General features: G+C 41.6%; 7 protein-coding genes across 17 annotated transcripts; 5 read left to right on the top strand and 2 right to left on the bottom strand.

Moving 5' to 3' along the window:
- The first annotated feature begins 70910 nt into the window (after positions 1-70910).
- Positions 70911-81087, top strand: psip1a (PC4 and SFRS1 interacting protein 1a). 4 transcript variants are annotated; one of them, XM_044028953.1, is made up of 17 exons: positions 70911-71055; positions 71812-71901; positions 73255-73331; positions 73560-73698; positions 74355-74444; positions 74759-74878; positions 75671-75730; positions 75815-75875; positions 76355-76457; positions 76565-76748; positions 76862-76932; positions 77020-77075; positions 77406-77476; positions 77834-77935; positions 78547-78748; positions 79493-79583; positions 80458-81087. In XM_044028953.1, exons 2-17 carry the CDS (start codon positions 71830-71832, stop codon positions 80489-80491), a joined length of 1533 nt encoding a protein of 510 aa, XP_043884888.1. In that variant the 5' UTR covers positions 70911-71055; positions 71812-71829; the 3' UTR covers positions 80492-81087. The 4 variants fall into 4 exon arrangements, with proteins under 4 accessions (XP_043884888.1, XP_043884885.1, XP_043884886.1 ...); XM_044028950.1 differs by having other exon boundaries at positions 76862-76941; XM_044028951.1 differs by having other exon boundaries at positions 70912-71055; positions 76862-76941; positions 80461-81087.
- Positions 81088-82936: 1849 nt separating this feature from the next.
- snapc3 (small nuclear RNA activating complex, polypeptide 3) lies at positions 82937-91391 on the bottom strand. The gene is made up of 9 exons (XM_044029367.1): positions 91140-91391; positions 88533-88616; positions 88351-88429; positions 88139-88243; positions 87884-88033; positions 87674-87756; positions 86047-86205; positions 83377-83484; positions 82937-83286 (listed from the first exon to the last, which is right to left on the bottom strand). The coding sequence occupies exons 1-9, from the start codon at positions 91373-91375 to the stop codon at positions 83139-83141; spliced, it is 1152 nt and encodes a 383-aa protein (XP_043885302.1). The 5' UTR covers positions 91376-91391; the 3' UTR covers positions 82937-83138.
- Positions 91392-94564: 3173 nt separating this feature from the next.
- Positions 94565-100397, top strand: LOC122770593 (tetratricopeptide repeat protein 39B-like). Of its 2 annotated transcripts, XM_044027536.1 has the most exons (18): positions 94565-94706; positions 94912-94943; positions 95503-95607; positions 95917-96048; positions 96224-96300; positions 96430-96559; positions 96669-96771; positions 96858-96923; positions 97011-97119; positions 97246-97313; positions 97405-97464; positions 97548-97709; positions 97843-97934; positions 98014-98134; positions 98213-98324; positions 98401-98518; positions 99226-99342; positions 99713-100397. In XM_044027536.1, the coding sequence occupies exons 1-18, from the start codon at positions 94677-94679 to the stop codon at positions 99825-99827; spliced, it is 1749 nt and encodes a 582-aa protein (XP_043883471.1). In that variant the 5' UTR covers positions 94565-94676; the 3' UTR covers positions 99828-100397. The 2 variants fall into 2 exon arrangements, with proteins under 2 accessions (XP_043883471.1, XP_043883472.1); XM_044027537.1 differs by lacking the exon at positions 94912-94943 and having other exon boundaries at positions 94566-94706.
- An 898-nt stretch (positions 100398-101295) lies between these two features.
- dnajb14 (DnaJ heat shock protein family (Hsp40) member B14) lies at positions 101296-107550 on the top strand. Its single transcript, XM_044027478.1, has 8 exons — positions 101296-101471; positions 104329-104491; positions 105338-105483; positions 105871-106059; positions 106222-106298; positions 106401-106510; positions 107023-107195; positions 107296-107550. The coding sequence occupies exons 1-8, from the start codon at positions 101339-101341 to the stop codon at positions 107418-107420; spliced, it is 1116 nt and encodes a 371-aa protein (XP_043883413.1). The 5' UTR covers positions 101296-101338; the 3' UTR covers positions 107421-107550.
- Positions 107551-108457: 907 nt separating this feature from the next.
- Positions 108458-113581, top strand: pla2g12a (phospholipase A2, group XIIA). 2 transcript variants are annotated; one of them, XM_044027488.1, is made up of 5 exons: positions 108458-108828; positions 109792-109868; positions 111948-112113; positions 112255-112310; positions 112589-112701. In XM_044027488.1, the coding sequence occupies exons 1-5, from the start codon at positions 108609-108611 to the stop codon at positions 112604-112606; spliced, it is 537 nt and encodes a 178-aa protein (XP_043883423.1). In that variant the 5' UTR covers positions 108458-108608; the 3' UTR covers positions 112607-112701. The 2 variants fall into 2 exon arrangements, with proteins under 2 accessions (XP_043883423.1, XP_043883422.1); XM_044027487.1 differs by lacking the exon at positions 112255-112310 and having other exon boundaries at positions 108461-108828; positions 112589-113581.
- Positions 113582-113764: 183 nt separating this feature from the next.
- Positions 113765-118666, top strand: LOC122770559 (caspase-6-like). Of its 4 annotated transcripts, none has more exons than XM_044027485.1 (8): positions 113765-113860; positions 114111-114152; positions 115745-115787; positions 115874-116020; positions 116127-116203; positions 116287-116465; positions 116558-116708; positions 117239-118666. In XM_044027485.1, the coding sequence occupies exons 1-8, from the start codon at positions 113830-113832 to the stop codon at positions 117472-117474; spliced, it is 906 nt and encodes a 301-aa protein (XP_043883420.1). In that variant the 5' UTR covers positions 113765-113829; the 3' UTR covers positions 117475-118666. The 4 variants fall into 4 exon arrangements, with proteins under 4 accessions (XP_043883420.1, XP_043883417.1, XP_043883421.1 ...); XM_044027482.1 differs by having other exon boundaries at positions 114087-114152; XM_044027486.1 differs by having other exon boundaries at positions 113767-113860; positions 116290-116465.
- LOC122770558 (calcium uniporter protein, mitochondrial-like) lies at positions 118665-137307 on the bottom strand. 3 transcript variants are annotated; one of them, XM_044027481.1, is made up of 8 exons: positions 137239-137307; positions 122483-122552; positions 122220-122390; positions 120234-120338; positions 119982-120142; positions 119685-119888; positions 119301-119417; positions 118665-119061 (listed from the first exon to the last, which is right to left on the bottom strand). In XM_044027481.1, exons 1-8 carry the CDS (start codon positions 137242-137244, stop codon positions 118984-118986), a joined length of 912 nt encoding a protein of 303 aa, XP_043883416.1. In that variant the 5' UTR covers positions 137245-137307; the 3' UTR covers positions 118665-118983. The 3 variants fall into 3 exon arrangements, with proteins under 3 accessions (XP_043883416.1, XP_043883414.1, XP_043883415.1); XM_044027479.1 differs by lacking the exon at positions 137239-137307 and adding an exon at positions 133205-133542; XM_044027480.1 differs by lacking the exon at positions 137239-137307 and adding an exon at positions 133205-133542 and having other exon boundaries at positions 122220-122387.
- Between the last annotated feature and the right edge of the window lie 6524 nt (positions 137308-143831).

Raw genomic sequence — 143831 nt, 5'->3', positions numbered from 1 at the left:
ATCTGCCAGTTACAGACACTCAGACATTGCTTGATGATAACATTGGAGCTCTTAATTAAAGTCTGCTTCAGTGAGAAGATTTCACTTGTGTAAGCCCTCTCTTCAGAGTACGGATAATTCCCATTCATTTGGAGAATCTCTTAATGATCACTCCCACACTGGATTCACCCTCCAAATAATACCGCGCCTCAATCAGCATATTCCTCAATCAATTCTGAATGGATTTCCTTTGCAGCTGATTACTTTAATAACTTCAACATATCTATTAGCAAATGGGCATGTGAATCTTTGTGATGACGATTATCATTTAGCTATGGGGTAATTTAATTAGGGACTAATATTGCTGTGCTCAATTATGCTCCGGCAAGACACGCTCCTTTTTATTATGAACATTGTTGTTTCAACACAGTCAAATATTGTGGTGTATGAAATAAATAAATTGGGTGTAATAACAGATGAAGTTGTTTTTGTGCTGCTTCGCTCACAAAGGAAAGCTCCCGATAATGTGCCATGTGAACCGGTCTCTAATTACACGAGTGGTGCGGCTCTGCAAGGACTCACTGCACACTCCACTGGATACACACTCCTCTAATGAGATGCCAACGCGCGATATAGACGTATTTCACCAGGAACTTTAAGAGGATTTCTTAAGATTAAATCTTCATTTTATTTCACGATATGGAATAAGCGTGGTATATCCACTTGGAAAAAGGGTTTTTGTTCAAATGCACAAGTTATTGTACTTGTAGTTTACAATATTAACAATGAATCATTCTTAAACATTTCTCTATGACAAATGTGTGGTGTCCTGCTAAATTAGTATGTGACGTAATATCTCAATGTAAGTTTTGTGCAAACGGATTTAAATCACATTCAGCGAGACACAAAAATGATATATTATCTTCTACTCATCATGGAAACACACATTTTAATACTACATGGTTAGTTCTGATTTATCCTAAAACATCTTTTTATTAACACCAAAAAAATATATATAAATAATCTCTCTTATAAAAACACTTATTGATCGTTAATGTAATTGAATATTTAGAGCCGTATAGCTGGAAGATAAAATAAACCACTGAATTATCACATTACAGTGGAAAATAAACGTAAAATGATCAAAAAAAAACAAACAAAAAAAAGGCTTCACTCAACATTCATGCATCAACCTAACTGCATACAAACACAGTGGCTGCATACATCATCCCAGCTGACAGAAGCACTGCACAGTGTCATAAAATGTGCATTTGTCATGGCACCTACTGATTTGTCGGGAGACCATCATTCATAGTTCTTAATGTTCTTTCTCTCTTTGCCTATCCAGCAAAGTTAATGTTGTTTAAATGCCCAGAGGAACTGCGATACACCAGATAGCATCCATCTCCACCAATCAGTCAATCAGTACCTGGGAGAGCCCCAGAGAGCCTCTAGATTAGGCCAGTTAGGGTGCTCTCTGGTCGAGTTAGTGGATTAAGACCCTCTCTCAAAAGGGCTCAGCACAGCGAGGTATCGCAGCCGAATATGTGGCATTTTCTCTGTTTCGTATTTGCGGCTTGTGGTCTCAAATGTGTTCTTAATCTCTGGGACAGATGTAATTGTTGTACTGTTGGCTGAATGTGGTCTGTTCTTGTGTGGAGCGAGTCTGTGTTGTGTTACACTCGGTCACCTAAAACACCAGGAGAAATAAGTTTACGATGCAGCGCCGCCTCCACCGGATGTCAACGCATTCGAGCGGCGTGTGGCACTCCATTTGTTCTCCATAAATCGTGAAAGATAAATCTTCAAATACATAAATAAAGTCTGGCGCGAACCTGAACACAAACTCTTGTTATTTCCCAACAAGCACTGTGGCTGAGAAAGGACGCATCGTTGTGTAAGGGGGAAACTCACGGGGTCACTGAAGGTGCACTGGCTTTTTCCCCCCTTACACATACAAAGCATTCAAATAAGAAAAACACTGAGGGAAAAACAAGCAAACGTTGCAATTAAAGGCCAATCCTCCTCATATAAAGCAAAATAAAAGAACTGTACAAATGGCAATAAACTGTGGATAATGACCTCAGGATGCCAAAGTAATATTTCCCCCCCTCTTTTTAATTGTACTTGTATTCGCCCTCACCGTTTCATGTTATGGGGTCGGGCTTTTTAAACTTTTCACAGCTGTGTGGAAGGGAAGGGGACAGCATCCTGAGGCGCTTTCAGGCCTGGTGAGGGGAGTCGCCGTGCCAGCTCCCAAGACTTGGATTCATTAGCCGCTTTAGCAGCGCAAACATTACCTTAAATGGTGAGGCCATGTGCTGGCAAGGACCCACTCTCGCCTTGTTTCAATTACATGGAATCAAACATTGCAGGTATGCTAGGCACAGGGTCTTTATTGAAGAAGGGGAAAAGGGAGGAGGAAAGTGGTCCACAAAGCCCCTGACCTCCCCTGCCTGTGAAAAGCAAGCTGGTTTTATTGGAAAACTCTTGTGAAGTGAAAGAAAGTGGTAGTTTGGCAAACACTTTTGCTATCAGTAAAATGGGATTTCTTTTTTTCCTTTGACAAAGCTGTGCTAACTATTACATAGTGAGTTTTATGGCGAGGCTCCTTTGATTTTACGCGACTCGTCAGCCTCGTTAAAACACGCGAAGAGTCCGATTGTACGCGTCACTCGCCGTCATTTTGAACATTACGCCGATCTCCGATATGCAGAGCAGCATTCTGGCAGTTGGCGTTGTCCATGAGGCTCCTGAGGTGCCCACAGCTGGTGCCAGAATAATGCCCCGACACCACTAAACAGCTCTAATGGGCTCGCATATCTATTAGGAGTCTTTACAGGTAATGAGGTCACTGCATTGGAAAGGGATCCTGAGCACATTTCTATAATGTGACCCAACTGGATGGAATTAGACAGCATGGCAATGGGATACACCGAATAAAGTTAGTTAGTTTTTATTAATCCCCTTAGGGAAAGTATTCCTCTGCATTTTGACCCAGCCTAGAATTAGGAGCAGTGGGCTGCCCGGGGAGCATTGGGGGTTGGGGTACCCCAGCCCTTTTTGGCCGGGTGGGGATTTGAACCGGCGCCCCTCTGGTTACAAGTCAAGTTCCCTTTCCACTTGGCCACGGGTTGTCCGTGGGCAAACTGAGGGGTTGTGGTAAAGGTGGTGAGACAGGACTCTGAGAGATAAATACAAATAGAACATACACACTATAAGTCACTATTGTCGCTTAGAAATGAGTTATTCCATAACCAGTCATGCAATCGTTTTTTTGCTTGATTCCTCTGACACTGACAAAGTATTGTGCGTTTGCCTTTTGTGTATCTTTTATTCAGCGGGAGGTCAACAGACCTGCGGTGACACTGATTGGTGGAAAGAATCTGGAGATGCGACAGCTGATGAACCTGGATTGACTTCCTACAACGGCTCCATTCTGTTCAACCATGTTAAGTTAATGCCGGCAGAGCGCAGGTATCACGCTGTTCTAAAAGTTTACGCGGTGTCTCGTCAGCTCTTTAGCAACATCACTTATATCTCACTGTCCCATCCAAAATCAATACAATATTTTTCTCCCAATAAATAATGTAGGCTTAAAAAAAAAAAGGTCCAAATGCACGCATCGACAGTTGGCCGCAATTAGGGGGCGGCGGTAACTGATGACAGTCCCTCCCTCCCTCCGGCTCACATGGCATCAGCAAAAAATGAAGACAGGGAGACCACTTTGTCACTGGCTGAGGGTGGAACCTGGAAATGACTCCTAATGGAAAAAAGGGCTCCCTGAGCCACCGCTGCATCTGCTGCTCCAAGCACTTTCTCCGGGCCAATGGGCCACAGGGCCAGCCCCAACTGGTTTCCAGCTCCCTTTATCTAAGCCTTTAATATGCTCTGGGCAGCCAGCAGCGACCGCAAGCTGAGGTCAGGAGGCACCGACGGCTGAGCATGCGCTCGTGTGTGTGTGTGTGTGTGTGGTGAGTGTGGATGACAGCAGGAAATGCTATCAGTACCAGGCTACCAGACAGAGGGAAATGACAAAAGCATACTGTTGTGATGTCAACACTAAACACCAGACATGAAAAACAGAGCAAGACAATCGCAGACAATCCAAGTCGACGAGAAGATTACAGCCATTACACAGTTCCTGTGCTGCGTCTGTAATTCTCATTACTCACAAGTAAACAAAAAAGGACTTTGTTTTCTTATAGTCTTAATATTAGAACGGCAACAACATGTGAAGCCTCGTGGGAGCGATGTGTAGGAAAAAACGTCTAAATCCGAAAGGCCAGAGTCTCAGAGAGCTCACATCTTTGATCTTTCGTCACCTTTCAATAGTTCTGATGTTCACGTGCCAATGATGGCACATAAACTTTAACTGTTGCACGTTAAAGAAATGAAATTTGCTATTTAACATGGAGGCCTATGAACTGCCAGCTCATAACTCACATTTATATTGGCCCACACACTAAAATGACACGTATTCCTACAAGGGTCTAACAAGTATTCTGAAAAAGTACAGCTGAGACCTGTCATCAAAACTCCAAATCAAAACGTTTTTGCCCTGGACAAATGATGGACAGTCCACTGACATCTTCACAGTCTATCATCTGTTTCATAAGATCTATTTGACATAATTGGTCATATTCTATGACACAGCCTTTGTTTTGCAGGTGAATGTGGCTGGAATGACGACACTCGTCGAAAAAATATTCAATCTTTCCAGAATAAAGTTATAATAAGAGAATAAACTCTTAATATTAAAAAGGCCATAACAGCAGCTAGACTATCTAGCTGCAACCTGTGACAAGATGAGAAACTTAAATTAAATAATGATACAAAAAAAAAGATTACAACTTTATTTTCATAATATTAAGACTTTATTCTGGATTCTATATTACAACTTTTTTCCTTTGTTGTTTGGCCCTAATACTCCCAGTGGTGTAACAACCATGTGTTCACCCTTTAGCTCCAGCTCTGCCTTCTCTCACAGCAGGACTCCATTCTCCTTTAGGTTCTTCAGTCAGGAATATTATTATATTATATATTATTTTACTGACAGCTACTGTAGCTTAGTCATGTACAGGCAAACACACGCTCGGGATCGGGACTCGGTGTCAGCAGATAACTCACCTGTAGAAAGACTGGACCGAGATCGGGGGCAAAAAAAGTTGATTGATTGAAACAATTTCCTTCGGGATAATAAAAGTATTCTGATTCCACACACACACACACACACCTGTGTAGTCATTCTTAGAACTACTGGCATGTTTAAAAACTCTCCTGCTGGATAAGAAGGTACTGCTGCTGTCACTGGGACACTGTGCACACCTTTCTCGGTTTTATCTAACTCCTGTGGCTCACGAGCACATCACCCCCTCAGGAGTTTCTTCAGCTCTTCAATTACTTTTGGGAAATTTGCTGAAGGATAAGAGTAAGCACAGATTACAAGCACTTCATTCTGGGACAAACTTTTTTTTAAACAGGCTGATCTGGGGGGGGGGTGACAGGGATGCTAGAATGGAGCTTCCTGTTATGTCACTGAGTTCTGGCCTGCAGGTGTTTCCAAGTGATGGAGAGGGCTCTGGGAAACATTTATATCTCAAATCCACTTTATCGACCGTTCCCCTGTCAGAGCGAAGCTAGCAGTGGTCGGGTGTGGGGGGGGGGGGGGGTAGGAGAGAGAGCAAGTGGCTCTTAGCACACATGCTGACAGTGAAGGAGCCTCCAGCACTCACTCTTTAGCTGTGAGTCTGGAACCTCTTTATGGTGATTGTTTTATCAGCGTTCCTGTCTGTCCCCTGGGAGGCTGGGGCCCGAGGAGGATGACCCTCATTTTCTGAAAGCAAAGTGTTCAGTATTGATCAGTGAGAATGAGCAGCCCGTGACACGGGTTAATTTACTGGACCCGGGAAGGTTCATTGTTTCCTGTCATTCCTGAACTCATCGCATTGACCTTTACCGCCGTGTCCTGCCATGCAATGTGTGTGCGCACGTGTCCATGTCTACACACACACACACACACACACACCACTGAAATGACTCCACTGCTCAAAGCCTGAGCACAGAAAAATGAAAACTGAGACAGAAACCTTTCCAAACAGAGAGACAGAAGAAGCCAAACTGGAAACGTGTCTTCACGGCGAGAACGCGAATCAATGCATTATTGCATTGATTCACAATGGGACTTAAGTCCCACAAATAAAACGGTCATAAACCTAACACACCAGGTCAGGCGTTAGTAAATTCCACAGATAATTCACTGAATATGCAGCCGACCACAAAGTGACAAGGGCTGAACGGTTGAACATCTTCAGGACGAGACATAATCAATACTAAATTCATAAGTGTGAGTGTTAAGAGTGACAGGGGTCAAAGGTGAGTGTCTGCGGGTGAAAAGGCCAGTATAGTTACATTGAAAGGTCACAGCCTTAATGTGAGGCTCAATTGCAAAACTTATTAGGGGCATGGCCTAACAAGCACACACAGTGTGGGGTTACGTCACCGTGGACGACGCAAACTTAACGGATACGACAGAACAAAGGAGGGAAGAGCATGTGAGGTTTCACCGTAAACGAGTTTGAAATTACGACTGCGATATGACTTTCCAAAAATAGCAAAAATTTAAAATGACTACAGTTATACAGATATCTGTGAGAAACAATGTTTTCTTCAATCTGTAGTTTAGTTGTTCAAGTTCAGAAGTATTTTTGTATGTATATATTTATATAAATCACAGTAGAGGTCATTAAAATAGCTATTTGTGCGCTTTAAGAAGGAATTGACGATGATATTTCAGTCATGCAAAGCAAAATAAAAAAACATACAGACACGTTCAGCACAAAGGCTTTTTTGGAAGAGTCGTCTAATTCCAAATGTTCTCATTGGTATTTGCCACGTTTGCTTAACATGGAGGTTAAGTGTATTTATTTTGCTCATTTTAAGCAGGATTCACTGCTCAGGAGATGGGGAGGTAATAAATCCATGAGGTGTCATCTCACTCCCCTCCCCTTTTGCTTGGCATCTGCGAGTGCTATGCCACTTCTGATTAGTGCTGCCTTTTCCTGCCGGAAAGCCAGCAGACAGGAACAAACTGATTACTGCCCATCTTCAGGGGTTTGGAGACACCTAACAGGAGGATTACATTAACATATTAACGGACGCCCCTCACCTGCAGCCCTCAAAATATCAGTCCCATGCCCCCTTATTTTTGGGGAGGGGCTGTGGGGTTTCATCTTCAGATGGAGAGCAAATAAATAAAGAAAGATAGTGATTCCCTCATCTGTCACTGATGATAGGTGAAGAGGAGAGGGGGGGGGGGCCCCTTTGAAGTTTTTCGACATAAAAGGCGCAAATAAACGCAAACACATCCTTTGAGCTACTCACATGAAATTAGGACCTTCTGCAGATGGGCGTAGAAAGCTGGCCTCCACAGCCACACCTAATCACTCTGACGGCAGCAAAGACTTCAGTCTCTGCTCTACTGGGAAACGTCTGAATTGAGAATGAGAAACAAACTACAACAAAAAAGGAAAAGAGCGTGTGCTTTAATCTGCCTCAGCTACTTTTCCACTGGTTTTAACAATGTTCCGTTTATACAAAACAACAAACAACAAGCAGGAAAAGAAAAGTTTTGCCGCCCCCTAAAATCAATACGAGGAAACTTTGAGTTGGTTGACAGAAGTGTGGATGAAGCTGACTCTGGCTGTGATATCTTCAGCCTTTGATATTTTCACTGTGGAAGAATGATTGCATGATCCTATGAATCAATTACAAGGGTGGACGGGATAGTCCCCCCTATGAACTACCTCCGAGTTAAGACTAACAGGGCAGAACAGCGAAGACATTGATAGTTATCAGAACTGTAAGTGTGCAGGGGCTCTTTTCACATTATTATTTGAAGTACTGCTCCACACAAAATGAGCAAACTGCCAAATGAGATAAAGGGATTTAGAGACTCAAAAGAATAGAGATTTAAAAATTAATGGTGGAAGGGATCTGCCTTCATGTTTCTACAACTTGTAAGCAGAACATGACTTATAAAGAGTCAAGGAGACAAATTGCTTTTTAGAATAAAGTGATGGTAAAACGGGAAAAACAAGCAGTGAATATTTAATGTGCACCACGGCCTCTTCACAAACAAATCAATATGGTGATAGTAAACATGCGGAGACTCACACTGTGGCATGCAGGCGGAGGAGGGAGGGAGGACAGGTGTCAGAGGCCCAGCCACAGAGTTTAGGTTTACCTTGACATTTGTGAAGGTTAAAAGATTGTATCTGTCTATCTGTGTCAGTCACTTTGCTCAAAGGTCACGCGGCTAGTCTATTTTTCATTAATTATAGCCTCAGATGCCTTTGGAATTCACACATCACCTAACAATCCTTACTCCCTGGACCATGGCCGCCAAAAGGTTGTAACAGAAACGCATGCGCACATTTAGAATTCAGCATTCACAATGAAGGGCTTTGTCACGTCTGCTTTCAGGCAACATGTGCTGTGAAAGGTATGAACTACACAATAACCGGAAACAAGATAAATGAAGAGACTCCTGAAGAAGGGCGGAGACTCACAGATGCAGTAGGACTTTCTTAAAATAAACACGCGAACAAGCGGGACACATTAGCCGCCACTTCCTGACATTAGCTGCATCGATCGGTGTTCCGCTGCGACGTCATGTGACAAAAAGTCTGAAACCATTTTGCACCATCAGCTTAATCTCACGCCCCTTTCCCTCATTGCATCCCCATATTCCAGGAATTCAATTACAAGCGTGGTCTAATGAGCAGAATGCCTTCTATAGACCTCCAAGTAATCAGATGTAAACATCATGAAATTTTTATCAGGTGCTCTGATGCATGAGCATTGTAAATAGAAAGAGGAAATCCAAAGAGGACCTGAGGATGTGCGCTGAATCCAAACAGTGGCCTCTCTCTAAATCAAGCCAACACTATTCTGGAGTTTAGAGAATATCGTCTGACAGCTTGAGAATAACAGCAGCAACATGACAAATGATGACATGCTGCAAACTTCCATTCACACGGCAATTATAGACGGACAAAACGATATCATCCCCTTTACCCAAGATTTTGAAAAACCTTGACCAAAATACCCTAGAAGTACCTACTCTCAACTCTAGAGGGGGGCGGGGCTGTGTGCTAAAGAACACTGATTGGTGCGGCTGCAAGCCATCTTTAAACAAGACCTTTAAAAGAAGTCATTTCAAAAATATGGAGCAAAAGAAAAGTGGAAACGGACGGACGACGATGTCCAGGCTCTTTTCTGAACATTCCGAGGTGTGCTGGGAATTCTTTACCCCAGGTAAATCAAGTTCCTGGTCATAAAAGTTCCTGGAAATGTCGGTGGGAGGAACTTCTGCACGATAACGTGTGACGAAAAGACGGGAATGCTGTGGAACCTCAGGTCCACCTGACTCTCTGTTCTTCCGGCCACAGACGTGAGTGTATTTAACACACCTGCTTTGACAGTGTTTGTGTCGGTATCGTGTTTTCAAAGCTGCCTGAAACAGAATCGGACGCAGACTTTTGTTTGTGTTTCTGTTCGTCGGTCGTGACGTCACCGACAAACACCTCAGGAGTTTGCCATTAGGCCAGTGACATGTTGAGTCTTTGCAGAAGGAAGTTCAGACCCGATGATCCAATGAGTCCATACCAGCTGTCACTGATGTCCGGTCATATACGCCGACCATTACCATCTCCATCTTTCTCTAAATGTGAATAAATGGGATCGTTTATGAAACTGACCTAAAAGACCTAAAAGCAGTGATTGAGACCATTAACTCCTCAGGATTATAATTATTGACCCCGACACTTTATACACGGTCTATGTTTAAAGCGTGTGAACACAGATGTAATGTTTCCCATTACAACAGTCGCACTGCTGCTGCTAAGACTTCACATTAAGTCTCGTGAACTGGATTTAACAGTTCGCTTGTCGATTACTCTGCTCCTCACCTTTGACCTGTTCTGGAATCAGTAAATGCTTTTCTTGTTTTACCAGGCAAAGGAAGGCTGAAATAACAACGCCTCTCCTCTGCTCGGGGGGCATGTAAGAGAATGGCACACGACCTGAAGTGAACAATAGGATGCTGTGTGCACTCAGAGCACCTCTCAGAGCATTCCCCATGCAGGATGCTCTACCACTGTGACCGAGCCCTAAAGTGAGCACTGGACACTTCTGAGACATGAAATAATAATAACATCCCACTTCCGTCTCCCTGTTAGAGAGGCGGGGAGGAAAGTATACGAGGGCATTCTATTGTCACCGTTCACTGGAGAGATACCAGTATCCCCGAGACTTTAATGGGAAAGACAATAGGGTCGGCCTAAAAAGGCTTCCCATTAAAATTTAATCAGAGACTTTTGTCTCTCACTAAATGTGACGATCTGTGTGTGTGTGTGTGAGAGAGAGAGTGTGTGTAAACGACTACAGGGACAGGTAACAGCACTCACAGTCCATCTCCATCCCCTCTTGTGTTGTTTGTTTCAAGTTCATCCCTTTCTTGTACCTTGGGAGAGTTATTTCACTTTCTCCCAGATGTGTCACTATCCTCCACTAACCACCCAACCACATGGCAACTGCTCGAAGAAAATGTTAAGGGCAAATTGGATTAACACCACGGTGTACGGTCCGGGCACTTAACAAACACAGATGCACTTAAGGGAGCCCACAGAATGATTTGTGACTGAACAAAGCACGAGAGAGAGATGGAGCCTGGGCACAACCACAGGACCGGTGTAATATGTCATCTACCGGAAGAGCTATCGTCTCAGCCTACTGGAAAAGGAGGACACTCCCAAGAGCTGAAGGTAAATTATATTGTGTCAAGTAGCATCTGTCCTACTTTTGTGGCATTTTTGCTGTTGTTGTTGTTGTTGTTGTTGTTGGTAAAATCATGCACCATTAGCCTGGTTAGAGTCAACTTTAGATATGTTGCTCAAGTCCAACTCAGCTGATGAGTTTGTAAACTTTCTTTGGTTTGCTTTGATTTCACGTAAACCAAATGCTTCACTGCAACCGACGTGGAAATGTTTACTCCACATGGAGTTGGTTTCATGTGTTTTGGGGGGAGAGAGCTTCACCATTTGACTGCTGCTACTATGCAAGGGTTGGCTGATGCCTGCTGAAGAATGCCGGTCTTCAGGAGCTCCGACTTCCACATTCGTGCATTTGCTAGTTAGGCGAGCTCGAGGTGGGATCGCACAAACAAACCTGCACGAGACCAAACCCTCTAAAGGGTATCAGTGCGGTTGTTTTGGTCCACGAGTGCAATTACTGCGCTCGCACCTGCCCAAATGAACCACACTGAGGGGGGAAAACAAACCAGAATCTGATTTAACTGGACTTAAAAGTACAGGAGTAAAAAAAAAAAAACCTAGCTAGAAACTAACTAACTTTTTTTTAGTTAGTCCATGCAACCGACATCTTCAAGTGTTTCAAATATCCACTCACACTGATGAACTTAAAATGTTTAAGCACGCTCAGTTTTCTTCAGAACCAATAAGTGTAAACACAATAAATGGCCCCAATAACCTAAATTCTAACACTATGAGGTGGCATCAGATTGTTTATTTATCGATATATTTATTAACGGTGGGTGCAAATAAAGAGTGACACTAACACACCAGGTACCAAAGTGCACGTGAGGTTTAATTGACATGCACACATGCATTCATTTTCAGTTCATTTGGAATCTGCCAACCAATAGCCTACTGAATCAACTTTAATTGAACTTCATTTCCTTCATACTTTAAAAACAAGACAATAGTCAATGCTAATGCTACCGGGCCCTATCAGTTTCATCTGGTGACATTTCATGGTGTGGCTCAGCCATTGATTACCTCTGTATGCTTTGTAATTGTTTCTTCAAGGTACTGTGATCGCGCGTGCAAGTGAAGTTCCGCGTATGGATTTCTTTCCCAATTAAGGCTGGAATTATTCACAGGGGGCTAAGCCCTTGACGGCCCGCAAACAATGACATAACATTGGAAAAACATTTTTGAACCAATCGATGAAAAACAACCAAATGATGTTGGCTGAATGATAAACAGCTCTGCTTCCTGGATCTACACCATCAGGTTCTTAAGAGGTCTGATGTCAAGTAGAGTGACACAAACACACTCCGAACACGCCCGATCTTGTAGTCTCAGAGGCAGCTCATTCTGCAGGAACCCTGCACCACCTGGAGATGGAGAAGAAGCAGGTACGGCACCGCAGACCTGTGGGGAACGCGGTTCCAAAGGAACGGCTTTATGGAAATGAGGGTTAAAGGGAGCGTAGTCCGTCCTCTGATATGGAGCCTATGAAGTACTGACACACACACACACACACACACACCACTCTCCAACATGAAACCATGTTATATGAGAGGGGGTCACCGTTCACCCTAATCACGGCCGTGACATGACATGCTGTAGGTTGCCCCTCAGTGTTAAATATTTATGTCAGCACCACCGTATTTCCTTGATGGCTGTCAGGACTTTGACACAGGCTCCCTCTCTTTCTCTATCTCTCTCTTTCTGTTCTTTCTGCATTAAAATTCAACGAGAAAAAAAAAAAAACACACAATACACAAAAAAGGCCCGAGTTAAAGTCTTGTGCTTTTGTGCACTTACTATATAAAAGGCAACTGGATGCATTACAGTATAAGCACTGTGAGATTCAAGGATGTGCTGTCAAAGGTTAACTGGGAGACTTTTGATGCAATGATCCATATCCAAGCACGAGTCACCAGACGCCTTCAAGCCCGAGTGAAATAAACAAAACCACAGACACACATGGCTTTGTGTCGTCGCTTTATTTACTACCTTTGTTTAGCTGGAAGTGATTTCCCTCACATGACGCACTCTACAAGATGTTTGGGGGTGACTTGAAATCACTGGAGACAGCGCTCTTCTCTGTGAACCTTGCTGGCTCCCCATGATAGGTGTCAAAGATATTCTAATGAATGTCAGAGTACATTTCAGGGGGCCATGCTCCGTACAAACCACTGGAGTGGCCCATCTTATGGGGCTGCCAAACCCCCCTCCTCTCCAAGCTCCCCACTACTCTCTTCATGTTCAAGAGGGTTAAGAAGATTAATCAATGTCAATGTCTTTTCCCTTTTGAAGCCAATAAGGTGCACACTGTCTGACCATGCCCAACAGAACATCACTTTGTTCCGTCGCACAGCCGCCTCTTCACTGCCCTCACTGACCCCCCAGCAGTCCCACTTGTCAAAGTCAAGGGGGCGTTTGGCGTTTGGTAGAGACCGGCCTTCCGGATAGCACGCAGCTCCGCCCTGCTTGACCTATTCTCTGATATTTGACCACTCGGTTGCAAGACACTTGCTCTTTCGAGCTGAAATGTCACTGGGGCATCTTGTCAGCTCACAGACACCTCAGCCTGACAAGCGATTTTACTTTGGTGTGCTACAAGGCAGAAAATATAGGGCCATGGCCTTGCCGCACACAAACCATCAGCAAAGCCAGACAGACTACTTGTTACCAAGTGACTGGTCCAGGATCAAAACACAGGTTTTGGTAAGCGTGTGCGGTTGGGACACATCAAGTGACGCTGGCTATGCGCGACAAAACAAAGCCCGTCAGTCATCGGTTCTCGGGATTTAGGTTCGCGTAATCTACCGACCCCGCGTTTGGTTTTAATGATCACAGGTTAGCGTCGGCAATGCAGCGTGGAACGTGGCAAAAAAGGTCAACCTTTGACTTTCCCTGTGCCGAGTTTACCACTCGCCACTTTCAACCCCCCACCCCCACCCCCACCCCCGTCTATTCACCTTTAATATTTCCACTAAATCAACATGTTCTTCAGCTAAATGAGAAAGAGCACACACTCCGCTCCCCCTTTCTTTGACCGCCAGTGGCATTGCAGCATGAAAGAGAAGGATGGGGATTGGAAGTAGCAGTCACATCATTTCTGGTTTGCGCAACCTGCTCAAAGTTTGCAACTAAATGCTTGTCTCCAGTCGAGCTGACAGGGGAGAAGTGGGCGCTCAGTGAACCATGGCCGGGCTGCCATGAAATGACAGGAATCATTGGCATACATTTCAAACAGCCTCGCGCTATCCTATTAAAGTGCCACATCCTCACTTTAAAACAGACAAGAAGGAATCCACTTTGATAGATAGAGACTAAAATGGCTTATTGATTTTCTCATTCCCTTTTTTTCTTTGTTAGGAACTTTTAAAAATTACACCCAAACTTATCTTTTTATTTAATTACAACAGATGGGGAAACATAAGAAGAGTGACCTCTTGTGACATCATAGTGTCTGTATCATTACAGCCATTCAGATATTTAAATTGTTATGCAATTAAGAGAAAGAACACAAAACCTGACATTATAGGCAATTGGTCATGTAATCGTTGTGTAGTTATGAATATGCTGAAGAATGAAATAACAAGGTACAACCTCATTAATTAGGTCCAAAAAGCTATTTAACATTGTTAATATTAAATTGCAGTGTCAAAAAATGATTTTTTTTATTTAATACTAATAACTAATAGTAATTATGATTGCATTTGTCTCATTTGAGTTGTTTTGGCTTCGGTAAATTCAGCATTTCATTAGTCAGTTGATTCACTTACAGGCAAACTAGTATATATCACTAGTACTGACAAAACTAAATGAATTGAGTAACGGAACAAAAAAGGGTGAGGGAAACAGTCAAAACATAACTAAATGTTTTACTTTATTCAACAATTACAACTAATAACAATTCACATCTTTTCATAATAACTAGCTTTGTGGTGACGCATTAATGGTAGAGATAGACATTATATGATCAGGTGATTTAACCGTTTTGTAATGTTGCTTTTATATATATATATATTATATATATATCTATTAATAGAAAAAAATAACAATAGGAGATGAAAAGAACACAGGGGACGGAAATAAAAAAAAAAAGTATTTTATCACAGAGGTACTTTTCACAAATTCACTGCTTACAGCCTTTTACCTTAATTGCTTATAGTACATTTAACCCATTATGACAGGGGAAGTAAGGAGAAGTAATGGTCCTTTAAGCAGTTTACAAAGCTGTTAGTAGAGCAGTAGGCAGTCATGAAGTTGAATCAGACAGGGGCGAACATTTCCACAATCATAGAAATGTTTAAAGAATTAGATTTTAAAAGTGTATCCGATTGCATGGAGCTGGTGCTCAGGTTTTAGGTGATACGTGTGAGCTTCAGACTGAAAGAATAACTGCACAGTTTATACAAAATGCCCAGTAAGTGCTAAAGACCAATTACAGGAACTCTCCAATGAAGCTTACACAACCATTTAAATTCAAGCCATATTTTTTAGGCTGGACTTAACCTTTAAAATTGAGCAATGTGGTGCAGTGAGATCGGTTACTTGATAAATATTGTACTGTTAGAAGGGTCATCAAATTAACATAATTATTTCAGAGCTGCCCGGGGCAAGTGATTCATTCAGTGTCAAAGGGCTTGTGTCTAGCTGCAGGGTTGGATTTGATCAATTATATCCTTGTACTGAAGTCAACTGCCTAAATTTTAATTTTAAAATACATTAAATTCACTAATTTCTTGCTTTTTGGTGTAATCGGAAATGCAGGGAGATCTCGACACAGAGCAGGTGGGCTTAAACTTGAGCGTAGATCCCATGCTTTGACACTGTGTGACTCTAAATACAAATGCACAGAATTAGCCTAATCGGTGACTGTGCCCGGGACAAAGTCCTAACAACCTTGTCAAATGCTTTGTGCCTCTCAGAATAGAGACTGTGTTCTGGCCCATCAGTTTCATAAGGCCTACATTATGGATCGTTGAGTATGTTGCGACACCCGTAGCAGGGGATCTGCTGCCATGCTTGATTCCCACACAAATATTACAGCCGTAAATGGTGTAAAACACAATGACCTGGGGGTCACGGCCATCATCCTCATCTATCATTCAATCCTCTCTAATTAGGGGTTTTTGTCACACTGAGAGAGGGTTACTCAGTAGCACTTCTGGGGTGTCAATGGTAAAAAAAAAAGAAGAAGAAGAAAGTGGGGGTCTCGTTCCATCTGACACTGTGATGGAGATTGAATGTGAGCTCTGGAAAGATAAATGGGCATCCTGCAACCCTTCGACATTATCTGGAAAGCTTCTCTCTCGTCCTCCCTGGGGAATCGCTTAGCAGTGAATATTTGGAGCCACTCTTGTTAAGTTCTGCTTAGGTTTGTCAATAAGTTGTCAGGTCACCGTACTCATTTCTTTTACATCAGCGAGAACATTCAGGGAAAAGAGGAATTCAAACCAGTGAGATAACCAGGCAGATAACGGTCAAGAAAGCCGAGGGTGTTGTTATTCAAACAGGGAAAGTGATGCAATAAAACGATAACACAAATGTGCGTCATAGGTCTCACTGACAGTGACGACCTGATAATATTGCAAAACGGTGCATACAATTAAATTTAAAACAAGCAACTGAAATACATTTGTATTTGTGATGTTCTTTTCTTTGCTAATAGTTACTAAAAGGACATTTAAAAAATGAAAAATATGCTCACGTACTAAAATTCTTTGGTTTATATGCACAATTAAAAATGCAAACTAAAAAAAAAAAAAATCACTACTGACAGCTCAACAACTGACGATTACAAGTGTTCATTTATCACGACTCCGTGAATTAGGTGCCTGTTTAATTTCCTCTGAAATATTCTTGATTTGGGACGGCGTGGGCGTGTAATTGTGTGTGTGTGTGTGGGGGGGCTGGTCTCTCCCTAACAGCCCCAGCGGCCCTGCTTTAGGCCCAGTGACAGGGCTCTGTCTCTCAGCCACACTTGACTGGGTCCCACTGACACTCAACTGTCAAGCCAGCAGGCCCTCAACCGCCGCCCTAACATGCTCTACAGCTTCACCCAATTAACTTGCTTTCACTTGACATCATGGCAAAGAGCTTCATAATAGGTGGTCAAGGTGCAGTGTGTCTGCATTCGGCCCCTCTCTGACGACTCGCCGCGTGCATACACACACGCTCAAGCGTTGCCACATCATACCCCCACCCTCCAACCCCGCCCTCTGCTACCTCTCAATGCTTTTGTGGCTCTGTAGGTCTAGCGGGCCTCTCTTGGCTGCATCTGCCTGTTCACTGCACTGTGACAGTGAGAGCGCGTTGATCCAGTAAAGGGGGATGCCGTGGGGTACAAATAGTCTTCCGTGGAAACCACTAATCCTACTGGACACGACTCAAAACTACATATGCAGATATGCACATTTCTCGTGGACCTGTGCTTGCATGAATGCTTGGAAGCACGTGTTAACATGCATCCATGCATGCTTTGTAGTTTAGTGCCTGTATGTGTTTGATAGGAGTGTGTATTTCCAAATACGACTGTGAAAGTGTGTGTGTGTGTGTGTGTGTGTATATGGAGCATTGCGAGGCTCGCCAGCTCTTTCAGACATTCAGTAAGTTGGACACCGAAACAGACTGGGCAAAGGAAAGAAAGCGATTTGACCCACGACTGCCCGTTTGGGGAGGAAGGGTCTTGAAGCATGTCAGCTCTGCTCAGGCTCCACTTCCCCTCTGTGTCCTTCCTATTTTTTCCCAAGTGCCAGGCCCAAACTTTGAAAACATCCACCTTAATAGGACCTAGTCAGTGAGAGCTACTCTTCCGTCTATCAAACTGTGATCCAAGGTGTCAGCCTGGGCCGGCTTTGACAGAATGTCTCCAAACGAACAGTACAATGGTGTTTCCCTCCCCAGCTCTCGGCTACTCTAGTGTAGCCCCCTGGTTCCTGGCCTCTCCATCTCACTACACCACCTCTCCCCTAGATCGCCTGCTTGATTTCACCTCTTAAAGCACCCGGCAACAGTGAGTTGACTGACAGCCACAAGGTAGCCTAATTGTCTTTTTTTTTCTATTTCGAGCATACTGGAACACTTTGGTCTTACTTACGGAGACAAATGAAGTCTCATTCATCGTTATTCACACACAATATGTTAAACACATGCTATGGTTTGTGAAGAAACTGCTGTGACAAAAGCAAAACGAAAATGTGACCGTTCAAAGATGTTGCAGAAATTATGAATTCAAGTTTTCTGCTGAATGACTTGACCCCAACACAAATGCATCATACACTGAGCATATAAATGCAGCAAATAAATATTGGGTTTTAAATCCCAGAGCAAAACCCGAAAATTCTTTTTCTCCTTCCATTTTTCACTCTGCCCAAAATAATAAAATTCATAGCTGTCAGGCCCTGTGGCTTCCCAAATTTGAACAGCATCGATCAGGGATATTGACCATTCACCAGATGCAGCTGCCTGTGTTTTATGAAATTATACCTGCACTCCCTATTAAACAATACACTCCCCAGTGGTTCACATTACTGCCTGATAAGAAAAACCTAAATATGAGATGTCAGAATTAGCATTAGTAAACACTGGACATGCATACATGTGTATCAATTGAAAAAAACATATGGAAATCACTAAAATGTCAATCAATATGACAATTCTATGCATTAACACTTCATTTTGTTTGGATTTTGCGATATTTAGCACTCCTGCACCTTTACATCTTTGCTTTAGTGATCTGATTGTGCTGTTCAGTTTTAACTATTAATGCTCAGTCTAGGGCCACATTAGAGTTCGCCTAAACCACTAGAATCTCTCTGATGACTTTCACAGCTGAGGCTTTGTCCAATAAATTAAAAATAACAGAGCCAGCTATGTTTGAATTAGAGCTACTGTTGCACCCAACACCACGTTAGGCAAGGGATAAAAGTCCTTTCTCAAGGCAGTGCAGGCGTGTGGTTTCACCCAGAGTTATGAATCTCATCTGAACTGCAGTGTAGTGCTGGTCCCCCTCTCTCTCTTTGTCTATTCACCCAGATGCACCCCTTATGGCTGCCAGTAAATTCTGTTATTCAAATTGTATGAAAAATACTGAGGATTACCATGAAGAGGCTGAAAATCTGTGCTTTAGTTTTAGACAGCAGGTAAATCTGATTTGTTTTTTTCCACGCTGTCCTCGCTGTTAATTGAGGGGGGGAAAAAAGCAGATTTGTGTATTCAGACATAACTAAACGATGTGCCTGGGTGGCATTGGTAACAACATAGGTGTACCCACATTTATTGTACATCTCGTACTTCCAACGTTGCGAGTTCCAAAAAAACATACAAACCTATCTTTGTGAGGACATTTTGTCTGAGCGCCACAACTTCAAAGGGCTTTTTCAGGGTTACGGTCTGGTTTTAGGGTTAAGGTTAAGGTAAGGGGAAAGGGAATGCATTTTGTCTATGAGGTGTCCTCACTACAATATAGAAACAAGGTCGTGTGTGTGTGTGTATCCCACTCAGCTGTGCAGGTGTTAAGATGGCCACCCTTAGCATTGCCATTCTAACCATCACTGAGTCAACAAATGAGTCCACAGTAGGTTCTATTGGAGGAGCTCCCATTGGTTTTTTGAACTTCCTGCCAAAGCTGGTGGAGACACATCACACAGATACTCATGCACACACACACACACAGGGAAACCAAGTAGTCCCAAGGACACTCGTGTGGTTTCACATCTAGTCAGCCACCCTAACAGACCATTTCGGTCTTCCAGTTCCTTTTAACATCCATATCCGCAAAGACAGCACTGGCACAATATTAATAACGCTTCATCATTTCCTCTGGCCTAAATGATTTTTTATGGCGCTGTGGAAACAGCAACCCAAGTCATGAATTGGGGTTTAATCTGGCTGAATGTCAGCGAGGTCCTCAGCAAGCAGACGTACAATGCCACATACAGTAGTCGCGTAATAAAATATACATCTGAGAGTCTGTAAGTCGCTCCTCTCGGGCTCTTTAAATGACCCTTTCTGAAGAATGCTGTATATTCAAATGAAAAACCCAAAACTTAGTGTAAGTAACTGGCTTTTCTTCAAGTGTTATGCCCTGTTTTATGTTTCAAATTCTATGCCATGGTTGCTTCCTTTAGTGAATTTTCAATTCATATCAGGATAAGCGGTTTGCTCTCAGGAGTACCATTAGAATAAAACAAGTATTTAGCTTCAAGGAAAAAGCCTTTGAAACGAAGCCCTCGCTATGATAGTAAATGTAGTGATATATCTGAGAGGAAAGGAGTGGGATCTGCCTCTGAAACAATACCAGGACGGATTTTCACTATAGTTCTAACACTTCCCACGAAGCACAATGTTCGCGACTGTCATTGTCGTCGAGCTGAATTAATGACGCCGTTTCATATTAAACTTAAGCGATCTATACTGCTTCACTGTGGTTTGGCCGCACGTCTTGTTTTCAAGGATGGAATAGCAGTCGGGGAGAAAACGAGGCAAGAGACGGCGTAAGGAAGAGAGACAGACGGGTGTGAATAGGAAAATTGGAGGAGGGGGGCAGTATTTTAATGCTGGTTGTCACCACGTAATGTCCTCAACACGACAAAATGCTGAAGCAGAGAAACACGAGAAGACTTTTATAAAATCCCCCCACTGCCTCCAACATATCTCTGGGATATTCCAACAGCAGGACGTATAAATCTCGGTCTTTTCGCGTCCAAGTCCCTCTCCTGAACTCAGAATTCACACTCACACACAGACACACTTAAACACACCGAGTCCCGTGGGAGCCATGAGTGCAGTTTGAATACATGCAGCACACTGGCGTGCCCTTGTTGGAGCCAGCCTTGGCTGGGTTACACCGAGACTATAATAACATGCTCCGAGCAGCAAGACAAGGTGTCGCTCATCTTTAAACTGTCCCATTAGCGTGTTTCTGAGTTAAATTAAGAGTCCCGTGTCATGTTTACTACTGTGAGACTCGGCTGAGTGACTCATACCTCTTAGGTATTTGCAGGAGGGTTAAATCTGGACCGTTGCTGATTATTGTTCAACACAGACGAGCGAGCCAGAGAATCTCGTGGCCATTGTTTAGTCAGTTGTCTCCTCCGTTTGCCAGTTGTATTCCATAGCCATGCAATGATTTGTTTTTAATTTACTTTCTCTTCCCACAGCTTACATTTTCTCTCCATCTCTCATCTCTGTCATGTGCTTGTGAATGAGCGTGTGTGTCCTCGTCCATTTATTTATTTGTTTTGCTGGACCACAAGCCAGCGAGCTGAGGAGGAACCGTCATTTTGCGTAAACAGTCATGAGACACAAGGGAGGGGTGAGGCAAAGGCAAGGCGGGGGAGGAGGGGGAACAAAACTGCAGGAACAAAGAGGAAGACAGAGGTGTAGCATGTTTGGGAACGACTGTGACTCTCTTGCAGGGCCTGGGGGCACAGCAACAGCAAACCTGGCCTATTCCCCACCCAGAGCTTGTCGACAGGAATTTAATGTCAGCTCTAATGTCTGAACAGCACAGCAGGAAAAGGAGGAGGAGGAGGAGGAGGGGATGGTGGGATAGGAAATACTCTCCCCACCTTCATGTCAAACAAAAGTCTGTGTGTGACTGTGCTGTTGCTGCCACCTGAGGGACACATTAAAATCCTCCCTGCTCCCCCTCTTCTCACTCACCGGTCACACTCGCACACATACAGACACACCGTTGCATAAATAACTGTATGAACGGACGCTGTTTTACAAATTCACAGTCGATTAGGTCGCAGGAACCAGGCCTGTCCCCATATGGAGGCCTTTGGTCTCACGCCCGGTCTGATTTCCCTTCTGCCTCAATGATTAAATCAAGCTGGACATTTCTGTGGAGGTGGGAGCATGAGAAGGGAGGGAGACAGGAACTGTTGCCAAACTCCAGGCAAGCAGCGACGCACTGTTCCAGACAAGTCACACAAACTTGTCTTCCTCTCTCTCTCTCTGTCTCTCTGTCTCTCTGTCTCTCTGTCTCTCTCTGTCTCTCCCCCCCCTTCTGTATCTTTACCTCCTTTGTCTGGATCATCTCTTCTGTTTTCTCAAAACATTTAATGTTTGAGAAATGAAAACCAATGAAGGCTTTGCAGTAAAAAGTCATTTGTAGAGGGAGGGAAGGGTCTTTAAAAAGGACATAAATCTAAATTAGGTTGAAGAACGTGTTGAGTGGACTCAGTAGTTGCTAACACATTCATGGTCACCATGACGCAGCAGGGGTGCAAGAATGTGGGACAAAATCTGCCAGCTGGATACTGACTGCTGGACTTTCAGTCAACTCTGCTGTCCAGTCAAATGTACCGACTCCTCTAACTTGCCGTTTCAGGTATTAATTGATGCCAAAGTACTTTTGCGTGTCGACAAAGAGCCACCTTTTTCAACATGAATACCAGACGTAAACAACGTCAGAATATACTCATCCATCTGCGTTTGCTTCTCTTGTGCAACCCGTTTGACAAGTTCAGTGAAATGTCAGTGAGTGATGACTCAAAAAAAAAAAACCAAAAGTGTGGTTTTCGTGTGGATCGCAGAAACAACAACAAGCTGGGCTGGCCTAGTATTGTGTGTCTCAGGATGATGACATCATGACACAGCGAGTGGGAGGTATCAAGAGTCGAACAATAATCATTCATCCCCATCAACCTCTGGCTCTGTTTCACAAACCCTCATTGATCTTCCTTCCCACTGTGTGACAGCCACACTGAAATAAACACTAAGTCATTATGTTAATGCACAAACAACTATATGCAGAGAAATAACACAAAGCACTTTCCTGTACAACAAACGCACACAGATCAAGTTTGATCATCCCGTACACAGACTAAAATGTGTCCTTAAAGGTGTATTTAAAGGTGAGTCCGTGTGTGTGTGCATGAAAATCTATGAGCTTGCAAATATAAGATGAAACTCAAACACACTCCATTGTCAGGCCTTTTTCTTTTTTTTTACTCTGGAGGTCTTAAACCAATTTACACACCGACTCCTTCCACCTACTCACATACAGCCCCATGATGTTTAAATTAAAGAGGGAAAGAGGGGTTTGGAGTGGAAAGCGGCGTAAAGGAGAGAAAGGAAAAAAAAAAGTTTCCTGAACATAGTAGAAAATTATTTTCTCTGGACAGTTTTAAGAGTCGACATCCTGTGCTGGAGTTCTCTAATCATCACCAGTGCAATTTACAATCAGAACACACAGCGAGCCAGTTCAGACCAGCTCATCTGTTGACTTTGGCCCCAGCAGAGCTCCGTGTCCTGCTCTCTGTGTGTGTGTGTGTGTGTGTGTGTGTGCTGTTGCCATTTGAGACTTGGGTGACTCGGCACTGGGCCCAAGGGCGGGGTGAACCTCTGTGTGGCGGCAGCGACCGCACACATGCACATGTTCCCCTCTCTCTTTCATTCGCACATTAGCTCGCTGGTCTTTTTTGCATACAGGCACACACCATAAACCGTCGTCTGGACGTGGAACAGCACTTTGGTAACACATGCGTGCATACGATTTGGGCATAATGGAGCGCTTGATAAACACAGATATGCACGCCTCCAGGAGGTCATTGCAACACGCAGCCAAAAACACAATTTAGACGGATATATAACCACAGACATTCACACAAACACGCACACGCACACGGTGCAGGGGGAAAAAAAAGGCCTTTCCCTCTCCATATTTGACTCATTCAGCGTGGCTCTGCTTCACAACGCACGGCCCTTGTGTGTGCATGTGTGTGTGTGTTGTGTGTCACACTCAGGATGCTCTCCCACCCACAGTTCCCTTGGCCGGCCTCCACCGTGCTCAGGCCCGGTGCAGTGCTGCTGCCTTGCCGCAGGGGCAGACACACAGCTCACTGTGTGTCTGCCCTCTCAAAACCCCCAGACTGTCCCGACCAATGTGCTTCTGATTAGGTGGCTTAATTACAGCTGTAAAAACAATGTTGATATAAGCCTCAAAATTGCAGTGTGTCAGATACTATTAGCCAACCTTGGACTACAGCCATTGTTATCCAACTCCTCCAGCGACCGTCCCCTTGCCCCTTCTATCTCACCCCCCCCCTCCCTCTGGCTCTTCCAATACTTTTCCTCATCATTATGATTTTTCCTCCCCCATTCACATTTTCTTTCAAGCCACAAGCTGCAACACAGACTTATTCTAAGAGGCCAAATGGCTGACAAACAAACAGCAATGGTGTGTGAACCGACCTTGACGGCTTTCTAGAATACCAGCATGTCAGAAACATCAGCTTCCTTTCATCAGGTGTGAATTACTCTTTATTTCTTTGATTAGCCTTTCAGCCTGGGATCCTTGACCTTCTCAGTGGTCTGTGGTTGGTCAAAATAAGGCTCTGGCTCCACAGCAGGGTAACAGGATACTCTATTAGCAAACACTGCAAGGCGGTGGAGGCTTCCAAAGAGGGGAGGTCAGACAGTCTGGGATGGGACACAAGGTTGTGTGTTGGGCTCTTTGTGTTTCAGTGACAGTGACTAAGGAGCAGCAGCGTGAGGTGTGCCAGAAGTCTGGTCCAGGGAAAACACGGCAACACCGTCGAGTAGAGGCAAAGGAAGAAAAGCAAAGGAGAAAACCTCAAGTATGCAAATCCTGGGTGGTCCCATCTTTGGACTGCTCTAAGAGAAAGTCCCCTTTTTTCATCTGTCTGCATCCTTGACGCAGCTTCAACCTCCACTCTCCTGAGAACCAGGTGTTGTGGATGAACGGCGGACATTCATCAGGCTCACTTACAGCTAATCGGCCCGAGTTAGGACAAGAGGTTGCGGAGAGACCGACGGCAGAAGGAGGTAGACTTGGACAAAGGGTCAGCGGAGTTAACTGAGGGACAAGCCAAGGGCGTGTTTCCAAACATTGCAGGCCTCCACGGTGGCCTGCCTTTACCCGCGTGGCCTCTTGAGCAGCTGGCACTTCAAGGTTTCCCAAACATGTAATGCCAAGGCCCCAAATTCACATTGGTATGAAGAGAGAGACAGACCGAAACGAAAGCAAGGAAGCAAACTACCCAGGGCTGTATTGATTCTGTGGACCGGGCAGGGTGTGTCTCTGCCTTTCCCATCCTTGAAAGGCCGTCTTGTCACTAAAGGTGGAGGCAATACCGTATGCCATCATTTGAATAATTGATGACCGATTCCTAAGTAATCAGTGTCCTCACAAGACAATGCATTCCCTCTCTCCCTGGTGGAGAGAGAGAGCTCGGCCTGTTTTTGTCCCGGTGCCTTTAGCAGCAAAAGGTAAAAGCTTTAATGCACTGAAGCCACTGGAAGTGCTGGCTCTGAAGGACTCCCCCTGGAATCAACTGGGATGGTGTGTCTATCCTTACGAGGGGGCCTATCAGAGTGGCCTTCCAGTAAAGGGAGTGAGAAAGAGGCAGAGTAGGGGAGGAAGATGGAGTCACTGAGAGATGTGTGAGTGCACAATCTTAGTGTATCCGACGCAAAATGTATACTAAGTGTAAAGTTTGTTTAGGTGGTGCACTTGAAAGTATTTGTGCTCATGTACCAGAATGTTTTCATGAGAGTGTGTGTGTGTGTGTGTGTGTCCTGGAATGTACAGCCCCTTTCTATAAACAGGAAAGGAGAATAGTTAATAGTATCACCACCCTTTTCCCCTCATACTGGACAGTGACTGCACCAGAACCTTAAGTGTCGGTTAGTCAGATTATAACCTGAAACTTAATCCTCATCCTCGATCTCACACACACACGGCATCGCATAAAACTCAGCAGGACTTTGTGTCTACGTGGAAATGTGTCATTTATCAGATATGTGAGCAAGGCAACCAAAACACAGGAGAAGAAAAACAAGCCAACAACTTTACTGCTGCTTATCACAACAGAACAGAACACTCAGTCGGCTCATGTGCGTTTTCTAAGTGGGTTCCTCGTCATACAACATACAAAAGCACTCCTCTCCAGTCACACGCGCTCCCACGTGTTCTCACCAACCCCGAGGGTCGCACAACACAGTGACTTGAAAAGACCCCGAGCATGAAACAGCACGCAAGGCTACGGCTCCTGGGACCTGCACACGGGCTACGATTACATGTATTGTGATCACTGTATTTGTCTTGTTAAAGCACACGTGCACCAACACAGTATCACAGAGGTCATGTTTTTCACAAACCCCAGGTTAATCCCAAAATCCTTCACAGCCAATGAAGGTCTGAGTATTTATTTGTTATGAACTAAAAGCTGGAGTATAACACTTTTTATTTATAATTACCTCATCAGTTTCGCTCTGTTTAGCTCATTGTGTTAAGGACATTTAACATTTGAGAGCTTCTCACCGTCATGTGATGTGATGATAACGCGGTAGAAGATGGATGGGTGGAGCTTCCTTTAAAGATCAAAGTATAGTTTTAGCTGCAACAGTTGTTCATTTAAAACGTTTGAAAGACGACATTATTAGCATTTTATATGCAAATTCTAATCATTTAATGCGTCCAGTTTCGTAATGAATGAATGAAGTAATAGACGGTACAACGGCAGTAGGCCTCATGGGAGTCGCTTATTATAAGGTGCTACTCAGGCATTTCCACAAAAATATGGACTAAGCAAACTTTGTCGCAGGCCTTTAAATGTAAAATACTCCTTTTAGGGTGTTTGCAATGTGTCTCGGTGAAAGAAAAAACAAACTGTAAATAAAGATAATTCATTCATTCATTAAGTAAATGAAAGCTCTGCCTGGCGTATAAGCGAAACGCAGAGCTTTCAGTGGATTTTCTTTAATGCTTACTCTGCAATCAAATCAAGTTGCTGCCACCAGTGTTTTCCGTGGTAGCTCATCTAATGAGGACGTTCCCTGTCTGTGCAATCAATGCAATTCTTAATGGGTGTTGTCATCAGTTATTTTGCTGGAACATATTTGTCAAAGACTGAGGGCGACTGTCCGCTCTGTGCTCTCAGCTGAGAGCATGTGTGGACAGGAAGGACAGAAAAAGATTTCTCTTACAACATTAATCAAAACTCTCTTTAGAATAATAAAAAAAAGCATTCATATAGACAGGTAGACTTCATTTGTTTAAAAACATGTACAAAGGAACACATTGTTGGAGGCAGCGTGGGGGCAAATGTGGGAAACCATGAGCATTTGTTCTGGGACTGCCCAACAATGACACCGTACTGGTAATGAAAATGAAAATATTACTAGTAAACTAGAAAATATTATGAATTTAAACTTATTTAGGAAATGTACACAGTGGAAAGGTTAACATTTAAGAGGATGTGGTTAAAATAAGATACTGGATACTGTATATCAGCACACGGAGATCTGACTGTATGTATAAGTCGTGTATCTTCAATGATTAGTGAATATGTGTTCACTTCATCTCTTCAGGGAAAATGAAAATGAAAGCCCTAGAGAAAGACACGCACACACATTTTGGCTATAATATTAGTTGTTGTGCAAGAAACCCTGTGCCGGGGTGACTAAGATGTAACTTACAGTGAGACGGCGCACGCACATTTCCTTTCTGTCAGCTGAAATGTTTGTAGGAATGCCGTAAGATCATTTCAATATCAAAGGCACATGTTCACATCATTTGCATAAACAGGGGGAGGGTGAAAGCACATTAGGAGCCAGGAGAAGGTCCTTATCCAAATCAATCACGACATGTTACTTGTGTAAAAGCACTTAATTAAAAAGAGCACAAATATCAAAACCTCTCAAAAACATCGGATTGTGATTCCTTTTTATCCCTCCACACATGTCTGTGCTGTTTTCATGATGTTGTGACAGTAAAGTGAAACATTATTTAATATTTAGTGATGAAACAGAGGAGAAACTCTCTAATTCTGGCTGCAGAAGTCAAATTGAGGAGGCAGTTAGATTCTTAGAGAAACGCTGAAAGTGTCAGAGCTGCAGCTTGAGAACAGCAAAATTGCTTATTTTCAGATTTCAGCCACATCAAGCAGTTTTTTTTTTTTTTTCCCGGCTGTTTGTGGAAGTGCTTGCATATTCATGGCCCGCCTGTTTTGAGAACCTGTCACTGAGCCTGTTATATAGCTCTCCCTGCCTTTCTGTTCAGGATGGCTTCAGAGGCAAAAACACTCCATCAGACTCAACTCTGTCCAGCTGACACAGTCGGGCAGTAAAACTGACAGCCAGCGGAGTCTGGCCTCGCAAATGAAGCGGACATAATAAACCACTGACACGGGGGTCACCTTCTGTCACGGCGCGTGTATCCACACACTCACACAAAATCACATACACACATCAGACCAACAATGTCCCTTATTGCTTTTAAATACCCATACATTCTCACACTCACACACACACAGACCATCACTTACATCCTCCCACTTCTCTCCTTTGGCTGGGTTAAATCCAGCAAAACCCCGGCCTTGTATTTGACCTGCCTCCCACTTCAGCTGTGAAAGAGCCAGTGCAGGGAGGAGGAGCTGTCGAGTGCCGGGGCTGCCCACTTCTCAGACAGGAGCAGCTATGGATTTATGACTTAAACCTGACTAGTTTTGAGCTCAATATAATATTGAAATGTATGGGAATGATTCCCCTGCTGCGTGGACAGCTACCTGCATAAGTCTGCGGGATGAATACATAAAAACAGAGTGTGAGAAAGAGTGTTTTGGCCGTTATGAAACAGAGGAGGCGTTTGATGGCAGATTAATCAGCATTAGCATCAGCATGGCTAACACACAGCCCAGTGTTTCTGTTACGTTACATGTTGCTAAACGTTTGCTTTCCACTTGAAGATAGTATTGTGTAAGTGGTGTTTCATCAATCCGGCTTCCTCCTCCCACTCTATACTGTATGACTGCTGTGCCCCCCCCGCCCCCCTCACTGTGCTGCACAGCCTCTGTTCATGGAGAGTCCCTGTGGAGTTGCCTGTGTCAGTACATTACCTTATAAGTGGAGGCATTGACTGTGGGGACTCTTTGATACACATTCACATACAGTACAAACACAATTGATCTACAGCGGAGCAATGGTATGGGGATGGGGATGGGGGCAAGAAAGATCTACACAAGTACAGCAGATCACAGGCCGTCTTGTTGAATAAGAAGTGTATGTGCAGGAAGGAACAAAACGCTCTTTTGATAAGGATGTGACATGGTGCGATCTTTCCCTGGAGCCACACGTTAAGAACCCGAACACTATCAGCGATCTGAGAAAGGCTCAGCATGCTACTGTAAAAGTGTAATATTACCCTATCGGGCATAATGTGACTGGCTGACTTTCCTTTCTCTTGCTGCATGAAAACATTTTCCTCCTGAGGGTGAGCAAAAAAAAAAAAAAAAGAAAAATAATGACTCCATCTTATGACGACATTTGCAGCTCAATTAAAAAAGTCTTCATGTAAATCTTCCCGCGTGTGGGCGCTGCGAGTTCACCGCGTTCACGGCCGTAGGAGGATGTTGTCATCTGTTCACCAACGAGGTGTCAGAGACCTTAGGTTGTCATGACGATACACAGGGGTCAGACCTCAGCGCTGACACTCCAGCCAAAAGCTTGGTTTGGCAAATATAATTATTTACTTGTTCCATATATTTTATTTCAGACACGGTGGGAAAAAACTAAATAAATAAATAAATAAATAAATAAATCAGCGAGTGACTAATGAATTCCTCCTCCATTTACATTTCAAATTGTTGCAGAGGGCCAGCAGTTAGATTCAAATAAATACTGAAGACCAGACAGCAGCCAATGATGTGTGTGAAATAGAAATAAGTGAACTGAAGTGTTTTTGTTAGACACGTAGAGAGAGGGGAGTCCTCGTGAGAGTGATCACAGATGTCAAGACAAAACAGCTCGTTTCTTTCATACGTGAGCACAAAGACACACGTTTCACTTATTCTTCATAAAGAAAAACAAAAAACAGGAGAAGGACAGGGAAAAAGACCAAAAGTCCAAACTGACTTTTCCTGAGGAAATGTTAAAATGACATGAATGTGAGCGTAAAGTGGGAAATGATGCCGAATAATTGGATGTAATCGCGGGTCTCCCCTAGAACTATGTTCTAAACCCTTTCGCCGTCCACATTCAGATGAGCTGCGAATATAAACAAGTGAATGAGTGAAAAGTCCTTCTTGGTCTATTTAAACCCTCCCCCGCAGGCAACAGTATTTACAAGGAAACGGTTATCATTTAGTCTCTGTTGCAGATCAAAATGTCAGGCTCCACAGAGAATCTGAGCTGTGCTGTTAGGGCCAAAAGTGCAGTTTTAGAGCCCCAGGATCTGAGGGAAAAAAATGATTTGCAAATGCCCAAATATGTCTAATTGACCTGAAATATCGCCTGTGTGCAGCAACTGTTTGAAATCAATACTGAGAGAAAAGAAGATCCTTGAAGGAACATTTCAGAGGATCACCCCGCGCGTCCTTCGGAGCAACAATATGAAGTATGCGGAAATTATGAAAACAATAAAGAAGTCATCGCAGGTCATGTGAATTAAAATTACAAGTGGTTGCAGCCAATTAAGAGAGCGTGAGGAGCCGCTGCTTTTCACCTGCACACCAGCGTAATAGTGCTGCTGGAGATGATATGAATATTCTATGGACATAAAAGCCACATGAGAGCGAATCCACACATAATGCTCTCCCTCTGTATTTGTTTATTGTGTGTTTAGTGAGGGAAATCAATAGGCTGTACTCCCAGCCTTGATTGGATTCACAATTAGCTCTAGTAAGAGGCTGCCTGACAGTGGCCATGTACGATTCAGCACGGCCGACCAACGCGATTGTCTTTCTCTCACCTCACATCAGCCGTTGCACTTTCACAATGCTCTCTCCTGTCCAGGTGCCTCGTGGGTAATGCTCAGGTCTGGAGGAAGGGTCCTCCCGTGTGGCGGGTGGGCCGTGACAGCTCCGAGATGCTCTTTGACCTGAGAGGAAGGGAAAACAACATCAATGGTAATTCCCCTTCAAACACATTAACTGGGATGAACTAGGTCCCAGCGAGCCCCTCTGAGTGGACTCGCATTGATCGCAGAAATCCATGAATAAATTTAGCACTAATTGATTTTTTTTTTTTCCCTCCTCAGAAAATAAATCTCTAATTCTGAGGAGAGGCAGTGAATGTTGCAGATTGCACAAGCACCTTCCCTCTAAAACAAAAAAAATAAATAATAATAATGACAAACAAAAACGAGGAAATGTGTTGAGAACAAACTTAATAAGCTAGAAAAATATTGTCGGCGTCCTCTCGCTCCGTCTGATCCAGCAGACCTGTTGTTTTCAGCCGCAGCCACAACTTTCATCATTTTGTGACCGGGCAAGAGTCAATAAAAAAGTCAACCTTTGTCTCAGCTGCTAAACAAACAAAGACAATTCGCTCGGTTGGGATCGGTTAGGATCGGCGAAGCAACAAGCCCAGAAATTAACCCATTAGGATCTCCGGATTCCAGCTACCTCTTTTTAATTGCTTTCAGTGGGGATTGATGCTGTAGTTGGAGGGGAAATGGTGTCGCATGTGCATTTACCAGAGCTCTCCATCCCTTCACCCTGCCAGCTGGAGGAGTGCTACTGTCAATACAGAGAGAAAGAAAGCAGCGTTTACAAAAGATTCACAGCATTAAGTGTAAATACTGCACTGGGGTTACACAGTTGCCAACTCGACAACCACATTTTTAGTTACGCTCAAAAGGGGGAATAAAAGATTAAGATATAATATTTACCACCAAGAAGTCAACTCTAAAAGAAAACGTGCCTACTGGTTTAACCATTAACAAGAACAAAATGTTTTCACGTATATATACAGTATATATACATATTTTTTTATATATATATATCTATATAGATATATAGATAGATATATACATATATATAAAAATGTATGGGATCTTCTTAAAAATAAATGCTCTCTGGATAATATTATTTCTTTTCATCAAGTTAAAATATGAAGTCATTTAGCATTTCAATTGGATTGGTTTATAATAAGGGATTTTGTTTGGATACACTGTAAATGTTTTTAACAGATCAGACTAAAAATGTATTCAGTTTATTTTTTGGCGGGGTCAGACGCTGTGGTATTTTTTGCTTCATGCAAATTTCCACCTTTGCTTTTTAATTTCATCAATGAAGCCAAAATATTTGCTCATAAAAATAAAAAACACACACAAATAAAGCTTTGTGCATAGAAAGAAAACCGTGCTTTAATTCTATGCTGTGATAAAAAAATAAAATACCAAAAAAGATAATGTATTTGAATATGAATACGTCTGTTTTATAATTCAATAATACAGGTACATTTTATAATTACATTAAATACCACTTTGAGTATAGTAACTCATGTGTTACGATTGTATATTTAAAAGTGTAAATTGTTATTGGAAGTGATGACTGAGGAGCCTTGACATGGAAAGTTGTAGACTCAAGTATCATACTGCCACCTACTGGTGAAGACCTTTTTCAAACCTGTTCAATCAGTCAGAAGTGCAGTCAAATGAGTTCCTTATCATCAAAAAATATTATCCGAATTTCAGAAAGGAACCTTTTCTGTGACAAATAAAGAAATTCTTTTTGACATAAAATGAAAGATAATATAATAACATTAACTAGTAAAGTCCCACGGTGTCCTCACTAAACGTACCTGTTTACGTAAATGTACCTGAAGACGTTTTACTGATAAACCTCAACCACTCAGTCACTGCAAAAGAGGAAAAACGCATTCCTGAAATGTTCTCTCTCTCTTTTCTTTTCTTTTTTGTTTTTTTGTTTGATGGATGAGTTGCACGTTTAATGGCTGGGCAATACCTCTGCAAATAAACCAGACTTGACATTGCCCAGCATTGGAACATTTGGGATGCCCCAGAGGACAGCATCAAAGGCCTCGTGTGTCCTTGGACTCGATCTGTGCCAAACACGCACAGCGAGCTCAGGAACCGCGATCCAACACATCATCATGTGCACTTGGCTTTGTTTGTTAGTCATCGGCTATTTCTGTCTAATTCGTCACAGTCATATTCCTCCATGTTTTCATCCTGGTAACAACATTTATGAGCTTATTGTGCCACATGAAAATGAAGTGGAAACATGAATGTGACGTTTGTTTGTTTTTTTACCTAAATGACACATTAATACTCCGCTCGTGGTCTAAACCACATCATCAATGCAGCCAACGACATGACCTCAATTAGTCGAGCTGTATTCATTCACGTGATTACGATGCGCTGCACAGTAGTGAAGAGAAGCATCTGTCACTTAAACTCTGAAGATTTCTTAATCTTGGAAATGTGGAAAACATTTACAAGACTGGATTCAAAAGATTGTGTTTGGGTTTTTTTTTCGACTGTTGCAAATTTTCATGGATTACTGAATATATTCCTTAATCAAATACAGTAAATAATACATTTACCTCTTTAAGGCTGCAACGGGTTTGATAATCAATTGTCTTGTGTTCCGTCTTCAAAATAATAAGAAAAACATCCTTAATTGTTTGTTTTTGTCTTTCACACAGTCCCAAACAGGATCATTCATTTATAATTACATACACACAAACTGATAACATCAGCAAATAATTCCATTTCATCTAAATATTTGTTCTTTGTTGCCACTTGTGTGTCCATGTTCTTCTCTTTTGTGAATTCATTGAAGAATTCAAGCACTAATTTGTCCCACCACGTCATAAATGCAGTACATTCAAAGAATATTTTAGTGCACGTTAATTCTGCCTGGGGGGCTGGGGGGCGGGGGTATACGTGGGATCGCTTTCCTCCCCGGCTCTTGAGCTTCATTGTGTTTGCCATTTCTAAATCTCCCCACAGCTATGCATCTGCTGCTCTCCAGCATCCGCAATTGGGGAAAGAGACGAGATGTCACTTTTGTGAACCAGCCGCGGTGGACACGGAGGGAAGATGACGCACTCAGAAAAAAGAAAAGAAAGTGGTCTGGGTGGTGAAGCTGGGGCCTGACGAGGGGGCCGGTTTCTGGGATGGCCTGCGCCTCGGCAGATGTGCCTCGGTGTCATTCCACATCTGCAGCGAATGAATCGCCAAACAGATGTTTAACGTCAAGGCCGGGATGTCACGCCAGCCAAACACACATGAACACGCCAGTCATGCAAAATACAGTACATGCATTCACACATGAAGAGACAGAGACAGAGAGACAGAGAGACAGAGAGAGGAAGTGCTCCACAAGGGGTCAGACCAAGGTGCCGGCGATCACCTTCACGTGACTTTGACCAAAAATGACAAAATAGACATTTTATCTGATGCACACGGAGCGACACAGACTGAAATCCAGTTCTTCTGAAACGTTTCTACAGCATAACCATTTAAACTTGCTGAATAATGAGGCCGAGTGTATTTTGAATAATCCCACACAGGATCCACTTAGTTTCATTTCTTTTGCAGGACCTTTCATGGTAAAGATATTTTGTCAAATCCCCGTTCCAACAAAGAGGGGGGGGGAAAAAAAAAGCAACAAATGCACTTCCACAGATGTAAATTTTATTACCTCATTGTTTCTGTGTTTGTTTTTGGGGGTAAAGATGACGAAATGTAACACTATTACAATAAACCACCGACGCCGTAAAACAGATGCTTTCAACCTTTGTAATGTCACCGTGCCACGGAGAACACATTTCCACATGTAGGGATTTATTGACAAAAAGGAAAATATTGTTAAACAACTACAGCATGAAGTAACTTTATATTTTCTGAAACACGTCTTATAATTAAAGATGAACAGTCACTCAAGAATTTCAGTTCTTCACACAGAATCTCTGATTTTTTTTTTATGGTTTGTTTTTTTGTGCCTTAGTACCGCAAACGCTGAGAATCCCTGTGTTAAGACAGGAGCAATTGAAGGTAAGGAGCCTTTAAGAAAGAGCTGCAGGATCTTGGAGAACATTCTTGAGGCCCCTTTCTCGTCTTTTAGAGAAACCCAGACAGATAAAAGGAAACACTCGGGTGGATTCAAGTGTTCAGAATGTATCAGCATCAAACCACTAGAGTTTTTGCCCTCTACATTTTTCAAACACAGTCAATAGATCTAAATATTTCACTGTGCCCTGGCTGATTTATTGTTTGATGTTTAAAAACTTGTGTGGAATGAAAGAAAATTCATTAAAGAAGAAGGCCCCAGAACGAGGCCCTGCGATCAGCTTTGAAAGTCTAGTTTAAGTGGGATATTGATCATTCTCTTTCTTCTGTGACAAAGGCCACCAGGGACGCTGGAGGTGTCGGTGGATGAAGGCACGCTGCCAATAACACCAGACGTGTGTATCTACACTGTAGGTGAGGCTGGGAATTACAGTACTGACACTGAAGAAAACCAATAACTCAAAAATGACCAAACAAACATCACATTCTCCATTCCTTGCTGGTCAAAAGAAAGTGCAGTGCACTCTGGTTTGATGCAGCCATGTTGACGTGAGAGGGTTTGATTTTTAAAATGCAAAAAAAAAACAGTATTTCTATATGTACTTGTGCAGATACTTCATTATATCATCATTATATCCACCTTATACATTTCCCCCATGACACCTTGCATGACTTTTGGGGGCAACTTCCAGTGCTTCCTGTCACTGAAGCAGAATGTGTTGGACTGGAAGCTAATTAAACTTCATACGTGGGAAGATCAACGTTGTGACGTGTAAATGAAAATGGTGGAAAATTAACGTGTTCATTTCTAATCTGTAAGTAATTTGGTAATCTGTCGATTATTTTCACGATTAATCGATTAATTGTTTGGTCCATAAAATACCAGAAAACCGATCAGAAAATCTCCTTTTAGTCATGAAAAAAGCTTCAAATCGATTATCAAAATAGTTGTCAATTAATTGAGTAATAGATTAATAATCAATTCAGCTCTAGACAAGATACAATCAGAACTGGTGTTAAATGTAATGCAACAGTGTCCGTATTTCCCAAATAATAATACATTTAAATAATCAGATGGAGTATTTTGATGTTAATTTAACACCGTTTGATTTACTGTCCATTGAGCTATGGGAGGTGAACCTTAACTAACATACACAAGCATTATTAGTCACTTTATTATACTATATCCGTTGCTACAGATGGTGAAACTATGAACAATCTGAAAAGCTCATCCAATAAGATCAGTAAGACAGCATCTTATTTATGTGAAGGCAATCAAAGAGCAAAGTTAGACCCCTTGAGCTCCACATCACCAAACCTGGACTTTTAGTTTAAACACCAGAACCAGAACAATCCTGTAGCCACGTAATTGCTGCCGCCGCCACCGAGAGCCACAGGAAACAATGAGCTCCCAATGTTTCACCCATTATCATTTCAACAGTAGCACCACAGGAATAAGTCACATAGGACTTCAGCTGTGTGTTGCTCCAAACTCTTCATGATCGTCCTGCGGCATTTCAGTTTTGCTTTGATGAAAAGGTTTCAATCGTCTCCATCGTATACTGAGGAAACCACAGCACACACGCCTGGGTTTTAGTTACATTCTATCATCCCCATCAGGCTGGATGGATCTGGATTAAATCAGAGTTAAGTGAGAGATTATAAACTTCTGACACAGTGACACGGTGACACAGTGACACGGTCACACAGTCACACAGTCACACGGTCACAGTGACACGGTCACAGTCACACGGTCACACGGTCACACAGTCACACGGTGACACAGTCACAATGACAAAGTCACAGTCACACAGTCACAGTGTCTCACAGTCACAATGACAGTCACAATGACACAGTCACACAGTGAGACAGTCACAATGACAAAGTCACAGTCACACAGTCACAGTGATACAGTCACACAGTCACAGTGTCTCACAGTCACAATGACACAGTCACACAGTGAGACAGTCACATAGTGACACAGTCACACAGTGAGACAGTCACATAGACAGTGACAGTCACATAGTCACACAGTGAGACAGCCACATAGTGACAGTCACACAGTCACATAGTGACAGTCACATAGTGAGACAGTCACACAGTCACACAGTGACACAGTCACACAGTGACACAGTCACACAGTCACAGTGACACAGTCACACAGTCACAATGACAAAGTCACACAGGCACAGTCTCAGTCACACAATCACACAGTCACAGTGTCTCACAGTCACAATGACAGTCACAATGACACAGTCACACAGTGAGACAGTCACAATGACAAAGTCACAGTCACACAGTCACAGTGATACAGTCACACAGTCACAGTGTCTCACAGTCACAATGACACAGTCACACAGTGAGACAGTCACAATGACACAGTCACACAGTGAGACAGTCACATAGTGACACAGTCACACAGTGAGACAGTCACATAGTGACACAGTCACACAGTGAGACAGCCACATAGTGACAGTCACACAGTCACATAGTGACAGTCACATAGTGACAGTCACATAGTGAGACAGTGACACAGTCACACAGTGACACAGTCACACAGTGACACAGTCACACAGTGACACAGTCACACAGTCACAGTGACACAGTCACACAGTCACAATGACACAGTCACACAGTCACAATGACAAAGTCACACAGGCACAGTCTCAGTCACACAATCATACAGTCACACAGTCACAGTCTCACAATGACAGTCACAATGACACAGTCACACAGTCACATAGTGACACAGTGACACAGTCACATAGTGACACAGTGACACAGTCACATAGTGACACAGTCACATAGTGACACAGTCACAGTCACACAGTGACACAGTCAAAATGACACAGTCAAAATGACACAGTCACAATGACAAAGTCACAATGACACAGTCTCACAGTCTCACAGTCACACAGTCACATAGTGAGACAGTCACAGTCACACAGTCACATAGTGAGACAGTCACACAGTCATACAGTCACACAGTGACACAGTGACATAGTGAGACAGTCACACAGTCACAGTCACACAGTCATACAGTCACACAGTGACACAGTGACACAGTGACATAGTGAGACAGTCACACAGTGACATAGTGAGACAGTCACACAGTGACATAGTGAGACAGTCACACAGTCACAGTGACACAGTCACAGTGACACAGTCACAGTGACAGTCACAGTGACACAGTCACACAGTGACACAGTGACACAGTCACAGTGACACAGTCACACAGTGAGACAGTCACACAGTGAGACAGTCACACAGTGAGACAGTCACACAATCCTACACCTACACAGCCCTAAGTCTTGGGTGACACTATATTGCACGTGTCACTACAGTGAACAACATCAGTGTCTCATCTTTAATAATCGGTAAAATGATTGGTTTATTTTAAGCATTTATGAAGGAAACAGCAGAAGTAAAACTCTAACGCATGTTATCTGCTTGATAATATAACACCTCCACTGCTGGCAACTTTCAGCACAGCCGATTTCTTTAAACATTACACACGGGGCAAACATCACTTCTCCACTAACCTACAAACACAAACAAGACTGCCCATTGATATTGGACAGGGACTGATATTCACAAATTGACAAATATAATGTCAAATCATCAATGTACCGGTGTGAGTTTTGAGAACAATAATATGATCTTATCTGCAATAAAGCTGTGTCCATCAATCTCAAGTAACCATAACGAAACAGGGTAACATGTTGTACTGTACGTACAGTGAAGAACAAAACAAGTTCTTCATGTTCTTTCAGAACTATCACTTACAGAAAGAGGGGGAAAGAATCTTCATGAAGATTTCTTGACCCTTGTCGACGGTGGCGCTCTCTTATTTTCTGTAACTGTAGCTGCCTTTGGAAATATTTGCTGGATGATTTAAAAAGCCACTGAGAAGAAGCTCCAGTATGTGTCCCACACCCACATCCACCATTTCACAGGGGTTCACAGAACTCCAGTGGCCCGCAACACAACATTCAGAACTTTTCATCAAACAATGTGGTGGATCACAAGCTCCATAGCCTTTTTTTTAAACTGGATAGTGTCATACACACGTTTAGGCTTGTCTCTGTTAATGTGTTGCTGTGAAGTAATAACTGATCAACAACTGTTTTCCCCCCTGCACAAATATTTTGTTTCATGAGTCGATAGTTGATTATGGCGGAATCTGAGCACGCTGCATGAATCAGCTTTCGGCACAGCTGCGATTGTGCAACACGGGCAGTCTAATAAAAATTCACCACCTCGCTTTCCATGAGTGAGTTAGTGATTTCCATCTGATCTCGTTTTCCCTCGCTCCTTCTGTCGATCTTCTGTCGGTGTGTTTCTGTGCGACACAACCTGAGCTGCACTAAACACGTGACGCTCACTTCGATAGATTGATCTCTCGGCCGCTTTCCACCTCACTAAGGATCTGTCCCTTCCTTCTGCCTTTGCATGACATTACTGAGTGAAAGCAATAATAAACAGTCAGTAATATGGAATAAATAAATGCACAAACCAGAGGTGAGACGGGCCCTTTACACTCGGATGCAGGCAGGACAGACACCTCTGCTGGGCAAACCACACATTCACTCGCAGACGCCGGGTTTCTTCCACGGCACGAATGAAACCTGGGGAGACGAGTGAGATGCATGTTGGTGTCTCTATAGAACATGTTTGTCACTGGAAAACAGAAAGTACTGAGCTGCTGACACATCTGATGTCGCCAACAGGGACACAAATGCTAATGACTTATCCATGACTCATTTTTACAGCAGTAAGTTACAGGCACAATCACTCCCGAATATTTTTGGCTCCACTGAAGCTGGAGAAAAGAACAGAAGACTGAATAACTCACATTGGGAACCTTGAACCTTGATTATATCATTGTATTTATTATTATTAGTATTATTATTATTATGATTTCTCTTTCCTTTGCGCACTGAAGAAAACACCTACCAGCTTCCTGCCCCTCTTTTCAAGTGCATTTGTTTGAAAGGACACAGCAGGAGGGGCAGGTGTGATGTTCTTGCCTCGTATTGATTGACACAGCTGACGAGGGCCCATCCTGCACTTTGGCAGGAGGGTAGGCGAGCATGCGGAGGTGGCGCCCACCAGGGTGCGACGAGGTTGACGACATGGTCGTCCTTCAGAGATATTCCACGCGCAGGTTTACCCTCAGCCGCCCTGTCAAGGTCTGCGCGTGCCCCTCTGAGGGAGCGGAGACAGGGTCATGGATGACACCCGCCTCTGTGCCAGACGTGACAGCACAGCTGGGCCTCTTAATGACAGAGGGGCCCGGCCCAGCACACACCTGCCCATCCTGGGCAGGGCAAGCAACCTCACGGGGGGGGGGAGGAGGGGAGGAGCCACTGCCACATTGGATGGGCAGATGTTCTGGAGAGACAGCTGCACTACAGGGACCTCTCCGTGTCTCTGCTCTCTCGCGGTAATTGAAAATCATGTAAAAGGTCACTTGTGTGATACTGGCCGTCGCTCTCTTCAGCAAGAACACGACAAAAACAGCACTGACTGCTTGACAGCTATTGTTGCAAGTACGGCTTATTTAGCGGAGGACGTCTGCATCATGGTGACATCTGTAAACATCACCAGTGAATACATCTGCATACAGAAGAGGGAGAGTCCATCTGCTGGAGGTCACGGACGGTCGTCCCTAAGAGAAACATAATCATTGGACACATTAAACGAACACTGTTATGACATTTGGACTCCACGTTGGAAATAGAGGATGGAAATAACACTAATTCCAAACTCAATCAGCCTGGCTCACAGCAGGCCAGCCGCCTCTGTGAAGACAGTCCACTGTGGTCCAGACAGAGGGTCAGTGAGGGAGAGTGACCTGCTCTCGGGGGTTTCACACTGATGAGAAGTGGCAAGGCCCTAACCTCCACAGGATTGCTCTCTGTTTGTGGTTGTCTTAAACAGAACCAGCCACAGAGCTGTCACACATCATCAGCCTCCATGGAGATTTAGAGACCTTCATATAGACACAGTAACAATGCAGCTGACAATGACGACTCATCAGGTAACAAGAAACAGGAGAATGAAACACACTGGCCACCACGAGAAGCTGAGCAAAGTAGGCAAGATGTTAAGCTTTTCTTTTTTTTTTAAAGTAACTTAAATAAATGTGACTTTTACAGAAACTGGGAAATATGATGAAAAAGCTTAAAATAGTTAGACTGTTAAATACAGCACATCACGAGACTGTGTCAGTGTTGGATCAGGACTGGTCAATATAAATCTTGTCTCAATAATTTAGAAGTTTGAAAAAGTACTTCATTCTAATGAGGAACATACAGGGGCTCACACACAAACATGTGGTTTTCAGGGAACCCTTCAAATTTCAACAAAAGCAAGTGCTGTGACTTGAGCACCAGCACAAACAGGAAGGAAACAATATATTCCATAAACTCGCCCCAAATGAGACCGTTATCAATAACACTTGTGTCTGCAGGAAAAACAAAACGAGGCTCTTGAAAATGCATGTTTCTGGTTTGAGTGACCGTAGCCTTCTGCCAATAACAATGTTACCCGCAATCAAGATCCAAACCACACTCACTTGGCACGGCACGCTTTTACAAATTATGTTTTGATTCTGACCAAATGCAGCAGCTTCCTGTCTCATGCTGTTTTCTCTGCCGCGCGTACGTGTGTGCGTGTGTGTGTGTGTGTGTTGTATCTTGAACCAAATGCAACAAGGGCTGTTTTTGCAGCAGGAAGGACATTTTGTAACATCTCAAAAATTCCAAGTTTGATGACAAACTTGGAAAACATGCATCGTGGTCAGGGAAACAACTGTAATCTCAAGCAGGAATTCAAAGACACCAAACCTCTCTGTGTTCATTTAACCCGGTTTGCCTTTTGTGGACATCACCATTAATTGTTCCTCGTGCGAGAAAACAAAAATATAACAGTCCTTTCTAATCACTATTAAAACCGCTGGACTTCTGAATTTAAGCATGTGAATAGGTGATTGTGTGTGTGTGTGTGTGTGTGTAGGCCACTTTGAGGAGAGCGTAACTGTGCAACGGCATGTGTGCAACACACCAGAATGCACATTTCAAAGGGAAGACAGCTCCTGGGCTTGCTGAACTTTTGCTTGTTATCAGGAGCTGAGAGTGAAATGGAGAGAATTGATCTTTTGTCTACTGGAGGTGCACTCCCTTGGGCTGCGCCGCTCGCTTGCTCACTCGCTTGGCTGCCATGCAGAGGGCTCTCTTTCTCATCCCCCACCCCCCCCAGCACCATCCCTCTTCTCCCCTCCCCTCGCTCACTCACTCTCTCTCTCTCCTCTCTGTCTCTGCATGGCGGCTGCCTCTCCTCCAGCTGACACTTGTCCTGCCGTTACTGGGAGAGATGTGTGCTGAGCTGCTGACACCAGGATTGATCTTCCTCCTTTTCCCCATAAGCTCCATATCAAGCTCCTGGAGACTGTGGAGGAGACAGAGAACGGGTGGAGGGATGGTGGAAGAGGGTCAGGGAGAAAGATGGAGAGGAGCGGGGGAGAGAGGGAGTATTGTCAACTCACATCACCTCCTCAAACCAACAACGTTTGGTGCAGAAAAGAAATAAGAGAAGACAAAGTTGACAGTTTTATTGCTGGTGGTTGAAGGAAGTTTTTGGTTCACAGGAGTGACACCGCAATGACGACTCGATTTATAAACATTATCACCAGCAGTTGCTTCATGAATGCCACAATTTGTCAATTATCAATCAATTACAAAATGAATTGTGAATATTTTCTGCTTTCTTCGTCGTCTTTGACGATAATGTGAATATCTTTAGTTTATAAACAAAACAAGTCATCATTTTTGAGGTTTGGGAAACACATGACATCTGACATTTCTTGATTAAAGAAGAATTCACAGATTGATTTATCATTAATTGCTGTCACTCTGGCATTTTACTGTGTGCACACTGAGCGACTACATCACAACCGTGGTTCGTTTGCTTACGTACTATTTGTATTTATTCATTTATTTGTATGTATAGTCATTATATGCTAATGAAATCCATTTTTTATAAATCATTATTTACCTGTGAGGGTGAATCAGTGGCAAAAACAATAATCTTGTGTTTAACTAAGCAGCAAATTGTTCTTCAGCACTGCAGTAACAGATGTAGTCACAAGTGAATCTTCTTGACAATTTAATAGTAACGAGCTCCTACTGAAACAAGGCATTATGCATGACTTTTCATTTTTCTTTAGTTGGCATTATGTGTTGCATCTGCTGTTACGCACATTTAGAAATGGAACAAAACAAATTAAGTTCTTTCACGGATCTAAAATGTTACTGTAAAATACTAAAGTCACTGGACAAGCAAGAGTTTGACAACACATGCTGACGTCCAATTTTCAGCAGCTACACTTGATCAAAACACAACAATAATAATAATAATAATAATAATAATAATAATAATAATAACAATAATAATAATGGTCCTTACACGTCGCTGCTGTTTCACAAAAAGAAAAACACAAATGAATCGAGAAGATAATAATTTCATATTTGTCCATACACACATAATCTCACATAGCGAAACCTAGTCTCATGACTCACATCAGACTAAAGACAATCGGATTATGCTGGTGTGAACTTGCACTCAAGTACTAATTACAGTAGCAGTGATTGCCACTAGAACTGCAATTATTAGAGCTGAAACGATTATTAAATTAATCGACAACTATTTTGATAATCGATTAATCGGTTTGAAGCTTTTTTCATAATTAAAACAAGATTTCGGATTGTTTAAGCTTCTTAAATGTGAGGATTTTCTTCATTTCTTTGCTCTAGTTAACAAATAAATCATTAAAAGTCAATGATTTTGGTTTGTGGACAAAACAAGACATTTGAGAACATCATCATTTCCAGGTTTAACGCACACCAATCAACCTTTTTAAAGTTTTCTGATATATTATGGACCAGATGATTAATTGATTAATCGAGATAATAATCGACAGATTAATCGATTATGAAAATAATCGTTGCAGCTCTAAAGATTGTCACATGATTTAACTTTAATCCTAACCCTTAATTTGATGCACTTCAACGTGACGTGACCCTAACTTAAGACTGAATTCATCTAATTTCAACACGTTACATGCACATTATAAGAAGTACTCTTCAAAATCTGGACTTGCTTTTGGATGCCCACCAAATCTTGTCTAATTACAATTCTTCCTAATTACATTGATATATGTCACCAGATTTAATTTAATATGGCATTTAAAAAGAAAGAAGAAAAAAAAGCACAACCCCCTAAGTGGATGTTAAATTACATCACCTATGACAGAAATATTTAACATTAGGACCCTGAAAAATAAAAACCCATGTAACCACATGTAATCCAACATAAAGCCTTTTCCTGTGTAGCCATAGTGGCTCCAGAGGACTTCTGTTGTGATTGTAAGTGCAGGCATCTGAGTGAATTTGACTGGGGATCTTTACAGTTATTGCTTGTGTGTTATTGGCATCGTGAGGGGAGCAGACCTGGGAGGAAGGGTTAAGGGTGGAGGACGGCGGGGGGGGGAGGGGGGCAGATGGGGGGAAGTCTCGCAGCAAACGTGATAATTTGTCGGTTAGCCAATTTCAGGAGGCCGGATGGCCCGATACCCTTGGTAAGCATCCAAGAGCAGCGGAGAGGAGGGAAGAGGAGGAAGATGAATCAAGTTTAATAACAAAGGTTTCTAATTGCCCCCACCCCCAACCAAACCCCTCACCCTAGAGCTGAACTCTAATTACAGTCAGAACACGGTGCACTGTCACCCAATATTAAGTTGTAGAAAAGCAGGCCAAGGTAATCGATAAACACTCTAGTTGTGTGTGTGGGGGGGTCGGGTGGGGGCAGAAGAGATGAAAAAAAAAAAGTATGATGCCCCTTCAATTCAGTGGGAACCAGCAGCACCCAAAGCCCTCCTGGCTCATGAGAACGCCGCTGGGACTGTCCGAGAATGATTGCAGAGCAATAATCCTGAGTGCACCTCCCCACACCCCCATATAACACACACACACACACACACACATTTATGTAGCAGGAAGCACAAGGTAGAGCCCCACTTTCCCTATAGGCTCCCGGAGCACCCGCGTGTCTGAGAGGAAAGGTGAACATGGTCACCCTAATTACAGGAGCCCCGGCTCGCTCACACACTAACACACACACACTCACCAGGCATGACTTAAGACAGGCCAATTAGAGCGAGAGGGAGATAAGGGAAGTTTTATTTGTGTACTAATTAAGCCCCTGATGAAATTCAAAAGGGAGGCGGTGAAGGGGATCGGGGGAGGGAGCGTACGGGTAATTGTGTGTTTGAGAAAAGGTTGCTGTAGGTACGTTTATCTGAGAAGCACAGCCTTGAGATAGTTGCTCCTAATCCCGCGCTGAGCCCCGGTACTGCACTGCAAGGTCTCTCATAATTTCATGTGTTACAAAGGCGATGGCAGACTCTCAACGCAAGATCATCAGCAGCATTTATTGTCTGTTTGGCTCATGTTTGCATGCACTAAAACCGAAATAAGTTACCATGCCAAAGAGACTGCTCTTCCGCTTGTTTGTTTTTAGATTTCATTCTCGTGTGAGAAAAATGTGACATTGATTCGACAGCTTACTACCTCCAATTGTCTCGAGCACAACTCAGAAAGTAAAGGATAGTATTTTCTGAGGATGCAGGTTATGTCTCCAGGAATAAATGATGTTTTGTTGGTGAACTACACGATGGGGGCGCGTAGTGACACTGATGGAAACAGAGCATTCAGCTTCCTTTGATTCATTAATTTGGCTTTAAGAATATGCAGCAATGTGCTTGAAGATACGGTTAGGAAAGTGTGAGTCTGAGCACTAAAAGAGTTTAGACACCTGTCACAGCAGGAACAGCACTGGTGCACTTTCAGCCAAGTTATATTTATCAGTTAAATATCAATAACAGTTCACAATCTAAAGATATTCCCTTTGCAGTGTTTAACTTAAACTTAAAACCGCAAATAATGACGTTATTAACATTGTTAATAAATGAGAATTGCAATGAGTGCATCATATTTTAACCTTTAATATCTTTAAAGCAATTAAATGAACATAACGGAGAAATTGTAGTTTCACCATTATGAAACCACAGATATAAATATGAAATTAATGACGGCTGAGTTCCTGAGCTTCCTCAGTCTCAGGGTTCAGTACGTACTGCTTTACAGTCCCCACAAAATGAAGAGACAGGATGTAAAGATAAGGCAAGTGTCCGTCAACAAACATTGTTTGCGGTGCTACTGGTTGCTTACCTGTCCAGGTAATATAATTCCAGCTCTGTCTACCAAGGCTAAATACCAATGCTGCTAGTATGTATTACCAGAACTTAAAAACTTGTGGATTCCCAGGCAGGATCACGTGGAGCGTGTGCTTTCCGATCAGCTCCATGGACGCCACAGATTGGCATAATTATGCCGATGGAAAGAGTGAGTAAATATTTATGCACTACATGTCGTGCCAGAAACTGATTTGGGTCCGTATACTGTTTTAACAGTTGAAATACCTGCACCCCTGGGGCTGAGTGGGCTTTAGTTTTGAAAGTACAAACCCTCTTCAAAGAAACAAAGGTTTTTGAAGCAGAATGAATCCTTCAGCCACAAAGTACAGGAGTTGCTTTTTGGCAAGTGGAATACTGCATGTAACGGTTTACACAAGCCCTTTACAGATATTTCAGCAAGTAAACTGGTTTTATTAAGTATTGAATATTTTCCAATCATGCAAATTTGTTTGCGGAAACAGTTTCTTTTTTATATCACTCTGGAATTAATTCTGTCAATTCTGCTATTTCAGAGGGCCTTTATTCTGAAATCCCACATCAGAATGCCATGAAATTTTGTGAGGGCCACTCTCAGGTGGTCGAGTGTCAATGTGAAGTGGGATTTGTTTGTGGAAACATATGGTTTCCTTTAAATAACAGTCTGGATTTAGGTGGAATATATTTTAATTATGCAATTTTCAGTGGGCTTTTATTTTGAAATTCCACACCTGTTGCTTTTATTTTGAAATTGCACACTTTCAACTAAAGTCTAGTATATACATATATGTATACATATATGTATATGTATATATATATTTATATATATATAGATAGATAGATAGATAGATAGATAGATAGATAGATAGATAGGGTAAAACTAAGTGGAGGCTGGCTTTAAACCAGACATCAGACCAGTCGAACTTTGAATAAAATTGAAGTATAGCTTGCTGTAATTTTTAAATCGCAATAGACGCAATATTTATTCAAGCCTAAAATCGTTGTGTCAAAATTTCGTTTCATTTTTACGTCATATTCTACAGACACCTTTGTTTCCCACAGATTTACACACACACACACACACACACACCCACTAGTCATTTTAAATGTGTTTTTCAACAATTACATAAAAATTAACATTCTGCAATCGTAATTTCAGTTAAAATAATTGCAAATATCTAATATCAAACATATTCTGATATATTTTATTTACTACACAAATCTAACAGGAATAGGTAGAAGCCTCGCGTGGCTTAAGGAGAGTTCCCACTTCACACAGTGCCACACAAACATTACGTTATGACACGTTAATCCCGAGATTAACGTGGGTCCGACAGGTCGTGGCAGACAATCACTTGTCGTGCACACACTCGTGTCTTGTGTGGAAAAGTTGAGAATTGTCCTGACAGAGTAAGTACACGTACCTGAAAGACACGTCCGGTTTACTGTGTCACCTCCAAATTGTCCCGCTTTCATTGTTTACAAACTAAACAGGTGCCCGGAAGTTCCGACGCCCAACCAATAAAAAACACCGATAAAGCGCCGCGTGTTTGTATTCAACGGTGATTCGCGTGAGTGTGTGTCTGTCGATCAATCAATCAATCAATCAATCGAAGTATCGCTGTCAGCACATGAGCCTGACGGAACCATTCAGGATGAAAATGATCGGCTTTCATACCTGTCAATCCTGTCAGTGACTCTTTTTGTTTGTTTGTTTGTTTTAGAATAAATTATATTTACTTCCTAAAACACAAGCATAGTTGTATATGAACTTACTTTTAAAGATTTTTAAAAAAAGATACAATGTTACTCTGCATGTTAGACACACCTCCAGTTTTAAAACCTTAAAATCTTAAAACCCATTTTTGACCCAGTATGAGACGCTGATTTTTTTTATTGTACGACCTTTTTACTTGTTTATATATTCTCTACAGTATTTTTGTTGTTCTATTGTCTGTTTTGTTGTTTGTCTTTAGGACTTTGAGGTAGTATTTTTCTATATTTTATTTACTTTTTTATCTCTGCTGTACAGCACTTTGTTTCAGCTGTTGTTTTTAAAGTGCTTTATAAATAAAGTTGAATTGAATTGAATTGAATTGAATTGAATTGAATTGGATTGGGTTGGATTGTTTGTTATCTGAAGATTTCAGGGGTTCTGACAGATATTAGATGTTATAATAATGGTAACTTGGACTCTACTACCCGTCATCGCAGCCTTCATTTTTCTTGTGTTTGATTTTAACTCGTGACCTGGTTACGTGAACTGGTTCCACTTGCCGTAATGTAATATTCATGTTGTGTATCTGTATGAAGCGCGGCTCTCAGGCACCGGTAAATGTCACAAGTAAAAGGGTTAGTAAAATTTTGTCTCCTGCTCATCTTGAATAAAATGACACAACGCAGAGTCAGGAAACGTTTGCACCATCCAGCGACAGCCATAAGTGTGAGTGTGAGAGGGACAGGTTGTGTGTCCCTGTGATGGACTGGTGACATGTCCAGTTTTGACATCCCCGCCTTTCGCCCTGTGTCAGCTGAGATTTGCACCATGTGGAGGAGGAAAGCGGCTGATGAATGAATGAATGACAGATTGGAGCTGATCCGACAACTACTGTACAAAAGGGAAAAAAAGTGGCAATCTTATCATGAGGACACAAATGATTTACCTCTTCTTTTAATCAGAAAATATTGAATCAGGTCCTTGCTTTACGGTGAATGTGTGGAATGTCCCGTGAACTGAAATTGCAAAGCAGTCGTGGTTAAACAGACAATTAACTGTTGCTTGGTGAAGAGAAGCAAAGCCATGAGTCGACGGCACCAGTCATTAAGATTTCTTCTTCATCATTAGCAGTCAATCTTAAAGCAGTTCTGAACAAAGTAAACTGGCATTCAGCCACTTCCTCAGAAGCAGCATTTCATCCCTTATTAGAGATTAGCTTCACAGAGACCCCCTGTGACGTGTTGTCACAGTAAGCCATGTTGGGTTGGGTATCAAAGTAGGTGCCCCACCAAGCTTTAGCAGAGCTCCTGCTTTATTAAAGTAGACCCCATGTGGCAGGGTCTTCAAAAAGTCAAGCAATCAGGATGATTTGACGGCTCACAGCGGGCGGCTGTGTTGCTCATTTCGGAGACCAATTCTTTGTCTATTCTCCACCATTTTGCAGCTTCAAATTGAATTTGCTAAGTGGAAGATGAAAATATTAATGATGTAATAATTTGAGCTCAAATTCTTAGCATGTGTGATATACTTGTGTGATGTTGAGCGATAAAGGGAATAAGATATGACCCTTATCAGTGAGTGGAAGACACATACTTTCATACAAATGCAGTATCTTACACGCAAGCGCAAAAGTAAGTACAAAGTTTTAAGATATTGTTTCAACAAATTTGAATTCAAAACAATTTGTTTCGGGCAGACTTTGTCCACTGAAATATTCCCACTCTCTCACACACACGCCGTATTATTTCAGGACATCATTTAGATTTAAAATCACGGTCCAGTGAGGAAACAGTTTACAACACATTTGCATTTCTGTTCACTTTCAATTGTCCAATTCGTTTTCAAACATTTGGATGAAGTTGCAAAAAGACAGATTGCATTGCACTGAAACGTTGACAAAGATTTCATGGAGTGATAAGATTTAGTTGTATCACCATTTGCGCTTTATGCATCCACTTGAGAAGCATTGGGGAGAAATTTGAATAATTTATATACGTAAATCCCATTAAGATTATCCATGTGGACATTTTTTGATATTAGAGACAGTGTATGATCTCAGGGTGCTTTCAAACTGTATCTGGCTTTACTTACGGTGTCGGTTTCCCCCGAAGCGACAAAGATCAACTCACTCCTGTGTTAATTCTGCAGAAGTATTCAGCACAAAGGTCTTTTCTACCGAGTCGGCAGGCTAACCACCCTTCAGCATTTAACAGCCCTGCAAGCAGCCTCAGTAAGTTCTCTCACAAGTTAGAAAATGACAAATTATTCAGTAAAGCTCTCAGAAGAATGTGTTTTATGAAAGATGTGAGGCAAGCAGAACTCTTTCTGTCAAACGATTTGGAGTCATCAGCTCAAAACTTTGATTAACATCTTACTTTTAACCTCAGAAGTTCCTCGGCTTGACAAGAACGCCACGTGAGAATTGCCACTTTGTACTTTCTCACTAATTCATATGAAATTAATGTTGTTTACTGATTTTTCTGCAAACACATATACGTCCAATCTCCAGCCATGTGATGGAGTTCCCCTGTTGAATTTCACCAAAATATTTGGAGGTGATGCAAACCCCAGCAACAACCACTGGGTCAAAGCAGGGTGGTGAGCTCTCACATCGAAACACAAATCATCAGAAATCTCCCTGAGTGCCAGACAAAGAGTGTGCAAGTGAGCATTTGAATGAAAGGTAATTCAACACAGCGCTTGTCATGGATCACACAGAAAAACAACATCCAGCTATTGCCTTCTGCAGCACAGAAGCTGTCAGTGCCTCTCCTTTTTTTTTGCCCAGTGGTCGCTTTCACTTTTCAAAGCAGAGGGCTCGTCAGTGAACCCCACCCACCACGCACAGCTCCCCACAGTGAGGGTGGGAATCAGAGAAGAGAAGGTTTTAGCCTGTGAGGCAGGTGAGTAAGAGGTCCACCCTTTGGGCCCTGATGGTTTCTCCGTACCCAGATGCAGTCATAGCGCTCAGGCAGAACTTTTACGCGCGCTCCGGCATGTCTGGAGCGTGCACATTCTGGGTGTCCATCTCCGAGTGTGATCCTCGGCAGACCTCCTGCTACTGTCTGCGAGTCAAGCCTGGAGCGGAGCACAAAGCGCTGGTCCTTGTTTATCCCTGGCAGTGTGATGAATCCGACAGGAATTAACCAAGCCTTGTGACCTCATCCTGATTCCTTAAGAGGTTATTAGCCGAGGGCCACTGAGGAGGACTCTGCAGAGCTTACCACACAGAAGCCAGTGACAGGCCCTGCACAGAAAAACTGCCAGGGAAGCACAATAAAGATAATTAGCGATGAGACCACTCGCCGCCTGTAGCCCCCCGCAACCCACCACCGGCAGCTCGGTATCCCCAGGACATCTCACCCCCTTCTTCTTCAAACGGCACTTAACTCATCCCCATCTCCTCTCCTCCATTCAACTCTGATCTGTCAGACCCATAAGCATCTCATACACGCAGTGCAGGTGGTGCAGCAATTAACAGGTTACTTTTAAAGGAATAATCGCTAATTCTTTGTCATTTTTTTACACTTGTGTCTGTAGATTAAACAATGGAGATTTATTAAGGCCTTTGGATTCGGTTATTGTTGCTTATTTGGACATAGCTGAAACTGAATTGCTCTACTTATGACTTATATTATTGTTGTTGCGGTACAAAGAGAAAATAAACAGTCGGAATGTAAAGGGTTCTTCACCTGAAATCATATACGGTACCACTCAACATCAGACAGACAGAGGTAACATGGCTTTGTGGTGAATGCAATGAATCTTTCAGAAGTTCAAAAAAAACAACAACCATGACTCCAGATTAATTATTCTGTTGCTCGGTGACTGTTGAATGTAGACGCTGCCAACAGGTTTGCCATATCCACTTGAGATGACGGAGCGTGTGTCAGAGTTTCCTGTTCTGCCCTCAAACAGTTTGTAACGTTACGCAATAAACAGTGAACCTTCAGTCTGGATGAAATCAGTAATAAAAACAAAAGCAAGGTAGTCTCATGTTCAGTGAACAGCCCACACTCCACCATTATCCCGGGCCCTCCAGCGACGTTACTTCTGTCTGAGAACAAGGTAGTGTAATTTAGAATGCATTTCAGGGCAATTAAAATTTTTCAGGCACAATTACTTATTCCCCCAGTGGGGCTGCCGCAATCACTCTATGTGTGTAATGGGTTTACGGCCTTGACGCGGCAAACATGTCCTGCCTATCTGCCTCGTGCTCTTCTCAAGGCTGTGGTTATTAATTGTGGCTAAAGTTGATAAATAAAATCACCAGTGCTCTTAATGCTAATTAGTGTTTGAGATAATATTTATGATTTCATAAGCACATATTTCTCCAAAGGCTCAGGCATTGTGCCCCCATCCATCGGTCATAGGCTGTCTTGGATGTAATCTATCTTTAGGGAGGGGAGAGGCCGAAAGAGGGGCCAGAGGAAACACAGGCAGTAAATACTAATAGTACTTAGTGGGTACTTTGGGAGCAGGAGTATTTCAGGCTATTTATTGAGCTGGGCTTCTAAAGCAAAGATACAGGCTTTTATAGATATACTGTATGATAAATAAGATTGTCCTCCAGAATGGAAAACATTTAGTGCCGTGTGTGAGACAAATATTTATTGATTGAATATATCACCACTGGCTTTTACAGGTGTACCTATTAAAGCAATTAGTGTGTGTATATCTTGTAAATAATGAATTTTTTTGGAGCAGAAATGAGATGATCAACCATGTTCACCAGTGAGGTACTAACATGACACTGATGAGAGCGGTGAGAGTCAACCAAGACAGTTAAGCTGTGGGCGATAAAAACAAAACAATCCATCGAAAGACGCTGCATCGCTCCACAGAGCGCCGGCAAAAAAAAGATGCAGAGTCAGGTGATAATTATCCGTGCTCTCGTTGTTACAACAAGAGCACGGATAATACTGTTGGTGTAAAGAGTTGTTTTCATTTGTCGGGTTTCCATTCCTCCATCATCTTCATCCCTTTACAGGAAACCTATTTATAGCATGATCCATTGTGGCTTCCCAGTACTTTGTAGCCTGCTGAGATGTTCTTGACAGGAACCGCTTCCGCTCACCTGCCCGGCGCGCAGGCATCGAGAGGCACTTCAGCTACTTTTCAACATCACAACATGTTGGTGCCAGCGACTCACCGGTCTGACTATTGATCCAAGTCACCACATCAAGGTGAGCGTCAGTGCTGCGGAGTCCATAGTGGAACCTCAACCTGAAAGAGCAGAGCTCTCCATGGCTCTAGGCGATGCCCGAAAGAGTGACAAGTGTTGAAACCACTTCAAGGGGGCTAACAGTGCCCTCAGCCCTTTCTAGTCCCCGCTTCAAAGCCGAGCGCAGCCCCTGGCAGTTCAGCCCCTCCTCTATCTCCCTCCCTCTCTCCGTCTATCTGTGGTCCTCTGGGGTAGCCGGTCCTATTCTCCTCTCCCAGGGCCGTCAATGTCAAAGCATGAGTGAGTCCAGTCAAAGCTGCCCCTCCTCCCTTTAAGTTTTTCTCTCTCCCTCTGATGCACAGGTCCCGTCCCCCTCTGCATGACTGGCCCTCACTGACAAGAGGAAATCACAGAGATCCTACCGGCAAAAGATGGCGAGTGAAGACGACTTCAGAAGCGCGTACCCTACAGCGATCACTGTCCTGAACTCAACAATGAAGACACCAAGCACGTCTTCTCCGCTATATACTATGAGGAGCCGGTGAGAACAGGCTCCCAAAAAATTGAAAGGGGGGTGGGTTAGACAAAAAGGTTTGCTGCGTGGTGATTTTTTTTGACTTTCTAAGATAAATAAGTGATAGAAAAGTGAGAAGTGAGGGTGCTTTACTTTGCCAAAAGGGACCTTGGGTTTTGCCCTGTGGGCATGGCAGTTTTCATTTTCCTCTTTCCTTCGTTCAAATTCCCAGCCGGTTTCCAGAGTTATGATTGAGTTTCACATATTGGAGTTATATCTGGCAGCCAGACTTGTTTATCTGCAGGGGCTGATAACTGCACTGGCCCGAGTATGAGGCAGAAAGTGAGGGGAGGGAAACGGCGAGTGGGAGGGAGATGCAGAGAGACAGACCCCTCATATATTCTCATCTCCTCCAGTCTTTTCTCATTGATTTAGCATGTCTTCATCAACAGTCTGACCCAGGTACGTCGTTGTTCTTTATCTCACACTCTCGCTTAGACCTCTGCCACGGGATTCAGTGGGAGCGTCTGCCGAGCGTGTGTCAGTCAAAGCAGCTGTAAAAGGACTAAACAAGACCAAGGACAGAATTTCCCAGAACATTTGGACACCACATTACAAAGTTTGGACATATCAAAGCGCTGCATTTCACGTGTCTTTTGTTTTGAACGCTGTCCTTCTGAACAAGCATCACTGATCGTTAACAGACATTTCTTCAGCTGAGGCCAGCAGAATGAAATCAGGGGAGAGCAGCTGTTAGGACAGTAACTGGAAAGTAGAACGTATCAGATCACAGAGGGCAACGCACTATTAGACTCACTTATAATCTCACCAAAACTATGACGCCACAGAGGGTGTCAAGGAGTGGCTGAGTCCGGCTGAAAGGAGAGTGAGACAAAGAGACTTAGGGAGGGTTGAGAGATGTGAGGAAAGAGACAGAGGACTGAGGTGAAGTGCACGAGAGGGAGAGAGAGAGAGAGACAGACAGACAGAGAGGGTGAGAGAGAGCGCGCAGAGCTTGCTGGACCCTGACTGTGTGCGAGGCCTCAATTATTCATGCGGCAGTGCACATGTCAAGAGCTCACAGACAAGCACAACAGCAAGGCCGAGCGCGAATCAAACAGCGCATCCGTGGGCAATGCCCACAATGCACCTGGAGGAACACACCTCGGCCCATTTCTCTGTTGTTCTCGGATAAACAGAGAACAAGGCTACCTGAGCACTGCCTGATTCTCCTCAAGAGCCAAGAGCTGCTGAAATAGTCTTTGTTTGTTTGTTCCCCCACCCCCCCACACACACACACACTTTATTTACTTGCTTCTTCTTTTTTTTGGCAGCGGTGTCGGTGCCTGTGGGCTCGGTCTTTTCATGGCTCATTAGCCCATTGTTTCGTTCACTTTATGTCTCAGAACCAGCTTTCATGCCCATTATGTTGTTTAAGTCTGCTGCCGCTCGTAGCTGGTCCCCAACACATCAACATTAACTACAGCTGAGATTTTGTCTCCTCCAGTGCTGGAGGTTAACAGATGGCTCCAGACTTCCATTCTCATCTTGTCTTAGTTTATCGACCACTGCCTCGCTGTCTACCCTGTTTCTTCTGTCCACACACTCCCAGGCCCGCTCCAGACACTCATGCAAACTTCTCTCAATATTATTATTGTATTTGTCAAGGTTTCAAAATAAATACAACAAATAAATAAAACAAATTCAGCAGAACAGGAATTGCAGCGAACCACAAGATAAATATTTCAAGCCTTATTGGCTGGATTGGATTTATTGGCGTGAATCGACTGGACAAATCTGAAAATAGTTTGATAACTAACAATAAATTGCCAGATAGTTTCAAGTGTTTCACACTGTTATGTTAGACCTGTCAGGCATCTTATTTTGACATTCATTATTCTTTGCAGGCCTATTATTTACAATCTGCCGTGCTTTTGTTGTTTTAGCTGTTCATTTAAATCAGAAATTAAAATCTGAAAAAACTCCTTTTTCTACTCAAATTTGACATGAAGTAGTTTTTTTTTTTTTTGACTAACTCGTTTAACTTGTCCAGTTTGTTCTGGGCTCGTTTCTAGAATGAACTATTCTATATAACAGACTACATTTTGTATTGTTTGTGACTTATTGTCAATATAGCTTTGCACATTACCAGATATTTCAAAAACTCTGGAATGTAGACAGCAACTCTGACGTCTGGAACAATGAAGATGATCCAAATTCCAAAAAACACACACACACACACACACACATTCACCATTTGGACAAGCCTGCCAACATTTTGTTTACTTTTAAATTGAAAATGTTGAGTTTATTTTTCCATTAAAGAAGTGCACTCCTCTGTCAGCTCACGGCTCTGATTCATGGTCCCTCTCACCGAAGGGTCAGCGTTTTACTGTCCTCTCTGATTGGCTCCCTGCTGTTGCTGACAGGCAGCACTGATGGGTCACTGCAGCACTGCCCCAGGCACAATGGATTCTGGGACAGCTGCCCGCATCACTGCGAGCACGGCGAAGCCACAGCACCAGCAGTTTTTGTGCCTCTGTGTCCAGAGCCGGTCAGTAGTTGAACCAAAAAGATTTGATTGATTGATTATCATAATTATCTCTGTTTTGGTTTTTATTTTGTCACATAAGCAGCCGTGTTCAGATATTTTAAGACTCATCATGATGTCATCTGCCTCGCTGCACTTTTCCCACATAAGTCCCTGTGTGTTTGTATCCTTGACTGAAATGACAGACGGACAGACATGTAACGTGCATGGCACCGGTTTAACTGTCGTTCTGCTGAGGAGTGAAGTGGCTCTGGGAGAGGGAAAAATATCACATTTTGGAGACATCATTTTACCGGTCAGTGAATCCCATTTCCTCCACTGTGGGGGATTCCGTGCTGTCGTAATGCAATAATCTAACATGTTTCCTTTAGAGAGGAACTGTTCAGAATCACTTTAGAAGTATTTTCCAGGGAGAGTACACAGAGTTATTTAAGCCACACTGATTTTACTCTGAGTTATTCTGCTTGTATGTATTTCTGTGTGTGCCTTTTGTTTTTAGGATCGCGTTGAAGAGACGCAGCAAAAGGACTGTGAGCATTGATTTTTTTTCCCCTCTTTTATATTATTATGTTCAACAGAGAGATAAGCTTCACAGGAAATGACCAACGATAGGTTCCAATGTGTGTCCAGTAAACCCACACAGCCACCACGCGTCCATGTTTGTTTCATGATAACATTCAAACATATGGGACTTCACATCAGAGTGAGTATTAGCTGAAAGCTAAGAGTCATTCAGGTTCACTGGAACTCTAACTGTGTACAAGTTCTCCATGGTGGCAAATGAGGATATACTAGATATGGATATGGGAAATATGTCTCATTCTACTGTACTGTAACGTTCACGAGGGGGTTTTGTGAAAGATCTGATGTAAAGGTAACAAAGAGCAGCGTGTCTATTTGTCGTACATGATGAAATAAATATGTTAAAATTACTTTTACTTGCTTTTGGGCCGTGACTTCTTGACGTCATTGGGATCAGCGAACATCCCGAGAAGTCAACGCGTCCAAGAAAGACGCCCAATACTGTCGTATAGATTTACTGTTCCCTTATAAAAATGACCAAAGTTACGAGACACAATCCTCTTATCTCCCTTTCATGGCTGTTTGATTCCAAACTGGCTACTTTAATTATCATTTGGGAAGATTAAGCACCTGAAGTCTGCGGTGGAATTATTAAAATGAGCAGTAATTAGCACAGCCTCGGTGAACTGCCAGGCTAGAGTGGATCACACCCTCACCGAGGTGGCGTTGGCCTGATACAGATGAACACACACACACACACACACACACACACACATCCCTCGTCTCTGCAGGCGAGCAAAACAGACTCGCTCTACCAACTAAACACAGTCGGCCACGTCGCTCTGCTGCGCGGACAGAGGAAGTCGGCACAGCGGCGTGCTGCCCTGCAATGGCACCAGTGACTGCTTTATCAGCATCCCATAATTTATGTTGTGTTAATTAGGTCCCTGTGGCTGAGGTTGGCTGGTAGCAGTGGCTGGTCCCATGAAGGGGGAAAAGGATGGAGAGAAAAAGATATGGAAGGGGGAGTCCTCGCAGACAGAGTCACATTAACATGCCCTCAGCAATGGCACCAAACTGAGATACAGGCATGTCATAATTAATGCTGGTGAATTATTAATGCAGCTGGGCTGCGTGTGTGTGCGTGTGTGTGCGTGTGCGTGCGTGTGCTTATGTTTACCTGCAGCCTGTTGTGATTTCTAGACTCGCACGTCCACTCTGATAGATTTCAGGCACCATTTGCAACTCATAAAAACATAAAATATGGAAAATGTACAACATGCAATGCAATATAGGAGTAAAATGTATAAAGCATAGAAATTAAATATTAAATATTAAATATTAAATATTGCAGCTGAATAAACCACTCAAGAGCAATTAAAATGTACATAGTGCCAGTGTTGAGTTTGTACAACATTATGGAGTTAGTTATAAAATATTCTGCAGCTGCCTCGATCACTTTGGTTGTGTGATTAGGACAAGTGTCATCGTCTGGAACCCGGAGTAAAGCTCAGCTGCTGTAAGGCCGCAGCACAGCCGTCCTGCGTGCTCATTAGCTCAGGCCGAGGTCAGGGGTCAGGCAGGGGAGAGCCGCAGTACGTCGGCACTGTGGTGCACGGGGGCCGACACACAGCCAGTGCTGCAGGCCCTGCTGTTGTGTTATTAGCTCACAGTCTGCTGCCGGGGGCCGGTGCAGGTCACACACTATGGTCCACTGCAGCTCCTGGGAGGATCCTATACACACACACACACACACACACACACACATATACTGAGCTTTGAACAGGAGAATACAAAATGTGTACACTCAGAGAGAGTACTTCCCATCAAGGAGGAAAACGCTCACACACGGACACACACATGCACACACAGCCTACATAAAATGGAAAAGCTGAGTGGTATTAAGATCCATATTGACAGAGCGGAATCCCATAAGTAGCCCGGTTCTCTCTGTATGTCAAATACTCCTCGAGGTGCGGATCATTCAGTTTTATTACCTTGCTTTAAAATTCAATTGCTCAAGAGATTTAGGTCTTTTGGCAGAATACAACACACACACACACACACACACACACACACACGTCATTCCCTGTAGATTTTACGAGTGACAAATTGAAATACAAGAACAATTCTTAATTTTCCGGTTCTATATAAATTTGAATTAAATTCAAATATAAAAACAAATATACTCTTTTCTCTTTTCCAGTTGATTGTCAGTAGTCAAGTGTTATACTGAGAACTTTTAGTCTTTAGATTTCAGGCTGCCATTTCATTATGCAGCGTAACATCATTCTTTTTAATCCACTACATTTATTTTAAAGGACCACTGTGTCAGATTTAGTGGCACGAGGGGTGGAAGTTGCATATTGCAACCAACCTAATATCTTTTGCATCACGCTCCCCATCCAAGTGTGTATGAGAAACTACTGTGGCCCTCAGGTATCATAAAAACTATGGAAAGCCCTCTCTGGAGCCAGTCTTTGATTTGTCCATTTCGAGCTACTGTACTGAAGAGGACCTGGTCCTGATGCAACACAGAGGACTCAGTGGAAGAAAATAAAAACAAAACACTTCTTGATTTTCAGCGGTTCTCGGGTCTGTTGACATATAAATCACATTCATTGGACCTTTAACCCTGAGAACACAGAGTATTTTGGTTGCTTTTTTTTTTAAACCTACAGTACATACAGTGGGTATATAAATGTGTAATATAGAGTCTTATTTTCAGCACAGCCTCAATCTGCTGAGAAAAATTAGCATTTTCACAAACTATGTAAACACACCTGGGCAAAAAGTAGAAGAAAAAAGAAAATGTTGTGACCTCTGCACAATTATATCACTACTAAAAATGCGATATAAAAGTAATCATACTCATATGTGACACATAAACACACACAACCCAGGATGTCCTTATAAGGAGTTGTGTATTATACCATGGGTGCACCTGCGGCACAGATCCGTGCCATTGAGGGTTAAACAAATAACACTGTTTCCCAACTTCAACCAGTCACAATAACAACACGCATGTTGCATGTTGTCCCTTTAACTTGTGTAATTTAATCTGAGTGTTGTAGCACTTATGTCATATGTGTCATAAATAAACACTGAGCCCTGCATCTGAAGTAATGAGGCAATAAATATGCCTTTTGAACACACATTACAGTCGCACACAGTACCCTACACAGAACGTAATGAAACTGCCTCTCAGGACATTTAAATTGGTAATCACCACACAGCTTTAATATCGTACACACGCTAAATAATTCAGACAAATGTCCAGTCAGCATATTTCATTAACTCTCACTCAAATCCCTCTTTATTTTCAATCTGTAAAACCTTGAAACACGTTTTAATCCAGCAATGTTAAATGAGATGAAAGCATCATTAAGGCGGCTGTGTCGGTTATTTAAACCAGATCAAGGACAAGAAGGACTTCAGGGCTGAGGGGTCGTGGCCATGCGGCGGGGGAGGCTGTAAATGGACTATTTTAAACCAACATATCTTAAATGTCTCCATGACACAAAAACTAACCAGACTATGTGTCCCATAGCTTTGCTGGAGCGAAGCGCAACCACAGTCAACACTGTTTATGAGGAATGTGTTGGTATTTGGCACTGTCCAAACATTGGAGCTGTTTACATCAGTCTTGCATCACTGTGCTTTGAATAAAAAAGTAATATTTGTCTTCTTTTTCCAGCATGTGTCTTGAGGTTAACGCTGGCAGAAGTGTAAGTGAGTACACTGAGTACACTGAGTACACTGACACAATGTGCCTGTAAGTATCTGTGCTTGTGTGGTCCGCACTGAATCACTGATGGAGAGGGGGAAAACAAAAATGAACTTCTAATATTACAGTTCAGTCCAGAAGATTACTCTGCTGCATGTTCTGATTGTATCCTCTGTCTCGTACTCCCTGTTTCATGTCCTCTCTTTGTCAGTCATTATTTTAAACGTTATAAACCTGTAACATGTAAAAAAGATAAACATAGTGTATTTACATGTACATATGTATACATAAGTGCATATGCATATGAGTTTTGAAAGCCCTGTGCTTCTCTGCTTTGTAAAAGAAAATGTATTCTCATGTCAGTAATTCAGCACCAGAGCCACAGAGGAAGTCATATCTGGAAAACCTAAAGGCCTAAAATATAGATATAGAATATTTCAAAACGTTCACTTTAAAGGTCAAGAACTATCTGAAAAGAAGATTGTACCAACGTTTAATACATAGTCTCAATAAGGTGTGTGTGTGTGGTAGATATTGTTTTATATACTGTTTTATATTATTATTATTATTATCATTATTATTATCATTATTATTATCATTATTATAATATTATTATTATTATTATCATTATTATTATTATTATTATTATTATTATTATTATTATTATTATTAATAATAATATTATTGTTATTATTATTATTATAATAATAATAATAATATTATTATTATTATTATTATTATTAATATTAAAAATGCTATACTCTTTGTGCAGAACATCAGATTGACTTTATGTCCACTATGTCTCACTGCATTATCCCTGATAAATAAAGATTGATTAATCGATTGATTGAAGGGAAGTCCACTGAAGCTGTGTTGTTGCTTTGTGTTTTTTGTTTTATTGTGTCCAATAAAACTGTCTGTCAGCCAATCATCTTCTTCTCTCTTAAGATGTTGTCTCTTTCTGCATTAATTCTCTCATTATGCTGTCATGTGCACCCTCCATCTCTCCATCCCTCCATCGCCACCAAGTCTTCACAGTCTCATCTGATGAGTCATTCGTCATCCTTCATCAGTCTCATCAGGTCAGTAACCACCACCAGTGTTTGGACTTTGGGGGATTTTTCCTAGTTGCTGCTCAGAAGCAGAAGCCATCAGCTCTGCCCTTTATGTCCCAGCACCAAAGACTCTTTAAAGACCATCATATCCGCCCATTATTGTTTTTAATCTGTAATAACTAGTCACAAGTCTCTCCTGATCGAGCTGTTATTTGATAGGAGACTTGTGTTGGTGCAGATTACTTTGGTTATGTGTGTGTGTGTGTGTGTGTGTGTGTGTGTGTGATGAGCAGGTGCCATCTGCGTCATCATGGCAGCAACCTCCAGGTCCCTGCTCGTGCTCGGCCACCTCAGCCACGGCTTGAGAAGTACAGGAATAACAAATCCAAGATGTTTGATTAAAAAATCAAGTCTCTATCCACAAAAGTCAGGAATCAACATGAAAAATGTCAATGTTTGCACAGAGAGGGGAAAGAAAGACGTCTTCAAATATACATTTATTCAGAGCCTGCGAGATCAAACAGCAACATTGATCTGGTCTCGCTGCAGCCCTTGCTTTGCTCTCCCTCCCCTCAATTTCCCTTCCCAGCAAGTATCGACTTACTGCATGGGCATCGCCATGATTTGGGCCTGGAACTCTGTCACCTGTCCTCAGGGCAGAACCACCACTATTATGGGATAGGGTTCATTTGAAGCCTTAGGCAACGGTGTGTTTGGAGGGCCCCATTCATTCTCTCTGTCTCCGTCTCTCACACACACATAAACCTCTGAGATGGGCCCTCTTGTCTTACAGTAGTGAGCCACTGTGTCCCAGAGGCCTCGTCAGACCACAAACTACAGTCTAATCAAGACAATGAATGTGAGCCAAACGAATGCCACAATTCTCCTGGATCCTCTTGCATTGATCCAACAAGAAATCAGATTACTTACTGTGACCCATCAGATTGAATTAATCTAAAGTCTGCTGCTTTAAATCGCTCCTTTGCTGACACTTTTTGCAATAAAAGAATTCCAGGAACGTGACAAAATGCTTGAGGACATTTTCCCTTGAGGCGAAAATTTAGACATAAAACAGCAGCAAGAACAGCAATATTATCCAACTCATAAAACTACCCAGAAACAAAGGGAACAAAAAGGGATAAATATTGACTAATAAACACCAAATCCATTTAAAACATAGTAACAATAGTTTCAGTCATTTCTCTAAAATGGTGTGTGTTGCAAACAGGAAATAGTGTCTTGTTTGATAACTTTAATCAAATCTACCACTGAGACTGTGCAGTTTAACTCAGTGTTGAAATTCTATATAAAGAAAAACATCACCATCCTTATGGATTTAAAGATGGGAAAGGAAATTACATTTTACAACAGTTCACACAACAAAGCAAAGACAAATGGAACACAATGTGTAAAACCAAAACAAAGTTGTGTCATGTACAAATACACCTTTAATATTACACATTGCATGTATACAACACACATATTCACATCCGGGATTATGATGGGCTGTCACATTCAGTAAAAGTGACCACACAATGGAAGTGATTCTCTTCTTTCTTTTAAAGGGCCCTGAAGTTTAATTATCTCATATCCTGGATTTCCAAAACACAAAGTTAATTTCACACCGTAAGTGGAGAAGTGTTTCTGTGGCCGGACAGACAGACAGACAGGCAGACAGACAGACAGACAGACAGATGCTGGGTTTGGTCCAGTGGTGCAGACATGAATGCAACAGCTCCTCTCCTGTGGAGGCAGATCTCAAATTGGTCAGAGAGGAGGATCAATAACACTAGGAACAGATAGAGAGAATGATGGGCATCCCAGGCATCCCACTGAAGTAAATTACATTAGAAACTCAGACACTGATTCAGGATGGAAAAACTACACGTGGAGGGGGGGGGGAACAGCCAGAGGGAGTTTTCTTTTTTTTAAGTTTTATCTAAATTTATGGACCCTCACCGCTTGTATAAAGTCAGTGCAATTTTTACATGACAGATTACCAATTTTGTTTTCTGTTTTTATAATAACTTTTGAAAATATGCTTTTTTTGTCATCAAAAATAACTGTTATTGGACTATTATTCATTCATGCGTGTATGGCATTAAAAACAGCATTCTCACAGTTATTGTTGGTTGAGTGTATAGTATTAGTTCCACAGTGGTTAAAAAGTGAACTTTTATGAGTACATTTCTGATGCAGTAAAATGAGTAAAATGACCAAATGTAAAGCCACTTTCATGATGTAAAAAAGCATTAAAAAAAAGGGCATAATGTGTAAACCTCAACATTTGACACCACTAACTAATAAGTGAGTAAAACTCAATGCTGTCAGAGCATGTGTGTGTGTGTGTGTCCTCCAAGTCTTTGACCTAAAGCTCCTCCTCTGGTGAAAACTTTCCAACCTCAGATTGAATCTTTTCATATCTGTCTGCTGGTGACCGTAATCTCTCTATCGCTCTCTTTTTTCTGTAATCATGGCGTCCGCCTCCAGCCTCTCGAATGATGTGACAGCACCGAGGTGACCAGCAGGTTGGCTCCAGGGAGAGCCAGACCCGGAGGTCATCCAGCCACTGTCCCTACGAGGCAGCCCTGCCGCGGGTCACCTGCTGCCCACTTTCCCCTCGTTATTTATCTCTCCCTGACACGTCATTCCTCTTCCTGTCAGAGCCCTTCGCTCTTGTCTTCTTCTATCTCCCCGTTTTCCGCTCTCCTCTGCTGAGTTTGGCACCGGTCCTATGATCCTTTCGCCAATACAGGCTACCCAGGCCAAGGCGTGCTGAGTCGACCCCTTCGCATCACCCTTGTCCGGGTCACATGACATCCAGCTTCAGGGGCCTCCTAACGATGGGGGCTGGGCCATGGCCTATAAGTGAAAGTCCACATTGTGTGAGCTGCTCCGGCCGGCTGGCAGGACTCCGCTCTCTCTCCACAGTCCACCAGAGGGGTAATTACCTCCCCAAGTTGGGCTTGGAACTGGACTTCTTGGCCCCTTAAATCTCTGTGGAGCGGCTGGGACGCAGCACCTCCTTTCATTAGGAGGGCAACTTATGGAGGGAGAGCCATGAAAACAGACAAAGTGAAGGCCCTCCTTTGGCTGGTGATAAATTGGTTTGCCTCACAGATGGGGGGGGGGAGAATGACACTCAGAGGACATGCAGGGGATGAGGAAGTCACAAATACAGTGCAGGAGATAAAAATATCTAAAGCTGAAGGTACAGCAGCAGAGATGAAACGCAAGAGCTGTGTTTTTCAGCTCGGCCTCCATCCGGGGCACATCATCCGGGGAGCACACGCACAAGGACAGAGCCCAGAGAGTGAGCAAGTGGTGGGCATTAACATCAATGAGGCTCATGGTAATCACAGGAAAATAATTGCTGTCATCTCTGCTAGGTCACTTAGATGTGATTATCCCAAAGTCAGATACAGGTTTCTGTGCCTTCCCCAACCTCCCAGTGATCTTATCCAGTACAAAGTGAGACGATAAGGAGAAAAGAGGAGCGAAGTGAACATGTAATTAGCCAGCGGTTTCATGTAAGTGCTGTTTGATTTATAATTCAGCATGGCGAGAACCCCTGCTACCTAAGGCTGCCGCTCCTCTGCATTAGTACTGTGACTGGGGCAGAACCTGACTCATTTGTGCTCTGATTGCGCTAAGTTTAAAAAGGGAAGGAGATGTGAGGTCCACACCTGGATATAGTGGGCAATAGATCACAGAACATGGCATGGCAAGGTTTTATCACTCTCTCGCTCTAATTAGACGAAATGATGGTCAGCGTCAAAAATGACTTACTGAGACTGAACTTTAGTCAGAAAAGTTCGATTGGATGAAACGTGCTCATTTGTGACTCTAGCACTGAGACGAGCAGAAAAGTGTAGAAGTATTGAATTTTACAGTTTTCAAAGCCACACGCCTGTATGGAGTGATTTTTCTGTGGGAATTAAGCAACATCATTCCTACTCAAACTGCATCTTTGATAGAGGAGGTTTTTCTGTCAGCAGTGGCCTGGTTTCCCCTCCACTCAGCTTGGTACGCACTGGATTCTCTTTGGTTCCCCATGGGTCCAATGATCCCCAGATCATCCTTTATTCTGACGCCCTTATAAAGCTAACGTGCTGATTTTACGTTTTCAACCTGCCATGATCCCCCACAATCCCCTCTTTTCCCTCTGGTTGCGCTTTCACACTCAAGTGAGGATCCGTTGCTGCTTTGATCGCAGTCCCCCGTTAAAGGTTTAAAATGTCTCAATTCCTGATGATTGTTGGGGCCTCGGTGGTTTACTTTAAGCATTTCCCCATGCCCCATGTCCAAATTCACCACTCCTAAATGAGGTACCCTCTCTCCCAGCTTCCCATCCCAGTGCTGCTTTCAAGTTCCCCCGACTGGGTGCCGCAGCTGTAAGCCCTAGATTTTGTCTCCTCAGTCTTTGTCAAGCCCATTTGCCAAATACAAAAAAGGGCCAGTAAGCTTGGTCTTCATTGCTGCTCTCCAAAGTAATCCCCAGATCTCCCACTTTCTGAAAAATCAATTCAAAGGTTGAGATGAGGTGAAACTCCGTTCTTAACTCATCGAGCTGGGAAGTGATAAAGTCTTAGGATCACTTTTTTCTCGTAATCATTGTGGCTCCATGATGAAATTAATTGTCCAGTTTCGTGAAGCTGTGACGGCGGCTGTAAAAGAAGTTGCACGTTATAAAGCCAGATTCAGTGCATTTATTTACTTATTTATTTATTTTAAAAGATGCAGACAAGAACAAACAAGAGTTCTTAAGTAAAACATGTCGTTAAGCCAGTGCAGTTCACCAGCTCTCAAATATTAGCATTAATAGCCCAACACTCTGGGGTTGGTACTCAAACAAAACTTTTTTTAAAGGTTTAGTGTGTAAAAATCACCCCCCTTTTCCCAAGTAGGAACTACAGTGGCCTTTAAATACCAAAAAGGATGTTGTTGGATACATGGTGCAAGATGGTGGCCTCTGCAAAGCAAGGCCCTTGTCTAAAATACATATAAAAGACTTGTTCTTTTTAACTTTAAAGCAATTACACCCTTATAAATCATACATATGGATGGTATACCCTTCTAAATGTCATATCTTGGACTTTTAAATTTAAGGCTGCTTTCATACCGAGCTTGTTGTTCTGAAATCAGGAGCTTAGATCGGTTCTAATGGGCTTGTGTGAACCCAGCAATCGCAGGCCATTCCGGCACAAATCACCCGAGCGGAGACCGCCTAGAGAAGGCACGGAGCACCGTGTGTTTGCATGTGTGTACACAATTTACGAGTAGTATCTGGCAACATTTACCCACAAATCAGTGCGACCAACAGCGCTGTCGCATCAGTGCCACTGAGAGAAACAACGTTGGTAGCTTTGGAGGTGTCTTCTTAGAGATCTTCAACCGTAACAAGGTACTCCCTGAATCACGGGGATGAAAGCGCCCTAAAAGTGACTTTTTAAAAAATAAAATCAGTTGCTAGTTGAAGCAGTCCAAACTGCTGCCTCTGCATCAGTCAGGTCTGGTTGAAAAAGAAGGCTGGTGCTGGGACAGCACTAAGTCTGCCAACCAGCCTTGGCTAATGTCAACCTGATGGAGGCTCCAAACCAGTGGGGTGGGATGTTCCACTACAACCCTCTGCCCTATGGTCTACTGCCATAATTAATATGTTGTTGTATGAAAGTTGAAGCATTTGCCTCCGAAATGTCCCGCGCCCGGCCTCCTTATTAAAGACCTGACCTCCAAGCAGCTGAAGGTTGTGCTGCAAACTTGGCACACCCCCGAGCGAAAACATCTGCTTTCCTCACAGGCAGGACCGCCATGGACCCCACGTCTCAGCTGGTTCCCACAGCCCAGCGAGAGAGAGCCCTTCCACTGTCCTCGCTCGCTGACCCCCACATTTATAACCCCACCTTCACTGCCACTGAGACCTCCTCTCAAGCCTTGGGCCCCGGCCTGGACCTCTCCATCACGGCACCCCCCTCCTGTCCTCATGTAGTACCGTGCCAGTGTGGTCACTGCACTGCTGAGAGGACTGCTCCTGTCTTGTTATCCCCACATCCCCCGCCTGTCGAGGGGAAGGAGGGATGGAGGGATGAGAGGGCATGGAGGGAGAGGAGGAGGAGGAGGAGGCATCTGCACCGCTCCCACAAAGCGGCGACTGTTGGAACGCTGACAGAAGCATCTGTCATCCCCTGCTTTCACACACTCACCTGCTGTCCGAGGACCTGGACTCATACTGTCTTCCCCCTGCACTCCCTCCCACTTTGTCTCCTCCCTCCTGCCTCTGCGAGGGTTCTTGGTGGTGGTGTAAAGCTCTTGGACGCCTCCTGTAGAAATCACACACTCTGTAGTTTCTCCCACGTTCATCTTGAATGAATTACAGCTGTCACCAGGGTTGGTATATTTTAAACATTGAGTCATTACAAACAGTTTAACAAAAACGTGTAAATATTTAGAATCCTCATATGTAAAATTAAAATGAATGCCGCAAAAATGAAACTGTTTATCCCTGTTTATGTCATCAAATTAGTGTTTTATCTCTTTCTTCTTCTTTTCATTTGGGTAAAAATGTAAAGGTTAATAAAAAAAAATGATTTTATTTATATATAATTTTCCACAGAATGACAATTGTCTCTAAACCTCATATAAAGATGAATGCGTTGGCTCCACTTTGCCAAGTCCTTGCCACATTAAGCTACATTAACAGATATGGCTGTGGTGTTAATGAATGTTCTGACCTGTCTTGTGACCACTTTATCATTCTCCAGTGGCAACCCTGTCCATTCCCCTAACACGCTGAAGGGTTGCCAGCAGAAAGGGGGAAAGATGCCAATCCATGTGTATGACACACACACACACACACACACACACACACACATACAAAAAACATGCACAAGCTCAAGGACACCATCACTCATTCAAGTCCAGGGAAGGTGCCCTTTAAATGAGACTTGTGCACAAAAACAAACAACAAACACTTTCTGACAAAACTTGTAAGATTTTCAGTTTGATTTATTTGAATTTGGAGCTGGTAGAAGAGGCTATAGTATAAGTTTTCTTTCCTTTTACAAAATATAAGTTATTTTTCTGATTGAACAGCAGGAAAAATGATCTTTTGAGGCATATTTGTGACTTAAAAATGTCCGCCTATAAAAACATGTTGTAGATTAACATTAAAATGATTATATTGCAACTGCAACTATTACCTACAACAATAGACCAACTGATGCTCATCTATAATGTGTAAGTAAGTAACTGGATTAAAATCATTTGTAACAAATGCGGTCAAATAAATGTATCACTGTACAATTGCAGCAAAAACGACATACTTAAGTATAACGTGTACGTATAGTTTAATAAATATCTGAGTCAACGTTTACAAGTTGCATGAAATTGCAGTATTCCAGTAATGTCAAGGTTCTTCAGAACTATTGCTTTGTATACAGAAGCATCAGTTGTTATTGTTTAATCCACTCTTGTCACCATGACTCCAAAGATCAGCCTTCCCGCACGTCTCAGTGCTGGTCAGGCTGCTGCTCCATGCTGAACACGGAGTGTCTCGCGGCTGCCAGTGTGGCGAGGGGGTGGCCTTCCAGGAGGGAGGTGATGTGGAATGGCACAGGTCATGTATGAAGCAGCCTTCCTCAGCATGCGAGCGGGAGCGCTGCAAAGAAGAGAGGCAGGTTAACAAATGAGTGAGGAAGGATAACAGGACTTTGTGGCCCTCAGAGACGGAGTGCGTCGGGATGTTCTGCCAACATATCGTCTGCCCGGGTGAAGGATGCACACACACACACACACACACAGAGGCACACTCACACTGTCATCTCTCTAAAGCTCCATGGCTAGCCTCTGTTATGGCTGTGTGTGTCTGAGCAGGAACCCCACTGAGCTGGCTGGGGTCCAACACCAAGGTCTCTCACCTCACAGGCTGGGCAGGGGGCCTGGAAGCTCTGGAGTTATTCCTGTGCATGTGCTCAGGTTCCACCTCTCTTCTCCTTTTGTCTCATCCACCCTCCTCTGGCCCATCCTGGCCTCCTCTTCTCCCTTATCCCCCTCTCTGGGACCATGTGGCTGATGAGCCCGTCCTTCAACTATCAGCATCTTCTATTATCTGTAATACACACACACACTCACACACACAGGATTTGTGTAAGCTTGCCTGTGAATCTGTGTGGCCACAAATGTTAAGGTCACCTTCATATACTGTTTTTCACATACAGCCGCAGAAACCACTTTATTAGGAACACCCGCTTGTTAATTTAAATATAAAATGAGTCAATCACATGGCAGCATGTAGACATGGTCATGACGACCTACTCAGACGATTGAAGTGACTTTGAACAGGCTGCTCTGAGTCTTTCAGAAACTGCTTTACAGGTTTACAGAGAGTGGTCAGAACTAGAGAAAACACATCCAGTGAGCAGCAGGTCAAAAGAGAATGGACACACTGGTTTGAGATGAGAGACAGGTAACAGTAACTGAAGAAATGATTTGTTAAAACCAAGTAAGTATGAAGACGATCTCTGAACGCACAACGCATTGAATAACCAAGGTTATTATAGTTAACGAAAACTAACAACATAGGGAAAAAACAATATGTGATAATAACTGAAATAAAAATAAAAACTAGAGTTTTTTTAAAAAATCTTACTTTTCATCTTTGTAAATAAAATTTAATAAATATACATATATACATATAAAGTGTATTTAGTTTTTCTCTGCCGGCAATTTTGAAAGGTTGTATTTGAGACACAATACTTTTTTAATTATCACCGTTTTGAATCTTGCACCTGGCAAATGCTCCATGATACAAAAAACTAAAACTAATCAAAACTAAATTAAAAATAAGCATTTACAAAATAATAAAAAACTAAGCATTTATTTAGTTGTGTAACTTGTAATTTAATGGTGTCATTTTGACTTTTTCAAATATTTAAGCGTTGGTAAGTGTAAGATGAATCGGTCACGAGTGTAAATCTGCTGATGGTTGTTTTAGTGTGTGTTAAAACCATTGAAACTTCATGAAGCCTCCTTCAGTCTCAGGACACCCGTCCATCACTTGAGCCAACACTACAGATGTTAAGCCTAATTTGGCCACTAGGGGTCACTGTTCGCAAACCAAACAGTGTGTGATAGGAGCGCCAGTGTCCTCAGCATTGATACTTAAACTTCAGGTTTTTTTTGCTGTTTTTGTTTTTTTATAATCAAAACTTTATTGGCAGTATAACTTAAACTTCAGTGGTCGGAGGAAATTAATTGTTTTTCCAACATTTAGATGTAGTTTTTTTTTTTTACTTTAAAACATATATGAATAAGAATTTAATAATACTACAAAGTTTACACATAAATCATTTATTTATACCGTCACGGTTATTCTCTATTCATAATTCTCTCACCCTCCCACAGAGGTCTCACTCTGATCACATTTTCAGGTCACAATAACTTGTGAGGACTAAACGTGCACTTTATCACCGTCAAAGACATCAAGTGTAACTTAAAGTTAATCGATTACGCCAAATAGTTTGTAACTCATGTGCGCATGCGTGGAAATTGACGCCCACTTTTTTTCCTCCAAGTCGAGTCGAATGTCTGTTAAAGACGATCTATGAAGCTTAAAACTTACTTAAAATGTACTCCTTACATTTTAAATCCCTTTAGCTTTGCACTTAGTATTAAATGAACAAGTGATTTGTTTCGAGTTATTGTTCGTTTTAAGATAAATACAAACATAAGCAGCGGCATTGAGTGAAAACAGACACCCCTCTTGTCATGACACATAATGGTACGGTCTGTCAACGTCCTGCGCGGGAGCGGAAAACGTGCGTCTGTCTGACTGTGCGGAAAAGGAGCCGTGTGTTGTTTAATTCTCCTCAAAGTACGCGCTACATCGAGAATTCACTCCACTACGAACAGCACTGAGGTAATTCCCACTCTAACAGAGGTGAACACGTGAGGTGAACACAGGAGGTGAACACGTGAGGCTGCTTTTACAGCCTGCGGTGTCGTGGATGAGGATGAGCGCGTGTCTCTGTCACGAGGGTGCAGGTGGTGTTTGAGCGTGTTTTTGAGTGTCGATGGCAGCAGGTGGAGGTCCCACTGTGAGTGTTTACAGCGCAGGACTGGACCTGTCATGTCTCACTGAAGGGTGGAGGTGGTGGTGTTTAGGGGGAGGGGCTGTGTTCACCATGATGCCTGAGCAGATTCACCTCCACTGTATGTGTTGCACGTCATCGACCAGTGAGCTGTCTCTGTTGCCATGGAGATGTATCGTGTGCAGCTAGGTTGAAGTAATAGTTGGTGTCTCATCTCCTCGTGCACTTCCATGAGTTACTGTTGATGTGTGGATGTCAAATATGCGGCCTCATATTCCCCAGGAGCTGCACCTCCTCATCCAAATTGGACACTCTAAATTGAGTTGGATGGGTGTTTGTCTCCGTGTAGCCCTGTGATGGACGGGTGACCTGTCCAGGGTGTACCCCGCCTTAACCCTATATCAGTTAGGATATAGTGCCCCTCATGTGGAGGAGAAAGTGGTAGAAGATGAATGAGTGAGTGAGTGAAGTCAGGACGGAGTGATTTAAACAGGTCAAACCTGTCTTTCTCTGTAATCCTGAATCTCTTTATTCTGCTTTTGTAAAACAGACCTTTTGTAATGAATTTTGTCTTTATTTTGCAGCTTGTGAACACCTTCATTATGGCTCGAGACTGGAAACCTGGTGATCTGATTTTTGCCAAAATGAAGGGCTACCCTCACTGGCCTGCAAGAGTAAGTCTGCAGCTCATTTACAGGCAAAGTAAGACAAATGATCAAGCTTTTAAAGGATAGAGTTTTGTTCAAAACCGTAGAATACAGAGCACATAAACACTCACATGGCACGCTGTGCAAAGGCGGGGCTGCAAAGAGTACAACATGTAAAGTTAATGCAGACAAGAATGATTACTTGTGATGTGAAACTGATGCTGCTGAGTTCTTAGAAATTATAAACACGCACACTCAAATACATCCTGAATCCCGATCAGGATCAACGCCAAAATCTAGTCTACATCCCTGAAATATTCCCTCCAAATCTGTCCTTTTATTTTTTATAATATACTGAGTTATGTGCGACAGGAAGAAGCTAGTCGCGTCATCTCTGTGCTCATACCACCTCATCTCCCTCTCACTGACTAATTGCCCCCGTCTTCTACCCCCAAGCTCTAATACACAGTAATATTGTTCACAGTTGAAATGAATATGTGAATTCACATATGCTTGTTATCAGCTGTGTGTGTGTGTGTGTGTGTGTGTGTTCCCTTCTATCTAAATATACTTCTACATCCTCTATCAATATTTTATGGAAATTGCGTCGTAAAATCAGCCTCTTTTTGGGGCCTCTAACATTCTTCCTTTAACATTATTTTCTGATGCAGTTGACCGCTCGAAGACGCCAAGCTCTAAATTCATCAGCAGCTACAACCATTTAATCCATCACTACAATTCACCATTATTTATTCTTAATAATTCATATGCAGATTAGTTTTCTTGGATCTTTTTCTCCTGCAGTCCAAAGATATCCAGTGTAATGTATACAGTCTGTGTGGAAATGACGTATTTCTGACTTCAGACCATGAAAAAAACACTATTGATTATTTTGTTCTCGAAGATTAAGGCAATATTTTCCATTGGTTAAAAAGGCTTATTGAAAATATAATAGGAGATAAATGAAAAATAATGAATAATCATGATTACTCATTGACTTGAAAACACATTCAATTTCTTCCACATGTAGAAAAGTAGCTTTAAACATGAAAATAGAAATGATTGTATATATCTTTACTGCATGTTTAACCCAGGGATTCCACTGAATGCCTGGGTTCTACTTTTGCCTGATGATGATCCAGACAGGAAGTCAAACACCATTACAACATTAAAAGTGTGGTTTTTTTTTCAGAATAAAAGCCCCCGTGTTGTAATAATCGTTTTTGTTTCGATTATTTTGTTTTTGTTAATATTTGGGGCCAAAATCATTTAAAGTCATTTAAAAAAGAGTGCAGCTACACAACCTAAAACACAGCTCAGTAAAAAGCATCACAGGTACATTTTTAGTTCACTTCTTCTTCTCTCTCCGCTCTCTTACAGATCGATGAAGTCCCCGATGGTGCCGTGAAGCCGTCCAACATCAAGTTTCCCATCTTCTTCTTTGGCACCCACGAAACGTCAGTCATGGAAATAACTTAGAGTTTTTGACTGCATGTATTTTTGACTGTATGATGAAGTGCGTGTGATTCATATCCTGTGTGCTTCTCTAACTACGTTAATGTTTGATGAGTGTCTGAATAGAGTTACAGGTCTGCGTTTCTGTCTCAGTAAACATTCTACATTTTTAATGGTTCAGGAAGTATCACACGGACATGCGTCCTTACATTGATCTTGTTTTCCAATAGAGCCTTTCTCGGCCCAAAAGATATCTTTCCATACCAGCCCAACAAAGACAAGTACGCCAAGCCCAACAAGAGGAAAGGGTTCAATGAAGGATTGTGGGAAATTGAGAACAACCCAAAGGTTGAGCTCACTGCGCCCAAGGTATGTCCTACTCTGTTGTGTTTGTACCAAAATCATCTTTTGATATTTATCCTCCAGAAGCTCGGATGAGCTGTTCCTCAGAAGTTGCCCTTTGTCCCTTCCTGTTGTATTTTTATCACACAGGGGTTTCTCATGAAGCAAGTGACTAATGCCTGATCGTCTTTGAAGTCATTTCAGTGTATTTCCTATTCCAGTTATTATTATTATGTCACAGTTCTGTTGAAAATAAAACACTGGTTTAAGATTCTTATCTGTGTGAAAACGGTGTGATCATCACCAGACGCTTGCTTAGTCTTGGTCAGGGAAATATGGCGAGACATTAACGAGCAACACTGCATAGCTGCTTTCAGACATGCACTGACTTCCAGAGACCGGAGCGGCTGTAGATTCAGCTGCTGACTCCCTCTAATCTCTGGATATGATCTGAAGGAACTGGTGTGAAAATGTAGCGAGAGAATCTCCAGATAATCCACAGTGAGCGACTGTGTCCGTGTCCTCTGGCCTGGATCCTGCAGAGATTCTGCTGCTGCTGTGAATGTGTGCGAAACACGTGTTTGTCATTGTGGACGACAAAGTCGGAGTTCAGAGTTCGTGTCTGAGAACACATTAAATGATTTCATGACGGTGATTGTGTTTTGTTTTCTGTTTGTTTGAAGCCAGTTCCTCCACAGACCTTCACTGAAAAGGACTCAGACAGCAGTCCAGACGGAGAGGAGGAGGCAGACGACAAGGCGATCAAATCCAAAGTACGTGTTCGTTTCCTCCTCCGTGTCCACACTGGCTTCACTGCGTTGAGATGCTACCTGATCGTACCTGTGTTGTCAGCTTCTCTCTTCTTTTGCTGTCTTTCTGCTCTTTATCTAACGTGTGTGTGTGTGTGTCTGCCTCATACTGACTTACATATTGCATGTCAGGCAGCCGCTCACAATATTGATATTTGTGTTATTACTAGATCTAAGAGTAGTGTGTGTTCTACATAAGGATACTCGCTAACTTTTCTCCCTTTCAAGACTTGCTTACCCCACCGCACTGCGTCCTATGCTGTCTCGGGTGCATTCAGGTTCCAGGAAGTGAGGCTGAGCAGGAGAATGAGAATGAGGAGGAGGAGGAGGAGAAGGAGCAGGAGGAGGAGGAGGAGAAAGGGTCTCTGATCTCTGAGCAGGGTCCTCAGAACCAGGATGTACGTACGTTGCATGCTAGGATACCATAACGCGGTGCAGCGTATCAGATTCCTCCTCTGCTGGAAAGGTTGCATGTTGGCAGTTGGTGGTTTTAAAAGTTGGTGGTTTGTTTGTTTGTTTGTTATGAACTTTGAACTCTTGTTAGACCATGTTTTTCTGGTGGTGGGTGTTTGGATGAAAGCTTCCGGCCTGGGTTTGCTACGTTAACGGCAAACATTTAAATGAAGGTTAAACGATATCACGTGAGGCCCGGTGGACATTTTATTCATGTCTGAAAGAACATAAACTCTGTGCCGTCACTATCTGGGATGTGTTTTACCACCCTGACCCCTCGCGTTGGTGCTTTTTTCATCTCCCTCTCTTCACTCTGTCCACATAATGCTCACTTCCTCTGTCGGCAATGAGCTGCTGCAGCTTTACTTTTGCATGGCTTTGTCTCTGTGCTTTGGAGAAAGGTAAGTGGTTTCTCAGTTCCATGTTTTATTTTCCCTCAGGTTTGTCCTTAACTTTAATGGTAACACTTTCCCACTGGGTATTTCTGAAAAGACCAGAGTTACGTCCCAGAAGTTTTCTTTCTAAGAAAGTCCCAGTGTCTCACTGAGAAGGGAGGAGACGCAGATCATCTGAGAAAATATGTCTGGCAGCGACTTCCCAAAATTTGCAGCATGAAATTAGGAATGCCTGAAACCAAAATAGTGTTTTCAGTGGCGACATCACAGGTTTCCCCTCCCCCCCCTCCCCCCCTCGTAGTCTTGCAGTTCTTCAACATTAACAGAGGTGTCACACTTTAGGGTGCAGCTCCCAACGAATCCACGGATGTTCTGAAACAAAAGAGAGGACGCAAGAAAAAGGTTGGTAGCATCTCTCAGTTGAGTCACTCGTGTCAAATGTTGTTAGCTTCATCATTTTATCATTTTCCTACAATTTGTCTCCAGAGTGACGCTGACCAGGAGGCGGAGACAGAAGATGCTCCTGTGAGTCCTGTGAGTCCGTCAGGTAAACTCCGCTCCATGTGATGCTGTTGACTCTGGTTTTGGAGTCATTTATAGTACGTAACGCACAAAGTTTGCTGTTCGCTCACGTCACATTCACTCCCCTTGACTCTGTGTCACACCTGATTCAAACTAATGGGGCGTTGTCAGAGCTTGTTGATGAGCTGACTCTTTGAATCAGGTGTGTTCGAGCGTGCAGGACTGAGAAGCACTGACCTAAGGACAGGACACACTCTCAGCACTGACATGAAAACAGGGCAGAGAAGGGGAATGAATGAATGAATGAATAATGGAATGCATTCATTAAAGGCAGAAAATAGCACCACAGACTAGGGCTATACATTTTCACTGCTCCACCAATTCAATTGGATCACAATTCATATCAATAACGAGCAGATAAAGAAGCTCAACTTACTTGACAGCTGTTGAATTTTATTGCATAAACTGACATTTTGGTGTGTGTGTGTGTGTGTGTGAGATCAGGTGGAGAGGGTCCCAAACGAAGAGGCAGGAAGCCCAAAAGTGAGAAGCTGCTTCTGCTGCAGCAGCAGCAGCAGCAGGACCAGCAAGGCTCAGGAAGTGAAATGTAAGCACCTGAATATGAACACTCAGTGCTCCAGTAGACCTGGAAGAGAAACACGAGCATCACCGCTGTACAGACTGAGCATTCAAACATTCGTAAAATACTTTCAGGGACACTACTGAGTTGGACAGAAAGAGAAAGAGGGGACCAGAGGACAAGTCTAAGGGCGGAGAGGAGGACAAGAGAAAGAAGAGGGAGGACAGCAAAGGAAAGGACGCAGAAGTGAAGGAGCCTGAAGCCAAGAAGAAGAAGCAGTCCAAGGATGATGGCTCCTCCGGCTCCGACGATGAGGAGGCAGGTGTCGAGTCGATGCACAGATATCTTCATGTGCAGTCCACGAACAAGGATGATGAAGTTCTCATCAATCTTTCATTCATGTTGTGTTTTTTTATCAACTGTCGTCCCAGAAAAACAAAAGCAGAAAGAAACAGCAAAGCTCAGAAGTGGACAAAGATGCTCGGCGGAGGAAAGCCGATGAGTTAAGAGAGTGAGTGTTGATGACGTGATGTTAATAATATAATACCTAATTATAACTAACTCATTACAATGTTTTACCCCCTCGCAGGGGCAGCAAAGACGACGGGAAGAAGAACGAAGACAAGGCGGGAGTTAAGAAAAAAGGTGAGCGCCATCATTTAACTAATGAATTGAAATTGAAGTGTCACGTTTATACAAATGGGAGATATAATAGATTTTGAATGGGCAGCACTTGTAGTAATCTTGTTTTGCACAGCTGAACATTACACAGTGATAGTCTGCAGACGTTATAAACCTTTGAAAGGCTTATAGTTATAATTTATAATATATAATTATAATTTTCTAGTTTCGAATTGTCCCGATTCATCCGTCTGTCTTTGTGTGAACACTGTAGCAGATCTGTCCGTCCATAATCTTTATCCTTTGAAAGCTCTGTGAGACGGTGTTGTCTTTTCTTCATTCCTTTGTACTCAGAAGTGTCTACTGACTTTAAGCTCCAGCGACTGCACAGTGAAATCAAGATTTCACTGAAAATTGACAACCCTGTAAGTTCATTTCTTCACATTTAGTCTTTTTCCAACTTGATTAAAGGACAAATGCTTCTTATTTTGAAGTATTTCTAATACAGCGTGATGAAGTTTGATCTTTTGCTTCTTTATGTCGCTGTGTATTTATTTTACTGCTGTTGGTTTCTAAATGGTATTAGATCATTCAGTTAGTGCTGTCAAGCCATTAATACAATTGAGAGATATATTAATTATGATCTGTAATTAATCTCCTTTAATCCTTTACGAGCAATATAACAGAAGTTCAATTTACATTAAAAACGTGATGATATCACTGTTGCATTTTTGGTCACATCACATCATTGACTTGCTGTTTTGTCCCCCGTCCATCTCTAGGATGTGAAGAAGTGCTTGGAGGCGTTAGATGAGATCAGTGCTCTCCAGGTCACGACTCAGAACCTGCAGAAACACAGTGAACTGATCGCCACGCTCAAAAAGGTATGGAGATTAAACTTGGACCTTACAAATCCATCCAAGTTCAAAATATACAGCCTAGAAGCCCATCACACCATCTGAAGTAAATGACGGTGGTGTCATATTGTTCTCAGAACCAGGGTTCACTTCTTTAACTTCTTCTTTTTTGTAGACATTTTCTCACGTTTTATGGACCAAACGATTATTTGAGAAAATAATCAATAGATTAACAATTATGAAAAATAATCATAATGTGTGAAATCAGCCCTAGTTGTCACGTTTGTGTGGGAGGTGAGGACGACCTGATGAGGCCTCGATTTGTATTGTAAAGGCTGTTCTCTCATAAGCACTTATTTCAGCAGTACCCCTTAGAGTCCAGCAGAGGGCAACATATAAGGTTTCCTACCATGTCATGTGACAGTGTCAGCTACAATCTCAGCAGTGATAACATGTTTTTGTCTTTGTTATTACTTTATTTCTGTCTGGGACGATTAACCCTTAACTTAAGGGTGACCCACTGAGTAAGGTTAGTGTGTCTAGACCTGATGACAAAACGTACAGCAGAATGTTACGAGATCCATACGACAAATGGTCACTGAGTGAGTGAGTGACGCTTGTTCCTCTTCATGTTGCAGATCCGCAGGTTCAAGGCCAGTCAGGACATCATGGATAAGGCCACTATGCTGTATAACAAGTTTAAGAGTATGTTTTTGGTCGGAGAAGGCGACTGCGTGCTCAGCCAGGTGCTCAACAAGTCTTTAGCAGAGCAACGTCAGCACGAAGAAGCAAAGAAGGGAGCACTGAAGAGAGTCGAGCAAGCCAAGGAGAACACCTCGGGTACTGTTCCTTTAAAGAGCCACTTGTTGTTGGCTCATAATTGACCATTTAAATGTAATCGATGATGATTTACATTAGACGCTCGCACTGTGTAACGAGTTGATTACAGTCCTCCCAGTGCAACATCTGCTCCTTCACGTCATGTGCAAGTATAAAGACACACGCTGACATTTAGCAGCATCTAGTCCATCAAAAGAACACAAATACTTGGATACAGCCAAAAGAGAGTTTAAAACGTACCACATACTCATACAAAACTCAGAAAGTATTATTAACGTGCAAACAAAAACGGCTCTGACTGAGAAAATGCTGTCAAACTGCACTTCATTTACGTGACTTTTTAAAGCAGCAGATCAAACCACACGAACAGGAACGATAATAGCAGCCGTATCTAAGAGGTCAAAGGTTCCCGACACTCACAGGACGTGTGTTAAAGAAAGTGCTGGTTATTAGAAAAACCAGAAGTCATAACGAGTTGAGTCACATTTGAAAACCAGAAGGAGAACAGAGACGTCATCTGTGTTCGTACTGTACTTCCACTAAAGTCGCCGCCTCTTTGAAAGGTTCCTTTCTGGAGCACAGCGTGCCAAACACACGGAAAATCCTGTTTATCTCCGTGTGGTCGGGAGCGCAGCATGTGTCGTCACATGCCTGTGAGAGTTCCTGCGTCCACACTGGTTTGTGATGCAGCTGTATTCTGTCTCACTGACTCTCTGTGTGTGTGTGTGTGTGCACTGCCTACAGACAAGATTTCAAACGGGGACATGAGTCCTGAGGAGAAGAAGCATGAGACAGAGAAGCTGCTAGAAGACGCCTCGGCTGCTAAACATCACAGGTATGTTTCATGGAAAAAAACAAAAACGTACACAAACAAAAGTGTATGATTATAGTCTCCACAAACGTTCAGGTCATTTTGCTGTGTTTTGTCCGTCTCTTTGAAGGCTGGGTGACGTGGTCTCAAGGTTTCACATGAAATCACTCAATAATTAGTGCAAATGTCAGATATGAAAAGATAAAACATTTTTTATTCAAGTTACACGTGAGGAAACCAGGTCATTTTAGAACATTGAATAATGATGTCCGTGTCACCCTGATGTCACATATCTTTTTTTTTTTTTACTACTAATCAGCAATCACTCTTGACACACACACACACACACACATACATGTTTTAGTGGGGACCAAAGCAGGTGACCGTCACTGTAACCAGAGATTACAATGACACACGTCAGTGTTTGTGCTGTAAACACATGTAGAGAAGAGACATTTCGGTTGAACACAAACACAACACTGGTTCAGCAGCAGCAGCAGCAGCAGCAGCAGCCTCGCGCTCCCTCTCCTCTGGTTCTGCACCGACAGAGTCTCGCAGCGGGAGTCTGTTCTTTGTGTTCTTCTTTCTCTCTGAACTTCTACCACGTGTAATTCCTTTATTCTACGTTTAGAATCATTTCAAAGGACAGGGAAGTTTGTTGCAGGACCAGGGAACATAGTAGAAAAGCTTTGTTCTGATTGGCTGCATCATAATTAACGTGTGTTAAACTGTGTAGTTTAAAATGATGTGTAATAGTTTCAGGACATATTTTCATCCAGGAAGGTGATATATTATGGAAGACAATAGTATTAATTGTTATTTTGATATGATATAGTTTTGTTCTGAATCATTTCCAGTCACATTTATTCACCTTTGAATGTGTTTGTTTCTTTGCCAGCAGCACCCCTAAAGCTCAGGAAGAGTCCACTTGAGTGTTGTCCCGCTCTGCCGCTGCTGTTCTCACACTGTCCACACTGGACTCACGGACTGGGATCTGTGGTCCAGTCCCTCTTGAACACTGGTTTCCAGTTTACTGACACGTTCTGTCGGTTTTGCTGCTTAAAGGCTCCGGTACATCAAACTGCTTCAACTCTGTGACTGACAACGTAGATTATTTTTGTATTTTGTGTTAACTTCGCCTTTTCTGTCTTGCATCGTCACAACCGTTGAATTAGTTTAACAGTGAAAAGACTAGATTTATGTTCATCTATAGCATCGTGAGTTTAGATTCTTCTTCTTCTTAGCATGCATTCCATTTTTATTATATCATATTCTTTGCCACCTGCACCACTTCTTATAATAGCATAGCGGCTGCATTAGCGTGGCTTCAGATGCGCACATAGAAAAATACACATAGAGTTGGCCAGCGTGTCGTTTGTCCAGAAAATGCTTTATTCTCCACCTTGTTTAAGTGTCTATTTTAACGTTGCTCTTCCTTTTTTAACATACTGTAGATGTAAATAAGAGTATTTTTGTGCCTGTCTGATGACCTGTGTCAGCATCCGTTAATAAAGTAGTACATGTCGTACACTTTGTCTCTGATCGTGTTTACGTTGATAGAAATCATGTCTGGATTGTTGGATAAAGAAGTGTATATTAAATATAATCACTGAGTTTTATCACTGAAAGGTGACGGTAGCTGATCATTGATCTCTGGCCTTCAGTTCAACTTGTGACTGAGAAAAAACAACTGTTCAGCAGTGGGTGGGCAATAAGAGCTTAAAATTATTCAACTATATTCCATCATGTTATCACAATAAAGGTTTTCACGATGATATTTCATAGGATTTCAAAATAAAAGTGCTTCTTTTGATATACCTCATAATCATATTTATGATGCAAAATAGATCAATCTAAAATGAATGGACAACTGTCTACAATGACACCAGAAAAGCATATATATGTAATTTCATGTTGATATTTAGTACTTTTTCTATCACCTCAGCCACACACTGTGTTTAAAGGAGGGATGAGTGACAATAAACTGACGTATTGAAAATTTTGTCACTGAAAAAATCTCAATCTGAAAGATAAAAAAAGTACAATCTCACAATCACAATTGTTTTATTTCATTTTGATATTTTTATGCATTATGATGTTTTCAATTTCAATCTTTAGATTTTGTCTTGATGTCTTTTTTACGCTGTCAGGATTTTTCTGATGTCACCGTTTCAACTTGCTGTCACTCTTTTGGCATGTAGAGGAGGGGCTTGAGGGGAGGGACAAGGAGGGCGCGATGTGCGTGTAATTTGCATACCAGGGCGGGAAGGGTCATTCATGAGCCAATTAGAGCTGCAATTATGTTTGTGTTCTTTGTGATCTTTCGGTTGGACATTTTTTCAGTGACTAACACATTTTAGATTTGTGGCTGATTCGGAGCGCACACACAGGGGTTTGTGCAGATAAAGACACAATGAGGAAGGTTTCTGCCCGACAAATACATCGCACTAAGAGAGCAGCTTCTAAAATGCCAAAGCAGCAAACAGGTATTTGAAGCTGCTGGTGCCTCTGGAGTCCCGCGAACATCAAGGTGTAGGATCCTCCAGAGGCTTGCAGTTGGGCGTAAACAATGCTCACAAGCAGAAGCTGCAGTGGGCCCAGACCCTGGATGGTCCAGATGGATGGAGTAGTGGATGTCCCAGCAACGCTGCAACGTCAGCAAGCAGGTGGCGGAGTCATGTTTTGGGCCGGAATCATGGGGAAGAGAGCTGGTCGGCCCCTTTCGGGTCCCTGAAGGTGTGAAAATGACCTCTGAAAAGTATGTGGAGTTTGTGACTGACCACTTTCTTCCATGGTACAAAAAGAAGAACCGTGCTTTCCGTAACAAAGTCATCTTCATGCATGACCATGCAGCAAGGAGTACCTCTGCGTCATTGGCTGCTATGGGCATAAAAGGAGAGAAACTCATGGTGTGGCCCCCATCCTCCCCTGACCTCAACCCTTTTAAGAACTTTTGGAGCATCTTCAAGCAAAAGATCTATGAGGGTGGGAGGCAGTTCTCATCCAAACAGCAGCTCTCGGAGGCTATACTGACATTCTGCAAAGAAATTCAAGCAGAAACTCTCCAAAAACTCATAAGTTCAATGGATGCAAGAATTGTGAAGCTGCTATCAAATCAAAGGGGTCCTATGTTAAAAATGTAACTTGATCTGTTGAGATGTTTTGATTGAAATAGATTTTGATTTCAATAAATATGACCATTTTCAGTTCTTAAACTATAAAATGTTTTGAAACTCTGTTGTGCATAATAATTTGGAACGGTGCATTTTAATTTTAGTTTTTTATTTGCTACGCTGTCTGATATCTGCCGACTTCCAGCACTCTCGTCTGTCCCACTTTACTATTCCATCAAGATAATCAAAATACAGAACTCTAAATAAGTCAGTCAATGTCACCTTTAATTTCAAATGCAAAGAAACAGCATTAGTGTTCAGGACACAGAAGAAGAAAACAACAACAAAACAACCAAAAGTAAACCTTTCTTCAATCTTAAAACATTTCTTTCCGAAATACAAAGATATTAAACTGTATCGTACAGCATTAAATCAGTGATGTGAGCAGATCACCGCAGAACGAGCTTCAGTTGAAGGCCCCGCGGTCCACAAACGAATAGGCCAGAAAATCTCCCAGCTTGTTGCCCTCGGCGTCGTAGTGAAGCATCCGGAAACACTTGTCACAGAAGAGACACGGGTCGCTCGGAGCTAACCGGTCTTTGGTCGTTAACCATCTGCAAAAACACACGTGACATGTCACCTGTTGTTTTTATTATTATTATTATTATTATTATTATTATTTTGTTTTATTTATGTTAGCAAACCTTCCAATGAAGACGTGGCAGACCGCACACTTCTGAGTGCTGATCCTGTGTTTGTGGATGAGAAGCGGATACAGCTTCTTGTTCAGACAGTCGGTCTCGTGTGTCAGTCTGCAGTGGGTTCAGACAAAAAGACAAATCAGGAGCAGACCCACTTCTTCGAGGTCATGAGGGATGAGAGAAAGATCCGTCTCACACTGGTAACGTTCAAGAGTTGCTTTCATGTGCGGTTTCCCTGCTCACACCAACAAATTAGTGCCTCTGTTCAAACCAGAATTAGCTCTGAAGTCTTGTGACAGCGGTGAAATCCGGTGCTTACAGCGTGTTGTGATAGACTAAGGTCAACAGAATCACACATCACACACTCTAGTATTTGTTTGGACCACATTTACCTTGCATTTATGGCACCTATTCCCTGTGGCATGCTTTCAAAAAGCTTGTGCAATAATAATGTATTTCCGAGCATTGTTTTTTCTGCGTCAGTGACGGGAGAGTCTCCTCCAGCACATCTAGAAGATTCTCAATGGACCAACTCATGTGTGAAACACGTTCAACACTCCCAGAACCACTCTTTCTCAATTTAAGTCCAACAAATTCTGACACTGTCATCTCAGAATATCATACCACATACAGTGATGGAAAACCTCAGTGTATTTGGGTTTTTAGCTGACATGTAAAGCCACTTTTCCACTACATGGTCCCGCCACGCCTCAACGCGGCACGGCTCGACTCTTCACCGTTCGCTTTGCTTTTCCATTACAATATAGTACCTCCTCAACGTGGGCGGAGTCATCACAGCAAGGCTGCATGTTTTACACGCAACACAAACAAACTGGTGACTTGTAAAGTTGTTTTCAGTGTACTGAGTCATTAGAATCAGTGAATTCAAACAATTAGTTCAGTACATGCTGCATGACCGGAGCGCAGGCGGCGGCAGGGGTTGTGATGCGGCTCGCGATCGCCAGCTTTCAGCAGTGCAGTCGCTAAATACACCAGACTCCTCTGTTAAATGAGATTTAAGACATTTCCGTGCTAAATGTTGGAGATTTTTCAGGATTGTTAAGTCTTTTTTTTTTTACTGATCTACAGTTCGTCTTGTGTCGGACGTCTTGCTCATGACTCTTCCTGTGACGGCAGTCTGATGACGTCACGCATAGCATAGCATCAGCTCGTGTGGAACCTGACCAGAGCAGGTACTAAAAAGTGCCAGGTACCATCGCTAATGGAAAAGCAAAATAACCGCGCCGAGGCGAGTCACACCAGGACCATGTAGTGGAAATGCACCATGACGTCGCTGAATATAATCCTAAACATATGAAACGACCTCAGATCATAACTTTTTATTATTAACAGTCCTAATTTAGAATCCTTCAATTCAGTTTGAAAATTGGACCTTTCAGAATATTACTTCACATCAGTGATCAATAGTGTTTGCTCAGTGACACAAGTCTCTACATTTCGATTGAGCTCACGTTCACAGTTAAAACAGCTGCTCGTTTGGGGCCGTGTTGCCCAAAATGAAGAAGAAGAAGAAAACCTGGCTCATCAAAAACAGAAAATCCATCCCCTTGAACCACAGCAGACGAGGCAGTGAGTTATCCTCACTGACTCTCTTTGGTTTGCTGGATAGTCCGTTTGCATTTTTCTGACTTGTTTGGTGTCGTCAGAGTTCAGATGAACTTTCACTACTGCCCAAATGAAGGAGACTATCCGAGGCTAAAGAGGCTAAAGAGGCTAAAGAGGCTGTATGTGAGAAGACAAATGTAGCGGTGTGCGGTCTGGTGATCTGTGTCTCTGGTGATCTGGGTCTCTCTGGGTCTCTCTGGGTCTCTCTGGGTCTCCCTGGTGATCTGTGTCTCTGTGTCTCTCTGGTGATCTGTGTCTCTGGTGATCTGTCTCTCTGGTGATCTGTGTCTCTGGTGATCTGTGTCTCTGGTGATCTGTGTCTCTGGTGATGGTGATCTGTGTCTCTGTGGTGATCTGTGTCTCTCAGGTGATCTGTGTCTCTCAGGTGATCTGTGTCTGATCTGTGTCTGTGTCTCTGGTGATTTCTCTGGTGATCTGTCTCTCTGGTGATTTGTCTCTCTGGTGATCTGTGTCTCTCTGGGGGTCTCTGGGTCTCTCTGGTGATCTGGGGTGATCTGGCTCTCTGGTGATCTGTCTCTCTGGTGATCTGGGTCTCTCTGGGTCTCTCTGGGTCTCTCTGGTGATGTGTGTCTCTCTCTGTGTCTCTCTCTCTGTGTCTCTCTGTGTCTCTCTCTGTGTCTCTCTGGTGATCTGTGTCTCTCTCTCTCTCTGTGTGTCTCTCTCTGTGTGTCTCTCTGTGTGTCTCTCTCTGTGTGTCTCTCTCTGTGTGTCTCTCTCTGTGTGTCTCTCTCTGTGTGATCTCTCTGTGTGTGTCTCTCTGTGTGTCTCTCTGTGTCTCTCTGTGTCTCCCTCAAGTCTCTCTCTGTGTCTCTCTCTCCCTATGTCTCTCCCTGTGTCTCTCCCTGTGTCTCTCCCTGTGTCTCTCCCTGTGTCTCTAGTGATTATTTCTGAAACCCGCTCGTGTCTTTCCTCTCGCGCTCTTCTACACAAAGACGGACGTGAAAAGAACCACACCAGCCTGCTGTTGTTTATGTTGCAAACACGTGTGCAGTGATGGAGTGAGTGTGTGAGATGATGAACACTGACCTGACGTCTGTGACGATGACGAGGTGTTCACAGTCTCCCTGGTGACAGTAGAGGTACGGGAAACCAACTTTGAGCTTCAGATCCACGAGCCTGGTGTCTTCCATCACTGCCTGGCTGTATGGCGGGAAATTACGAGCCTTTGCCCATTCGATGATGGTCCTGTATTACAATCATAAGATGACAAAAATGTACTTTTTAAGTTAGACGTCACATTATACTGCTCATCGTTCTTCCTCTTCATATAGAGATGTCTCTACACAGTGCCGTCTCACAGTAAAGGACAGAGCTTTACTGTCAGACTCTCCTATCAGACTAAATCCACCGTTTTAAACCGATTCATGACTTTAGGTTATGGATAATTTGAAATGTCCAACTTTGGACTTGAGGTTAATGAGTAAAAGTAATGTGTCCTCGAGCGCCGTGTGTGTCCTAAATCACGATTCGTCGCAACAGATAAACTGACACTAAATCATTGATGAGGCATATTTGTACTTACTGTACTAATATGGAACTTAAGTCCGTGAACCTGAAAACAAGTAGAATTAACACACCTCCAGGTTTGGACTAAAACATGTTTGACTCTATGAACTGTCTATGAACGAAACATTAGCCCCTTTTCCACTGCAGGAACTTTTTACCGGGATTTTGAAAAACTGCGCCTTGTTTCCACCGAAATTACCCGCGGGGGGAAAACTTTCTCTCGACGTTCACCGAAAGAAGCAGCTGCTCACGACTCGGGCTGCGTACGGAAGAACGCTGAGTGGTGGAACACATTTTGCAGCTATTTAAGCCACTGCGGTCACAACCCAACTATAAACAAGACCTTTAAAAGAAGACGAAGAACTCCTTCTTACCGCCACCTACTGGACTGGAGATGAAGTGCAGTTTCTTATACCACTGCCCACTTTCCAGAAATGCAAATCTCACAGGTAACTAAGAATTCTTTTCCTCAGGTGAATACGTTCCTGATGGAAAATGATTGACATCCCAGCCATTAAGACTTTTTAATACTTTTTAAGGGCCTTAATTTTCCAAAAATTGATTTATCAATTATTAATACCTTTAAACCCCGCGGACATCCTGCAAAACGTTGCTTTGTCAAAACCCTTGTTACTGTCGCAGGACAGCACTTTTTGACATTTTAGGGTATCAGCGTCACTTCTGCTCTTGCCAAGTTTTTAGGGCATTTTAGCTTGAGAAGGAAGCAAATCAAGAGCAATGTTCTGCCCCAAATATCTGTTCTGCTTATGAGTGAGATTATTTTGTGAACAGCTGGCCAAGACAGCAGGAAGAATCACAAGGAGACAATAAATGAAATGCCACTGTTGATTGATAAGACATTTAAAAGACAATCATCCCATTCAGACCTGGTATTAACCTCCGTCCTCAGTGATCCCATCACAGCCAGATCCTGCTCTGTAAAGGTCTGAACGGCCCCAATGCGTTTTGAATGCGTCCTCAGATCCGATCACAGGTCACACTCAAGAGGGGACATGAGGACAGACGTGTCCACATTCCTGAGCGTGCAAAAACGCATTCCATCCTCAGGAAGTATTAGACACAGCCTCCTCAGCTGATGTCTGATTTTGAGGACATCACCGTTTAGTCTCTTTTTGTTTTAACTTACATGCTCATATCTTTACACTCTGGGAATCGCGTGTCGTTGTAGAAAACTCCTTCGAAGAAAAAGAAAGCCGACTTGTAGAGCTCCTGAAAACAGATCACATGACGATATTATCTCTGTGTTTTGTGACTGGGTCCACATACTCTAAGTGTTGGTAGAGCGTGACAGAGTGAATACATTCGGATCGGTTTGCTGAAAGTTTCATGCGCTCACTTTGCTGATGAAGTCTGGAGCCATGTCTGGTGTGCCGCTGAACTCTCCCAACACTTGCAAGTCGCTGACGCAGCAAATGGCATCTCTGAGCTCTGCCAATGTGTGGGAGCCCGTCATCAGCAAAGACGTGTGCGGTCTGATGTAGTTAAACTGAGGGCAATGAACACACACACACACACACACACACACCAGTGACTACCACAGAGAACAGCAGTGCAAGAAACAGTGTCTGTGAAGAAGGGAACGAACACACACTTTGGCAAAACTTGCAGGATAGTAGACGTTGATGGTCAGAATGACTTCTCCCTCAGGCAACTTGTCCTCTTCAGTTTCTGGTTGCCCACCAACAGTTAACCGTTCCTGGATATGAAACAGAATCAAGCCAAATTATATGATCATCATCGGTCAGCCCACAAGCTTCTCCGACTCTTTTTATCTGCAGCTCAGCGATTCCCCAACAAACGCACCAGTTCATCAGCGTAGAGGTCATGTCTGTTCTTGGTGATTTTCAGAGAGGCTCTGTAATCTTGTTTTTTTTTCCTTTGTCTGTAAAAAATAAAAAATCACACAGAATTTGTTTATATGCTGTTGGTTTATCAGAGCAATGACATGCAGTCAATGAACTGTGAGTGCTGGGAAGGATTCATACATTAGCGTGCTAAGTCTCGGGTCTGGGGGCACAACGTCAGTGTCAGGCTGCTGATCCTTGGGGTGGCAACGGAGTGAATCAACACTGAAAGGACAGAAATAAAAACGATGGGACAAGAAACACAGCCACAGGTATGTTTGTGTATGTGTATTACAGCTGCAACTAACAATTATTTTCATAATCGACTCATCTATCGATGATTTTCTCAATGAATCAATTCATTGTTTGGTCCATAAAATATCAGAAAACCTTAATAAATGTTGATCGGTGTTTGTCAAACCTGGAAATGATGTTGTGTCTAAAATGATTCACTTAATGATTTCTTAGTTATCCAGAGCAAAGAAATGAAGAAAATAGTCACATTTAAGAAGCTTAAACAATCGGAAATCTTGTTTTAATCATGAAAAAAAGCTTCAAACCGATTAATCGATTATCAAAATAGCTGTCGATTAATTTAGCAATCAATTAATAATCGATTCATCGATTAATTGTTTCAGCTCTGAAGTGTATTATCACTTTAAAACAAACATCTGAATTTGGTTTGGGAGAAAGAAAAATTAATAATGTGTTCATTAGTGTTAGTATTGTGACAGTGAATGAACAGATGAGTGCTGAAAAGTTTTTATTATGAAAAAAAACTGCAGCGGGACATGAGGACATGATGACAGACGTCATGTTCAGGAATGTGGCCTCAAGAGTTCCCTAAACCCCGTCAGCATGTGGTTTTATGTGGTTTTATGAGTGGATCCGGGAGCTACGTCAGACCGGACCACAAGTGATGGACTCACTGAGCAAATGTTAAGGTCTGAACATGGTAATAGAACCCTGTTCAGATTTGTGTTGACATCTGTCCTCAATGATCAGATCACATTTGAATAGAGCGATCAACGCATCCTATCCAATCCACTTTATTTATCAACAACACAGTTACCCAGAGTGCTGTACAATAACATCAAAATGACATAAAACGCAGGTCAAAATAAAGGGCAACTCAAAGGCCAAGAACAAGAAACGTGTCTTTTGACAAGCTTTAAAAACAGGAAGTGAAGGGGCGTGTCTACTATTAAAAGGCAACTCATTTCAGAGTCTGGGAGCCAGTTTTTGGTACATTCAGAAGCAGCTGATCAGCAGATCTGAGAGACCGGTTACTGATTAGAGTAAAAACAAAACTAGCATGGGAATTCTTATGACCGAATCTGAGGATGCGTTCAGGCTCAATTGGGAGCATTCAGATGTGCATTCATTATAGTGCTTACATTATAATATCATGCATGTCATATTCCTTGCACACAGTGCAATTTCAGTCTCGCAGTTCTTTTTATAATATTGTTATCCACGTTATCATTTATGATCGACGTGTCCTTCCAATGTTGCAATCAAAGTTCCTGTAACTGGGACAATAAAGTGATGATGATGATAATTGCGGCTCACAGCAGAGGGTTGGAGACTCTTTCTCTGAGTCATTTACTATTCTGAATATAATCTTATGACACTTATGTAATCAGAAATCACCTGGAAGTGTCTCATTCCAACAGTTGTTTTAATTGGGTTAATAATTAAATGGGTTGCAATAATGCTGCCCTTGTAATCGTAGATGGTTATAGTCAGGTTAATGAAAAGAAGTGGTGGATATGTTGAGCCTGTTCCACAGTTAAAGCTGCTGGTGGTTGAGTATCCAAGTTACTTGGATATTAAAGTAATCAGATACGTTATAATATTACTTTCTGCAATAAAAGGTAGAAAATGTGTTTGTTTCCAAAACGTTAAGTGTCTTGTGCTTTTTTAAGGTTGTGTTTTACTATGTTGTTGTTGTTGACTATGTTTACAAACTGTATTCATAACTATAACGTTTGTTGATTTGTGGATTATTGCGAGGGTGTCACCATAGGGTGAGTTGCATAAGTTATAGCTTTGTTTATTATTGTTTTGTGAACAGGTGTTAGCGGTATCAACTGTTTTTGTATCAATGAAAACTAAATATATGACAAGTACATAAACCCGCCATGATGGTTGCCAAGTCTGCTGATTATCAGCAACTTTGGGCTGGATTTTCTGGAAAGTGGCTTACAAATATTGGTAGTCACGGGTGGCAGGTTTTTTTGGTCTTGTTCCCAGTGACAGTCTGATGGAGGAGAGTTCTTTTTGTTTGGTTCTATTTTATGACATATTGGTTTGAAGCCCTGGGACTTCAAGAAAAGGGGAAGATGAGCACAGCATAAAAAGCAGTAATACATTGGTGGAGTAGAATTATCAGAGGTTTAATGAACTTGGTACAAATTGATTTGTAAATATCCATATCCCATCTGTTTTATAATGTTGAAATGCTAAAACGCTGTCATTGTCCTAAAATAAAGAGTTGTTTAGTAGCAAGAAATAAATAAAGCAGCCAACATATTCTTAAGATAAAGTAGATTTAAGCAGGCAGACATAGGTGTCTTCAGGTGAAGACGTCTTTCTTTCTGTCCCTACTGGATGTCATGTTATCAGTGGAAACAACGGCGCACTCGAAGATACCGTTGGTGATAATGGTGATGATATATGAATAATAATAATAACACTTTACACAGATACACCTGAGAACATCGGAACTATCCCTTTAAAAAGTACCTGCACACGGCCTTGAGCTCGGCCATGGTCTCCGCGCTGACCCCCATGTCTTCGGCGAAGTTAGCGTCAAACGTGTCCTCGTCCTCGTGCTGGTGGGACCAGTCTCCGGGCTTCAGTCTGCGCAGCCACTCGTTTCTGAACGAGTCGACGTGAAATGGTTTGCTGTTAACATTCGTTTCTTCATAATCCGGTATGTTTACGGTGCTGTCCGTGTTCTGCTTGCTCGCCGCCGCCATGCTTCTTTCTACGACAACAGCCAGTGCGCGGAGGCTCATGGGAAATGTAGTTGTTACGGGAGTAGTGGCGGAAGTGCCGTGACGCGTACAAAAAAGTACAGTATTGCATGTTGAAATGTTTTATGTTGAGCTTTGTTCTCGTACTTTACAAACTGCACTTCTGCTCATATAGTAGTTCATTAGGTAAACGCGTTTTAAATGTTCACATGTAGATTTACTGGTAGAAAATAACACATATTCACAAGTTCATAAAAGTGTAAAAATAGTAGTAATGTTTAGTTTAGTTTAGTTCTACTACTATGTATGCATGGCAACTGAAAAAAGTATTATTTTGTATTATTCATGTATTATTCAGAAGGACTTCAATATTCCTTGAAGATGTTACTGTTTTTAGATGAGCTAGTTCTGAAATTGAGTTTAAATCAATTGTTTATTTGTATTTCTGTCTTTCATGTCTGCGACTTGACATTTTATTTGTGCTGCTATCTGTCCTATATAGGTCCCCTTGAAAAAGAGGTTGTTCAATTGTGTGATGGTCGCCCTATTATGTCAAAATATACATTATATTTATACACATTAATTAACTTCAATGCAGTTGTGGATTATAGATCACGATTTGTCCTCACTAATGCTTCTTTCCCTTTTAATGCTCCTTTATATCTTAAATGGTACATTCCTTTGTGTTGTTGGCCACATTTGTTGGTTTGGTTGTCTGTGGGACACATTTTAATGGAATCTTCTGGGCTTGTACGACACAAAAATGGTTAGAATTTAGAGATCCCACACAGGTCCAGATTATTTCCCTTTTTAGATGAATGTGTTTAATGATTGTTTACCTTATGACATTGAGAATTGTGTTGACCCCGTCGAGTGCTCTCTCTCATTTGTATTGCATTTCTGTATGAAGTATTTCTATCTGTAAATACAGAATGTGACTGTAACAGCATTTCCAAAGTGAGCTGAGTATGAAGAATGTGTCGTCCATACTCACAGTTCAATACCTTACATGTGTCCTAAAACAAAACAAAGGGTCACAGGTCACAAGTCACATCAAACAGTTGCATTGAATGTTTCTGCGTGAGACTTCACTTCACATCGCTCTTCTTGACACGAAGTACATAAATTCCATTAAGACTGAGACTGCGTTAAAACATATACCATGTGAGTCACAGATAGGCCCCTATTTAATAAGTTGGCCTTGTTTTTTTTACAATGAGAATATACTTCTATATAAATGAATTTCTTGTTTTATATTTGATTCATCGTGAACAGTTTCACCTCGTTTTTGGACCATAATCCTCCGTCACCTTCTCAGAAAAGGGTCAGTCAGGAGCTTCAAAGAGGAGACTGCAGCACAGCAGCACCAATCACAAAACCACCAGAAATAATTCCTTATACAGGGACATCACATGCATGCGACTGATCAGACATGCTAACCTAATCAAGCAAAACACCCCTTGTTGTGAGAAAGTTAATCCTCTGTTCGACTGGTCATTCAGCAGCTGGAGGCTTTTGTGACTTGATCATTTTTAGAATCCTCCACCCTCTTCCCACCAACTGCTGCAAATAAGTGGAACATTCTCCCTGACCATGTGAGGAGCTGCACGTCTTTTAGCACTTTTAAAGACAACTTCAAAACTCAGGTTTGACAAGCATATATCCAGTCTTGTATGAAGTACCTAAAAGGGATACTTTGTACCAAAGTTGACTTTGATAGAAGTTGAAGTCACTTTGTATCATATTACTTAAGTAAAAGTCTCAAAGTATGTGACATTAACTGTACTGTGTATGATTACAAGTAAGTATAAAATAAGTGAGGATTCAGTCATGGTAGCTCAGTGGTAGGGCAAGTTGTCTTTCCACTGGCAGGTTGTGGGTTCAGTTCCTGGTTCTGCTAGTCTATATGTGTCCTTGAGCAAGACATTTATCCCCATGATGAAGTGTGTGAATGGGTGTGAAATAGTGAAAACTGTAGAGTAAAGCAGCTCATCAAGATTAGAAAAGCTCTATATCAGGGTTGTCAAACTCAATTACACAGGGGGTCGAAATTCAAAACTGTGTCCAAGTCAAATAACAACAGATGATTTTTCCACTGTCCATTTCCATCGGTCTGTCCTGATTTCCTCTGCTGTATTTCAGTAGAACAGTAGAACAGTACACACAGGCCTGCAGTCACATGTATCTTCACTTCTTAATAATTTGCTATACTCAACAATTTCTACTATATGTGTAAATGTAAAGGAGAGGGAGTCAAATATAAATGAGGGGCTGTGTGTTTTCCAAGTCCACATTTAATTTGTTTATTTATATTATTGGCGTGGTGACTTGATAAGTGTGGTAATCAGTGAGTCAGTGGAGAAAAAAAGCAGGAACAAGAACACATTATCTTGTGGGTCAAATACAATTGCATGGCGGGCCGGCTGTGGCCCCGCGGGCCTTGAGTTTGACACCTGTGCTCTATATAAATACAGACCATTACCAACTCTTCTTCTTCTGATTTTATGTGGTAGTAACGCTGTTTTCTCTCCACTGTGAGATAAATAAAAGTTATCTTATCTTATCTTAGTAACGAGTAACAACGATAGTTAGAGGAAATGTAGTGGAGTAAAAGTAAAAGTTGCTAGAAATATAAATAACAAAGTGTGCATTTTTGACTTGTGTTAAATTACAATGCTGCAGACAGTGAATCTGTGCTGTGTGATGTGTGTAAGCTTATGTATTTTGCTGTAAATGTGTTGTTCTGACCTGCAAGAAAAACAAACTGCAGACGTGAACGGACTCTTTAATCAGGCACACAGAGTTTATAATTGAAATGACATTGAAATGAAAAATAAATATTTGCATTCACACAATTACAGCACTTTTTTGTTTTTTACTTCAGTGTACACTTCAGTAATTTACACACACAATCACAGGTCTGTTATCAGAACTTTTATTTTAATAGGTAATAACATTTATTGATCATAAAATGCAACGCAGTGTCAGAGATAAAGCTTTATTTTTATTTTCTTGGCTTGTAAAGACGCTGATAAAGCCGGAACGTTATCTTGACATGTTTCTTGTAAGGGCAGTTCTTAAACTTTAAGATGAGAAAATCCACATTTGCATATTGCATACCAAATTAATTCTCTGTGACGTAAGGAGGAAGTGGGCTGGGTTTACGAAAGTTTGCCGCGCCCATTAGTGTGAGTATAAATGCGACATGAGGCAGTTTCTGCTCTGTGTCAGAGGGTGACACATCTTTTAACTAATTAATATTAACTATTTTATTGTGTTTCACGTTAAGTGCTACTTGGACCAAATGGAGACGAAAGACAGTTCACTCAACGAGGTAGGTTTTCGTTTACTGCCATCTCTGCACAGGTGTGCGTGTGCGCGCGCGCGCGCGTGTGTGTGTGTGTGTGTCACCTGGTTCGCCGGACAAGAAGCACAGAGACTCTAAACTGCGATGCGATTTTTTTTGTTTACTCTGCTATGAATACGTTAATAAAACTGTATTTTTGTCATTGATAGTTTTGATTTTTATCTCCCCCCAGGTTCCCTTAAACCACACAAATGAGGACACAATGTAAGTGTCCCTGTGGGTATAAAAAAAGGTGGTCTCATACATTTGTTAAGCACTATATGTGTGTGTATGTATGTATATATATATATATATATATATATATATATATATAAATAATAATTATGCACTGTGAAAATGTAATTTATATTACCACAGCAACAGCAAAACTGTACTTTTTAATTATCTGACATTAAATGTGATCATTATCAACATGAAAATATTCTGACATGATGATATTTTGGTCACGTGCCGCTTTTACTAACCAGGCCTCATATACAGAATAGACAAAATATAGACAGAACTGTGGAAATGAGCTTTTAACAAAGTTTAAAGCTTGACAAACTGGACTCGGCGTCATGCAGCTTTTCTGTGGGAACCAATAATAAAATGAATTTTGTGGTTGAAGGCTGAAGTTTCTCCAGAGTGAGATCAGTCCAAGCTTCTTGGCTTTGATGATCCTGAGCTCTTTCATGTTAAAGTTAAATTAAAGTAAAGCCGTCATCACCGTTTTAATGACAATAAAGGTACTGATTCATTCATGAGCTGCTGTGACACTCATCAGATCAGCTAAAATGGATCTGGAGACTGCAGTGAAGGAATGCTCCACTGCCCTCGAGCTTTTCCTGAACAACAGATTTGCTGATGCATTGGCTGCTTTAAGACCCCGGTAAGTTTTGTGACTCATGACACACACTTTTCTGTCCCAGCTAGAGCTGCAGCTAACGATTATTCTCACAATCAATTAATCTGTCGATTTATTGAGTACTTGTTTGGTCTGTAATATGTCAGAACATCTTGATCTTCACATTTAAGTAGTAAAAATGTATTCAATGATTGATTGATTTATTAAAACGAACCCTCAAAAGCGATGATCAAAATAATCAAATGAGCGTTGCAGCTCTGGTCACAGTGTTTCCTCATTGTTTTCTTCTTGAAAAAGAGAAAAGAATAACATGAGTGCATTCATCTCCCCCAGGAAGAGTCACAGCATGTACCATGCAATGGGCTACAGCAGTATCTTGGTAATGCAGGCAGGCATGACCTTTGAACCGAGCGACATGGATGCTGCCATGACATCACTGAGCGAATCCCTGGACATATGCCAGACGTATGGAGAAATGGTTTAGTAAAAAGGGAACGGTCTAAATCTTAAAAGATTAAAAGACTGCATGGGTTCCTCTTGAACTACAGTATTTTTGGTTATACATCAGATTCAGATCAGTTCATTCATTCACTGTGCTACTGTTTAATTGTGACACTTTTTGTGTTCCTTATTTTGGAAGATTTCGCAGAAAAACTGGAATAGTGGAGACTCTGACCAGCCTGTGGTTCAGACAACCAGCAGATAATCTGACGGAGGGTGAGATTACACTTCACAATGTGTACATACTTGACAAAGACATGCTTGTGTCATTCTGAACTGATGACTGCTCAGTTCTTCGTTTTTTAAAATGTCAATGTCACCTGTGACGCTGATTGTCTTGAACAGAAGAACTGCATGCAGAGCTGTGCTACGCTGAGGTTCTGCTCCAGAAGGCGGCGCTCACATTTCTGGACGAGAGTATCATTGGATTCATCAAAGGAGGGATGAGAATAAGAAACAGTTATCAGATTTACAAGTAAGAGGCTCGGAGGGGAAAGCGATCCCGTCCCTAAGCGACAACAATAATGGCAAAGATTTTATTTATACATATTTAAGTAAATGCAAGTTGTATCTTTTCCAAACAGGGATTGCCTGGCTGCAGTGAACGTGACAAATGAAGTGGAAAAACAGAAAACATTCGCTCACTTTAAGGGCGGTGTCAACATGGGCATAGGATCATTTAATCTAGTAAGAGTTGTGGACAAACAAACAAACAAGACTATTGTCCAGACATCATTAAGAGACAATATGCTGATGTGCCTTTTTGTTATTAGATGCTGTCTCTTCTTCCATCCAAAGTCCTCAGACTGATGGAGTTTTTAGGCTTCTCTGGAGACAGGGTAGAGTAGCTCACCTGAGTCCCGGTCTTGTCATAATACATGAAGTATTTTGCAGAATTCGTTTGATGTCTTGTTATTTACTTACAGGAGTTGGGACTGTCGCAGCTGCGAGAGGGAGCAGCAAGCAACAGCCTGCGCTCCATCCTGAGCACCCTGACTTTGCTGATGTTCCACCTGTACATCACAGTAATACTCGGTCTGTGTATTCGTTTTCTGTATTCTCTTACAATACTCTGTAGTGTGTCTGTCTGTTTGTGTTTCTGCACCTGCCAAGATTGCCTTGTTTTAATGGTCTTATAATGAAAATGATTTCTTCCCTAAGGCACTGGTGAGGGAGACCTCGCTGAGGCTGAAACTTTGCTTCAACCCTACACTGAGCGCTTTCCTAATGTGAGCGGCTTTTCTTAAACTTTTTGTTGCCTTGCTCAGTGAAAATGCATCATTTCTTTTCATTCATTCATTTATTGTTCTTTGTCCACAGGGAGCTCTCATGCTTTTCTATGTCGCAAGAATTGCTTTGCTTAAGGGGAACTTCACGTTTGTGAGTGCTTGTGACAAACGACCAAAGATCACCTGAAGTCGTAGAAGAGAACTCGATTTCACAGCATGTGGGTTTCTCTGCAGGCACAGGAGAAGTACCTGGCATGTATTGCAGCGCAGGAGGAGTGGCATCAGATTCACCACCTCTGTTACTGGGAGCTCATGTGGGCCTACTCCTTTGAACAAAATTGGAATGAGGCTTATCGATACGCTGACCTCCTCTGCAAGGAGAGCAAGTGGTCCCAGGTATCTAATGGGACTATTTAGCAGTTTGGCGAAGGCACAAACACCCAAACTGATTCCAGTCTGACTTGACCATCATGTTACATTTTAAGATTGTTTATCCATCATAACATGACCTTTTGCTCCTTCCTTACAGGCCATTTATATTTTCCAAAAAGCTGCCATCTTGAGCATGCTCCCAGAGGAAGAAGTCACTAAACTGGGGGAAAATATAGTGGAATTATTCAGGTGTGCAGGGGGAGAGGACAAAACTGTGTCACTAATCTTCTGTTATTGCCGCAGTAAATGTGTCATTTGTGATTTGTAGGGAGGTGGATGGTGCCAGATTGAGGATTGCTGGAAAATCAATTCCAACTGAGAAGTTTGCTGCGAAGAAGGCCAAGCGGTACTTTTCTTCTAACCCTGTGAATTTAGTCGTCCCTGCACTGGTAAGAACATGCACATACTCTTATATGAAGTACATTGAGGTAAAAAAAAAAAACGACGTGTGAACCTGTTTGTCACAGGAAATGATGTATGTGTGGAATGGCTTTACAATACTTGGGAAACGGCCTGAACTGACTGAAAACATCTTGAACACCTTGGAAAAAGCAGAGGAGCAGCTCAGAATGGATCTCGGTGAGAGGAACGGCAGCAGAACTGTTAACCGTGTTGTAGAAGCATAACTGATAAATATCTTTTATTTATCATGTAGATCCATCCGAGTATCACCTGGATGACCAGTGCATTGTCCAGCTGCTGAAGGGCTTGTGCCTCAGACATTTGGGCCGTCTGGACCAGGCAGAGCAGTGTTTCAACCATGTTCTTGCCAGGTCAGGTCAAAACCTTTGTACACCCAGGACAAACGCCTCTGTCTTGGTTTCTCTCTTTTCAATGAGTAATACTGCCATCTGCTGGTAGAAAAAGTAATTCCCCCACACACAATTGCAGAATGCATGCACCGGTTGCTGTTTTGTTACAGGAGAAGACACACATGTACGTCACAGGTGGTTGCTCTGACTGTACACACAAGTCAACTACTTTTTGACAAATTCAGTCATTTGAAAGGCACTTACTTTGCATTAGTGTGTTGTTGTTGTCGTCATGGACTTACAGTGATGTCCTTCTAAATCAAAGGTTTTAAACTTGTGGCCCGCCCCTTTTTATAGCAGGACCTCCACCTGTATTGTAGACAAAATATAATATTAAATATGTTTGTTAGCAATTGTCATGAACAGTGAGTTATTATTATTATTATTATTATTATTATTATTATGATAATAATAATAATACCAATGTTTATGTCACAGTTTGCTTCATAAAGGTTTTTAATTGTGAACCGTGTATTGTTCCATATTATAAGAAACACCCATAATTGTGTGAAATATCATTATTGCGTTATTGTGATAGGATTTAAGCTCATTTCCACTATAGTTTTATTTAATTTCATTGGCCCGCAGAGACCCCTGTTCTAAATCATCTGCATTAATATGCACTTGCTGAATAAATTAATTAATTGAATTTATTTTATTTATTCCAGTGAAAACAACATTAAACATGAGAACTATCTGGTGCCATTTACCATGTATGAGCTGGGTCTGCTCTACAAGCAGAAAGGTGATATCCAGGAAGCCATTGCAGTGATTGAGAAAGCCAAGTAAGTGTTGGTTCCAGGTTGTCATGTTTTTGTTGAAAACCTATCCTAAAATGGCTAAATGTAAAATTAAATTAAAATGCACGTTTATGTAAATTGATGTTGTAAATGCTAAAGCTGTGTCTCAGACATAACAGTATTTGTTTCTAGCATTAAGTGTGTTCCACTCTGCCTAAAATGATTTGTTCTCATCAGGAGTGCTACATTTAGTAATTACCCGTCACTTTTTAATTCTAGCAGCCCTTTGTTCACATACGCATGCATTGAGTCATAAAGGAGAAAAGTATTTGCTACTACTCAACCAATCAGTGTAAAAATAACAGCGAGCATCAGTTCTGATATGTTGGCACTAATTAGCGAGTCTCATTTGCAGGATGAACTACAAAGACTACAACATGGAGTCGAGGCTACATTTCCGCATCCATGCAACTCTGAACACAATGGGCTCGTTTTCAGCCAAACTTAGCCCCTCACGTACACCAGCTTGAAGACCACAGTATATGAAACTGAAAAACAAAAAAGAAGACCCAATGTAAAGGTCATGATGCTGAGACTTGCTGGCTTAAGCTCTATAACAACACTTGAAATCCTCCAGATGTGCCTTTGTGTCTTTGTTTGCATTAAAGTGCATTGAATAAAACAAATACAAGTACAAAACTGGTATGAAGTGACATGTTGACGGCAAGTGGCATAGTGATATTTTACGTTGTGTTTATGTCAAACCAACAGTTTTTAATTTGACCTCTACCTGAATATTTTCTAAAGGTTAAATGGCTGCTACCTTCAATCTGCTTTAAGGGGTGAATTGCTGAATACATAATGAAATAAATGAGTTCCTGTGTGTAATTTGTTTCATGAAGACCATTTACAACCCTGAACAGGTGCTAATCTGAATTGCTTTCTTGGTGGTTTGTTTCTGAAGACCCTGGAAGTACAGCATTGACTGAAGTGATCATTTTCTTCTCAGCCTCTCTTCTATGAGGCTTACCAGTTACAGTATTCACAATTAAATCCCTGTTCAATGTTGCTGCCAAAATTAAATAAACTATTTAATCCTTTCTAATGTCATTGTGCTTTTAGTAGATTATTGAATTGAATGATTTGAATTCGTTTGTACATTCTAATCTTAAAAATAACCAGCTCTTACCGTACCTTAACCTCAACCTATTCCCATCTTAACTCTAACCAGTAACTTCCTCAACAACCACAGGACTACTACTGCTCATGACTAGGTCACTTTAACTATATCCCTATAAAAAATATAATGCAGAAAAAAGAAAAACGCTTCGACAAGTTAAAGTTTCAAGTGTTTAGTGTGACCTACACTTACACTTGAACATCAACACGACCCTGGCTCTCTCAAATCTGGAGTAGTGATGTTATTTGTGAAACGTGTTTCTCCTACTATTTCATGCTGTTAAAAAGGTCTATTGCACCAGGTTTATATAAGACATGCTTGCTTTGAGCTTAACATACACATGTTGTAACTTGCTGATATATAAGACCAACTTTCAGTCAAGTTAATTCAAACAGGCTTTGGGGATTGGACAGTTCTGGACGTCGCTCGGCTGAAGCTGCTGTTGCGTCTTGTGCCCACTAGGTGGTCTCCAACGATCACACTCCGTTATGTAGTCCACGTCCATCTAGACATCTATGGAATGATGAATTATTACGCCGTTGCCTTTAATCCGTGCATAAATCCAAACCAGGTGAACTTAACCCCCAACAGAGCTGCCACGCACAGATCAAAGGACGACACGGGTGTAAAATAGTTAGAGATTTCATGCAAACTAAAATAACAAATAATTAGGACGACCATGCTTCTACAAAGCTGAGCAACATGCACATATCTGTGAATACTAAAAGTTACACTATCCTTTAACCAAAGCCTCACAAAAAAAAAAAAAAAACCTCTGCGTTCCACTGCTGTCAGTGATGGTGACCACGTGGTGTGGCTGAGCTGGTCAGCTGACTTCGCCGGGGAGGAAGAGGAAAGAAGATGGAAGGGAACAGAGACGAAGCAGAAAAATGTATAAATATAGCGACGAAAGCCCTCGAAGCTGGCGACAAGGAGAAGGCGCAGAAGTTTCTAATTAAAGCAGAAAAGCTGTTCCCGACGGACAGAGCCAAAGGTAAGTCCGTAGGAGGTTGTCATTGGTCGGACACTTGCTAACCCATCTCAGCTCCCTGTGTTGTGTAAATCAATGGCTGTTAGCATGTAGCTAACGTTTGCTAACACGGGTAATGGACTAAGCCCGCATCGGTTCACCCGCTGACGTTTGTGTCAGACTCACCGGGAAGTTTATAATGTATAACTTCCGAATGGTCTGTGGTAAAAACAAATATATATGATATAATTAAGTAAGTTAGCTCAGTTTGAGTGAGCTCAGCAGAAGGCCTGATGTTATCTTAGCTAACCCTAGCTAGCGCTTCGCTCTCTGGTTCTCTCAGGTGACGTTAAGTGACCATGGCGATGGAAGTGGCTCAACGTGAAGCAATAATACCAGCAGCTAACATCACATTGTTTACACGACTGATTCATTTTAACATGAAACGGCAGCCCACGGCCAGAGGACGACTTGACCTCTTCATGAGTTGTATTTCAGATCACGTACGTTTGGTCGCATGTTTGCTGGTTTTACGGTGAGACTGCAGGACAGACGTGGACCCTGGACGTAGTCCGAGAAAGTCATGTTGTTCAGGCATCAGCAGAGACGAGTGTCAATCCTTTAATTGAATGACTGGTCTGGAGAGAGCCGCGAAGTATGGGTTAATCCAGGACACAGCTGTCTGTGGGACAACAATAAGTACGTGTGTTGTAGTGAAGGTGGGACTCACAAGTGTTATGCCCTGAGTTTACAGTTTTTGTTCTGCTGGGGACATGGGCAAGATGAAAAGGTATTCGGTTCATTACCACAAGGTTGCTGGTTTAATCCCGGAACGGGATTGGGTCCCCCATTGCTCCCACTACTCCAGTGCCTGCCTTGTGTGTGTGTGTTCACTACTGGTGTGTATGAAGGATGGTATAAGTAATGCAGAGGTCAAATTAACTATCTATAAAAATATATATGTTTTTTAAATGCCAGATTTTACCCACAATTCAGTTTGTCAGAGTCTGCAATGGTCAGCTGTAGTTGGGGACAGTTGGCATGGTTGGTTGGAAATCTGTTAGTGTGTACTGATTACTGACATGTTGCCAACAGCCAATGAAAAAGAGTAGGTGGGACACAGGAAATTGCGTCAAAAGATGAAGATAGACAGGAAGTAGCGGGAAGATCAAAACAACCTTTAAACTGTAGCTGTCGTAGGTAGACATGATCCTTCTCTTGAGAGTTTGCGCAAGTGTTTGACGCGTTCAGTCGGCTTTAATTGGTTTTGACAAATCATGTAGTCTGCGATTCCTCGTCAGACGCAGTCTTTAAAAGTGTGATCCCCAGTCTTTCAGGCGCCATTAAACCAGCTAGTTATTGAGTTTTCAAAAAACCACGACTGTCAAATTTGTGTACTGTGTGTCCCAAGCTTAAGTCACACTGGTACCACTAGCCAGTGAGTGTTTGAATCTGCTGTTGTGGAAGGTTTTCCCATAATGACTGACATGGTCAGGTATGACTCGGAATAGTCCAAAACAAATTACACCCTAAGTCTTTTCCTATCCAGTGTTCCTCTATCTCGATGTAGATGTGAAGAACCTTGATTGCACTCAGACTGAACGTCTGCATCCTCAGCTCTGGTCACAGAAACCACATACGGTGGTGGTTTGAGGATGCATGTGGCCACAATTCATAGATGAATGAAAGCAATGCAGGATGTATTAGAGACCACCTCCTCTGCTGATGTTTTCTCACATATTATTACACTCATCAGTGCTCAGTATGTCAATAATAAATATATAATTTAATATTTTAGAGTTGAAATTTGCTTTTGGAGCGAGTTTTCTCTTTCGCTCTCTCCCTGTCACTTGAACAGACTTACACTCAGAGACGCATAGATGCACACACACACAAACACACTGACAGCAGACACATTTGTACAGTCAGACTCTTTAAAAACATAATTTTGCTCTTGCAAACAGTCATATTGCCAGTGTGTATTTGATTCTAATTCAGGGAAGCCCTGATCAGGTGGTCACAGGAGACACATCCAGGATGCTTATTAGTGCCAGGTGTGAACAGTTATACTAAGCACTGTCCACATGTGACTGAATCACTGAGGAGGGATGTTAATACTGAGTCTGGATGGAGCCTACAATGTTTTGAAGTTGGACTACAAAAGCACATTATAAACACTTTCAGGTTATATATAACCACGTGGACAGTTGTGGCTGTATATATTGCTGTGGCATTGGATTGAGGGGTGGTGTCCTCTCCTGTCCTTATGTAAAGGATGGTTCTGTGTATCCCACCCTAAAGGAGACTTGAAAGCAAGTAAATGGGCGTCTTTCATCAGTGTGAGATATGTCCAGGTTGGTTACTCCCTTCAGGTAGGAAACCTTCCATAGCAGATTTCACGATTTGAATGCACACAAGGTTTCGACGGGCCTTCAGAGGGATTATATTTGCATTTAAACAGCCACATGTATTATGTGGATAGAAATGGCCATGATGGGTAACAAGGCTGTTCATTCAATCCACCAGTGTTGCAGAAGCATAAGAGATGGCAGTACAAGGCAGCACACAGGTATTCCTCAAATTAGTTAAGATTACAACAGCCACAGGTGTACAACCTACCCATAATACAAAGTGCTTTAATACAGTGTACGTCCAACTGACTGTTAACCCAAAATGTTCCAATACTCTATGTGTGACATAATATACAGTGTTAAAAACCTCTTCAAAAATCAAAGAGGATATTATATAGTAGACTGTCACTGAGCAACTTGATGATACTAGTTGGAGTCTATGCATTGAGGCCATGATGGTGGACACGAAGATGTGCTTTGTAAGTGTGAGACATTAATATAATATGGCATCTTCCTCCTCTCTGTGTCAGCACTGTTGGATGCATTAACGAAGAATGGGAGCTCAGCAGGTAATGGCGCACATCGAAGAAAACCAGCAGAAAGCTCCAGAGCCCAGGCGGAGAGAGAAAGACAAGAGTCTGGAGGTGATTCTTCGAAAGGGTTCACGAAAGACCAGGTTGAAGGTGTTCACAAGTAAGAATTTTGAGTGTTCACTTTTCACTACATGCTGAGTTTCTTTTTACATGTGACTTAATCACTTGATTAGGGTAATACTTAATCATCTCTGCAGTGTTCATAGCTATTGCTATGGGAATGTCTTCAGTGCTGTGTGTTGCCCATGAGTGGAGAACTAGATACCAGGTAACCACTACATGCTCTAATTTTGGTCTAAAATTAGAATGTGTTGGTGCAAACTCTACCCACATGCGCCAGTCAGATCATTACAAAATTACTGATGGCAAATTGTGTTTGTGTCTGAGGTAAACATGGTGCTGGTGGTTACACTCTCCTACAGGTCTATTGCAGTTAATCTTAGTTTGTTGTTCTTTCCCTGGTGTTTTAAACTAAACCCCTTGTGGAACCTTTAGGGGAGTTGCACCAAAGGTTGATGCATAACATTGCATCATGTCTTTTAAAAGAATAAGGCCGGCTTGTCCCCTGTGTTTTCATCAGCAGTCCTACTTCAGTCATTAGTGATAATACATATAATTAACTTTTAAGTATGTGTTGTTAATTTGATCATGCCATTGTATTGTTAATTTGAATGCAGTTGCTCATAATTTCAGCAGGTTAACAGCATGCATTATTGTTTGCAAAAGAGCTGAACACTTTCTGCTATCAAAAGCTTGCTAATGCTCCTCTTCATTGTCACTCATCTGAGAAACTAAGACATAGACCATCAACAAGTCGCTTTCATTGATCTTTGGTGTATCCACCTGCTGTTGTGAGAAATGCACTGTGAAAAACACTGTATATAAATACTTTATCATCTGTCTCTCAAATATGTCCCTTTTTACACTTGCAATCCGTCTCTTTCAGAATAAAACGGTGTAAGGACTACTATGAAGTGCTTGGTGTCAGTAAAGAAGCTGGTGAAGATGAACTCAAGAAAGCCTACAGGAAACTAGCACTCAAATTCCATCCAGACAAAAATCATGCCCCTGGAGCAACAGAGGCCTTTAAGAGTAAGACCGCTGTTCTTTAATTTAGCCCTGATTATGAATAAAGTTCCAGTTTGTAACATTAAAGAGGGTGTGTTTACATCCTTTCTGCTATGTGGAGTCCACTGTTTTTTCTTTACATGCTTGGGAAAGGCATGGGTGAGCAAAGGAGTCCTCAATTTGTTGCACTCTTCAGTCTCACCATTAGATGTCACTAATACCAATTCTTACACACAGAAATGCTTTGTGTAATGTAAAATTGACCAGCGTGTTTAGTGTGTTTGAAGTCTCCATCATTTGGTGTAATTAAAGTAAGTCGAGAGGGATTAAACAAAGCAGTTACTTACATAAACAATGGTTTAACATGTTCATAGAACGTGACCCAAACATCATACCTATCTCTTCCTCCAGAGATCGGTAATGCATACGCAGTGCTAAGCAACCCAGACAAAAGGCGGCAGTATGACCTGACGGGAGGGGAGGAGCCAAGCAACCTGGGTCACTCGCACCATGGAGGCTTTGATTTCCATAGGGGCTTCGAGGCTGACATCACTCCTGAGGACCTCTTCAACATGTTCTTCGGTGGTGGCTTCCCCTCCTGTAAGTGAGCACTCAAATTAACATAGTTCTAACTTGTTAAATGTCCCTGTTAAACTTAACATCATACATTCATCATCTACTGCTATATGCTCCTCATGGTTTTTACTTTTACTTGATATTTCAAATCTTTTTTTACCATTAAATGAATATTTCAATCTACAGCAAGTGCACAGAACGGCAGAACGAGTTACAGCCATCATACAGATTATCGACAAGAGAGAACCGAAGAAAGAGGAGACGTACGTAAACTTTGCATATATGTTTACAAATGTGTGAGAGTGAAAAATATGTAACCTCTGTTGTTGAACCTTACAAATTTATTGTTCTGTGTTTGTCTCTAGGGTGGTTTCTCAATGTTTATCCAGCTAATGCCCATCGTGCTCCTGATTTTAGTGTCAGTACTGAGCCAGTTGTTGGTATCCCCCCCACCTTACAGTCTCTACTCTAGACCGTAAGTACAAGCATGCACGTTATTACTGACACCTGCCACAGTACACAAACAATCCCATGTCCCAGTATATGCCACATTTATTTTGCCCTCAGGCTAATACCAGACTGGATTTTTGTTTGTGGTACCTTTTTTTTTTTTAATGTTATTTGTAAAAATTGGTGTTTGTCCTACTTTTTCATGTCCAGAAATATGTTGTGAAGAAAGTCTATTACACCAAGTTTATCCAAGACATGGTTGAGCATTACATACACATGATGCATGAGTTAAACTCACTGACCGTTTGCGAATATATATATATATATATATATATATAAGACCAACTTTCAGTTGTGTCGTTCTAATACAAATACCATTGATCACAGAATTTGACATAAACACAACAAAGATGATGTTTGCACATTACTGTATTATGCCATGCACTCTTCAGAATATGTGCTTCTATCCAATCTTAATATGCACTGTCTTACCTATGTGTAGTTTCAAACCTTCTACCCCATCTCAATCTCTTCTAGGTCAACGGGTCAGACTTTAAAACGGCAGACAGAAAACCTGCACGTCGATTATTACGTCACTAAAGATTTCAAGTCGGAGTTTAGAGGCTCAGCCCTACAGCAGATTGAGAAAAATGTGGAGGAGGACTACGTAGCTAATGTCAGAAATAACTGTTGGAAGGAGCGACAGACAAGTAAGTGGTTAAATACAACTTTGAACTAGCCTAGTGAATTCTGATGTTCCTTTGTTTTTATCACTCACATTGTTTTTCTTTTTTTTATGGTTTCATCTAGAAACAGACCTGCTGTATGCTGCTAAGGTGTACAGGGATGACCGAATGCGCAAGAAGGCTGAGCTCATGACTATGGAAAACTGCAAGGAGCTGGACAGACTAAATAACCTATTCAGAGGCGGATGAGTTTAGCTCGTATAAATATAAATTAATAGATGTCTATGATTAATGTTTGTTTTTTTATGGAAGAGTCTTTAGACTAGGAGCAAAAAAAGTAAGGAAATAATCTAGCGCTGTTGTTGGAAATTAAAAAAAAGTCCCTCTCCTCATATCTTCCATCAACTTTGCTTCTTCATCACTCCTGCCAGACCCCAGGAATCGCCTTGTTGCAACTTAATGAACCAGTCAACACTGTACAAAGCCTCAGACATCGTCTTACATTTGCTCACCTTTTTATGCGTTTTCTTGGATACAAGATGGACAAGGACACTTGATTGTGTAAAGGCAAGTGTGTTGAGTTGTGACGACCTGTGAGCCATTCTGTGTAAGAAAACGAGCCAGAGGCTTTTGGCATGCAGTAAAGTCAACGATGGGAGACTTCGCGGGCTCACCTGGTGGCAGTGTCCTCCAGCCTGACCATTTTTGAAGAACAACGAAACAAAAGAAGAAAATCAAGAACATCGAGTGCATCTTTTTACTTCCAACTTGACTCAGTGTGGATGGGAATCAGTGGATAATGAAGAGACATCTGTGACTTTGCTACTCAAGGACATTTTTATGTTAAAGAAATGTGAAGATGTTTGGTACTTGACATGGAAAGACACTGGAACTGTTATTTTTTAAATGGTTGTATATTTTCATTTTGGAATGTATGAAAATGATGCAGTTATTTATGTAACTATAGAAGAAAAGGTTTTTTTTTCTCTCTCCATAATGCTCACCTAACCATTAAAATAAAGTAAATCTATTACCATAGACATTGCTGACAGGTATATTTACTTGAATTGAATGATTGAATATTGTTTTTTTAAGTAGTTTTCTCTGTAAGCTGAATAGAATACAGCTGCTAAATCACAAAGCTATAATAATATTAATTTATGATTGAAACATACTTTATGTACATATCTAAATTAATATTTTATTGTAATTGTTAAATAAAACCATTGCCTTTACACCTTTACTGACGCAACTTTTCACATCAACCCCTATTGGTTTATTAGTTGTCACGTGACCGCTTGCAACCCGGAAATAAACCACAGCGGTTAAGCTACAACTCAGGTGTCGGATGAAAACAAGCCCAAGTGAAACTTGCGATGACATCGAGTTCGAGGGAATTAATCAACTGAAGTCCAACCAGTCGACCTGTAGAGGACTATGCACCACCACGGCGTCACCCGCGTGTTTCTGTTGGCTTTGTACTGTTGTGGGGGTTTCATGCGTGTCTCTGCGTGGGTGAAGGAGCCCGAGACTCCAGACTGGAGGACGACTCTGAAAACGATCCGTAACGGGATCCACAGGATTGACACGTACCTGAACGCAGCGCTGGACTTGTTCGGTGGCGATGACGGACTGTGTCATTACAAGTGTAGTGACGGTAAACGAGCTACTTTCTGTCTTTTGTGAAAAACGTTGTCGAAGTGAAGCGCTTGATGAATATAACGGTTAAATAATAACAACAACAACTGGAAATGGCACAGTGTATAAGAACTACGGTGGCCGTCACATTCCATAAACCATGTTGTTGTTTAGTTTGCTTAGAGAACTTCATTTAAAAACAAAATGCAGACTCTGGATGGTTTGTCCATTCGAGCTCCTGTAGAAACATGGCAGCCATCTCAAAGCAAGGCCCTTGCCTAAACGACACACTCATGGTGAAGATATTTCCACAAATAAACCTCGGTGCACACTTTTCTACTCTACAGCTCTGGTTTTTTGTGCTTTTCCATTACGAGTAGTACCTGGTTGTTTTTTAGCACCTGCTCTGAGCTGAGCCAGTACTAAAGTATTACGTCATCAGACTGCGTCGTCCGACACGCGTCAAATCAAACAATAGTACTGTAGATCAGTTAAATAGTTTTACAAATCCCATAAACATACGTTAATCTTCAGCATTTAGCATGGACATTTGTATACTGCTGAAAGCTGGCCGTCACAACTCGTTTCCATTGTGGTCTCTCCACAATCTGCATTGTGTGTCTGCACTGCAGTGCACTTACACGTTTGAAATAAGATTTATAAAATTAGTATTGAATGCATGAAACAGGTCATCAATAAACAACAATTGATTGATGCTGTTAATTTAAAAAAGAAAAGACAAAATCGGCCGATTTATAAACTGTAGGTCTCTGTTAGATATCATGCATAATTGCTTGGCTCATTCAATCAGAGATAAACTCAGTTTATTTGTCAATTGGAAGCTACATTGTATAGGTTACCAACCCTAGAGTGGCACAGTAAGTCGTTAAATTGGTCTGCACTTGATATGGTTATCTCTGACAACAAGATAACGTCAGTGTAAGAACATCAACACCAAAAGAATCTTCACCTTTGCTCACAGGTTACAAGCCGGTGCCTCGTCCTGGATACAAGCATTCACCACCTAACGGATGTGGCTCCCCATTGTTTGGATTTCAGGTAACGTGACAGTTTTTAGGGTGACCGTGGGTTTCCTGTGTCATGTGATTCTTCATGTCCACAGTAGGAATGGGCCAATACCGACACAAATTTTGTGTCCCACACCGACATCAGTCCAACTGTGTAACAAATATTGTTCTCCTAAGAAGAAGACCTTAACAGCCCAAACATGACTCGGCTAAAATCGTGATTTTGGATTTTGTGCATAGTGAAGCATACAACGTATATATATATATATATATATATATATATATATATATATATATATATATATATATATACTTATATATATATGTATATATATATATATGTATATATATATATATATATATACATGTATGTATATATATATATATGTATATATATATATATATATATATATGTATGTATATGTATATATATATATATATGTATATATATATATATGTATGTATATGTATGTATATATATATATGTATATATGTGTATATATATATATATATATATATATATGTGTGTATATGTATGTACAGTATATGTATATATATGTATGTATGTGTATATATATGTGTATGTATATATATATATATATATATATATATATATAGTTGACAAAGACAACCTGAGTTTTAATACAAAATGCAGTTTTTAAGTGATGATTTGATTTATTATGGGGAAAAAACTATCCAAACCTACATGGCCCCATGTGAAAGAGTAATTGCCCCCCTTGTAAAATCATCAGGTCACTGTGGTTAGTCAAATTTTTTGGAAAATTTTACTTGCCACACCCAGGCCTGATTACTGCCAGACCTATTGAATCAAGAGCCCACTTAAATAGAACCTGTCAGACAAAGTGAAGTCGGCCAAATCCGCGATCTAAAGCAATTCAGGAACAAAGTGATTGACATCTATCGGTCTGGAAAAGGTTACAAAGACCCTTCTAAAGCTTTGGGACTCCAGAGAACCACGGTGAGGACCATTATTCACAAATGGAGAAAAGAATTACTCCGATAGCGCAGCGACGACTCATCTAAGAGGTCACAAAAGAACCCTGAACAACATCTAAAGAACTGCAGGCCTCACTCAGTGTTCATGACTCCACCATAAGAAAGAGACCAAAACCACTGTTGGGCAAAAAGAACATTAAGGCTCGTCTCAATTTTGCCAAAAAACATCTTGATGATACCCAAGACCTTTGGGAAAATACTCTGTGGACTGACGAGACAAAAGTTGAACTTTTTGGAAGGTGTGTGTCCCATTACATCTGGAGTAAAAGTAACACCACATTTCAGAAAAAGAACATCATACCAACAGTCAAATGTGGTGGTGGTGGTGTGATGGTGTGGGGCTGTTTTGCTGCTTCAGGACCTGGAAGACTTGCTGTGATACATGGAATCATGAATTCTGCTGTCTACCAAAAAATCCTGAAGGAGACTGTGCGGCCGTCTGCTCGTGACCTCAGGCTGAAGCCAACTTGGGGTCTGCAGCAGGACAATGATCCGAAGCACACCAGCAAGTCCACTTCTGAATGGCTAAAGAAAAACAAAATGAAGACTTTGGAGTGGCCTAGTCAAGGTCCTGACATGAATCCTATTGAGATGCGTGACCTTTATTATTATATATATATTATATATATTATACTATTGTTATTCATGACCTCTACTGTGGCTGAATTACAACAAATCTGCAGAGATAAGTGGGCCAAAATTCCTCCACAGTGCTGTAAACGCAAACGCTTGATTGCAGTTGTCCCAACCAGTTATTAGGTTTAGGGGGCAAACAGTTTTTCACACAGGGCCATGTAGGTTTGGATTTTTTTCCCCTCCCTTAATAATAAAAACCTTCATATTCATATATATATACATACATACATACATACATGTATTATAAAAGAGATTATATAGAGAATTATGAGATGGAGACTCTTTTTATTTTATATTTTACTACGTTGTGTAATGTGTAAGTGGCAAATGAAAGTGTTGATTTTTATGGGTAGGAGTAAGATTTGAATGACATAATTAAACACCATTCTAATCACTGAATCAAGTCCACAATGTACAGATTGTAAACACTCGAGAGTAATCGAGCTGTTGTTTCTAGTTTGACGTCGGCATCCCGTCTATGACCAAATGCTGCAACCAACACGATCGCTGCTATGACACCTGTGGCCGAGAGAAGCACGACTGCGATGAGCAGTTCCAGGACTGTCTTGAAACCATCTGCAGGAATGTGCAAAGAACTCTGGGATTGGCCCAGAGTGTCCAAGGTGAGCAGCTGATTACTTGCTATATAACCTATAAACTCCATAATACAAGCCATCCACAATTTGCAGTGACAGTGGTGGGAGGATTGCATCTAAAGTTTCTGTTTTTCACTTTACTTTTGAATGCAATCTGTATTGTGTCAGTGTTGACACTGTTGGTAGGACAACAGCCATTGGATGTTTATTTCAAAGGAAAAAAGGTAAGATATGAATTCATGTGCGCTTATCATGTTTATCAAGTGTGGGTACAAGCAGTTGTAACACAATATAGATCCAGCAGGGGGCAAGAGAGAGCCACATTTTAAACAATGCAAATTTCTTATGGGGGATTTGAGAATCTGTGTTATTCTCACCCTGGTTTAAATCTTTTTAGTCTTAGTCTTTTAAAATGAATGAATTGCACTTTCAGTCGAGAGTGAAAGTGATAGTAGCAGGTGCATCATTTTGATCAAACTTGTCTCCTCTTGTTGTTTGTCAGCTTGTGAGTCAGCGGTGAATCTGCTGTTTGATGCCGTTATGCACCTTGGATGTAAGCCGTACCTGGACAGCCAGAGAGGGTCCTGCGTGTGTCAATATGAAGTGAAGAAGGAGCTGTGACACCGCCACACACACAAGACAGGAAAAGACTTAAAAAGCTTTACACTAAGAGAAGGACAAGGGCAATAAACAGACCTTTCTCCAGATCTTCTCAGGGATAGAGTGTGGACAGAGTCTCTTGGCTGTCTTTAAAATGTGCACACCTTAGACGTATGAATGTTTTATTATCTTAGGTTACCTGACTGTATAATTAATATATTGCCTATGCAGTTAATTGTTTATATTTTGTCAACACAGTTTAATGGAACTTTGACCTGTGATGAACAGAAAACAGAGGTTTCATTTTTTCTCAATCTGTAATACTTATTAAGTCTGTTTGTTTAATATGTATGATTGTGTCCATTGTCAAGAATTATGGCAAAGCAATAATGTTTCCAATAATGTATAATTGATATTATAAAATATTTTGTTTGTTTTTCTGAAAATCAGCAGCTCAGAAGTACAAACAGCTTATGCCAGTAAAGTCTCATTTTCCCCATAGAAACCATAGATTTCATCAGAACTTATTTAAATGTAAGGATTTTTGTTTTTATTATTTACACTTGTCAGCTATTTATGTAGATTATTTTCAGCCTGCTGGATAAAATATGTTAAGTTGGACAATAAAATACATTTGTTGGTGATTTCAGCAAAGTTGAAAAACACTTAAATAAGATGATTTGTTGTTTAACAGAAAAAAATAAGTAATTTTAGTTAGATTTCTAGTGAAAATCTGTCCTAATTTGAAACACTACGGCTGATGGATTAATTAAGAAGGAAAACAAACAAGAGCTAGATAATATTGAAAAGATGCTTAGAATCATATTTTTTTTGTTTGTTGTAAAATACTTAATGTTGTTGTGATAATCTTTGTTATTAAACTGTCTAAAGATAACTTGTCTGGATTAAATGTTTAGCTGTCTAAATCCTCAAATGCATGAACCATACCTGAATGTTGCAATATGCCAAAACACGGAAGTCCGGACGATTCAACTGTGAGCGACACACGTGAGAGCCAATCGAATTTCCCGGGTGTGTCGTTCAGCCAATGAGAGTGGGAGGGGGAGGAGTTTATCCGCAGTCAAATCGGTATCGTATCGACGAAAACGGTATCATTTCCCAGTCGAGTCAAAGAACGTGAACATGTCCAACACGACAGAAGACAAGCAACAAGGTAGGTTTTCACTCACGTTCTACACACACACACACACACACACACACACCAGCCGTTCACTTCCGTGTGTGTCCGTTGGAAAAACAAGTCTTTCTGCTGCTGCTCCGCCTTTACTCTTCTACTCTTCTCTTACTCTTCTCCTCAGTCACGTTAGTTCGTTATGTGCGGAGCAGGTTTTTAGCTTTAAATGCCATTAAATCATGTCACGTGTCATGAACTTTCATAGTTTTTTTTTGTCTCCCCCATTCAGGAAGTGTTGTCCAGGACAGCAAGACGTCAACAGACAGCACGGGTAAGTACTTCACATTAACCATCACATCGCATCTGATCTTATCTTATTGAAAAATGGTTTTGTTTAAATCAAAGTCCTATAAAGTCTGACTTCCAACTAAACAAAAGTGAAACGAACACCACCAAAGATGTTGTAACATTTTTATTGCCTCCAGGGTCAAAGTACATTCAAGTCAATCCGTGGGATTATCAGGTTATAATTTAACCTTACTTCCTGTCAGTGTTAGTCACCTACAGGTGCTTTGCTGAAATGGAGAGACAAGTGAAAGATATTGAGATGTTCTGCCTAGATACAGTATAATTACATGTTTATTAACACAACTAAACGTGCCTGTGAAGGGTCTCAGTCATTCAGGTCATTGTCTCTGACTGACATGTTACATGTTACATGTTACATGTTTGTTTTTTTGACTACTGCAGGAATATGAACCCCGAACTGACAAATAAATAAAATAATAATAAAAACGTCGTCAGCGTTACTAAAGAAAGTCCAGTTGCCTCATACAGGATGTGTTATATCTGCTTCAGTCAGAAGACAGTTAGAAACACATGTAAATGTACACTAAGTCACCTTCATGGACAGTTATATTGCTCTACTTCAAGCTAAATGTGCCTAATAAAGTGGCAAACCCCTTCATACAATCATAAAGTACATTTCAAGAACATGTGAATGAGTTCAGCCCCGGTGTTAACACTGGTAACTGCTTTTACTGATGTGCTTTTTGACTTACTCAAGTTATAAAGATAAATCTGTTAGCACATTATCATGTATGTGCACATGAAAAACAATACAAAAGAGCACAGCGGGAAATAAAAACATTTCAAAGTTAGAAAATCAAAGCATTTCCATCAAACGCAAGTCAGAAAAAAACTAATAGGATAAACATTTAAAAAATTCAATATACATTAAACATGGAAATTCTACAGCAGCCATTTTGACATGTTGAGCAGGAAAAAGCACATTCACGATAGCTTTATGTAAATCAGCACAGTGTGACAGTGAAGCGGCATGCACTGGGACACACGCAGGAGTCTAAATTGAACTCTCCCGTCATTCATATGATTGTTTACTAAGTCTAAGACTAAGTAAAGGCGGCAGAGACATAGAGACAGAGAAAATGAAATCACATTATTGACGGTGAGCGTTTTTTCCCCATCGACGACAACATTAAAAGCAGTTTATAATTCTAATGTTGGAACAGGTCTGTGTACAGACTCAAGCTGCTGCCCTTACACACAAAGTCTAATCTACATATCTGCAGGGTGGCACATGGAGGTGTCACTTTTGGGCTCTGTTCTTTGCTGTCTTCCCCCACCTGTCAACCATCTATTGAGGACTCTAAGCTGATGGAACAATGGCTGCTTGACCCCGTTCCAGCAACTGTGGAGCAATCAATGCACCTGTATTTTCACTGCTGAACAGCAAAAGCCTGAAAGGCTCAATGATCACGAATTTTCAGCAAAAAGAGTGTTTGTGACATTTAAAAAAGAAGGTGTTAAGCTCGACTTGTCACGGCGTAACTGTTTTGTAATTCCTCATCGTTGCACATTTGATATTCATACGTTGTTTTTGTTTTTGTTTTTTAAATGCAGCATGCACAGAAAACCTAATGGAAACGGATGCTTTTATCCACAGGTAAAAGTTAAAGAGCTTGAAATTGTCACTTCACCGCGATCCACGTCTGCTCTAACATTATACGACCTTGTTTCACGTTGAAACAGCTCAACTGTGGATCCTTTAGCGGAGTATAAGATGAGCAACAAACGACGAGGCCTTGCTCTCATTTTTAACCAGGAGCGTTTCTTCTGGCGTCTGCAGCTCAACGACAGGCATGGAACCAACGCTGACCGCTACAACTTGGAGAGAAGGTACCGCCTGCGGGAGAAATGAACACTGTGTTTAGTCTGAATCACTTGATTCTGTGTGTCCACGTGTTGCGCTGCAGTAACGTCTTTTGGCCTCTTGACCTTTTAGACTGCTCAACCTGGGGTTTGAAGTGAAGGCTTATGATAACTACAAAGTGGAAGAAGTCCTAGAAATTATCAAGAATGGTAGGCGCGTACATGATTACCTGTGAGACCTCAGTGACTAGAACATCATGACTGTTGTCCTGAATGATGTCCTCGTGTCCCAGCAGCTGCAGGAGACAACCATTCTGATTCAGACTGCTTTTTACTCGCCTTCCTGAGCCACGGCGAGAATGACCACGTTTATACCTACGATGGCAAGATTAGTATTCAGGACATCACAGCCATGTTTAAAGGAGACAAGTGCAGAAGCCTCGTAGGGAAGCCCAAGATCTTCATATTACAGGTGAATGCAAATGATCGAACCCACTCTTTAGTGTTCAAAAGAATTGATTTTTAGTTATTAAAGCCTAAAAGTGTGGCTGTGTCCGTCGTTAGGCGTGCCGCGGAGACAAGCACGATGACCCAGTGACCGCTTGTGATGCTGTGGACAGTGAAATAAAGACAAATGAAGTGGTTGTGGACGCCAGTGCTGTATACACCCTCCCTGCTGGAGCTGATTTCATCATGTGCTATTCTGTGGCTGAAGGTGAGTTGTGAAGATGTTACAATAATCTCACTGTGTATTATTATAAACTACTTTAACTGTGACCCATCAAAGTAATCAGCTGTGTGTGGAGCACATGCTGCTCATTAGGAACACACTGACAGAAAGTGTACTCACAGCATCATAGTTTAATGTTCTCTGTAGTGCATGAGGCCGGTTTTATTCATTTGTAAGATGTGAAAGATGATGGGAAAAAAAAACCCCGGAACAAACAAGCTCGTAAAAAGATGTTGTGCCTCCTGACCTGATTAAAATCTGCAGTGCAACATCTTTAAATATAAATTAACCTGTTACATTTGAGCCATTACCAGTTGGGTTGACACAGCGCTGATGAAGCTCCGTGCAGCTTTTCCTGTGTTTTTCAACAAAGCGCTAGCAAAGCAAGATGGCTGAAAACGCCAAGAAACGCCCACAAAAAAAAAAAATGCTTATTGCAGATCGTCATTGTTAATGTGGTCGCGTCGCGCCGTGCAGTCACTATGTATCCCGTCTTGTGTTCTTTGTCATTTAAGGCTACTATTCCCACCGGGAGACCATCAATGGGTCATGGTATGTTCAGGATCTGTGTGAGCTCCTTCAGAAATATGGGGATTCCCTGGAATTCACAGAAATACTCACGCTGGTCAACAGAAAGGTGTCCATGAGAAGCGTTGGGCACGCCAGTGACCGAAATGCCATTGGGAAGAAGCAAGTACCTTGCTTTGCTTCAATGCTCACCAAGAAACTATACTTCCGGCCAAAACACTAACAGTTTCTCATCTCACTCATTTCATTTACTAATTTGCAGGGGCTTTTGGGGAAAAATGATAAATGATAGAAGTTCTTCTTTAGTTCCTCTTCTGTATGCTCGGCTGATATTCATATTTCATTTTTCAAATCAAATCAGTGGCTGTAAAATAACAGGAAGGTTCATTTCCAATGTGAATGTTTCTGGAATGTTTCTGGAATGTTTCTGGAATGTGTTGGCCTGAGGCAATCACTTCAGTCCTGGAACCTCATGTCATTCACTGTGGGAGTTCCAGTTTCTTCTTGAAAAGCCCGATTTCTTACCTTTTTTAAAAACCCCTGTTTACAGGTGGGCTTTTAATGACCGCTGTATCTCATTTCTAACAGGTTTTACACGCTGATTTGATCAGTTTGGACTTTTTTGGGCAGATAAGGTTGTAATGTAATCTAATACAACCACACCTAAACGCCCAGTTTATGGGAGAGTCCATATTAAATCTCAACTTAATAAAGACCACACGGTGAATCATGGTTTGCATGGATTGGATTGCAGTGTTGTGTTAAAAGCCTTCCTGTGATTTTATCCAGCACATACTGTATATTTGCACTTGTGTGAACCTGTATCTGTACTTTTCACATCTTTTTACTTTAGCGTGCTTATTTAATCCATTTTAACTATTGTGGTAGCACAGGAATGTTGTCTTTTTCTGTTACTCAATCTGTTTTTTCTCAATGAGTCAAGAAAATGGGAGAAATCTTTGCTCAGGCAAGACGTCTTTAAATCAAACTCCCGTCTTTGCTGAAAATGTTCAGTTGCAGGTACGACAGGTGTTAGCCAGTGTATCCTGCTACATGCTGTACGTCAGTGTTTCACACTAAACTTGGTTTCAGCCGTCACAGCACACTATCCAGGGACAACGTAAACATGCATTTTGTCCAAGCTCGCGCTACCAAAAAGGGAATTTGTGTTTGTGCCGTAGCAGTTCACAGTACTACGTTTAATATTGCGTATTTGCACCCAAAAAACACTAGTGTGGAGAATTCCTCAGGGAGATGGAGTATCATATTAAACACGTGCTGTGGATCAAAACACCGTGAGCTGATCTCTAACTCAGGGAAAAACAAAACTACCAGCAGACGTACACAGATCCTGTGTATACCGTTATACTTTCCAGGGGTTTTTTTTTAAATAAATGATTCTTTTGTGGGAAAAAGTGTATAATCTGGTTTTATTTCACTTGTGTGCAACAATATATTTGCAAATCTCCATCCTCTCAAATGAAAATAACACAGGGTTAATGTTATCTACATGTCATGCAGATCAATACTTTTGATTTGAACAGTCCATGGTGTTTGTATTTAAGATATATGCGTGTCATTGGCAACATTCTCAACATACTAAATAGAAGACGGAGTGATATGGATTCCTTGTAAAAATGGGCCGTTATCAAAATAAAGCAGGACTCGTTTTTTTTTTGCTCCTTCGAGTGGAAAGTGTGGGCGACGACTCTTTGGGGCTCGGCGTCAGTGTTCATGGCTTTAGCTGGATCTGCTCGAGCGGCAGCTGCATTTGAGTCGGGTATTTCAGACGTCTCAGGTCGTCCTCCACCTGACGCACAACACACACACACACACGCGCTCGTTACTCAGTATCATTTCTGTTGACTTGTTTGGTAATTAACACAATACAAATTATTTCAAGAATATAACGGATGTTCCATTTAAATACTGCACAAGTCGACCTGTTCCCGACATTTGTACGTAGGTATGGTAGATTGTGTCTCTCTCACTATTCACACAGATTACAGAGGATTAAAAATAATAATTAAAAATACTTAATATACCAACCTGAGCCAGTTGATCCTTCAGTTCGTTGTATCGTTTCACACTGAACTTTTTCTTGCTGGCCCCCTTATACATGTAATGCAGGAACTGTCTGTCTTTCGCCTCCGGGTAAACATAATCCTGAAGGCAAACCATAAATCAGATTTGGTGTTAACGTGGGCACAATGCACGCCGGTAAATGACAGAGTGAAGCCCGGTTTATACTGGAGTCTTGGAGAGTGAGATTTTATTGTTATTTCTTCAGTTAGACAGATATTGTCATGTAACGGATGAGCACAGAATCCTCGTATCGTGGACCATGTGTTGTGTATCGTATCATATCGCGAGGTCCTTTGCACGAGTATAAACACACCGTTTGACGATATGACTGACGTCGCCGAGACTCACCTGTTTCGTAAGGACATAGTAGGAGAAGGCTCCTATGCTGGTGGCGTAGGTGATGAAGTATGTAACGGGCTCCATTACATCCCACGAGTAGACCCACCAGGTGAGCCAGGCCAGAGCACCTCCCTGCACCGATAACAGGGCCATGCCAGCCCAGAGAACCCTGGAGGTTTTGAACTCTGCTGTACGTGACAGCTGTGCCTTCATCTGTCAGACAGCAAGACAAGGGAAATGCCATCTTTTACTTTTACTAAAACATTCTAATAAGACACGCAGAAGAGTGTGGCAAGAAATAAAAACCTTCTCTAGTGGCGATAGTTCTTGTTTGAGGTTGTCCAGTTTCTCCAGCAGCTCCCGCTCCTTCAGCATGTGATATTCAGGCGTGTGCAACGCCGTGTGCAGCAGATGCACCACATGCTTCATGTCCTCCAGCTCCATGACGTGCTCACTGGACGTGCACGCTGAGAGAATGGAAAACCAACACGACGGAGTTTAACTGAAACGCAGGCACAATGAGAATCATCTCTGGCCGAGGGAGAAATGCGTTCATACCCGTCTCCGGCGGCTGAACGTCATAGACGGTATCGTTGATGACCAGCTGAAAGTCCTTGTCCAGCAGAGCGTCGATGAGCGTGGTGCTGGCGACGCGCTCTCCGTCTGTCACATGGAGACAAACGTTCAGTTTGGTGCTTTCATTGCAGTCGTATAACTTCATTTAACACTGCGCGGGAATAGGTTTGTGACACGCCAACAGATAATGAGTCACCACTGCATTTATTATTAACCCCTGAGTCAGGGAGTCATTTACAGCTCAATAAAGTCACTCATTCATGCAAAACCTGCAGCGACGGTCCTGTAAAGAGTTAAGGCACATGAGGAAAATGTGGAACTCTCTGAATAAAAGTTGAAAGTTGAATGAAACGTCTATAGTGCACAGGTTTAACATTTGGTTAAATAAATAAAATCCTTCCTATAATCTTCCCTCTCTTTTAAAACCATCTGCCATCAAACACACTTCTGTGAAACACCCCAAGGGCCACATTGACTTCAGTAATCGAACTTATATCAGTGGAACAAAGCAGCAGACAAATTGAATTTTAAACATTTACTTGATGATCCTGCTTTAAAGTAGCTTATTTTAAACATACAGGCAGTTTGCATCTATTATTTTAACTTACTGTTTTTAATTAAACTAAAAATATCCTCCACTGACGACTTATTTTAATTGTCCTATTGATTATTTATGATGACCAGTCTCATCTGCCCTGTCTGTATTTGACTTTTTGTCATTTGTATTGTTCTTTTTAATTGTTGTATTGCCTTGCTATGAATGCACACACACACACACAAACCTGTGAATGTCCCTGCATGTCTTAGATAGTGTAGATACACACGTGGAAATAGACAAAAGAAAACATGTTTTTCCTGCCTGGGAACCTGAGATTCACGTGCGAGAGGCGGAGCGTCGCACTATGAACAAACAAAGACAGAATACCCAGCTCTGTGGTGACGGAGCTATAATATGAACCATAAAATCACCATCTGTCCTGTGTCCCAGTTCAAAGATGAAGTTATTTACTGTATTTCTGTTACACATTAGATCACAAATGAAAGACGCTCAAATAATCACTTCAAACTGCGCTTTCAGTTTCAGTTTCAAGTGTATTCATCAAACCGGCGAGTGGATGTTCCACAACTTTCTCCAAGTCCCCAAAAATGAAAGGTCAAAGGTCAGTGCACACCTTGACTCCATGTCATTGAGAACTACAAATCAAGCCAGAAATCCTGGACCTGAATGAACTAAGACCTGAATTACAACCACGTCAAAGCTAAGTCGGCCTGTTAGCACCCAGAAAACAGAAGAATCAAGAGTTTTCTGTCCAAACGAGTCTTTACAAGTCCAGACTAACACCAGCAGACTGAACCACATCAAAACCAGTCCTCAGGTCACTACACTGGCTTCCTGTGAGTCAAAGCACTGAGTGATCTTGGACCAAATGAGTTCCCTATGAAGCATCCAGGGCTCTAAGATCATCAGGGACAGGTTTACTGTAGAACCAGCACTGAGTTCTTCTGGTCCTGAATACCTGAGGTCTGAAAACATTGCAGCTTTTTCTTAAATTCTCAAATAATCATCATAGTTATCAATGAATTCTCGTCTTTTTAAATGCACTTTTATGGCAAATCACACCTTTATCCATTATGATGTTGATTTTTATGTCTTATTTTTATTTGAATGTGGATTTTAAAGTCGTGCTTTTTTCTTTCAGTGCCTTTGTATTCATACACAGTTGTGCTGTGTATGAATAGTGCAACACAAATAAACTTGCCTTGTCTAATCTTTACAATCAACTTCTATCTAGCAGTAGAAACTTCTTATTTTTGAGTTAGCGGTCGTAATCTATCTGAAAACTATAGTTAATGATTAAATGAGTGTGACCAAAATTCACTGTTTATTATTCACCGGCTACTAAAGCTGGCGGCTGCACACAGCGACTCCACCTGAAGAATGTGTGAGCAGCTAACACTACGTCATACCCTTGGAGAACACAGAAGCAGTGGCTCCGGGATCCTCTTTCTGCAGATCTGCGATCAGGTCTCCGACGCTCATCAGCATCGGCCGGAGGAAGAACACGCACTTCTCATTCCGAGACGGCAGCGGGACTTCCAGGACCAGGCGGCCATATTTGAACTTCAGAAACACGTCTGCTGCAAAATGAGATACGATAAAATAAAATATAAAAGGGCAAAGAGCCAATGTGTGAGGTTAGTTTCATGCCAGTGTAGTAATGGTGCTTCACCACTGGAGGGCGGGAGTGTAGCGTAGAAAAGTGCTTGGCAGTTTCCAAGTAGGGGCAACCTCTGCTGAACCTTTAAAAAGAGAGAGAGAGAGAGAGAGGGAGGGAGGGAGGGAGAGAATAAGACAAAGGTCAATAAAAAAAACAAATAAAAAGGTTTTAAAGTGTTGAGTTTGTTCAGAAACAACAACCCTCCCTGAGCAAAGAGTCATGTCAGCAGAAGGAGGAGAGTAAATAAATCCAGTGCTTCAGTATGAATATGAATATAAATGTCTTTTTCTAAATGCTTTTCACTCCCGTTCTTAAAGGTAAGTAACCTGAGCAGCTGAGATTATGACCGACTGCCTGGCTCTTTCCTGCCGATGCACATTTTCCATCTAAATTTAGGCCTCCATGTTTCATGCTTGATAAAATGCTGGTGTGTGTGTGTGTCTCAGTATAAAGCATTATCAGTCTAAGACCTCAGGTCTCCGTGCTGCTCAGTATCCAGAATACACCCACAGGCTACACTTCATTATCTCAGACAGCATTATTCTCCGTCGTCTGCTTAGTATTCCATGGGCGTCGTCATTTGACTCGGGATGCAAATTCATAGGTATAGCCAATATTAAAAGCCACTGAGATGTGATGCGCCGTAAATCTCACGTTAGGACACCCGGACACTCTACATCAGCGATTTATAAAATCATATCATGCTCCAGAGCATTTGCTGTGTTCCTCACTTAGCCGAGATTCAGAGGGGTTCTATTAAAATACACCACGGTCCAAAACAACACCTAGAGAACAACAGGTTTACTTGATCGATATCACATTAAAAGAAGAGCTGCCCACTGGTTTATGATGCCACAGGACAGTGTTGGTGGTTCAGAGGAGGAGCTTTAAAGCCGACCTGCATACATTTGAGGTGTTTTTGTTGTTGTTGATGTTCTATTATGCTGCATCCTTCATCGGAGACAGGCTCTGTCATGCAATACTATCGACCCTGACGCAGGGAGTGTCTGTACACCTTCAGTGTGTGTGGCGGCGACGTGTGAACAGGTTTTGTGAGCGGTTGGAATTCACTTGTTTTTTTTTTGTCAAACTCCAACCTGTTTGGAGCCATCTTGGTTCAACAGTGCAATGTTTGTCTTAACTAAGTGTCCACCGGTCGAGACGCCACCACTAAGAATCTGCAACCCTGTTCTACAGCTACTGCACTAGGGATGCACGATGTTGGAGAGTGAGCGGTTGCAGAGGTTGTTTTGTCTCTTCTGTAGTGACATTAACATCACTGTATTACATACAAAAACAGTAATAACAGTTGTAGGTGGTGTCAGCATAGAAGTCATGGAGGTATTAAGCTTACTGCTGTAGTCATTAGTCACATGGTCAGATCTCGGCGTGTTTGCCGATATCTGATAATCCATTTTAAAGTCGATATCGGACGATAATATCGTGCATCTGGACTGTGAAGAACAATGAAAGTGCATATCCTAAATGAAACGAGGTGCTGAGCTGGTGTGAACTCTCCAGATGTTGTGTAACCACAGAGCTGCAGTTCACCACACATCACTACACCAGCACTTTTGTCTTCCTGTGGCTCTGTTGGGACATTTCTACAGTGTGAAACAGAGTCTGTGCCTCGGTCACAGCATTTCAACAGTGCTGTGAGGGGCTCTTAAAAAGTGCTACTTCCATTTGATGCTTTTTCTTATTATTTCCCTCTCGTGAGCCCCGAGCATTATTAAAGAACCATATTAAACCATTGCAGAACCCCGTTATACTCAAATATTGATAGAAAATGTATTGGAGCCATAAATCTGAAACCATAACATTTCCCACAATGTTAACGTATAAAAATTTTTTTACTTTCTTACCAACCAACGCACGTGTCATTTTTATAACATTTGTTAACGCAAATATCCCATGCAGCAACTCACTGTATATTGACATGTAGACATGGTGAGGACCAAAAAAGCTTCCGGATCAAGAAGAAAGGTGACTTTGAAAGTGCCAGACGAGCTGGTCTGACATCTGATCTCTCGGGGTTTACAGAGAACGGTGTGAAAGAGAGGATATTAGAGAATGGTTATATCTGAGAATGTAACTCAGATATAACCATTCATTACTAGCAGGAAAATGTCTAATGAATACACAACACATGGTACCTTGAAGACCTTTATTACGTACATAATACTGTACTAGAGCTGCAACTATCGGTTATTTTCATAATAAATTAATCTGTCGATTATTTTCTCGATGAATCGTTTGGTCCATAAAATATCAGAAAACCTTAAAAATGTTGATCGGTGTTCGTCAAACCTGGAAATGACGATGTTCTTAAATGTCTTGTTTTGTCCACAAACCAAAATGATTCACTTTTAATGATTTATTCAAAGAAATGAAGAATACTCACATTTAAGAAGCTTAAACAATCAGACATCTTGTTTTAATCATGAAAAAAAGCTCCGAACCGATTAACTGATTATCAAAATAGATGTCGATCAATAATCGACTCATCTGTGAATTGTTTCAGCTCTACATAATACCTAAAGACAAGGTCAGTGAGTTTAATCCAGTATTCACTCACTGTCTCCTCATACACTGAGTATGTTAAACAGGCTGAAAAGCACCTGATACTGTACATCGTCCTCTGTGCTTTATTTCATGGATCTGCAGCCATGTGTGGCACACGCACGCTAATCAATGATGTCACTCTCATTAGTCGATCTGCAGCTAAACATGAAGAGAGAAGCCAGTGTGTGTGTGTGCGTGTGTGTGTGTGTGTGTTGCCTTTTCTGGCAGAAACACTGACCTTGTCAGGACCAGTAGTCCTCCTGTGTGTGTGTGTGTGTGTGTGATCAGTGACTGGAGTCCAATTCAACAACCGACTGCCTCTAGGGAGTTGATGCTTTGTGCACACATTCCCGTCTCATACTAAATCAACAGACCGTGGCTTGTATGGAAGACAATGTTGCCGTGTGAGAGCTGTGTGATGAATAATATTGTATTTCCACACCCGCGTGTTATCGTTTCCTCTCACGCCTTGATGTGGCAGCGACACATCGTCTCACACAACACAGCAACAATGTGTTAGTGTGTTTATAGTAAACACAATTAAATCACTCAATCTCAGGGTCACATGCATAATCTTAAGCTTCACCGTGGCTATTCTTGTGAAAAAAAAACAAAACAAAACAGGACACACCTATTGTATTTTCTACACCGACAGCACTGTCCTGCCTGAACAAGCCTGGACGAAGCAGGGCAGCGTGCAGGCAAACACCACTCCCCTAAGATGCCATGAGACACTATGCACAGTCTGCAGAAAGGAATGGTGGCCGCTGTCCATCCCTTGTCCTTCACACATTTTGGAAATCAGCTGCAGGGGACAACGCTGCACAGCTGCACCTCAGCACCAAATCATTTCCTCCAGCTGTGCTTCCACAAAACAATCTGTTAAAGGTATATTTACCCCCATGATCTATCGAGCATGTCTAATTTATGCCACGCCAATCGGGAGAGAGGGAGAGAGAGGGGGAGAGAGAGACAGTGACAAACTGCCGTCTCCCTCCTCTGCAGTAAAGCAGGTCTTGGCTTCGTACTCGAGCAATAATCAGGGTTATCTTGTTGACAAGCAGCTTGATTCTCCCTGCAGTCGGCCAGCAGGTCACTTCATTATGAATCCTGTCACAATTGAGCTATGGCTTGTTGCAGCTAACCTGCATCCTGCTTTTGTCATCACATCACCACAGGTTTGATAGGTTTCAGCAGAAGGTGTGACCTCTTAGTGCACACTGGTGCAATCACAACAGAGTGGCTTATAGGTGTGCCTACACACCCAGCAGAAAAGGCTGGGGTGAATAACAAAGGCTGTCGAGATGAGAAATTGAATTTGTTCTTGTTGGCATCATGAACGAGAGCAGCCAGCGCCCAAACATGACAAAAGACGCGTACACTGCAGTACATTTGTGATGGCATGAAGGTGAAAGAGGAGCAGCTAAAGCTGAATTACATTACAGAAACTATGTAAATCTACTGGTACACCATACCATCAGACAGAGGGAGCACTTGTCTATACAGCGGCAGCACAGAAGCGTGTTAATCCCATCAACCTGCTGAATGAGCAGCAGAATTCACTGATATAAAACAAATCACTTCCTAAGTGCAACGAGATCCAAGCGGCGCTGAACTGAGAAGCACAGAGAGTTCAGAGAGGCTGAGTCAGCGTTGGGTGAACAGACATTTGCTTAGAACTTAAGCACTTTTCATGCATGACATGAACGTGACGATGGAACAGTGTAGTTCACAACAGCGGTGCAAAAAAAAGAATCATCGTTTTTCTGTTAGCTTACGATCAACCCTTCATCGTTCATGCTGCACAACAGTGTTTGTACAGAACCGAAAAAACAAACACTTACATACACACTTGTACGTTCTAACACATGCTCGGAGTGGGAGGGAATTCACTTGATTAGAATGTGCAACTTAAATCCTACTGACTGAAACTTTAACGGAGCAAAAAAAACAACTTCCCTTCCTGAAGTAAAGCTGCGATGAATAAAATTTCCTCTTTGGTCACCCATCACCAGACAATGCTTCACCACAAGGTCACACCAGGACAAGAAACACACTGGATATTAACTATAACTTCAGTTTGTTAGTTTAAAAATGATTTACAGGACAGTAATGGTCAGGAAGCACAGAGGAACACGGGGTGAGATGTGAATTAATATGCCCAACAGATGCTCCACTTAATAAAAGGTATAAATTAGGTCTAATCAGCCACTTTATTACTTTATTACTCTCACTAACGCTCTGTTGAAGAGTTTTCATTCAAGAGCAGAGCTGGTCTACAGAGCATGACCTTCTAATCTACTCTAATCTGCTCACTCAAACACAAGTGTCTCCCTGTGGGTGATGTCCACGCTTCTTTCAAACCATGTCAATTTAAACATAAATGTCAACATGGTAAAACATGAAACACAGCAGATGGAGCCAGATTAAATCAGATGAAAAAAGCAAACATTATCTCAGCATAGCAGAGATTAGGGAAGCCACAGAGTACAAACCACCCACAGGTGATAAACTCGTTACACTGGACATCATTTATGTCGCCTCAGCATTTACTTTAGAGGTTTTATCTCTCCAGACTTTGCCGCCTTACCTTCGTTACACACATCTGCAGCGTGCCTCATTAATGTTATCAGGTTCAACGTTGACATTCAGTTTGAATCGAGGTGATTTTGCTTTTATGTTCGGGCATTTTATGTTCGACGTTTTGCTTAAGCACACACTTTCGTTTTATGATTTTTGCATCCAACTGTAGCTGCTTTCAGATATTCATGAACTCTGGAGACATTCCAGAGATTGTCCACAATGTGTGTGTGTGTGTGTGTTGACGCAAATGTCTGCAGAAGTTGCTCCCGAGATTCTCCTGCCAGCTTCCAGACCAGTATTTGGTATTTCGGTCCAGTGAATGAGTCAGACGGAGTGTGTGCTCCGCTCATGCAGGAAGAACTGAACTGAACTGAGTCTAATGATTCAGTTACACCAGAAAACAACGCTTCAGTGTGTCGCGTATAAAACAACAAATCCCAGAGAATGTCTCCACCGTAAATCTCCGTACATTACCCACAATTCATGTCTAAGAAGACCTAGAGTATTAATAACTAGTATTTACCAGTTGGTTTTAATTTCCTGACTGTGGAGGGAGGCTACTGCCGGTGTGGGAATAAACCAAATGTGTCACAAATCAAACAAAAAACTAAGAGGTGAGCAAGTTTGTATCGTACCTTAACATCAAATGATGACCAACTACCCCAAACTCTAGCATAGATAGACTACAAGAACAAACCAATCAACCCCCTCACCCTCAAAAACAGCAACTCCCAACGGTTTAATCCTCTTTAGCCTCTTGAAACATTTCAATCAATCAATAAATCAATCAATCAATCACTCACTATTGATTGTTTCATTTGACTCAGTAAAGACAAGGCAAATGAAACACATATTTCTACTATTAACACATGCAATGAAAAGAGTCAGTTGCTGCAGAACAAGACCTGCATCAAAAACACTGCAAGTCAATAATTCTATGTATCTCCACGCTCCTGCCATGCACAGTACATGCACAGTGCATGCACAGTACATGCACAGTACAGTAGAAGTGTTAATGAACAATAAAATACTGTCATTAGCGCCAGACGCTTTCTGCTGCAGACAGAATAACATGCGTCTCTGACAGTTCTCTGCAGACGCTTGGTAGCAAATGGCTATTTTTCAACATTATGAGGCATAAATGTGACATTTGTCTCCGTTTCAGGGGAGAAAAAAAAACCTTATTTCAGCACACTCAAAATATCAGTGTAAAGAGATTAGAGAAGACACTGTGGAAAACCTCCCAGCAGGTAATTAAATTATGCCACACTGCAGAGGAAGCCGCGTCACTTATCTCTAATCTGTAAAACTATTACAGTTCAGGCTCGACTATGTGGCCCAAAAAAAGCCAAATCAGCTGATAACGATAATTATTAGAATAAAATGTCAGATAATCAAAGACGGAGATTTGCTCCTGAGTGAGAAGTTGAAGAAACAAGTAGTTGTGGTTTTAAAATGACCCGACTCTAGTTACAGTATTGTCTGTGGAAGATAAACGAACCTTAATATATCAGTGTAAAAGCTGAACCCTATGGTGTCAAACCAGGGATTTAAGAAAGGATTAGGATTAATATTAAGGAAAGGATTAATATTACCTTCTTTATTTAAATTTCCTCTGGTATTATCCCTGGTCTGTCTCACTGCCTGCCACCTTCTTCAACTAAGGTCATTTCAAGAAGTCGTCTTGGATAAAATAGACTACTTTCTCCTGAAAACTGATCCGTTAGTCAGTGGACGTCTTATTAAAGGGGCTGTGCCAAGACTTTCTACATAACCTGAAGTGCAGCCACTCCAGTAATAAGAGAAATTTAGACTCTGTAAGGTTTTTAGTAGTTCAATATTCGCTCAAAATGCTCCTGCAGCTTATATATTTTTTATAAATGAATTTCTACCTTGATTCTAAGAAACTGCACGAAGAAGAAACCGTCCATTTGAGTTATACACCGATTTTATACACCGGTTAAAGATCCAGAATATTATAATAACAGAATATTTATACAGATAATAAGATAAGACAGTGAAACTTAAAATGGAAATAGAAAGAAACATAAAATATTAAGATCATAAACATTAACATGGTATGTATAATATAGACAATGAGTGTGCTGGGTTATGCTTGCTGTGCAGTCAAACAGCTGCAGGGAGGAATGACCTATGACCCCACTCACTGAAGGAGCTGCCCAGTGCTGTGAAGGTGTATGTGGGGGAGGGGAAATCCCTATTACTGTACTTCTATCGTGATGATATGATTTAAACACATGACATGTGGGTAATAATGTGTCTTATTCAGAATAGTCTGAGTTACATTTATGATTTATTCTGTTAGCAGCTGCAGGGATTCTTAGTTTAAATCCGAGACAGATTTTAACATATGTTGAAGTCTAAAAATAGAACTCATCTTAGTCATTTTTGTGCATGGGTGTGAGTCATGACAGCTTCCACCCAGATATGTTTGTGTTGCTCTGCTGTAAGAGAAACTGCTCAGTGTGCAGCAATAGTACAGCAATTCCCACTCCTGGCCTGCACTGTCAGACACTCAGAGAACGGAAGTGTCCTTTTGGGATCTGAGCGCTCCACTCAAGACTCAGCTGACCTCAACACTTTCTCACAGGGTGTGATACCACCGTGGATGATAAAATGTACGTAGTTTAAAGTGGACCGTTTATAACAGCTCGTGGTACATAAAAGTGAGCGGAACCTGGCCACAAAAACCCCAAAGAGTGGTGAATAGATGCAGTGTGGTTTTTGACTTTAGGCCGCGCACCCCGGTGTCCTCTACAACGCTCGACAAAGACAATTTATATCTATGTGCTGCATATGAGAAATATTATGTTAATTTTACTAATGGTGCATTCACACCAGCCTTTCTTCATCGAATCCTGTTGCTGGGAGAGTGCAGTTTTTTGGGGAGGTGTGAATGCGCAACCAAACTCTGGTCCGCCTAAAAACGTAGGTCTGGGGCATTGTAGGTACAATGCAGGGCATTATGGGTAAAAACAACCAAAACATATGCACGTGTAGAGCGATAGCCGTGAGAATTGTCTGAGCCTATTGTTGCAGCGTTTATGTGTCGTATGTTTGCATAAAACTAACTAAAACACCAGGCAGCTCCAAACAGAAGTTACCCTGCATTAACCAAGAGATGAGCGAGTTTTGTTGTTCATTGTTTATCTTGTCTTCTCCTTCAGTAATTCTTGATGCAGCGCTGCCTCAGACGGGGAGGGGAATATGTAATTCAAAAGGTTTAGTTTGGTTTACTAAAGTGTGAACGCAAACTCGGACTGGCTGAAACTATTAGACATGAAACCAACCTGAATGGAAACGTATATATACAGTATATATATATATATATATATATATATATACACATATATATATCGATATATCAGCAGATCGGATCAGCAAAAACTCCAACCATCTCGCATCCCTACACAATATGATACAATAAGATGATATTGAGTATAGCAGTGTTGGTGACACCTGTTAAGAGTGTGTTGAGATGAACTGTTCACTGATTTTAAATTAAAAACTGTTGCAAAGAACCAAATTGGCCTATTGCATACTGTATATAATGCAGCTTATCTGACACAGGGTTTATTCTTTACTACTGATGGTAATTCATATATTTAAGTTACCATCCTTGGATTAGAACACACAAACACACACACACACACACACCAACCACATAACTGGCTACAAATGTTCAAAACAAGTGTCAATCAGAATGAGGTATGAAGGTGATTTGAACAGTGACGTGAAACATTGGCATGGTTGTTGGTGCCAGACGGGCTGCTCTGAGCATTTCTGAACTTGACTGGTATCTTCACACACAACCATCTGGTCCAAAGAAGACATATCCATATATGAAGAAGATATATATATATATATATATATATTCATATATAAAGAAGATATATCCATATATGAAGAAGATATATCCATATAAAGAAGATATATCCACATATAAAGACGTTATATCCATATATAAAGAAGATATATCCATATATGAAGAAGATATATATATATATATTCATATATAAAGAAGATATATCCATATATGAAGAAGATATATATATATATATCCATATAAAGAAGATATATCCACATATAAAGACATTATATCCATATATAAAGAAGATATATCCACATATAAAGAAGATATATCCACATATAAAGAAGATATATCCATATATAAAGAAGATATATCCACATATAAAGCAGAAATATATCAACATATAAAAGATATATCATATAAGAAGATATATCCATATATAAATAAGATATATCCACATATATAAAGAAGATATATCACATATAAAAGAAATATATCCACATATAAAGAAGATATATCCACATATAAAGAAATATATCCACATATAAAGAAGATATATCCACATATAAATAAGATATATCCACATATAAAGAAGATATATCCACATATAAAGAAGATATATCCATATATAAAGAAGATATATCCATATATAAAGAAGATATATCCACATATAAATAAGATATATCCACATATAAAGAAGATATATCCACATATAAAGAAGATATATCCATATATAAAGAAGATATATCCACATATAAAGCAGGTATATCCATATATAAAGAAGATATATCCACATATAAAGAAGATATATCCACATATAAAGACATTATATCCATATATAAAGAAGATATATCCATATATGAAGAAGATATATATATATTCATATATAAAGAAGATATATCCATATATGAAGAAGATATATTCATATATAAAGAAGATATATCCACATACAAAGAAGATATATCCACATATAAAGAAGATATATCCATATACAAAGAAGATATATCCACATATAAAGAAGATATATCCATATATAAAGAAGATATATCCACATATAAAGAAGATATATCCATATACACATTTCTCTGAGTTAAAAAAGGCCAGAGGTTAGAAGAACCAGGCTGGTTTGAAAATGACAGAAAGGAAACAACAGTGAGAGAAGAGCATCTCTGAAAGCAGATGGACCACACACACACACCTGGTGTCACTGACACAGGGTTTATACTCTAGTATTTAGTATTAGAACACAGAGTATAAGTGAGCTGCACTGAGGAGAAAAGCTCACAAATCAAATCACAATTGTTCCGTGTGCAGGAAACTAAATATTGCAATTAGACATCTTCTTCTAAAGCGTTGAGGCGCATTATTCATCATCCTCGTTGCTGACTGAGCTGCTTTATCAGGGGAATAATTGAATGAGCAGTGCTTGAGTGGTGAGATAATGCTCAATAATGCTCAATAATGCTCACTTTGCATGGCTCGATCAGTCAAAGGCACATGTTTAGATTACACTCAAACCCCCGCGGAGCAAAGTAATGCACTGGAATAATGTGAAGACTGTAACATACAGTAGATAGTGACAAGTGAATAAAGAATGTAGGCCTGATGAGACAGGAAACAGAGTTCAGAGACACGTCTTTAAGCTCAAGTCCGCTACCACACAGACCTAAACTTGATGTTTTTATCAAGAGAACAGGAAGTCCCATGTCCACCACATACGATGAAAGCGTGAATGACACGGACGACTCCTTTACCTGGTGTAGAGACGTCGCGGGACGAGCGGTGGCGGGGAAACCGCGGCGAAGAGGCTGAAGACTTCCACAAAGTCTCGCCGTAACTTTACCGACCATCCGCACCGAAGCCATCGTCTGCCGTTCACCGTGTTATAGCCGCGTTCGTGCTGCGATCATACCGAGCAAAGATTCCTCCACAGCGAGTGAAGCCGAGCCTGGTGTTCCTCTGCTCAACGGCCCAGCCACTGACTCTCTCTCTCTGTGTGTGTGTGTGTGTGTGAGTGAGTGAGTGTGTGTGGGGGGGGATAACAACAGATGTTGGGACAGCTACGGGACACACAGACAGACTGACGGACAGGGAGGGAGAGAGGGAGGGGGGGAGGGAGGCACAGCCCTGCCTGAGCCGCATACCATTTCCTCCTACTGGCAACATGCGCGCTCTGCTGGGCCAGATTCCACTTTCTTTCACCCCCCCTCTCTCTGTCTCTCTCTCTCCCTGTCTCTCTCTTTGGACTGTTTCATGACTCATCCAGGAAGGAAAGGCAGTTTTGGACCAAGATACAAGAACGAGATTAAGCACTGACACATTTATACTGTAAATACTCAAAGTCCGTTTTACATCACTTTTTTGCACCACAGACATATTCAGGAATGGAGATTTCTTGACTCTCGGTCTCCCTGACAACACAGTGTAACAGATAAACAACACAGAGTAGCAGATTTAAGTATTTAAAGAAAAAATATGAAATATAATATATTCGTGCAAAGTGGCAAACAGTAAACTATAAATATAAAATATAAGTACAAATACTTATATTTAAAATACTGTACCCAATCCAACAACAACAAACTCCATTCCAAGTGTGGGCTTTAATTAAATTTACAAATATTAACAGGATGTATCATCAGGAAGCAAAGGAAACATGTTAAACTTTATTTATGAGCCACAACCTGTGTTTGTTCTGTTGCACCGCCCAGTTCTCTGTCTGTCTGTCTGTCTGTCTGTCTGCAGCTACGAGCTCAAAGATGCTGTGTAAAGTGGAACAGGTCGACTCGATTTGAATTTTGTTTGCATTTCCATTTGGAATAGAAGCAAAATAACCAGGCCCAAACATTAGATCTTTCTGTAGCCTTCCCTTGGGCTCCCAGAGTAAAGGTGCGGCACAGTACGGGTGGAGCCCAGTTAAGGTACTGTTCTTAGTTGAAACGTAAGGTTGACCGAGGGCTTCACCATTCCAAACCAAACAACATGACTTTGTACGAGAATAGACTGCAGGTGTTGAAGAAACACTCAGTCTGATGACTTTCGTGGGTCTGTACCAGTACAGTCCACGGTTTCATTGGGGTACCAGAGTAATGGTACGGTATGAAATCACAACAGTGAGCTGATTGGGTGACAGAAAAGGGTCCTGTCCTTTACCGTTCCAAACCAAACTGTACCATGACGGAAACACGGCTCAAGCAAATCCAGGGTCAGCAGTGAAGGTGTGTTAAAATGTACTTTTTCTATCTCAGTGCCTTCCAAACATACAATAAAGATAAGCCGTGTTTCCATCATGGTATAGTTCGGTTTGGTACAGTACGGTACAGTTTGGTCAGGCCTGTGTTTGGACTGAGAACAGTACACTTACTTGATAGGCTGAGCGTGGCCACATCAGCCAGATACGTAGCGTGACATACACACGCAACACACAACAAACAACAACGGTTGGTTGTTTTCTGCTCGGTTTGTGGCTGTATTGGCGTGGAACAGTTCAGTTTGGTGCCGACAGTAAATCTTTTTTTGTGTTTCCATTAGGAATAGGACTGAAATAACCCCAACTCTTCCACCTTTTGGTATCTTCCCTTGCTGTACCAAAGTAATGGAGGAGTACAGTGTGGGTGTAGCTTGACTACAAGCCAAGTAGAGCTGAAACAACTAATTGATTATTAACTATTTTGATAATCGATTCATTGGTTTGAAGCCTTTTTCATGATTAAAACAAGATTTCCGATCTTTTAAGCTTCTTAAATGTGAGTATTTTCTTCATTTCTTTGCTCTGGATAACAAAGAAATCATTAAAAGTGAATCATTTTGGTTTGTGGATAAAACAAGACTATTCAGAACATCATCATTTCCAGGTTTGACGAACACAATCAACATTTTTTAAGATTTTCTGATATTTTATGGACCAAACGATTAATCGAGAAAATAATCGACAGATTCATGGATTATGAAAATAATCGTTAGTTGCAGCTCTAAAGCCAAGTAAAGGTACTGTTCACAGTCGAAACATGAGGCGGACCAAGGGCTTTACCGTTCCAAACGACACCGTACCATTATGGAAACACAGCTTTTGTCTCTGCAGGTGTTGAAGAAACACCGGTCGCAAGGGAGTGACACTTTTCTGTCGCCCAATCAGCTGTCGTGGTTCTTACTCCACCCACACCGTACCGGTACTCTGCTACGCCAAGAGAAGGGTACGGAAAAAAGGAAGCAGTTGGGGCCTGGTTGTTTTGGTACTATTCCTAATGGAAATGGAAAAAAAAAAATGGACCGCACCGAGCCAAAATGGCTTTACATACGCAGCCACAACAAGTGCAATATCAACGCAATTGGATCATTGTTTCTTAATGGAATAAAAATAAGGGGTCTTATGGAAACAACCATCACATATTGCTGTAAACAAGTGAAGAGAACTTTAAATTACACAAAGGAAAATCAACAGGACACCTTGTGTTGTACACTCACACAGGATGGAGGCGGAGTACAGTTCTCAAAACACAAACAAATATGTGATAACTCAGGAACTCAGAGCTTTTAGAAAATGAAATACCAAGAAGGATGGGCATTCAGGCGGACTCTTCTTGTAAATACAATACAAGAATATATCAGCCTGTGTGTAAATGTGTTTTGTCTGCACTTTAGCAACTCACTGGTGACCATTCACTGTCTAAAATATAGATATTTATCTCAGGCGTTGTCAGTGAGAGCACAGTGGAGACACAGACAGCTTAAAGCACAGTGATACCTGATGTTGGCATGGGACATAAAAATGTTTGTCATCTCAGTGGGGTTTTTATCAGGAACACAGTATACTGGGCAACAAAATCCACTTCTTTTAGTGGCCTGGATTCAACACCATGGCTGCAACGTTCCTTTTGAGATTCAGGCCCACAGTCACATGATTGTATCACACGCTTTCTGCAGAGTTGTCAGCTGCGCATTCATGCTGCAAATCTGTTTTTCCGCCACATCCCTGAGGTTTTTTTTCCTTTTGGATTCAGAGCTGGTGATGGCAGTCTCCACTGGAGTTCACTCAGCACTTTATTCATTTTAACCGGTTTCTCAGGCTGGAAGGTGCCACCGGCAGACGGCAACGTGTGACCAGAATAAGATGCACATGGTCAGCAGGAATACTGCAGTAGGAATTGTCACAGTGATCACATTTGAATCTGTGCCGTTGTAAGCATGTTTGGATACGTGTGTGTGCAGGTGTTGTGGTGTTTGGTGAGAGTATACTGTAGCATCGTCTGAATATAAATGTAAAGCCTCGTTAGAATGCAGTGTAAACAGGCCGTGCAGAGGCAGGACGAGGATCTCTGCTCTCTCGCCCTCCTCTTCCTCACATATACTTCAGATACCGACAGAGAGAGATAAGATTATTATTATTTAATTTACTTTTTTGTTTCATTTCCTATGCATTCTTTCCCTGAGCTCCACTCCGATCACATACCCTGGTATATACAGTAAAACAGTATTTCTGAGTGAACAAATGTCCATGAGTAAAGGAAGGAAATCGTCTCTATTGTCGTTATACAACTGGAACTGGAGGGCTGATAATTGTGGAGCGGTCAGATTTGATTGGAGCAGATTCAAAGGGCCTTTTTCACAGCAGACATTTTGACATTTTTTCATGGTTTGCCCCCACTTTCTTTAAGATTATGGGGTATTTGGTGGCGACATGTTGTTGTCCTCCCCTTTGTACTTTTAAACAAATGAACACGGTTCATTTTTGTCTACTTTAAAATGGCGCATTTGTAGGATAGACAGAGAAAAAAGTAAGTCGACTTACGTGCATGTGTCAGTTCCACTGACGACTTGAGCTTCACCCAAATCAAATCCTGCCCTGGTTCATGGATCTGGACTTATTGTCTACAAACTAATCAATGAGCTCATTTGCTCTGGGCTCTTCTTATTTATGACCAGGGAGAATCACAAACCAGATACCACCACAGTCTGTTATGCACTGTAAGTAAGCGACAATGCTTGTTGAGCTGAGTCTGCTGTTATTATGGTCTGAGTACAACAGCCAACATTGTGTTGTTTCCTGCCAGACAAACTGTTTTGAAAATGTGATGACTAGACAGAACATACTGTATGTGTAGCTTTTCATCATAATAAACCACAGTTAGATCTGTTTTATCCCCATATGGGCTCAAAAAGAGAGAACAGTTTTATTAACATAAATCAGATGCAGAGGAGCCAGCGTTTATTTTTAAATTTTTATAATTTGTGTCATTTCTTTTCCTTATACTTTTCCCTGCAGACCTTTGCAGTGAAAAGCTAAGATTTCTGAGTCATCAACAGAAAGGTTGGATGTGATCAATAAGTGTTTGAGTTTTCTCCATATTGAAATTAATTAGTTTTGAATTTTTTTCTTTAAAGGAACATGCCTCACTGGTGTGCACAGTAAATTTGGCATTTGGCAGTCGTTAGCTCCCACTTTAACTTAAAAGAGACACTAAATAAATTGCAGACCAAATCTTCTGCCCAGTTGCTGTTTTATTTATTTTTTTATTTTTTATTTTTTTGTTGCTCAGCCATTATCCATCACTGCGCTGGAGGATTTATCCTCTCACACAAACCACAAGACTGCTGAATGAATGTATCTGTGGGGACTGTGCCAAGTTTTTGGATGGGTTTTTTTTTTTGGACTCTTGGCCATTGAGGAAATCTGCTTGTGTAGAAATGTACCCGTCGTTTCATTAGTGATGCGAGGAGTAATGCTGTAGTTGTGTGGTGACAAATAATATTAATTGCTGCAGACTGAAATATACGGGGTACTTTTTCCTCACCGGGTTTTTCCGTTTTCCACACAAACACAGACACTAAACGAATACTTCATGGGAGATTAAATCTTGTATACTGCGCTGTATATTAAATAGTTGTAACTTTAACAGTATATTCTCTTCTTTTTCTCTCTTTTACAGCTATAATATGGCCTTAGAGAACCTACTCCACCGCGATGATGCTGGGACCCAGAGACATAGACGACTTGATCAGTAAATAAAAAATAAATCTACTATTATTATTGAAAAAAGAATGATTCAGTGCACAATTGTTGCCAGTAAATGAACTGGTTTTATCCTCGTGAATCAGCATCAACATAAACCTGTGACAAGGCTGTCACCTGGAGCTCTCGTTGCATCAACGTTACAAAGTCATTATGCGATCACAAATAAATCTATAGTGTTGGTATTTTATGGAGCAATAATTACGAGCAATTACAAGACTGGACATTTGTCACCATCTTGTGAAGTGACACTAGTAGATGTTTTGTACATGTTCAAGCAAAGAGATAAAAATGATAAATAACTCAAGGTGTTTTGTTGTGTTGTGAATATAGTTTACATAACAAGCGCAGCGGTAGTAAATACTTCAAATATAATAGAATTTAAAAACAATTTCACTGACAGTATCCATTCAGCCATTTTCCTTTGTTCTTTGTGGCTCATGGGGGGGGGGAGGGGGGGCTTGAACCAGCCCCAACTGATGTTGCATGGGAAACAGGATGGACAGGTTAACAGTCAACAGTTTTCTTCATATCATACCACATCCACATGTGTCTGTTGAGAGAGGCTCTTACACTTTGTTAACACAGCATTTATACAGTAGCTGAACCGCAACTCATCAAATCCATTTGAGTCAATTAGACAGAAGGAACTCTAAGACACTGCAGTATAATCTTTTATTTAGAGTGTGCAGCACCCACAGTCTTAACTTACAGATGTTTTCCATCAACTGTTTATATGTACAAAACACTACATAAGCACAAATATAGCCACGGTGGAATAATGTCGTCCTGAGAAGAGAATAACGTCACAGTGTGGTTGTACATTCATGTTAATGCATGCAGCCAGTGCATCAGCAATGATGATATTCAACTATACACATATATATATATATATATATATATATGTATATATATATATATACATACTGTATATATACTGCTGCTGAGAGTGTGCACCACAAAACACACATTTATGGACTGAAGCTTCTCACATGGAGGCTCATGCAGCACTGACAGATTCATTTTAACAGCATTATATTATTGTTGTATATTATTTTGTTGTTGTTTATCTTGTTATTATCTTGGTAGGAAGAGGAAGAAGAGTTGTGTCCGAAGAAGGGTTTGTTTTGACCTGAGATGTTGGTGCAACTGCGACATCTACTGGCAATAAATGTTGTGCACGTTCACTCACACATACAGGCAGAGGTGGAAAGAGTATTGAAATATTCTAGAATTGTACTCAAGTTAAAGTAAAAAAGTAGCTTGTAGAGTAAAAGTTGCTTTTTTAACAAGGTCGGGGTTCTTTCTTGTGTCGTGTAAAAAGAACAAGGAGACACAAATCTCATCTGACAAAATAAAATATGTAAGCACATAATGTATCAGTCAAAATGGGTCAAAGGTCACAAATGCTTTAACCTCCTCACTCAGTCAGGGACCTTAGTTAGAGCCAATTCACCTGTTCTCATTGTAAAAAGGTTTTATATTTTTTTTAATTCAGGCCAACAGTTATTTACTCAGTAACGGATGTGATTTAAAAAAGTAACGGACACTGCACTGACTTACATTCATCTGAACAATCAAAACAAAGCGGTATCTCTAACCTTCACTGTAACCAGTTAAATCCTAACACTGACTTTAATTAAACCACAATTCATATAGTTTCCCAGAAAATAGGTCCTGTCTCAGTAGGACTGGAGTTTGGTCTCCGTGAGGACTCCAGAGGGAGGGAGAGAATACACTAGGAATTCATTTGAATAAATTGTATGAAGCACATGTGGTGTTGCTATTCTTAACCGCAGTTTAACACACAGTATTTGTAAAAATGAATTGCAGTTTAAAAAAAAAAAAAACAAAACACAACAACACGTTTTCATCGTATTTGCTGATGTGGACTGAGCAGTTGAGCTGTTGTCAATTCTGATTCACAACGTCCTGATTCACTTTTATTTATTATTGATTCATTTAGAGATGTTTATGTTTTCTTAGCAGTTTTGCTTGGTCATGAAAAGGGTTTTCACAGAAATAGATGCAAATTGTACGGAATTAGAATTGAACAGAAATCTAGCCCGGTGCACCATTATAATATTAATATTTAGATTACAATTCATATTAAAATGTGACACCAGAGTAGTCAGATTAATGCACTTATTATTCAATATGAGCACACAGCGCAACTCTACAGTACAGTGATAATTCAAACTCGAGCCTTATAAACCTGTTCAAGTTGAAAACATATAGCCTAGAAGAGCATCAGGACGTCTGAGGTAATTAACACGTTGTCCAGCAGCAGTGAGCACAGCTTGTGCGGAGGATATAGTACATGATATATTGAAAGCTCAATACAAGGATTTATGGATCACTGTGGAATTGATCTTTTTTTTATCTAACCCTATGAGTAAGACACCTACCATTAAAAAATAAAGTACTTTTCCTGGCCTTGTTACAGTATTATCATTATCTAAGCTTGGGTGTGTGGTTGAACTGTCAGAAGGTTGTCAGCGTCAGAGGGACGGGCTGTTGTTTGAAGTGCCGGGAGCACACAGCCAAGGTAATTGTGTCTGACAGGCAACGATAATGATGAGGCGAAGATCAGATTAACTGCAGATCCCCAGCCAACAACCTCCCACTGTTTGCCTTCACATTTTCCTCCTGTCTTAATTGACCAGGTTGTAACTCCCCTGAGCCCCTTTGTTATTATTTATTAATAATTCATTGCTAAATAATTCACACCCTTGGGCCCTCAATGTTAATTGAGATGAGTGGGGTGGCAAGCAGTGCTGGTGGATATGTGCTTGTGTGTGTGTGTGTGTGTGTGTGTGAGAGAGAGAGAGACAAACAACAACCTGAGAAAACATGGGGAGAACATGTTGTGTCTTTCCTGCGGCCCTGAATCAATAAATGTAAAAGTAAAAAGTCAGTTCTTTGACTGAAAACACGAACAGTCCAACTCACAACATGTATGATATGTTGACTTATGTTGACCCCTAAGGGGGCCTTGGACCCCAGGTTGGGAACCATGGTACCATCGACTGATCTGTCAATAAAGTCGGAACCTCTAACCCATGTAGTGCCTCCCTCCACACACAGAGATTGCATTGTGTAGCAGCGCACATACAGAGAGAGGGAAAAAACCACATGTGACGTCAATGCGTCAACCACTGTTGGTTATTAGTAACGCCGTTACTTTATTCGGTAACTCATAATGTAACGCGTTTGTTCTTTAAATCCAGTAACCCCGTTTCCGTTACCAAACGCTGCGTTACTCCGTGCCTTTTGGTGAGGTCTTACAACGGCACACAGTTGCCATAACATTTCAGCGATCAATAAAGTTGAATTGAATTGAAAAACAAAGCACTTGTCGCCCTCTAGCGTCCCACACGTAATCAAACACGCGCCACCGGAAGATGAGTTTCTCCTCGTGGAGGTTTGCACATTCTTTTCAACTGGAGAGCAGAGGGAAAAACAACATTTGGGTAACTTGCAGACTGTGTCCCGGTTCAAAAACACTTTCTATGGCGAACAACTGCTGAAGCACCAGGAGGAGCGGCATGCTACGACAAAGTTAGCAGCTAAGGTAGCTAACGCAGCATCGCAGCAGCGAGCACACACACACACACACTCCACCCAAGCAGCAGCGGTTGGAGCTCGAGTGACGGACCCATAGCCAGGCACAACTTGATAAAACAATAGCACGGTATGTTTAATTGTTTATTTGGATCTCTTTTAGCAATATCAGGCTGTTTTATATATTCCAAGAGTCCAATGGTAACAGTTTACAGATAAAAACACGTGTATTTTCCCCTCAGATATTTAGTGGAAAACATGCTACCCATCTCCACAGTGGAGGATCCTGCTTTCAGACAGATCATCAGCATGCTGCTGTGCACAGGTAATGATAATACTAATAATACTAACAATAATAATAATAATGATGATAATAATACTAATAATGATAATAGTAATAATAACAATAACAATAATAATGATAATGATAATAGTAATAATAACAATGATAATGAAATGGAACGTGCATGCAAGCAAAACATACTCAGGAAATCAATCAACCTTTATTTAATGGGAGCATTGGAAAAACGTTTTACAGTAACTAAAAAGTTACTTTCTCAGTAACACCTTACTTTTTGGTTTAAGTAACTGAGTTACTAATTGAGTTACTTTTTTACAAAGAAAGTAGTAACTGTAGTTAGTTATTATTTTTCAGTAACTAGCACAACACTGGTGTCAACACATCAGCTTTTACGTTCATGTCCTACCAGGTAATTTCCCAAATGGAAAAGCAAAAAAACAAGTCGAGCCGAGTCGTGCTAGAACTGTATAATGGAAAAGCGTCATTTTACTGTTCTCTTCAACTTGCTTCATCATTTTCATCTGCAGAGGTTAATTTCGTCCTGCCGTTACACACACACACACACACACACATACTAAACTTACTGTTATGCTTTTGCCTTCCCTCCGTCAGTCGTGGGGTAAAATGCATCACTCTGTGTCTCCACAGACATGAACACTTTGAGAGTTGTGTGGCGTTAATAGGCTTAATCAGAGTTGTGTGAACTCCTTTGCATGTAACTGGCTTACATGTTATATTGAAAAGTTACACACTACAGCTTTATCTGGCTCAGTATGATGATTAAAGACACAACATCCTCTATTTGCTTATTATTTGCTTATTTGTGCTGAGAGATGTTGCTGCTTTTCACACCAGTGCAGATGGAAAGTGTTTTGTCTTTGGGTCAGAAATGATATTACATTTGAAAATGATTCAAACTACAACACTGTTTACATCTGGCATTCCTTTGTCCTGAATGTGATAAACAAACTGCTGGTTTGTGTTTTGTGCTGATGTGAAACATGACTCAGAGATAGATCTTCACATTGGTCTCAATAGTCTACAATCAGTGGGACTGTAGTAAAAATACAAAGTCAGTTTATTTATTTCACTATCTGACATTGTAATGTATTTATAAATGAAGCACTTTTGCCACAATCCTACATGTAACAACAGAGCTGTCCAGTAGAGGTCACTATCAGATCATCAGAGTCTGCTCCTGTGCTGTGGGGCTGCGTCATGTGTTTGCAGAGCTGCTGCTGCTGCTGCTCATTTGAAATGACATGCTTTGTTTATGTTAAATTATTCATGCAACCTTTCATTAACACCATAAACAAATACAAACAGCACAGCATAGTCACGCTGTGCCAAAGAGTGTTTTCTTAAGGAAAAGCTCAACCTGTGTTCTGTATGTTATTATTGAGAAGGAGGCGTCAAAAACTCTACTGTCTGTCTGGTTCTCCTCTTTGCTCACTAACTCACTGGTGATCAAATACTAAAATATGACATGATTAGAACAGATACATCA

This window comes from Solea senegalensis, linkage group LG6 (genome assembly GCF_019176455.1).
Source record: "Solea senegalensis isolate Sse05_10M linkage group LG6, IFAPA_SoseM_1, whole genome shotgun sequence".
NCBI classification, from domain to species: Eukaryota; Metazoa; Chordata; class Actinopteri; order Pleuronectiformes; family Soleidae; genus Solea; species Solea senegalensis.
Note: the sequence above shows the minus strand (reverse complement) of the source record. Positions and strands in the feature narration are given on the sequence as shown.

Bases quoted from the DNA above. Each gene is read 5' to 3' on its own strand.
- psip1a (XM_044028950.1), top strand. From the start codon at position 71,830: ATGGCTCGAGACTGGAAACCTGGTGATCTGATTTTTGCCAAAATGAAG. The intron at 73,699-74,354 runs GTATGTCCTACT...GTTTGTTTGAAG, and splicing joins TTGAGCTCACTGCGCCCAAG to CCAGTTCCTCCACAGACCTT. The intron at 75,876-76,354 runs GTAAACTCCGCT...GTGTGAGATCAG, and splicing joins GAGTCCTGTGAGTCCGTCAG to GTGGAGAGGGTCCCAAACGA.
- dnajb14 (XM_044027478.1), top strand. From the start codon at position 101,339: ATGGAAGGGAACAGAGACGAAGCAGAAAAATGTATAAATATAGCGACG. The intron at 104,492-105,337 runs GTAAGAATTTTG...CGTCTCTTTCAG, and splicing joins CAGGTTGAAGGTGTTCACAA to AATAAAACGGTGTAAGGACT. The intron at 106,060-106,221 runs GTAAGTGAGCAC...TTCAATCTACAG, and splicing joins CGGTGGTGGCTTCCCCTCCT to CAAGTGCACAGAACGGCAGA.
- LOC122770559 (XM_044027482.1), top strand. From the start codon at position 113,830: ATGTCCAACACGACAGAAGACAAGCAACAAG. The intron at 116,021-116,126 runs GTACCGCCTGCG...TTGACCTTTTAG, and splicing joins CGCTACAACTTGGAGAGAAG to ACTGCTCAACCTGGGGTTTG. The intron at 116,466-116,557 runs GTGAATGCAAAT...GTCCGTCGTTAG, and splicing joins CCAAGATCTTCATATTACAG to GCGTGCCGCGGAGACAAGCA.
- pla2g12a (XM_044027487.1), top strand. From the start codon at position 108,609: ATGCACCACCACGGCGTCACCCGCGTGTTTCTGTTGGCTTTGTACTGT. The intron at 108,829-109,791 runs GTAAACGAGCTA...CTTTGCTCACAG, and splicing joins TCATTACAAGTGTAGTGACG to GTTACAAGCCGGTGCCTCGT. The intron at 109,869-111,947 runs GTAACGTGACAG...TGTTGTTTCTAG, and splicing joins CCCCATTGTTTGGATTTCAG to TTTGACGTCGGCATCCCGTC.
- snapc3 (XM_044029367.1), bottom strand. From the start codon at position 91,375: ATGGCGGCGGCGAGCAAGCAGAACACGGACAGCACCGTAAACATACCG. The intron at 87,757-87,883 runs GTGAGCGCATGA...ATCTGTTTTCAG, and splicing joins CTCCAGACTTCATCAGCAAA to GAGCTCTACAAGTCGGCTTT. The intron at 83,485-86,046 runs GTCAGTGTTCAT...AACCCACTGCAG, and splicing joins GTCATCGTCACAGACGTCAG to ACTGACACACGAGACCGACT.
- LOC122770558 (XM_044027479.1), bottom strand. From the start codon at position 133,315: ATGGCTTCGGTGCGGATGGTCGGTAAAGTTACGGCGAGACTTTGTGGA. The intron at 120,143-120,233 runs GTATGAACGCAT...CCATTCTCTCAG, and splicing joins CGTTCAGCCGCCGGAGACGG to CGTGCACGTCCAGTGAGCAC. The intron at 119,062-119,300 runs GTTGGTATATTA...GTTGTGCGTCAG, and splicing joins TGAAGGATCAACTGGCTCAG to GTGGAGGACGACCTGAGACG.
- LOC122770593 (XM_044027536.1), top strand. From the start codon at position 94,677: ATGGAGACGAAAGACAGTTCACTCAACGAG. The intron at 94,707-94,911 runs GTAGGTTTTCGT...ATCTCCCCCCAG, and splicing joins AAGACAGTTCACTCAACGAG to GTTCCCTTAAACCACACAAA. The intron at 97,935-98,013 runs GTGTGCAGGGGG...TGTGATTTGTAG, and splicing joins AATATAGTGGAATTATTCAG to GGAGGTGGATGGTGCCAGAT.